General features: G+C 47.3%; 3 protein-coding genes, 1 long non-coding RNA gene and 1 other non-coding gene across 7 annotated transcripts; all 5 read left to right on the top strand.

Annotated features, from left to right (window-relative positions):
- Positions 1 to 2,585: 2,585 nt before the first annotated feature.
- C15H1orf115 (chromosome 15 C1orf115 homolog) lies at positions 2,586 to 12,415 on the top strand. The gene is made up of 2 exons (XM_047705352.1): positions 2,586 to 2,952; positions 9,973 to 12,415. The coding sequence occupies exons 1-2, from the start codon at positions 2,665 to 2,667 to the stop codon at positions 10,090 to 10,092; spliced, it is 408 nt and encodes a 135-aa protein (XP_047561308.1). The 5' UTR covers positions 2,586 to 2,664; the 3' UTR covers positions 10,093 to 12,415.
- Positions 12,416 to 21,097: 8,682 nt separating this feature from the next.
- On the top strand, positions 21,098 to 29,628 carry LOC125086435 (uncharacterized). The gene is made up of 3 exons (XR_007123193.1): positions 21,098 to 21,840; positions 23,401 to 23,667; positions 28,261 to 29,628. It is a non-coding gene; the product is annotated as an uncharacterized LOC125086435 (long non-coding RNA).
- Positions 29,629 to 39,464: 9,836 nt separating this feature from the next.
- MTARC2 (mitochondrial amidoxime reducing component 2) lies at positions 39,465 to 73,119 on the top strand. The gene is made up of 8 exons (XM_047705132.1): positions 39,465 to 39,951; positions 44,843 to 45,016; positions 47,630 to 47,792; positions 48,867 to 49,007; positions 60,028 to 60,089; positions 60,188 to 60,259; positions 61,987 to 62,117; positions 72,307 to 73,119. The coding sequence occupies exons 1-7, from the start codon at positions 39,665 to 39,667 to the stop codon at positions 62,111 to 62,113; spliced, it is 1,026 nt and encodes a 341-aa protein (XP_047561088.1). The 5' UTR covers positions 39,465 to 39,664; the 3' UTR covers positions 62,114 to 62,117; positions 72,307 to 73,119.
- Positions 73,120 to 76,084: 2,965 nt separating this feature from the next.
- Positions 76,085 to 103,637, top strand: LOC125086202 (mitochondrial amidoxime-reducing component 1). Of its 3 annotated transcripts, XM_047705408.1 has the most exons (8): positions 76,102 to 77,246; positions 81,053 to 81,226; positions 90,429 to 90,591; positions 91,554 to 91,694; positions 95,501 to 95,562; positions 95,661 to 95,732; positions 101,332 to 101,366; positions 101,402 to 103,435. In XM_047705408.1, exons 1-7 carry the CDS (start codon positions 76,975 to 76,977, stop codon positions 101,354 to 101,356), a joined length of 909 nt encoding a protein of 302 aa, XP_047561364.1. In that variant the 5' UTR covers positions 76,102 to 76,974; the 3' UTR covers positions 101,357 to 101,366; positions 101,402 to 103,435. The 3 variants fall into 3 exon arrangements, with proteins under 3 accessions (XP_047561362.1, XP_047561364.1, XP_047561363.1); XM_047705406.1 differs by lacking the exons at positions 101,332 to 101,366; positions 101,402 to 103,435 and adding an exon at positions 99,352 to 99,643 and having other exon boundaries at positions 76,085 to 77,246; XM_047705407.1 differs by lacking the exons at positions 101,332 to 101,366; positions 101,402 to 103,435 and adding an exon at positions 103,459 to 103,637 and having other exon boundaries at positions 76,125 to 77,246.
- An 11,607-nt stretch (positions 103,638 to 115,244) lies between these two features.
- On the top strand, positions 115,245 to 115,370 carry LOC125086486 (U6atac minor spliceosomal RNA). Its single transcript, XR_007123224.1, has one exon. It is a non-coding gene; the product is annotated as a U6atac minor spliceosomal RNA (small nuclear RNA).
- Positions 115,371 to 141,528: the final 26,158 nt, after the last annotated feature.

The raw sequence follows: 141,528 nt of genomic DNA on the forward strand, positions 1-141,528 counted from the left end.
CAAATCAAGACCATGTTTGCAACTTTGGAACTTTTTGTTACCTCTGTGTGATTAAAAAATTATAAGGCTGCCTAAGTTTTCACCCAGGAGCAAGGGAAGCACTTTTCACACTGAGTAACTTTTTTTTTTTTAAAGATTTTATTTATTTGAGAGAGAGAGAGAGAGAGAGCACGAGCAGGAGGTAGGCAGAGGGAGAGAGGGAAGCAGACTCCCCACTAAGAGGGAGTCCGACATGGGGCTCGATCCTGGGACCCCGAGACCATGACCTGAGCCGAAATCAAAAGTCAGCTGCTTAAATGACTGAGCCACCCAGGAGCCCCCAAACCACAAGAGAAGCTTGATGATAGAGAACCATCTGAGGGTTGATGGAGGGAGGTGGGTGGGGATGGGCTAGGTGGGGATGGGCTAGATGCACAATGGCGGTTAAGGAGGGCACTTGCTGTGTTGAGCACTGGGTGTCACATATGTCACGAACCACTGAATTCTCCTCCTGAAACTTATATTGCCCTGTATGTTAACTAACTAGAATTTAAATAAAAATTTGAAGAAAAAAATGTTGTTGTGATATTTGAATAGTATTTTGGATGGACAAAAAACACATTTTTGGTCCCCTGCACATTTTACCTTTGTTTCTATTTGATACGCAGTCTACGGGGGAGGGGGGTACTTTCTGAAGTCAGGGTTGCTTTTTTTTTTTTTAAAGTAACCTCTAAACACCCAATGTGGGGCTAGAACTCACCACCCCAAGATCAAGAGTTGTATGCTGGGGCGCCTGGGTGGCTCAGTGGGTTAAAGCCTCTGCCTTCGGCTCGGGTCGTGATCCCAGGGTCCTGGGATCGAGCCCCGCATCGGGCTCTCTGCTCAGTGGGGAGCCTGTTTCCCCCCCTCTCTCTCTCTGCCTGCCTCTCTGCCTACTTGCAATCTCTCTCTCTCTCTGGGTCAAATAAATAAATAAAATTAAAAAAAGAAAAAAAGGACTGTTAAGACCTCTTTCATATATAGATATAGATATATAGATATTTACTGTAGTTACCGTAGTTACAAGTCCACAAATCTAGTTTCTCTTAAACTTTGTTTTACTTTATTTACAAGCCTAATTACTTTTAGTTACAAATCTAATAAAATTTAACTATTACTATAAGGGGAAGTTTCACCATTCACTTCCTTTAATTATCTTAAACATTTTAAATGACTTTTACAAATTTAATATATTTAATTTTATTTTCCGGTATTTCAACTATGTACAAGGCTATGTAATTCTTACAAATATAGTAAATTAAGTTTATTTTTTATATTACTTTCAATTTAAACTTATAACTGTAAATCAATTACTTGATTATACACTTCAAGTTGGAATCATAAAACTAATATTTGTATATTTTAATAAGCCAAACTGTAAATATTTTATGTACTTAGAGCAATGCATCCAAATTATCCTTAAATGTATCATGTACTTTAATAGTATTAAAATATTAATGAAATTAATAACCCATATTATTTTACTCTTAACTCTTAGCTTCCAAGAATAAAAAAGATATTTACTGATTTGGGAACTCCTGGGTGGCTTAGTGGGTTAAGCCTGGGATTCTTGATCTCAGCTCATATCTTGATTTCAGGGTGGAGAGTTCAATGCCTGCCTTGAGCTCCACGCTGTGCAGGGAACCTATTTAAAAGAGAGAGAGAGACTTACCTGCCTAAGACAATAAGGCATTCGCTAGAAGGTTAAGATTCACCATGAACCCAGAGATGCATATCTACCAGCGCTATTTCTGAAAGCCCAAGTGTGACGATCACATCACATATCCTGTGCTTGGACCCGAACTTAGCTCGCGCAGCCCGGCTGGTTTGCCCCACTTTCTCCCTGTGAATGAAACCGATATTAACACCAGGGGCTAAGTAAGGTTTGTGTTTCTTGCTCTTTAAGATTTTATTTACTTATTTTTCTAGAGAAAGAGAACGGGGGCAAGACTCTAGAGGGAGGAGCAGGGGGAGGAGCCCAGGCAGAGGAACAGGCGACTCCGCGCCCAGCGCTGACGTGCGGCGGGATCCCAGGACCCCGAGAGCGTGACCTCAGCCAAAACCTGGAGTTCCTCCCTCAGCCGGCGGGGCCACCCGAGCGCTCCTGGGCTGTGTCTCTGACGCTGTGTTTAGGACAGGTGTCTAGAAAGTTATGGCCCTTTCTCAGCGGTGTTGATGAGTATTTTCTGATTGCCTTCCCCAGAGGTGGTCACTGGTGCGCATCCCGTAACAGCGCAGTATCACCACCACACCACTCACCCAGCCACAGGGCGCGGAGTATAATCTTTACTGTCGCCGTCGCCTCTGCCGATCTGAGCGTGGCCAGGGACGCCTCGTTGTTTGCGGTTCATTTATTTCGTCGCAAGTGTGGCTGAACGTGTTTCGTGTGTTCGCTGCGCACCCAGCTTTCCGGGTGTGCCCCGCCGCGGCCGCCAGGTAGGCCCGGGGCAGGTGCGGCAGGGCGCGCGATTCCGGGCCCCGCGGCCAGAGGGCGCTGCCTCCCGAGCCCCCACCCCCTCCCCCCCTCTACCCACGCCCCGTCCGGGCTGGGGCGGGCGGCCGGCGGCGGGGGCGGGGGCGCAGGCGCAGGCGGGGCGCCGAGGTTGGCGTCTTCTCTCCAGCGGTAGCCGGAGGGGCCGCAGCATCATGACGGTGGGCGCCAGGCTGCGAAGCAAGGCGGCGAGTGGTTTCCTGCGCCGCGGGCCCCGGGGCCGAGCGCGGGCGGACGGGGACGAGGAGGCGGCCGCCCTCCTGGAGCAGCCGGAGCGCGGGGACGAGGTGGCCAGCGCGGCGAGCGCGGGGCGCCCGGGGGCCCGGAGCGCGCGCAAGGTGCACCTGGCGGTGCTCCCCGAGCGCTACGAACCGCTGGAGGAGCCGGCGCCGGCCGAGAAGCCCAGGAGGAGGTACCGGCAGAAGCTGAAGAAGTACGGCAAGGTAGGGGGCCCCACGCCCGCCCCCGCCCGCGGCTCGGGGTGCGGGCGGCCCGACCCCCGGCTCCCTGACCAATCGCCCGGAGGGTGGGCGTCGGGTCCCCACCGCCCGGCCGCGCTCAGCTGCTTTGAGCTGCCCTTGCGTCCCCTCTCCAGCTGTCGTTAACAGACACGGACGAGGGTTCTGTCCACTGGGAGGTGAAGGAAAACTCGATCACAAGGAACGACAGAACCCAAACCGGCGCTGGGGTGGGGGTGGGGGCGGGCCAATCCAACCCCTAACCCCCGGGGCTGCGCCTGGTAACGTTCCCAACACGTCCCAGCATCCCCGTGGTTCTGATCCTGGTGTGCCTTACACCCCCCCCTTGTACAGCCCGACAGGACAGAAATCCGTGTCCCTATTTTACAGATGGGAATACTGAGGCATTAGCGTGGTGAGGTGACTTGTAGAGGGTGACCCAGTTGGAAAGTAGGGAGTTGCAGGCCGGTTCATCTGTTCTTTGGCACCATCCTCTCCAGGATATCCCACCAGCTGAGAATTGTTTGGGTTTTTCTCCTTAAGTTCCAGAGGTTATTTCCAGAGCCTGGGAGCGCGACAGTACATAAATAGGCACTTGTTGAATCTACTTTTCTCTTCCCCCAGCTGGCCACCCTTATACTATGGGACCTGCAAACATACCACTGCCTTTTGCCTTGGGGGCTGGGGGGCAGAGGAAGGAGGGGAGACAGAGGAGGGGGTAGAGAGAATATGAAGATGGGATAAAATGACAGTGTCCTTCTCAGAGATCGAAGCCCAAGGCAGTGCCTAGGCGAATCACTTGAAGCTACTTCTGCCCCCACCTCCTGGGACTGGGCAAGGCCACCCAGAAGAAGATCATAGAACTCACTGTGTTCTGGCCAAAGGCCCCACCTGATTCAGTTTCATGGTCTGTGCCTCTTAGCCTGTCTAAAACCATCTAGTTTCCGGTCCTAGAAACTTGGGTGTATCATCCCCTGTAAAAGCCAGTCAGTGGTTTGGCACAGTATACTGGCAGGCAGTGAGGTCGGGACTCTCAGGCTGGGTCCTGCTAGAACTGACCCATCTGGTCTCAGTTCAGCACCAAGAAACCGCCGCTGGCCTCCCAGCTGGCGAACCTGGTACTGGGGACATCTCAGGTCAGGGGCTGGCACGTGGAGATGCTTTTTAGGTGTTCATTTCGTGCAGGGATCATGCTAAGCAGCAGAAATAACGAAACAGATACAGTGCAGTCCTGCCCTAGAGAAGTGCACACCTCCTGGGGAGATCCGGCAGAGTGCGGGCACCGCCACATGGCCACATGGTACAGAGTCCTCGGGATGAGGGTGTTGAAGTCAGGTGACCTGAGAACTGGGCAGAGAAGAATGAGGTTTGAGAGGTTAATGATGAGGTACTATTTCACACTTAACCAGGATGGCTGTTACTTAAAAAAATAAAAACAAACAAAAAAACCCAGAAACAAAAAATAGCAAATGTGGGCAAGGATGTGGAGAAATTGGAATTCTGCAGATTGCTAATGGAAATGTAAAATGGTGCAGTTGCTGTGGTAAACAGGTTGGAATTTCCTTCAAAAATTAAGCATAGAACTACTGTTTGATTTAGCAGTTCAGCTCCTAGTTATATACCCAAAATAACTGAAAATAAGTACTGAAATATACATACATGTATGTGAGGGAGAGAACATAGAGAACATATTCACATGTTCATCGCAGCATTATTCAAAATAGCCAAAAGGTGACAACAACTCTTGTGTCTATCAGCTGGTAAATGATAAAATGTGGTGTATACACATTGTGGAATATTACTCAGTCATAAAAAGGAATGAAGTCCCCTTAACGTTCCACAGCATGGATGTGATGGAGGTTGGCAGGGTCCAAGGAGGGTCCTTGGCTCCGTGCAAGATGGCACTCAAAACTCGAGCCTAGAGGAAGTGAGAGCAGAGTTCATTGAAGACAGAATATAGATACAGAGCGTGTTGGAGACTTGGAAAGAAAAGGGAGTCTGGTCTGGGCATGGGGTTTTGACTGGGACTTAGCGTTTTTACTGAGGATGACGGGCTGGTGCCAAGTGTCGTCTTAGGCATATAGGAACAAAGATGAGAGTTGAGGTGTCTGTCCTTCAGAAGTCACTTGGCCCTGGAGCCAGGGATCTTGATGAGTCACTGGTCTTGGAACCACCCTGCCTGGTCACTCCTTAGATGTTACCTGTTGTGCCGGCAGACTCGTAAGCAATTGTTAAAACCTTGACCTTTACAAGGAGAACATACATTATCTGTTCTATGAGGTGTGTGTAGGGCACCGGCTGTAGGTCCTGGCAAAAAAAAGAGCAGAAAAAAGAATGAACAAAGCAGTTTGTCTTGGGGTCACTTTAATTTCCCTCTCAGATGAACCTCGGAAACAGTGTGCTAAGAAGCCAGACACACGGGGTCATGTGCCGTGTGCGTGGATGGTTCTGTTTCTATAGAATGTCCAAAATAGGTAAATGCAGAGAGAGGGAAGCAGATGGGTGGTTTCCAGGGACTGGGGAGACGGAAAAATAGGGGGTGGCAAAGTGTATAACAGGTGCAGCTCTTCCTTTTGGGGATGGTGAAGATGTTTTGGAAGTAGGTTGAGGTGCTAGTCACACGGCACTGTCCATGTACCAGATGCCACCAAATATTTCACCTTAAAATGGTTAATTTTTGTTTTGTGAATTTCACCACAATTAAAAAAAAAATTAAAAAGGTAAAATTGACCCGACAGAGAAGGGGTGGCATCCAAGGCAGAGGGAACAGCCCAGGCAGGGATGTGCGCCGCTGAAAGCTGTTCTGTCCTACCCTCGGTCGGTAGACCCCGGAAGCCAGAGGAGAGGACACTGTCCCGTTAGAGTTGGACACGCCCTCTCTGCCTTCCAACTTCCCACTTTCTTGGAGGCATCTGGGAAGGTAACCAGTTAGGTTCCACCATGGGAGAAGAAGAACCCACCCCGCTGTGCCGAAAATCCACGGCGACAGCCAGGCCCCCGCTGGAGGTATGGGGAGTTGAGTCTCTAGGCTTAAGCTACCCAAGTGAATCTTTCCCTTTCCCGGCCCGGGGGGAATAAGGAGGGACTTGTGAAGGCTCCTCATTGTTAATGGACGCTTTTCCTTCAAGGAAGGGGGCGTGGCAGTTCCTATTCATCCGCTCACCGGTCAAGCCCTGCACCCAAGTCCCTTCCTGCTTCTGTTTAAAGAGGCATTTGTGGGGGCGCCTGGGAGGTTTAGTGGGTTAAGGCCTCTGCCTCCGGCTCAGGTCATGATCTCAGGTCTTGGGATCGAGCCTTGCGTTGGGCTCTCTGCTCAGCAGGGAGCCTGCTTCCTCCTGTCTCTCTGCCTACTTGTGATCTCTGTCAATAAATAATCTTTTAAAAAATTAAAAATAAAAAAATAGGCATTTGTGAAATGCAAAAGGATTTCTCCTCTCCTGCTGCCGTGTGGTCCCCAGGGCCCACCTGGTCCCACCTCTCAGAGGCTCGGGCTGGGGGCGGGCGTGCGGGGACTCCTGCCTGGTGCTTTGTAAGGATGTGAGTGTTCACATGGCACTTTAATGGTTCATGGGCTGTGTTCTGGGGACAGGGAAGGGGAAGGGACCAACGTTGGCTGTTCTGCCACAGCATGCCAGTAGCTCTGCTGCCCATTTCCTGAGTGACACCCCTCAATTATCCCCAGAACCTTGGAAAGTGGAGGGGACGCCCCCCCATTTTGCAGCAATAGAAACGAGTTTAAGGAAGTTGTGCTCTTCGGGGCTGCACAGCTGGAGAGTAGCCAGCCAAGCTGGGAGGCAGGAGTCTCACCTGGCAGTTGGGTTGAGGGGGACTGACCCCCAAAACTTAGCTTAAGGTGAGAGGCCACCTTTCCCAGGCACCCCTGAGAGCCGCGGGAGACATTTGGATGAGGACAGTAAGTATGTTTTGTCCATTAGGCAGCTAGGGGAGGATGGGAGGGGGAAATAGAATATGTGGAGGAGCCTTTATCTCAAGGGGGAGAAAAATTGTCGTCATGCTCTAGGGGCATCTGGTAAGGATAGGGGCACCAGAGCTGCCCCCTGTTGGTTTGGTGACCTCAGGGCTGGGCCCACCGCTTGGCTTCAGTTTCCTTCTCTGTGACGTGGGGTAACACGAGGGTTTTAAAACCTGGCAGGCGGCAAGGCTTCTGTGATGGTTGGCTGCTGTCTTAGGGCGGGAGGTAGGCGGGGTGAAGGAGAGACCCCGTAGGACTGTTGACTTCCTGATTCCTTTTGAATCAGAACTCAGTAACTCAGGAAAAAACCTCTGTCTGTAGCCGATCACCCAGCTCAGCTTTGTACCGGGTCCTGACCGCATTTCAGACTGGAGACTTGATCTTCATATTGAGGGAAAAGTGATCTTTGTTGACAGGTTTTAGTTTCTGTTTGTCTCGGTGTGTTTTGTTTTGTTTGTTTGTTTTGTTTTTTGTTTTGTTTAGTTGGAAACTGGAAGGGGGCGGGGAGTTCCTGACTTCACGGGGGGTTAGTTGAATATGGAGAACCCCCAGAAAGCATGACATCCTAGGACAGTTGTAATAGATCACCACCAACGTGCTGGTTTAGGACCCACACCGGCTGTACAGGTCTGGAGGCCAGAAGTCCAAAATCAGGGTCACTGTGCTGAAGTCCCCAGGCCGGTTCCCATGCAGGCATCAGGGAAAAACCAGTTTCGGAGCTCTTTCCAGCTTCCAGAGGTCCCCATCCTCCCACATCCAGGCCAGCATTGCAAGTCCGTGGACCTCAGCCTCTGCTTCTGTCATGACACTGCGTTCTGTGTGACTTGTGTCCCTCTTAGAAAGACGGTTGTCCTCCTTTGGGTCTTTATGAATATATAGGGGCCCTTAGAATGATTGGCCCCACCTGGATAATCCAGGACCATCTCCCCCATCTTAAGACCCTTAATCACATCTGCAGAATCCCTTTGACTCCATAAAGCCTTATATTTACAGGATCTTGGGATTGGGGGGGCATTCTTCAGCCTACGATGCTCCCCTGGGTCCCCCATACCCCACAGCTTCTCCAAGAGATGATTTGGTTTGAAAACTTGACTCACATCAAGAATTCAAAACCTCCCTCAAGTGACACTGAAATGGTCGTTGATAGATACTTTACCGTTTCTTTGTATCGCTTTTCTGAAATCTGTGTTTTGACAACGTTCCAGCTAATGAGCTATTTTAGCAGCTTCTTTCTAAATGGCGAAGGTGAAGTGAAGAGCAGTTTTTGCGAATAGCTGGCTGAGGAAAGGGGATACACAGAGGCCAAAGACCTCCGGTTCAGTGCGGGTGCCTGCGAATCCCGATCCCTGTGCTTGCTCCCAGAGAACAGTCTTTCTGTTACTGTTATTTCAGGGAGGAAAGTAAAATTCTCCTGCTGAATCTCATTATGCATTTATAGAACAGTCTCTCTGAGCAACATCAAGCCGCCCCCTTCGGGCATCCTGGTGTCACACTGAGGAGTCCATGGGCGCTATGCCAGGAGTCACTGTCTAGAGAAGCCATCTATGTCACCTGGCTCTCCCCCCGGGCTCTTTATGGAGCCTTCGAGTTTCCACAGGAAAGACCTGGGCCCTTTCTGGACGCTGGGGGTACGGCACTGAGCACGAGCCGCGTCATCCCAGAGAGAGGGCAGGTCAGCCTGCCGGACAGAGGAGGTTTGCTGGGTAGCGTTGGCTCTGAGCTTTGTGACTGTGATCAGGCATTTTAAGCAAAACCAGGAATTTTAAGTATTTATTGGGAGTTGGAAAGGTCAGGGGGCTGAGAGACGAGGCGTGTGATAGAGCCCAAGTCATCCACATGGATGTTTGACTGCATTGAAGGGTGATGACGAAAGTTGGGGGTGGGAAGAGGAGGGGGCGTGCGGTGGGCAACAGCACCATTAATATTGGGGGCGTCTCTGCTTCCTGTTGGCCATCCCATTTGAATCCCTGGGATGTCGCCTGTCCAACACCAGGCCTTGCAGAAAAGGAGTGAGTGGCAAGAAAGCGCAGCGTAGTCCTTACCCTGGAGGAGTGTATAATCGTACTGCAGGGTGCAGCGGGAGAGACGCTAGAGACCATGTGCGGGCTGGGCAGGCGTCTGCCCTGGAGCTGGAGGGAGGGCAGGGCGGGCTTTCAGACAGGTGAGGGCAAGGACACTGGACCCTGTCTGGCGATGATGCAGTGACTGGGCTGGAACAGAGAAGAGAGTAGGCTTTGGTTCAAAAATAAAACCAGGGGAGGGACGCCTGGGTGGCTCAGTCAGTTAAGCGTCTGCCTTCAGCTCAGGTCATGTTCCCAGGGTCCTGGGATCCAGCCCCCTCTGCCTGCCGCTCCCCCTGCTTGTGCATTGTCTCACTCTCCTGCGCTCTGTCTCTGACAAATAAATAAATAAAATCTTTAAAAGTAAATAAATAAAGGGGCGCCTGGGTGGCTCAGTGGGTTAAAGCCTCTGCCTTCGGCTCGGGTCATGATCTCGGGGTCCTGGGATAGAGCCCCACATCGGGCTCTCTGCTCAGCGGGGAGCCTGCTTTCTCCTCTCTCTCTGTCTGCCTCTCTGCCCACTTGTGATCTCTCTGTCAAATAACTAAAATCTTAAAAAATAAATAAGTAAATAAAACAAACAAACCAACAAACCAGGGGTGCCTGGATGGTTCAGTCAGTAGAGCCTGTGACTCTGGATCTCAGGGTCGTGAGTTCCAGCCCCGTGTTGGGCGTGGAGCCTGGTTCGAAAACAAAAGGGGTTTGGTTTTGGATCTGGCATCCTCAGTGCTGTTCCCGAGATGTCTGAGTGATCTGGAAATGTGCAGGGCTTGAAGATACCTTGCCAGATGATGACATCTGTGCTGAGCCCCCACATGTGCTTGGCGGGGGGAGGAGGGCGGGGGTGGATGTGGAAACACGGGATATGGCCCGTTTTCCTGACGGTCCTTTCCTGGGTCACCATTGCGTGGGAGGGACTACAGAGCTGCCTAACCCGCCCCTTTGCTTTTCTCTTCTCTTCCTGAAAAACAGAACGTGGGGAAGGTCGTCACCAAGGGATGCCGCTACGTGGTCATCGGCCTGCAAGGCTTCGCCGCGGCCTACTCTGCCCCGTTCGGAGTAGCCACCAGCGTGGTCTCGTTCGTGCGCTAGCGGGAGCTGCGGGGCCGAGCACTGGCGCGGATGGCAGCTCCGCTCTGGGACCACCCTTGACCTGAACCCACAAAACCCTTGGAGGAAATCAATGTCTTTCCTGGCTGCATTGGATGAATGTTATAAATGGAACATCCCTGCGCATCGCTGAGCTTTTCAGGACTTAGGACCCAGGCGGCTCCCGACGGACAATCCCGCAGAGAATCAGGCCTGCCTTAGGTTTGGGGTCACTGTGTGCAAACAACGAAGGCTTCCCGGGGTGGCAGCCACGGCGGCGGGGCTGGGCCCGCAGCAGACACTTGGCAGACGGGGCACTCCGGGTGGGTAGCGGAGTGGTGATGACAAGGAGGCAAATGGCTGTTGACCTGGATCAAGATGATTTGTTATGTTCTGGAAAGGCCGCAGGCTAACATGGTGCTCACAGCCCTTGGCTGTCTCGCTTCTGGGGGCAGCCAGGGAGCTGTTTGTCTGTCATGCGCCCCATCCCCTCTCTCCACCCCTTTGTCACCAGGAGTATAATTACGGGCTTGAGAAGAAGAAGTGGGGAAGGAAAATCTCTTTGAAGGTGGGGATGCGTTGAAAACTCGATGATGTGTGTGACTGTGTAAAGCAGATAAACTTGTGTGTCCCGTCTCCCCCTCCCCCCGCACGAATGTGCAGCTGGAGGGGAGGGAAGGAGGGGGCTCAGAGGCGGGCTGGGTGAGCTGGAGCGGCGGCTGGAGGGAGCACCCCTGCGAGTTCTGAGCGGCTCGTCTGTCCAGGCAGTCGGGGGCCTCCTGACTCCCTGCAGCCGCTCGCCCCCTCTGTGCCCTTGGGAGAGAGGGAGAAGACACTGCGCCTAGCAAGAAAAATATGTGATTTTAAAATGGAACCAGTAAGTAGGAGACAGGTGTGCCGGAAGTAGAAACAAGAAAGATGGTGGACAGGGGTGGGAGTCCAGGAGCCAGGTCTGGTTCCTCAGCCCTGGGAAACCTCAGGCGAGCTGGGCTTGCAGCTCCGGGGAGGGACCAGGGATGCTGGGCGGCTAAGGGTGCCGTGGCTGGTGCTGAAGATCCCCCCGAAGCCCGAGCTCTCACTGGCTGCCTCTGTAGCATCCTTTCTCTGGTGCTGCCAGCTGGTCCACATCTCACCGGGATTCAGAGCTCAGCGCCGCATGGGTCCTGGGTGCTCCCCCGGGACGGCCCAAGGACTGCCATTGGAGCCTTGGCCAGGGAGGTAAAAGAAAGAGGAGGCCCCTTTTACCATACCCCTCTGCCAGCCCCCCGCATAGCCCACTGCTGCGACTCTTGACAGAAGACCCAGAAGGCCAAGTGGTTGTTGCCGACCCACCTGTAGGGGCGTGGCCGCACCTGCGTGTTGCCCTGAGCAGGTCCCCAGGCCTTGGCAGAGGCAGCCTCAGGGCTCAGGCCTCACGAGCCAGATGAACCAGGTGGCACCAGGATGTGGAGAAGGTGGGTGGAGAAGACAGACAGAGGGACAGAAACAGGAACCGGTGTAGGCGAGCGTTGTAGCTAGACGGGCTGGAGGCCGTGTTGAGGAAGAACTTGGGTCCCATTCTGCATCATTCGTACTCGTGAGGAAAAGGCACAAAAAGCAGTCTTGTTTCCATCAGATGATGAAAGTGGATGATGAGAGCACATTTTCACCCACGGAAGATCATGACGGCTTGCCTGGGCACCCTGGGACTCGGGGTAAAGAGACCCAAGTGGAAGAAACAGCCAGGCAGCGTTCAGTGGGAGAGCCAGGCCTCTGCGGCCTGTGAGGGGCCCGGCGGGTGTCTGTCCTTGGCGGCCCAGGGATGCTGCTGACCTGCCCCAGAGGAGTCTACTGAGTCCCCCTGGGGCCGTGGAAGTGTGACTCTGGAAGGACCCAGAGCTGCTGAGGTCTGTCCCGTGAAGACCTTCCCCATCCCATCCCCAAATTGGAGACATTCTCAGGCCAAGCACATTTGGCCCTTGAAATTTGAATTATCTGATGAATGATCAGCCTAGAAATGTCATCCATCAGAATCTCGCAGGGATTGTCCTGGGAGCCAGATTCCTGTGTACAGAAGATGACCTTGTCCAAACTCCCTGAGTGCTTATTCCCCTGGGACAGGGCATCCATGTTGCAGATTAGCTTTTTGCCTATTTCTCTGTCTTCAGTTGTTGGGGTGTGTGTGTGTGTGTGTGTGTGTGTGTGTGTGTGTGTGTGTGTTTAATGTCAGGGTCCACACCTTACTGAGAATTGGGTTGTAGAGCTTTGCCTTTCTGCACTTGACCAAGAGGTTTCTTTTGTATCCTTTTCTTACCCTGTGATGTAAATAAAATCCTCCATTGTGTAACATGTCTGTGTGTGACATTTTTTTCCTCACTTTCCAGCCTTGCCGGATTCCCGCAGCGTCCAGCCAAAGCTGACTTCACAGGGCAGGCGAGGGCCGGTGGAGGAACTCCCTGGGGCCACCCACGCCACCACGGGGAGCCCAAGGCCGCCCCAAAGGAAGGAGGAGGGTCCCCAATTCATCTGGAACTCTGCTTAGGTGTTAAGGAGGGGCAGGGGGTTGTCTAGAAACAGCAGAATAGGCTTTAGTGTACAGGAAAAGCCTCAGCTCACGCATTTGTGGGAAGTGAAAATTTCCAGAACCTCCAATAGTTGAAAACTCCAGAGCCAGAATGTGTAGCTTGAAGACAGCCTGGGTATAAAGAAGGAGATAGTTTTTATCACTTCACCAGGCCAAGGAGGCAGGGTGCCTCCAAGCCTGGAAGCCCACCTAGGGTAAAAAGGCTGAGTGAGGGCCTTAGAGGAAAACACGGGATCTGGGCGCATTTGATAGGAATCGGGTCTGAGCCTTGTTCACCATGTCTTCAAGCTGGCACTGGCCATCGGCGTGTTGTTACTAAGTCTCAACTTCGATATGGAGCTCCGGAGCTCTTGGAACGTAGGATTTTACAGAAAAGCCCAGAGGGGAGGGAGAGAGGCTTAAAGAATGGAGAAACTTGTTCAGTTGAAAGATAGGCCTTGCGAAGCAGGAGTATGTCCATAATTTCCATCCATCTTTACATTTCCATTGAGGTTTCACAATTTTGATGGAGGAGCTCCTGTGGGGCCAGGAAGTTGTATTTTGCACTAGTGAGTCAGAAGATTGGGAAATGCTGGCCCCTGGGGGTTGCTGTAGGCTGCAGCTGCCAGTGGACTGCCCAGGTGGGAGCCTGGGGTCTGTCCAACCTGAGCCGGGGAGTGAGGGGATACCTGGCAGGTGCCAGCCCTAGGCGGGGCATATGTAACAAACCCTTTGTTGAGAGTCCCCACCGAAGCTGTGGGAAAAGGCATAGCGGGAGTTCTGCACCCAGTGAGGATGTGTGAGTTTTCCAACACCACCAAAGCGCTCTCTGACCCCAGCTGGGTATTCTACAGTTTGATTCCGTTCTAGCACGGTTCCCTGGAGAGAGCATCGGATCCCACGGATGAAAGGGCTTAGTCCTCTGGCAAGACTGGTCCAAGCTGTGCTTTTTCATTGACCAGCTAAAGATGGAGGTTCCAACAACACCCTTGGGTTCTGTTCATTTGCTAGAGCAGCGCACAGAACTCTGAGAAACATTTTACTCCACTACCTACTTACTACAAAAGGCTCTAACTCGGGAGCAGCTGGATGGAAGAGATGCATAGGGCAAGGTCTGAGGAGAGGGTCCAGAGCTTCCGTGCCTCTCTAAACACACCGGTCTCCTCAAATCTCCAGTGTGTTCCCCAACCTGGAAGGGCTCTCGAAGCCTGATTTTATGGAGACCAGTCGTGGGACGATTGATTACATCAGTGGCAATTCGCCATAGAATTCAATCTCCGTCCCCGCTCCTCTCCCGGGAGGTCTGGAGGAGGCAGAAAGTTCCAAACCTCTAATCACAGGGTTGATTCTTCCGGCAACCTGGAGGCTTGCCTCATTAGCATAACAAAAGACACCTTGCCTGCTCTCAGGACTTAGAAATTCCAGAAGGGTTTTAGGAGCTTGTACAGGAACAGGGACCAAGACCAACTGTATTTTCTTTTTTCTTTTCTTTTCTTTTCTCTTCTTTTCTTTTTTTCTTTTAAAGATTGCATTTTTTTGAGACAGAGCACAAGCTGGGGGGACGGGGCAAAGGGAGAGAGAAGCAGACTGCTCGCTGAGTAAGGAGCCTGATGTGAGGCTCAATCCCAGGACCCTGAGATCATGACCAGAGCCAAGGGCAGATGCTTAATTGACTGAACCACCCGGGCATCTCACCAACTATATATTATTATAAATCACAATAACACAGCAGGTCAAGAGAAGCAGAGTGGTTCTGGGGAGCCTCGGATTATACTCCCTGGCGGTGGGGGGGGGTGGTTCACGTGTGTCCACCTGCTGTTGGGTGTAGAGCAAAGCGGGAAGTGGGGGACCTTCGTGTCTTCAGCCAGTTTAATCGCGCCTGCTGTCCTTCTCCGCTACACACCTGCACATTGTGAGAGAACCTCCGGACCGGCGTCTGTGACCAAGAATTAAGACCTGAGCTCAGGCCTTTTGCACCTTCCCATAATCCTCAGGGCATGGCGGCGCCCTCAGCAGACAGTGGTCACGGGGCTGGGAAACCAGCCCTGCAGGTTCAGATTCAGGGAGCTGCTGCTGTGGGGTTTGCCCCCACGATGTCTCCCCAACCCCTACCCCCGTAAACTGAATTTAGCTTTGTGATGCCATCATCCCCAAACTTTTGAAAACTTTGTTGATCTCTCTGTAAATGTATTTTATAGTACAATTTATATACAGAGTTAAAGGGGGAGAAATGCCCAGAGCATCCTTGTAAAGGCTGTATTTGAGAGTCTGTGGTTTGGCCAAAAGCCTGAGGAAAAAAAGAATCTCCTACTCCCTTGACCATTCATGAGGCAATGCGGGAAAAAATAATACGTGGGATCTTTTTTTTTTTTTCAAGAGGCAAGGCTTTGGAGCCAAACCCCTCCACCGAGCTTCACAAGGAAAGGAGGTCTCCAGATTGAGGCTCCGTGCCAGAGCCCCGTCGGTGTGAAAGCCACAAAGGGGCAGGCCTGGAAGGGGAAGGGCAGGGCCAAACAAAGGTTTGGCAGCGGGATGGCCAGGCCTAACCCCCCCCTGCCCCCCCACACCCCGTTCCCCCCCCCTCCCGCCCCCACTCCGCAGGGGTGCGGTGTGTACCTTCCACCCTCCGCTCCAGCCAGGACGCAAATTAGGATCAGAATTCAACACCTCCGGGACTGGCTCTGCAGTTTGTTTGTGTTTCAAAGGCGTTTTCTCAGGTGATTCGCTTGCATAACCTGTAGACCAGGCTCTAGACAAGTGTGTCTGGTTCAGAGGTGATACAGAAGTGAGGACAAAAGTACTGAGACAGCGAAGAGCGAATCCCTTCCTTTCCCTTGCTCTTTAATTTCGGAGCAGATCCCTTCCCCCAGACCCACTTTTCTTCGTTCCAAATGGGGGGAGTGGGGGGGAAATAGGGCACCTCGGAGGCTCGATGATGGTTAAGCGTCTGCCTTCCACTCAGATCATGGTCCTGGGGTCCAGAGGTCCTCTGATCCGCCCAGCTCCCTGCTGAGCAGGGAGTCTGCTTTTCCCCCTCCCTCTGCTGTTTCCCCTGCTTGGGCTCTCTGGCTCTGTGTGTGTGTATTTGTTAAATAAATAAATAAACTTAAAAAAAAATTCAAAATAGGGGTAAATAATCATGACTGTTTCCCTTCCTGGGAGAGATGTTTAGAATTGCTGCAGAAGTAGAGCGTCGTGACAACACCTTTTTGGCGCGTTTGCGAGGGACTTATCTGCTGGAGAAAAACACTTGACATGTTTATCTTCTTTCATCGTGGAAAGAACCCGAGTTAGGTGTTATTAGGAAGCCCCCCCTCGGAGCCCGGAAGCAGAGACTTTCTGTGATGGACCATGGTTTGTGTATTTTGAGATCTGTAGCGTTAGGGAGAGAAAGGCATTGACGTTATTTAGATTTTCCTTTATTGCCTTTACTTTTCCAGGCAAAACCAAGCTTGAATGTGCCTCTTGGTGCTGTCATTTCCGTAAGTCAGTGGGCCATGCCCGAGGTCCCACAGGCCCGGGATCCCGTCTGCTCCCTGAGATTCCCCTTGCTCCCCCCGCCCCCCCCCCTACTCCGGAGGCCCCCCCACCCCCACCCCGGTCTCACGGGGCATCACAGAGGAGGACCGGGAACAGGCAGTGTCTTGGCTGTGACTCGCTGTGCTGACCAGCTTCACCACATCTTTAGATTTGGTTCTGTGGCCAGGAAAGTCTGAGACCCGGGCTCCGGCTGCCCCCCACTCATGGTTCCTCTCAGGCTCTTTCCCCACCCCCCACCCCGGGATTACCTGGGGGGTGATCTGTTACCTCCCCCCAAGGGAGAGGGCACTTTCGTCCTAATCACATCCAATTTGCATTCCAGGGCCCAGTGCTGGGATCCAGCCTAGGGAGCTAGAGACCCTGCCACGAAGGCTCCCGTGCCCACCAGCCCCTCCGACCACGAATTCCTGAGGTGCTGAGATAGTTGGTGAGATAGTTGCTTCCCTGCCTCCTTACACGGGCGCGACACCATGTCCAGCTGCTCTGAGGGACAGGCTTGAGCAAGGCAAAAAGGGCCACGGCGACCGGAGAGCAGAGACCAGCCAACTCGTAAGCGGCCCACCTTGAAATAGCCATGGGCCCCAACCGACCAGTTCCAGCAGGCCCAGGTCCCAAGACTGCCAAAACAGGGCAACTGCCCCACGTCCCCACCCTTCTTCCCGCTACCCGACACCTGTGACCCTCGCCACCCGCTTAGCGGACAGTCGGACAGTCGCTCCTTCCCTCTTCTGCCCGAGGAGCCCCTGTGCTATACTCAGTAAACTTCTCTTTTATTCTGAGTTGGGGAAGTAACTTCCACCTGTGCCATCAGCCCCCACCCAATTGGGATGCCCCACATTTGGTGGCCCCCATCCGACCGCTGCACCCCACACAGAGGGTGGTAATGTGGTTTTGGAATATAGGAGAGGTTCGGTGGGGCGGAGTCCAGAGCCGGCAACCAAGAAGGAATTCTTGAGATGTCTTTGGTGCCGAACGGTGGTTTACTAAAGCCCGGGGACAGGCCCGTGGGTGGAGAGAGCCGCCCCCTGCTTGTGAGGGGTGGCTGGTTAAACACTATAGGGTTGGGGGAGGTAAGGAAAAAGGGAGGTTTCAAAGGGATTTTCATATGTTAAAGAAGACTCTTAAGATGCCTGAGGCCTTGCCACAGTCAAGCCCCTCCAGCAAGGCATTAAAAGTAAGAGGGTTGGGAGATTCCTGGAAGACACTTAACGACTGAGCCACCCGGGCGCCCCACACCTACAACTATTTTCGGGATTTTGGAGGCCGACTTTGAAATGCCAGGCCACTGTCCTCGCGGTGGGGGCCTCTCACAGAAATAAATTCTTTCCTTGTTTCACCAACTCTGGATTTTGTCAGCGGCGAGTGGCCCCGGACCTGGCCTGTTTGGATGCTCACCTGCCCCACCCCGGTGCTGTTGTACCCCAGCCCGCCACAGGAGAGAGGGCTGGAGGGGGAGGGAGGGACCTGGGGGGCAAGGAGACACACAGTCCGCTCCCCCTCCATTGTTCATGTTTTTCTCTCTTCCCCCTAAGCTTATCCTTTATCTACACAGGGAATGGTTTCCAGGTTCCTGTTGGGGGCAGAGCCCCACCTTTCCATTCGCTTAAGACAAACCCACCTGGAGCTTCCCCAGAGCTGGTGTGGGGGAGGGGGGCTGGAGGTTCCAGGAAGAGGTTTATTTGCAGCTTTCTATCTTTTCCAGCCATTCCAATTGAGGAAGGACTCTGCACTTTCACCTGAACTGGGTTAGGTTTGCTGCTGGCCTTGTTTCCCGACACCGAGACTGGTCCTGTTTGTGACATGAGGGTGCAGAAGTCCTTCACCCGCTTTGGGCACCGTGTTCAAAGGACAAACAGGCTGTCTACAGATCACCGGGAAAGCTCGGGGCTCTCAGAGGGTCAGGGGGGCAAGAGGTCATGGTCATGGCTCATGGCAGACGCCCAGGGGCCCTACAAACTCAGTAATAACTCTGAGGACCGGGAGAAGAAATACACACTTTCATTAATCACCCAAGGAGCCTCCTCATGTGTGTCACTCATGTGTTCAGCAAAGAGGCCTTGTGCACCTGCTGTGTGCCCGCACCAGGCTGGATGGCCGGATGGCTCCGTGGGGAGGCGACAGGATGGGGGGGGGGGTGGCTGTGTCTCCTGCTGTGACACGGCCCCGGGTTGCAGGTCACGTGCGGGAGGTTCGGAGGGCTTAGAGAGCAAGATGGAGTCACTCATGTCAAGCAATGACACAAGGAGTAAAGGGCACTGTAGCTATGAGACATCGCTGAGAGCAGCGCCAGCAGACAACGCCCCAGAACTGGTGCGGAGCAGGAGCGGAGGGCGTCTGCGGGGCCCGAGCCTGGTTCAGTCCCTCCAAACAGGGAGGACTCTTGCAGCAAACTGTCCGCCTCTTCAGACAGGAGCCCTCTGTCCGACCACTTCGAAAAGGCTGCCGCCGCCGAGGGCTCTGCCAGACGGGACAGGACAGAGGCCTTGTCCCAGCAGTGACCACAGACGGCTGGCGGCCAGGGTTCGGGCACTTCCAGTAACGGCAGTGTTAGCTTGCTGGGTGACTTACTGTCTGTTCTGCTCGGTGTGCCATCTCCGAAGCCAAGCTAATCGTGGGGTGAAACGTCATGGAGTTTGGAATCCTGAACCCACTTTGGAATTCTGTTAACCTCGCTTTGTGACCGAATACAGCGGAGGTTGTGGAAAGCCCCAGCTCGGGTGTGGCCTTCAGAGCTCGCTCCCCACAGAGGCGCCGTGGGCTCAACCCCGGGAGGAGGAGGTGAGACTGGGCAGAGGACGCCCAGCCGTGGCCTCAGGCCACCCCCGGGAACCCTGAAGCCAGCATGGCCTTCCAGGCTTGTCCTGACTCACTCCAGGGTGGCCCAGCCCTTGTCCCCATGCTGATCTGTCTGTGGCCTTGGGCTGCCCTCTGGGCAGAGTGACTCGCTCTCCAGAGCTGGTGCCGTCTCAAAAAATACTTTTTGCTGCAAAACTGTCCGCAGATATTCCCAGCAGCAGGGGTGAGTCGTTCCTGGAAGGTTGATCTGGGGAGCACCTCTGGGTGTCCATGGCTCTGGCTCTGAAATCTGACTCCCTGTGTGACCTTAGGCAAGAGGCTTAACCTCTTTGAATCACAGTTCATCCATCTGAAGAGAGCGTAGCATAACTGTCCGCTCTGTAGTGTTACCAGGAGGATTTTCATTCTCGAGGTAGTGAAAGCCATAGAAAGTGCTCAGTGTGTTTTTGTTTCCGGAAATAAGAAAGTCAGGTCTGGCCTTGAGGGGACTTCTATGCAATCATATAGGTCCAGACAGTTAAGATCCAGTGTGAGGGGAGCATGCGTGAGGAGATCAAGGGGCCCCTCAGGAGTGGCCCCGACCCTATCTTGGGGATGCTCCCCACACGGCAAGGGACATCAAAGCTGGGACCTGTGTGATCAGCCGCAGGAGCTGTCCAGGCAGCGGGGCAGAAGCGTGGGGGAGAGGAAAGGAAGTTTCAGGCAATGGGACTAACATGTGCAAAGGTCCAAAGAGGGGAGAAAAGTGAGCGATGGTGTCTGGAGCCGAACATCCAGGGAGTGGTGGGGACAATGCAGCAGCCTCAGCCCGAGTCATTAACACTGACCTTGGCAAAGGCAGAACTTTCCAGAGGAGGTGCCTTACGTAGGCATGGCCCGCCCTGTTCTCCTGGTTGGCTGGGGCAGGAACCAGCCAGCAGGGGTGCCCTGCGCCTTGGAGGTAATGGATGCTGGACAGAAAAGTACCTTGACCTCCAAGGCCAGGAGGCCCTGAGCCCTGAGGTCTTCCTGCACACGTGGGCAGGGGATGACCTGCCTGGTTGGGAACTGGGACCCTCCTCTGCTAACCCTGAGCTTGGGAGGGAGAAGGGACCTGGGTCTTCCTTTGCACTTGCTCTCAGCGCAGAAGTCATTGGATCACTAACCAGGGAGTCAGGAAAGCAGTGGGCCGTGTGGCTTTGAACCAGTCCCTCTACTTCTCTGGACCCGGGTATGGTTGAAGCAGATGGTGCCTTCTTAGGATACGGCGGCTCTGGTTCCCCGAGTCTGAGGGATTTTCTTGTAGCTTCCCTCTGACAAAATCCCTTCTCTTTGTCCTTTGATCTTGCTTATCTTTACTTTCTTCAAGGAGGCCATTTCCTATTTTTCCTCCCTCTTGACCTCTTAAGAAGCTCTCAGGGCCGCTCTCACAGTCGGCAGGCCTGAGCCTCCTCTCCGCAGCCCCCTGAGAAGGAAACAGAAACAATTGGAATCACTTCCCCAGCAGCCCCGCTCCCCTGTCCAGAGGAGGCATCGAGTTGTTTTCTGGCTGCTGCTGTTTTCCCCCATCCCACCGCACCCTCGGGCCTGCCCTCCCTCGTGACCAGGGCGCTCCGCAGAAGGCCAGCAGAGGCCAAGCCCTGCCCTTTGCCCCAGCCCTGGCCTTTACCCCAGCCCTTGAGTCAGCTGCCTCCCAGCCTTGTACTTGGAACTCTGCTTCTCTCGGAAAGCTCACCTTTGAGGCCGCCTCCTCCATGCAACCTTCCCTGATCTCAGCTGCTGGAACGAATCGGTTCTCCTGGACATGCAGCCTCCCACCTGTCCTGAGTCTTAGCCTCCATTTTAATCTGCTCTGTATCACTGGGAACAAACTAGGGCCTGTGCCCAGCTGCTCCTTGTCCTGAATGTGCAGACAGTGTGTGTGGGGACAGGGAGGGTGGGAGGCTGACCAGGCAGTTCAGCGGTCTGGCCGTGGGGCTCCCCTAGGTCTGATCTTGAAGTGAGTGGAATTTGGCCATGTGCTGCCTGGCCCGATGAGGAGCGGCCAGACGGCCAGGGGGAGTTGCGGGTAGAGTGGGGTGGGATGAGTTCAGGGAGCTAGCTGGAGGCATAGAGGTGGGGGGGCAGGCCATGATGCCAGCCTTGGGGCCCACGGGGGTGATGTGGCTGTCGTTCAGAGTGAGGTGAGGCCCCGCTGCGGGCTTTGAGCAGACAAGGGCAAGACCTGACCTCTGTGTTAATAGGGCCCTACGGGGAGGAACTGTCATGAGCCCATTCCGCGGATGAGAAGGCTGAGGCAGCGAAGGTGAGGGGCCCTATCCTCGCTGATACCACTGGAGGATGTGACTGTCCGTCCTAGCGCCCTGCTCCCGCCATCCCACTCTGCAGTTACGTGTCCAGCTCGCTTGTGTGGGGCGTCACTCCCCCAACCCCGGAACGTAGGCTCCACGATAGCAGGGACGTCAAGTTTACTGCTGCAGCCTTAGTGCCCCGTACGACACCTGTGACCCAGCGGCAGTTCAGTGAACCTTTACAAAGACAGACATCCCAGAGGGCGGCAGCGGGCATGCTGGGTGGTGATTTCTGGAAGGCTCAACATGTGAGGTTTCTTGGGGAATTCCTCGGACACCAAGCCGACCTGAGGTCACATACATGGGTTTCTGCTTGGGACTGCTCCCGACCCCACCATGGCATGTGTCTTGGAGAGTCAGAGAAGGATGCTTGGCCGTGTGGTGTCCTTCATTTACCAATGTCTCCCTTCTTTCACATGCTCAGCCTCTCACAGCTGTCCAGCGGGTGTTCCCCGAGCACTACGCTGTGCCAGACACGAGGCCGGGATGGCACGCTAGCGACCGACAGTGTGGCGCCTGTCCTCGTGGACCTTGGCAGTGAGGGTGAGCGAAGGGGAAACTTTCGATGGGTTCTTTGCACAGGGTGAGGGAGTGGTGTTGGGGTCTGTTCCACGGTGAAAAGTTTCCCTGAGCTGCAGTGGGGGGCAGGGTGGGTCTGGAGTGGGGAGCGGGAGGCAGAGCCTATCTCCTGGGCCATGAGAGGGAGAGGACTCCCGGCTGAGAAAGCAGAAGGACTGGACTTGCCAACCTGGGTGTAGGGGTGAGGGAAAGAGAGGAATCAAAGAATTCTCTCTGATTCTGGCCTGAGCAACAGGGAAAGCACGGGGGGGGGGGGGGGGGGGGGCGGGCGGTGCCAGGGGAGAAGATTAAGAATGCCAAAAGTCTTTGGAGTTCAAGGCCAACACCGTGTTTATTTGTTTAATTGTTACAATGCCTCTTTGCTGAGCCAGAAAATACAATGTACAAGGCCAGGCCCCAGGGTTTTCTGCTGCAGCCCGGGCATTTCCTGCAATGTTGTTGTCATTTCTATACTGGAACCCAGGGAGTCATGTGAGCAGACCTTCCCCTGACCTTGGACTCCTGGGGTGGGCAGGAACTCACTGTACACAGTCTCCCTGCTGGTGTCTCCTGGCACTGGGGTCTGCTGAAGGGCACGTCCCAGGCCCTCCAGGTGGGCGGACCGGGTGTGCCTCACATGTGTGCATGTGAAGTAGGGCTGTGCAGAGAAAAGTTATGTGCATGTCAATAAAATGCATGCCCAGCTAGGTATTTCTTTTTTAAATTATTTTTTAGAATTTTTATTTGTTTATTACAGAGAGAGAGAGAGAGAGAGAGAGAGCAGGGGGAGGGTCAGAGGGAGAACCAGACTCCCCATTGAGCAGGGAGCCCGATGTGGGGCTTGGTCCCAGGACCCTGGAATCATGACCTGAGCCAAAGGCAGGTGCTTAATGACTGAGCTACCCATGGGCCCCTCTGCTAGAGGTGTTTAACATCATGCGGGATTTAGTCCTCATAACAGCCCAATGGCATCGGTATTAACCCCACTATTTAAACAGGAAAATGGAGTCAGAGAGGCCTCACAGAGTGCATAAAGCCTTAGGGGAGACTGCTCAGGTCAGGTCGGTTCCAAGTCCTACCTCCTTGGTCATGCTTTTCTTTCCAGGGGAAACTAAAACACTTTTTCTGTTCTTCCCCAACCCCGCATATCTTATTCTGATTATCCAAGTGGACTTTACACCAGACAGCCCTAAACCAGTACCTGTCTTCCCCTTGGAGGGTGAGTTCCCCGTTTTTTCCCCAAACTCAAGACAGAAGCTTCTAGCGTGACAATGGGCCTTTTTACCTGAGCAAGGAGCGCTGGGCTGTGGCTAACATCACCTGCTGGGTCTGGATTAGCAAGCTGGGGAGACTGGAACTCATTTATGTCTGTGTTAGATCACTGAGCAATCCACTGCCTTAAAAGAGTGTGTGACTCTTTCAACGGGGAGTTTGATTGGTTTGGCTCTTAGGGACCCTGGCTCTGAAGTTCACTCCGAGTGTTGGGACTGACCCAGCTTCTAGTCCCCGTAATAATCTCCCTGGTGCATTGTATCCTCTCAAAAGCTTTCAGAGGCTGTTCGAAGCCACTTAGTACCAAGCAGATGATCTCCCCAGACCAGAATGTCAGAGGAGACAGGAAGGGAACCGCTGACGTAAGGCTTGTGAGCCTGAAGTTATGGCCTGTGGATATCCCAGAGTCAGCAAAAAACATATCCCCCACCCGCGCCCCCCGGTGAATATCATGCAGAGGACCCACGAAAGCTGTGAGAACTACAATGTCTCCGAGAGGGGCTGCAGGGACTTGGATTTGGATTACATCTCTCAGTCAAGGTGAGAATCTGATCAAAGGGGGAAATCGTTGAATAGAATACCAATGGCCCCAAAGAGCGTCACTTGGGCCAAGTCACCAAACCAGGATTTACTACCCTGTCTAATTGCAGTTTCAAACTTCCCCAGAAATTTAAGTCTTTTTTTTTTTTTAAAGATTTATTTATCTGACAGAGAGAGATCACAAGTAGGCAGAGGCAGGCAGAGAGGGGGGGGAAGCAGGCTCCCTGCTGAGCAGAGCCGAGAGCCCTGTGTGGGGCTCGATTCCAGGACCCTGAGATAGATCATGACCTGAGCCAAAGTCAGAGGCTTAACCGACTGAGCCACCCAGGCGCCCCCAGAAATTTAAGTCTTAACACTCAGGCATTTTCTGATCAGAATCTGTCACATGGGTCTTCTCCATCCCCCAACGGAAGGTGAAGTCGTCAGCATGGTTAAGACCCCCTTGCAGTTTTACCCATGGGAAGGTGGTCTTGATCTTGCCTGGGGTAGACCTTTGTTGATATAACTCCTTGCTCCACCCTCTGAGATTTCTATAAAAACCTTCCATTTTGGATGTGGTGCCTATATACAATGGAATATTACTCAGCCATCAAAAAGAATGAAGTCTTGCCATTTGCAATGACGTGGTTGGAACTAGAGGGTATTATGCGAAGCGAAATAAGTCAGTCAGAGGAAGACAAATACCATATGATCTCAGTCATATGGGGAACTTAGGAAACAAAACAGATGAATGTATGGGACAGGAAAAAAGAGAGGAGAGAGGGAGAGACAAACCATAAGAGACTTAAAAATTTTTTAAAAGATTTGTTTATTTATTTTAGAGAGAGCCAAGGGAGGAACAGAGGGAGAGGGAGAGGAAGAATCTCAAGTGACTTCCCAGGGAGTGCAGAGCCCTGTGTGGGGCTTGATCCCAGATCCTGAGATCATGACCTAAGCTGAAACCAAGGGTTGGATGCTCACCCAGGTGTCCCAAGAGACTCTTAATTGCAGGAAACAAATGGAGGGTTGATCGGGGGTGGGCTAGATGGGTGATGGCATAAGGAGGGCACTTGAAGGGATGAGCACTGGGTGTTGTATGTAAGTGACAAATCACTAAATTCTGCTCCTAAGACCAATATTACACATATGTATACTAACTAGAATTTAAGTAAAAATTTGGAGGAAAAAACCCCCGAACAAAACCCTTCCATTTTGTACACCTCCTCAGAGCTCCCCCATTTCCCACCTTGCTAGATGGGATGCTGCCCAATTCATGACTTGCTTAATAGAGCCAATTAGATGTTAAAATTTACTCAGTTGAGGGGCACCTGGGTGGCTCAGTCGGTTGAGTGTCTGCCTTCGGCTCAGGTCATGATCTCTGGGTCTTGGAATCGAGTCCTGCATCGGGCTCCTTGCTAAATGGGGAGCCTGCTTCTCCCTCTGCTTGCCTCTCCCCCTGCTTGTGCTCTCTGTCTCTATTTCTCTGACAAATAAATAAAATCTTTTAGGGGCGCCTGGGTGGCTCAGTGGGTTAAGCCGCTGCCTTCGGCTCAGGTCATGATCTCAGAGTCCTGGGATCGAGCCCTGCATCAGGCTCTCTGCTCAGCAGGGAGCCTGCTTCCTCCTCTCTCTCTGCCTGCCTCTCTGTCTGCTTCTTATCTCTCTGTCAAATAAATAAATAAAATCTTAAAAAATAAATAAATAAATAAAATCTTTTAAAAAATAATAAAATAAAAATAAAATTTACTTGGCTGAATTTTGTTTTTTTACAAAGGACAGTAAAGGAATTTCTATGTGTTTTACCTTAACTCTTAGAACCTTGGTTGTAAATTAAGGTTTATAAAATCTACTATGGGTTTCATGAGAACACAAAGAGATAATGGTCAGAAAAGCATCTCACTCGTGGAAGTCACTTAATGTTTGCTCCAAAGCATTTAAAAATTTCTGCTCTCTGGTCTAATCATCAAGTATGTGCATGCATTTGATGATTGATGAAAATATTCTTGTTAACCTTAATCCTTTAGTAACTAATGTTGGAAAATGGATAAAGGGGAAGAGAAGGGGGGAGGGGTAGATTTTGACACATCTCCTCATCATCCTTACAGGTTTTTAGAATTTTCTCATTTAAAAAAAAAAAAAGAGTATTTATTATTTATTTACATAGGGAGAGAGAGAGAGAGAGAAGCAGACTCCCCGCAAGGAGCAGGGAGCCCTACACCAGGCTCTCTCCTCTATCCCAGGTCCCTGGGATCATGACCTGAGCCAAAGGCAGATGCTTAACCAACTGAGCCACCCAGGCTCCCCTAGAATTTTCTCATGAATGGTCCTAATAATGCAGGGTTGTTGAGCCCAAAGGTCAAGAAAGGATTCATGAAATGTTTTATGATGCAAAAAAGTGTTTTTATTGTAGCAGGACCCTTGGGCAGAAAAGGGAAATCTCTAAAAGGATTTCTGTATGTCAAAGAAGATTACAGGATCCTGGAGGTCTGGCTATTGTCAAGCTAAGGTTGTTTTTTAGTTTCCAGCAAAGCATTAACATTAAGGCAGCTGTGAGTTCTTTGAGAAACGTCACACTACACGTCTCTGGTATTTATCCACAGGCTGCACGTTGTAAGGAAGTTTAATTTTATCTACATTTCTCTTGCCTTTGTTCTCCTTATCACTAATAATTTGCTAGTGAAGTCCCTGTCTCCTAGTAGGACACTTGAAATCCACAAGGCTTTCCCCACAGAATATTAAAATCCTGAGGTACATACATCACTATACATATGAATGGGGAAAGAGAGTCCTTTTCTCATTGTTCTTAAACATTCAAGCAAATTGCAAGAACTTTGAGCTGGAAGGATAGACCCTGAAGCTGTGTATTTAGATTAGGAGAAGCCGGACGTGAGAGACAGTGTTTGTCATCGGGATGGCTTTGAATTAGGGGAACTAACTGGACAGAAGATGGCCTTTCAGGCCTTAAAAAATCATTATTCATCCACAAAAGGAAGGAAACAAGGTCTACATGTGGCATAGGTTTAAAAAAAAAAAAAAAAAAAAAAAAAACATTCTCTCTTCCTCTAACCGGGTATCTCTAACTGGCTATCTAACAGATCACCCCAAATCTGATCAGGCATTTCCTGCTTACACTGCTCTTGATGGCTATCCTGGCCCCATGGTGAGCTCCCCATTCAGAAGTACGCTTTTGGGGGCCTTTCTCAGCAAGGAAGGAATCTTTCTCTTGACTCTAGGTGAAGGTTATGTCTCCTCTCTTTGAATCTCCATTATCACTAGCGACTCCAACTTCCCACAGGGCCTCATTCACTGTCCCCCTTCTATTTACTTACTTGTAGATTTTTTATACTGTAACAACAACAACCCCAGAGGCCCAAGCTGCAGTCACTCATGCCAGCCCACGTCACCAAACGGAATCTCCGTACCTAACCTAATTGCCGTTTTAACCTCTTCCAGAAATGGAATCTTAGTCAGGAATTTTCTGGTCAGCACCCATCTGTCACGTGGGTTCTTTCCATCCCCATCCCCACCCCAGGAAGATAATGTAATACACCCAAAAACCCCAGCTCTTACCCTGAGGGAAAGTGACTTTGCCTGAAACCATCCTTTCTTTTGCTAATTGTTCAGTCCCAGTTCTGTGTATAAAGTCCTTCTCTTCTTTTTTTTTTTTTAAGATTTTATTTATTTATTTATTTGATAGAGAGACATCAAGAGAGAGGGAACACAAACAGGGGGAATGGGAAAGGGAGAAGCAGGCTTCCTGCTGAGCAAGGAGCCCCATCCGTGGAGCCTGGGATCACGACCTGAGCTGAAGGGCAGATGCTTAACGACTGAGCCGCGGGTCCCCGAGTGCTTCCCTTTTGCACAGCCGCTGGATTGAGATGCTACCCCATTCACGGATCGCCTGATAAAGCCAATTACATCTTCAAATTTACTAGGTTAAGTTTTGGGTTTTGACTATATGTATATTCCGTGAACCGGACTGTAAATTTCTAAGGGGGGAGAAGGCCTCCAGGTTCCTTGTGTCAACCTAGGGAGTGTGCCGGCAATAACTGCTCAGTCTGAATTCATACATATGAGGACTACGGTTTGTGCGGGGGTGACGGCACTAGAAGAGCTGAGTGCAGGGAAGCAGGTGGGGGTAGGTGGGGCCTGGCGTTACTAAGTCTGCTTGGTCCCCATTCTGGTGGTTGAAGGACCGACAGAGAAAGGAAAGCATTTTTCACACTGTCAAAGGCCCCAGTGGTTTATCCAAAGCAAGAGGGTAATGATCCCAGGGTCCTGGGATGGAGTCCCGCATCGGGCTCGCTGCTCAGCAGGGACCCTGCTTCTCTCTCTGCCTGCCGCTCCCGCTTATGCTCTGTCCCTCTCTCAAAGAAGTAAATAAACAACAAAACAAAGCAGGAGAGTTTATTTCGTTTTCCATTTGTCCTGAAAAGCTTCAGATATTAGCCGTTGTGGAGTTTGGTTACGGTGTTCTCCGCCCAAAAGCATTCCTTCCCCAAAGCTGCTTTGTTAGAAGTTTTCATCTGAAGTCAGCCAGGATTCCTTCTGGTTATGTCAACAACTCTGTGAGCACGTTATCCAGATGAATTGGCTTCCTGTTGTGTTTTGCAGGAGGATCGAGGACGGCCCGGGATTCCTGCTCTGTGTGTGTGAAGGTTTGAGTCCAGTGTTCTTCCACGGGTCCCTGAAGACAGCTCTGGCTGGGTTTCAACAGGCTGTGCTGGTGTGAGTTCTCTGCTACGCTGATGGGATTTCTAGAGCAGGATGGGGTGAACCCAGTTTTTTAAATAAATTAGCTGATGCTGTCAGTGTTGTGCTTCATTATCTACTTTGATAGGAACATGAAATTAGGAAAGTTCTGGAGAAAGATCCCCCCACATTTCCTCATTCTCTCTGAGCAAGCTGTCCCCAGGTTCCTTGGACTGGACTAGCCTCCACCTTGGCCCACAGAGACTTGAATAAGCACCAGCTTGGTTTGTAGCAACTCAAAGCTACATCTCTAGGATGACCCTTGCTCCCCTTAAAGCACCTACCTGAGGAAACTCAAGGCTGCCAAAAGAATTTGCTGTTTGTTCCAGCCAACACCCAAAGACAAGGCCCCTGGCATGCCGCCATATTTGTGGGCCCATGGGAGCTGAATCTGATATGCTCCAGGTAGTGAACTCAGTCGGTTTCCTAAGGATAAAGCCCCTTTCCCACTCTGTTGTGATTTTTCACTTCCCTGACCAGCGCTCTAGCTTCTCCCCTTAAAATGCCCACTCACGTCTGTTCAAATTGAAGTTATAGTCAGTTATGCTGGACTCCTTTCCTTATTGCAATAGTCGCTACTGATTAAAATCTGCCCTTAGCAGTGTCCTTCAGCGTCTGATTTTGTCTAGCATCTTTAACAACGTAAGTTCAGCTAAGGCCATCCAAAGAATCCTTTGGTTGCTTGAGTGAAGAATGGAAGGGGGCCAACGGGTAGAAACCTCCAGTTTGAAGGTAAATATGGTGTGGGATGTGTACAGCATGGCGACTATAGTTAATAATGCGTATTGTGTATTTGAAAGTTGCTAAGAGTAGATCCTAAAGGTGTTCATCACAGGAGAGAAAAATAATGTAACTTTGTGAGGTGATTTTTAAAAAAATCTGAGGTGACTGATAGTAACTCAACTTATTGTGATCTTTTCACAATACATACATAAATCATTATGTTTTATACCTTAAAGGAGTATAATCTTGTATGTCAGTTAATCTTAATAGGACTGGGGACAAATGCGAGGGAACATACACATTGCTGGTATGAAATGTAAAATGGGGCAGCCACTGTGGGAAACACCTCGGCGGTTCCTCAGAACAGTTAAATGTAGAGTGACCATAGGACCCACCAAATTCCACTCCAGCACATACACAAGCGAATCAAAAACACATGTTCTCAGGGCACCTGGGTAGCTCAGTCGTTAAGCGTCTGCCTTCTGTCCTGATCCCAGGGTCCTGGGATCGAGTCATGCATTGGGTTCCCTGCTCACCCGGAAGCCTGCTTCTCCCTCTCCCACTCCCCCTGCTTGTGGTCCCTTTCTCACTGTCTCTCACTGTCAAATACATAAATAAAACCTTTTTAAAAAAAGTATGTTCTCAGACAGCTTATATACAAATGTATACAGCAAATGGTGTATAGCAGCATGATTTATAATACCGCAAAGTGAAAACTGATGAATGGACAGACAAAATGTGGTCCATGCATACAATGGAACATTATTCCTCACAGGAAGGAATGAAGGACTAACACACACAACAGTAGGAGATGGACCCTGAAAACCTGCTGCTAAATGAAGAAACCCAAACACAGAGGCCACATGTTGTATGATTCCACTAGACAGGAGTTCAAAACAAACAAACCACCACCAACAGCCAAAAAACAAAATGTCCGGAATAGCCAAATGCATGAGGACAGGAAGCAGACTAGCAGTTGCCAGGGACTGGGGGCGGGGGGAGAGGTATGTGGTTCTTTTTGTGGTGATGGAAATGTTCTGAAAGGAGGTAGAGGTAATGATTGCACAATACAGTGAAGATACTAAAACCCACTGGATTGCGCACTTCAAAATGGTGGACTTTATGCTACGTGAATTGCATCTTAATTAAAAAAAGAACACGACTGTGCTTGCAACCCCAGTGTTGTAGAGTAGGTCACACTTGTGCCACCATTTTCTGGTCATATTTACCAGAGATGTTTAAGACTTCTGGAGTCCTGCAATAGTAAATACATATAAGAAAGGCAGCCTGGGAAAGAGAGGTTATTCTGAGGCAGAGGATGGGTGAGGAGGCTCTTTGCCTAATCTTTTCTGGGGGCAGGGAGTGGAGGGGGGAGGCTAGAGGGCAGTGGCTTTCTAGGGCCTGGGATTGCGTTTGGAGAGGAAGCCCAAGCAAGGAGATTCTCTTCCCTTCCCAGATGGCTGTATCCTGTTGGAGGCTTCATCCTTCATACTGACCAGGGAACACGCTGCTCAGATGAAAAGCCCATCTTCCTACAGCAGCCAAAGAAAACGAATGCAGAGAAAAAGCCACCGAAAACCGAGAGGAAGTAGCATTCTGCATCCTGGCTGATAACATCCACAAAATCTAAGCCACGAAGACACGCGGCCCTGGCCTGGCCACTGGGGGGCCTGGGGCCTTGGGGGACACTCAGGACCAGACTGGCCAGACATGAGGAGGGCCCTGGTCCTCAGTGTCACTGGCCCAACTCCACAGCTTTGCTCTTGACCTCAAAGGGGCCAGTGTCCTTGACCTCAAAAGGATTAGTGTCCTTCCTGTATACAGGTAGAGGACAGCGGACTGTTTGGGTTATCTCTGCGTATGTCCCCCTGAGATACACAGGCGGACGGACAGTCCCAGCTGGGGGAAGGCCACCTCACTAGAAGCGATGTGGGAAACATTAGAGGTCCGTTTAACCTGCGGCCCGTTGACAAATACTGGAGGCAGACAGAGTGTAACATTCCTCCAGGAAGCTCCTAACTGTCTCAGCGTTAATGCCTTGCTAGAGGAAAAAGCAACCTTCGTTTGACAACAGCAAGGCCTCCCGCATCCAGTGAGTCTTCTTTAAAAGAGGAAAATCCTTTTGGAACTTCCCTTGTCTTTACTCCCCGCCCCCCACACCCCAAAGTACAGAATCAGTTGCCCCCACAATGCTGGGGCGGCAGGGAGCCACAGGGAGCAGAAGGCAGCATCTCTTTTCTGTCCTCAGGTCCTGTCCCCATGGCTTAATGAAATCACCGCCATTTTGCACCGAAGACGTCTCAAGAATTCTTTCTTGGCCGTGGCTCTGGACGCCCTCCGCCAAACCTCACTTATGTTCCAGAACTACATCAGGAGGACTCCTGCTGAGACAGGCACATCTCAGCTTCTTTCCTGAGGCCCCACCTTTCTTGTGGGCAGGAATGGTGGGGGCACATGTTCGTGGCACCCTATCCTCCTGCGGACTGGAAGTCTGTCCTCCTCTTCCTCTCCACAAGGAAAGTGTGAGGAAACCACCACCGTGGGGACCTGCTTCTTTCTTGCGGGGTGGGTGCTCTTAGGGGAGGGAGACAAGAGACCCTGAGCGTCTTGGCTGATGCAGGAACAGAGCCCTTTTCCTACTTTTGACCAGGAACGCTGTAAGGACCCAATAGCATTCTGTCTCTGACAAAGGTTTATGGACTGCAAAGCAGTATTCAAATGTCTGGGGTAATACAGAGTGTGGGTCTGTTTCTCCCCTTCTATTTCGAAATACTTGGCCTGCAACTGGCTCTTAGTCCTGACCCTTGCCTGTGTTGGGCCAAGGGAAGCTGAGCCTTAGGACTTAACTCTCCAGGAAGGAAAGGAGGGCCTCCTTCCAAGGCCCGTAGAACCTGCTCCCAGCACTTCCTCCCCACCCTGCTCTCCAAAACGCTGATCACAGCGCTCCCTGGTGGAACCTCTGGCAGACCCAGGGCAACCCCAAAGACCCAGAGGGCTCAGGTTGGACTGGGGAGCGCAGGGACCAGGGGGATGCTGCCTACAGAGACAGGTTCCAGTCAGGTGCCCCCGGCTGCTGTCATGCAGAACACAGACTTCTCATTACCTGATATTTTGATGTTTCAGGACAAGCTAGAAACTGCCCTATTGAAAAACCAAAACCAAAACTGAAAACCGATTCTACAAGCCAAAGAAAACAAGCATTGGGAGGTTTGGGCTGCAAACCAACAGGAAAGCTTGATTTTTGTAGAAGAGACCAAACACTGATAACAGTGAATTCCAACACATAAACAAAGAACACTCTTGGTAAAAATATTTTCCATAAAATATAAAAATCACCACTATGAACATATTTGACAAGGAGAAAAAAAGAAGCAAGCTTATTCACTTGCTTCTGAATTTTCCCATACATTTGCTTGTTATGCAATTTTTTAAAACTTCTTATATTAACCAACAGAAACTAGGAAGTTTCAATAAAAATTACGGGAGGAAAAATACAAAATAGAAAACAAAATTTATAAGTTATTTTTTCCCTGCTATTTGGGAAGAAAAAAACAATTCATCCTAAAGGTACATATTCACCAGCTTCCAGAATACCAGAATACCAAGCTTCCACTATACCAATAGTGTGGGTTTATTCGAACTTTTTTAGGAAAGAAATTCATAAACGTGCAATTTTTGCACAATTTGTCCTCATCCTGCCTGATGGCTTCAGCTGCTACTATTTCCTGTGCTGCTCTGATCATCATGCAAAACTTTTCCTCCAAAACCATTTCAGGGTTTTTTGAGAAGCTTTCTTTCTCTTTGAGGTCTTCTCTTTTCTCTTATTTTTATTTTTTTCTAATTTTTTTTTAAGATTTTACTTATTTATTTGAGAGAGAGAAAGAGAGAGAATGAGAGGGGAGAGGTCAAAGGGAAAAGCCGACTCCAAGCTGAGCAGGAAGCCTGATGTGGGACTTGATCCCGGGACTCCAGGATCCTGACCTGAGCAGAAGGCAGTTGCTTAACCAACTGAGCCACCCAGGTGCCATCTTTTCTATTTTTTAAAGCTCCTATGCATTCTTCAAAATCCAGTTTACATGTTGCCACCCACCAACACCCGGATTACACCATGTCTCCGCAGGCCTTCAGATGCAGAAATGGATGAACAGGTCATACATCTTCTGACATTGGGAGTCTACCCAAAGGTGGGCTGTGTCTCTGATGAGGCATAAAGCATTGAAAACACCTCATAGGTTAGAAGCTTGTAGGATAGGTTTTCGGTCTGTTTTGCTCCCCCAGAGTTTGGTACACAGCCAGAATCATGTAAGTAGGATAGTTTAAAAGTATACTGTAAAAATACTTTTATTTTTGAATTTTTGGACCTTTTTTGAGTAGGTATTGATTTTCATGGGTCAGAATGTGGAAGATATAAATGTACATATACGTGAAGTTTCCGTCTCTTCCTTGTTTCCAACCACTCAGTTTCTCTTATCAGTATATACTGATTTTTAGATATCCTCTGGATGAAGTTCACGTTCTTTTACACAGTGAAATCTTTCTATGACCTGGACTTGTTTATCTTCCTAGACCTCTCCCCACACTTAGCCTTTGCCCTTTACTTTCCAGCCTGTACTAAATTTAGCTGCTCAGAATGCTGTGTTCTCTGTGACCCGCTCCTGCTACCCTTTCATCAGTTAGCAGAATGTTTCTGGTCAGCCGGGCCCCAGCTTCTCTGTCGCAGTGGGGACCCGCTGTCCAGAGGTTCCAAGAGCCCTCCATCCCACCCTGCCCCCCTGTTCTCCTGATCGCCCCATTCCTGAGGTACAGTCCTAGTAGGCTTCCGCTTCCCGGAGATCTGAGGCTCCTTAATCATCATTAAAGGCTAAAGACCAGAGGCCAACACACAGCAGAGCTGGATGAAAGCTGCTGTCTCCTGGACAACACTTGGCCATTGTCCTTGTTCTCAAAACTGCAGCCTCAGGAAGTCCTGGGACTGGTGATTGGAAACTGAGGCTTCACCTTCCTGGTATGCGTCCCCAACCCCACCTCTAACAAAGGGGACGTGTCTCCTCCTGGCAGCCTGAAGGAGATGCCCGGCTCACATACAAATTACCCCTGGAGCTGGTGGTTCCCCTCCTTCCATTCTCCCTGGGCACGGTTGGTCACACTGGGATGCACGCTTGTGGGTGTGAGGCGGTATTTCTTACTATGAATGAGTGAAACAGCATTTTTGTTTCATTTCATTATCAGTCTCCTGTGACTTTTACTAGCAGAGGTTAGTGTCCCTGAGTCCAGTCAACACGCAGACACTGAAAAGCTAGATTTTCTCCTCTAAACCCTTAAAGGTCGATTCTGAACCATGATGAATTTGCCTTGATCCGTCCTCTCAGCGGGGCTTTATAGACCACCCGCCCCTACCTACGCCTGGACTCTTCGCCGCGCCCCCCCTGCCCTCCCAGGGCCACGTGCCGCTGTCTCTCAGACTTCAGCCCCTACCTCACTGGATGCCAAATCATTCTGTAAACCGTGAAGTCCTATAAAATGCAAGGTGTTGTGAACATCAGCATTTTTATAATTATTACTCAGATTCTTACTGACGCAAAATTCACATACAGTGACTCCAGGGTGTCACAAATGCCCACTATGTATGTATCTTGAACAAGAACCCAAAGGCCCTAAAAGAGGCTCCTTTTTTTTTTTTTAAAGATTTTATTTATTTGGGGCGCCTGGGTGGCTCAGAGGGTTAAAGCCTCTGCCTTCGGCTCAGGTCATGGTCCCAGGGTCCTGGGATCGAGCCCCGCATCGGGCTCTCTGCTCAGCAGGGAGCCTGCTTTCTCCTCTCTCTCTGCCTGCTTCTCTGCCTACTTGTGATCTCTGTCTGTCCAATAAATAAATAAAATATTAAAAAAAAAGATTTTATTTATTTGATAGAGAGAGCACAAGCCATGGGAATGGCAGAGAGAGGGAGAAGCAGGCTCCCCGCTGAGCAGGGAGCCTGATTGGGGGGGGCGGCTCCATCCCAGGACCCCGGGATCATGACCTGAGCTGAAGCAAATGCTTAACTGACTCAGCCACCCAGGTACCCCTACTTTTTTAAAAATCATTTTATTTACTTAAGTTTCAAGTTCAAAAATCTCCTTAAACTTTTAAAAATATTTTACTTTCTTTTTTTTTTTTTAAGATTTTGTTCATCTATTTTGAGATAGAGCAAGATAGAGGTAGAGGGAGCAAGATAGAGAGATAGAACACGAGCAGTGGGGAGCAACACAGGCAGAGAGAGAAGCAGGCTCTCCACTGAGTGGGGAGCCTGATGCACAGCCTGATCCCAGGACTCTGGGATGAGGACCTGAGCCAAAGGCAGACGCTCAACCAAACCCCCCAGGTGCCCCAAGATTTTTTACTTTTAAGTAATCCCTATATCCAGTGTGGGGCTTGAACTCACAACTCGGAGATCAAGAGTCACAGGGGTGCCTGGGTGACTCAGTGGGTTGAGTGTCAAGACTATTGGTTTAGGCTCAGATTGTGATCTCAGGCCAAACCACCCCTGCCCTTAGGCTCTGTGCTCAGTGGGGAGTCTACAGGAGTTTTTCTCTCTCTCCCTCTCCCTCTGCAGCTCCCCTGTCTCCCCTCACATTTGTGCTCTTTCTCTCTCTCAAAATAAATAAATAAAACTTAAAAAAAAAAAAGTCACGTTTCCTCCTCTGAGCCAGCTAGGCACCCTTAAAAAAATCTCCTTTTATACTCATTTTACATAGTTTCTTCTTCTTCTTTTATTTTTTTATTTTTAAGATTTTATTTATTTATTTGACAGAAGAAATCACAATTAGGCAGAGGCAGGCGGAGGCGGGGGGAGGCTCCCCGCTGAGCAGAGAGCCTGATGCGGGGCTCGATCCCAGGATACTGGGATCAGGACCTGAGCCGAAGGCAGAGGCTTTAACCCACTGAGCCACCCAGGCGCCTCTTCTTTTATTTTTTTGGATTTTATTTATTTATTTGATAGAGGGAGAGAGAGAGACACAGTACAAGCAGGGGCAGCAGCAGGCAGAGGGAGGGAGGGAGGGAGAAGCAGTTGGGAAGCTCCATCCCAGGACCCTGGAATCATGACCTGAGCTGAAGGCAGGTAACTGAGACATTTTTAAGTTTTTTTAAAAACTTAAAAAAAAAAAATGTTGGACAAATATTTTGCTTGAGATCGGCGCTCTGGAGCTATGGACACTCCAAAAGACTTTTCTTACCCCTGGACTAGCAGGTGGAGGGAGCCCTTTTTACCAGCTATTATGCCAATAAAGAACTTCAAGACCACGTCTTATTACTGGGGTAGCCTCTCCCTTATTCCACAGGGTTCAAGGTCTGTAATAGCTCATTCTTACTACTGATAATTTTGCAGTTTCAGCCAGGTTGTCACAGGGCTTGGCTGAGCTCAAGCCGTCAGTATACTGCTTCATTCCATTATTCTATTCTTTGTTTTTTTTTTAAGATTTTATTTATTTATTTGACAGAGAGAGAGATCACAAGTAGGCAGAGTGGCAGGCAGAGAGAGGGGGGGAAGCTGGCTCCCCGCTGAGCAGGGATCCCAATGTGGGGCTCGATCCCAGGACCCTGAGATCATGACCTGAGCAGAAAACAAAGGCTTAACCCACTCAGTCACCCAGGCGCCCCCCCATTATTCTATTCTATTAGGGGCGCCTTGCTCGCTCAGTCAGTAGAGTATGTGACTCTTACTCTCGGGTTATAAGTTTTGTTTTTTTTTTAAGTTTTATTTATTCATTTGACAGAGAGAGAGATCACAAGTAGGCAGAGCAGCAGGTAGAAAGAGTGGGGGAAACAGGCTTCCCACCGAGCAGAGAACCCAATGCAGGGCTCGATCCCAGGACCCTGAGACCGTGACCCAAGCTGAAGGCAGAGGCCCAACCTACTGAGCCACTCAGGTGCCCCTCGGCTTATAAGTCTGAGCCTCACATTTAGGTGTAGTGAATACTTAAAAATAAGTAAAATCTTAGGGGCACCTGGGTGTGCCCCTAAAAGCGTCTGACTCTTGATCTTGGCTCAAGGTCAGTGTGCACAACAGACCTCATCATCTTTCTCCCCGGATCATCTCCTTCCCTTGAGTATTTTTTTTATCTCAGAGAATGACACACCCTACCTGTCCCCAGCCAAGCGGGAGAGCTGGGATTCATGGCAGACTCCTTCCCTCCTCCTCTCCCTCCCTCTCTCCCTCTCTCCCTCCGTCTGTCACCACCTCTTGCTAAGTGTCTCCCCACCATCTCTCATGTCTGCACCTCCATCTCATCTCCACTGTTATTTCCCCCAATTCAGGATCATTTTGGCCCAAACTACAGCCTTTGCTTCTCATCAACCCACCTTTGGGGTTACCCCTTCTCGAAGTGGTTAGTATCGCCTTCCAGCACCCACGTCTGACCATGTCCCCTGCTGCTCAGAATTCCGATGTGTCTCCATATGAAGGTGAGACACAGAGCATCTCGATTTGGCCCCTGCCCAGCTGTCCTGCCTCAACTCCCAGCCCCAGCTGCATGGGAGGTACCTGCTCAAGTTGTTGAACAGCTGCTAAATCGCCACATCCTCACGACCCTTGCATTTCTCTGAGCTCGGTGCGAGCTTCTGCTCTGGCCCAGAATCCCCTCTTCTGTCCCCTCCCAACCCTTCATGTGTTCCAGGCTCAGCCCAAAAGCTCCCTCCTCTGAAGACACCACTGTCGGGAGGTAGAACTCCTTTTCTGTCTCCACTGCATCTTGTCCATGCCTCCTCTTCCGAGCAGTCTGCCAGGGGCTCCCTAAGCTCCTGGATGGGCAGCTTCTTCGAAACTTTACATGGTCAGTGCCAGTCTAGGGCAAAGCCTGGCGAATGACCTATAAATGTGTGTTAAGGAACAGATGTTTTAATAAGGAACCTTTTCCCTGTCGGGGAGCTCCCATCTAGCGAGGAGGATGGACTCACAGACAACCTCCACCTGACAGCAGGCTCCGGTTGGGGAAGGGCTCTGGCTGTCTTCTAGAGTCTGGGGAGGAAAAGGAATCAGGGGCACCCCTCATTCAAAACAGCGTGCTCGGGATACAGATATCCAAGACTTGCTGCTGAGCGTGATGAGACTGTGTAGTTCCTGAAGAGGCTAATTCCGCTGTCTGGGGTTTCCAGCAGGGGCTGTTTGTGGTGGTGGTGGTGGGGGGGGGCTTGGAATTCAGGTGGGTTTTGACTTTTCACAAGGAACCCTGGAAGGGAGCTTGCCTCTTCTGGCTCCTTCCTCCAGGCCCTTCCGGCCCTGGAGGGTGACCCTCCTCTCCAGAGGGTGATTGATTCATATTTGGGAGGTGGCCCACTGGTTGCCTTAACGTTCCCAGAACAGTGCCCCGATTTAAAGAACTTTTTTTTTCTTTTCTTTTTGTCTTTTTTTTTTTTTTTCTTTTGCAAAACTGAACCTGAACTTGTCTAAGAAAATCCCCTGTTCACCACAAAGCCTATGTGAATGGAGCTGGTCCAGATGAACAAAGCTGCACATTGAAGTGTTGAAAACAAATTTTATTCAGTAACTAGTGACAGGAAGGGAAAGAGCTAAGCTCCAGTCCCATTTGTGCAGAGGTGACTGGACCCGTTAAAGGGACAATGGTGTGCCCGTGGGGAGCTCAAGTGAAAAATGACCAAAGTTGGCCGGTGGAAACGTGGTCAGGCCCTTGAACCTGCTAGGGGCAATCACGGAAGGTAGGATCCCATCCTCCCGCAGAGACAGGGACACAAGCCCTGTTCCTCCTTGAAGGAACGGCTCTCAGGTCCTTGAACTAGAACTGTCCTGGAACTAGTTCTAGTCGCCGAAGATACATAAACACATCTCAGAGGTTCCAGAGGAAGGCTGGTAATCGTGAGCCCTGCTGAGAGCATGCTCTAAGAGGAGGTCGGGGGCTCAAGCCCCAGATGATGGCAGGAGCAAGCCCTGAAGTGTCCCGGCAGCGGCGAGCTCGCCCAGGCAGGTGTTTCAGGGGAGTTGTGGCGGGGGTGGGAGAGGGGCTGGGGTCATCCCGGGGACCCGGCCAGGGTCTTCTCTTAGTGCAGATGTTTCCATCGCGCGGCTTATGGGCCCCCAGTGCTGCGGGTCTCAGCGGGATCTGCCGGAGCGAGGAGTTCCCGAACACCTCCCACCCTGCCACCCGTGATCCGCTTCCCGGTTCGGTTCGGAACGCGCGATCCGGCAGCCGGGGGGGGGGGGGGCTGCGTCGGAATCGGGGCGTAGGGGGAGCGGCGGGGGGGATGTGGGGGGCAGAGGGTGGTCCCGCGAGGGGGACGCCGGCGCGGGGCCCGTGACCAACCGGGAGAAGGCGGGCGGTGCGGGGGCGGTGGGCCCGGGCGCTCTCCGCCCCACATCCGGTGACCGCGCGGCCGTAGGCCTTGCGCGCGCGGGCCGCAGGGAGGGCAGGGCCGCAGGGACGACAGGGCCAGCCCCGAGCCGCCGCGCCTCTTCCCGCCCGCCGCCAGCCTTGAGTGCCCCCGCGCCCCCAGCCGCCCGGGCCGCCACGCGGGGGCTGCCGCCGCCGCCTTAGTCTCCGCCCGCTGGGCCATGGGCGCCGCCGGCTCGTCCGCTCTGGACCGCCTCGGCCTCCCCGCGCCGCGCCTCCCCGCGCCGTCCCGGCCCGCCTGGCTCGGGGCGGCCGCGCTGGGACTGGCCGCCGTGGCGCTGGGGACGGTCGCCTGGCGCCGCGCTCGCTGCAGGCGGCGCCGGCGGCTGCAGCAGGTGGGCACCGTGGCGCAGCTCTGGATCTACCCGGTCAAGTCGTGCAAGGGGGTGCCGGTGAGCGCGGCGGAGTGCACGGCCTTGGGGCTGCGCTGCGGCCACCTGCGGGACAGGTAGGGCCGGGCCGGGGCTGCGCGGGACCTGCCCGGGACGGGGTGGAGCGGGGGGGTGCTCGCGGGAAGGAGTAGGTTTGCATGTTGCGTTTCCTGGGTTGTTGGTTGGACGCTTTGCCTTTGATCCTTTAGCTGGGAAGGTCAGTTCGTGTCTGGTTGCTATTTGGAAAGGTAGGTAGGGTGAAGGACGGGGTCTGACCGGGTTATCGCCAAGTCTCCTGCTAGTTCTACACTTTCTGATTCTTAGTCTACGGCACAATAGTAGAAAATAAAATGCTGTGGAGGAGCACACGTGGGCAGAAGGCGGCAACGCTGAAACCAAGTCTCCTTCAAGGACACTGGCTTTGGTCTCCTGAAGTTTGCCCCCTCCCACGTCGCCCGTCCTGGAGCAAGTGCCTGGGAGACCCGGGAAGGGAGCGGGGGAGACTTGATCCACTTTCATAAGTATTGAGCCGGTGAAGGTTTCTGTTGGGAAGAGGGGGTATCTAGGGCATCACAAATGTAGTATTCGCTGTGAAGAGAATACTGTGCCCCTCTCCCCAGAGGCAGAGTGGTCCTTGATGAAGAACTCTGGGTAAATAAAGTCTGTACTCACATAAGGACCAGCATATGGAAGTTCCATTCACTTCCCTTAGAGAAGAATGGGTGTCCTGTCATTGAACTCATCCCAGCCTGAGGCTGCAGACACTCTCAGAACGATGCAGCTGGGTGTCTGGAAGGCTCACTTGGTGGTGCAGCCGGCAACACTCCAGGAAGAGTGAGCAAGGAAGAACAGAATCCCCTTCTTTGCCTTCCTGTCCGGCTAGGGGGCTCTTGCTGTGGTCCTCTGTATACAGAGGGTGGGGACGTTTACAAGTTGGTCATTCAAAGAATCTTCTAGGAGGCTATCTGCCCCCCTGAGTTCACTCTGGGACACATGCATTCGCTCTTCTCAGCTGTCTTCTTTTAAAAATGTGGACTCTCACAGCTTTGAAAAACTTCAGCTTGTTTTAGAGAAATGTTGTGTATGCAGACCATGTAACTGTTGGGGATTTTCCATTCTCCTCCACTCCAGATTTCTAATCCTGGAGAGACTTTCATGTTTTGTGTTTGTTTTTAGTAATCTCTACCCGCCCCCCCCAACGTGGGGCTAGAACTCAGGACCCTGACATCAAGAGTCCCATGCTCAACCAATGAAGCCAGCCAGGCACCCCTAATCCTAGAGAGGATGGATGGATGGATGGATGGATTGATACCTGTACTTTATTCAGATTTTCTTGGTTTTCCCGTAACATCCTTCTTTTTCTATCCTAAGATCCCCACCAGGATACATTTATAATTACATTTGGATGTTGTGACTTCTTGGGCTTCTCTAGACTGTAATAGTTTCTCAAGCTCCTACTGTTTTTTGATGATCTTGAGAGTTTCGAGGACTCCTGAGTGGGCATTTTGTAGAGTGTCTTTGAGTTTGGGTTTGTGTGGTATTTTCCTTATGGTTGACAGGGATTATGGATTTTTAGGAGGAAGAGCACAGAAGTAAAGTTCCATTCTCCTTGTATGATATCAAGGGTACACAACTTATCAACAGAACTTTTAAGTTTTTATTTACATTCCAGTTAGTTAACCTACAGTGGAATATTAGTTTCAGGTATACAATATAGTGATTGAACACTTCCATGGGGACATCCCGTGGTCATCACAACAAGTGTCCTCCTTAATCCCCATCACCTATATAACCCATCCAACTTCCCCCCTTCTCTCTGGTGACCATCAGTTCTCTATAGTTAAGAGTCTGTTTCTTGGGGTGCCTTGGTGGTTCAGTCAGTTAGGCATCTGCCTTTGGCTAGGGTCATGATCCAGGGGTCCTGGGATCAAGCCCCACATCAGGCTCCCTGCTCAGCAGGGAGCCTGCTTCTCCCTCTCTGCCTGCCACACCCCTGCCCCTGTCTGTGCATGTTCTCTCTCTGTCTGTGTCAAATGAATAAACAAAATAAATAAAATCTTTAAAAAAAAGTCTGTTTCTTGATTTGTCTGTCTCTTTTTCTCTTTGCTCATTTGTTTTGTTTCTTCAATCCCACATATGACTAAATCATGTGGAATTTGTCTTTCTTTGACTGACTTGTTTTAGGAGAGGAGTGAGTGATCAGAGGAACTGTAACATTTAATGAGCCACTAGAGAGATTTTTAAAAAACTTTAATTTCCTGAGAGTCCTATCCCAGACCTGTGGAATCAGAGACACCCAGAGGGAAGCCACCTCATGTAGTGTTAAGATCTCCCTGGGTGAACCTGATGCTATCATTAAAGGGTGGTATCTGGGGCATTAAGAAGGAAAAGAGCATGTTTAGAGCTTATTCAAGTATGAAGGATTAGAAAAGCCTTCCTACTGCTGGGAAAACTTTAGGTGTAGGAGTACTAGACACCCTCCCCAAACGGGGAGAAGCAAACAGAGAGATTTCCAGTTCTTACCTGTGTCTCTTCAGATCATCTGAATGACTATTTTCCTGCTTCTCATTGTCACTACTTTGCTGTGATTATTGCTTTTGTGGGAAGAAAGGATGTGTCCTTTGCTTTTCTGCTTCAGTGGGTGTCAGAATAGAAATGGAACTGTGTCCACTTCCCCTTGTGTTGAACAACACATGCTTGGTGGGGGGTGGGGTGAGGAGACTGGGAGGAGGCAGGGAGAAGCAGTGGGATGACCGTGGGTTCGGTGCCACGTGTGCCTCATACACCGTGACCTTACACAAGTGCTTCAGCACCGTCCTGTGGCCTAGACGTTATCTCCACTTTGCAAATAAAACCCAGCAGGATCAGAAAGGGTGAGTGTCTCACCTAAAGCAGCTGTGTGCTGGGGTGTGAACGCGGATCCCTGTGGGTCCAGCAGTCATGCACTTTCTGTGAAGCCAGTGTGATTTGCAAGGGCGAGGATTGCGCGGATGGGGAGACCTGCGCATGGTCATTGAAACTTTCTGAGCCTCATTTTTTGTTCTCATTTACCGAAGGAAGGGCTTGGACTTGGTGAGCTCAAAGACACTATTTAGTCTAGGTTTTATTTATTAAAGGATAATTGAAACTCGGAAACAAACTAGAAAGAACTCTGCTGAATGACTGCTAGTCTCTCAATGATAACGAAACTGAAAACAGCCTGGAATGCAGGAAAAGCCCTTTCGGATTTATTTATTTATTTTAAGGTTTTATTCATTTGACAGAGAGACAGAGAGAGTACACAGGCAGGGGGAAAGGCAGAGAGAGAGGGAGAAGCAGGCTTTCTTCTGAGCCAGCCAGGAGCCCGATGTGGGGCTCGATCGCAGGATGTGGAGATCATGACGTGAGCTGCAGGCAGACACCCAACCATCCGAGCCGCCCGGGCGCCCCTAGGCCTCTTGGAGTTAATTCCATTTTGAACCATTCTTAGAAGCTGGGCTCTTCCTCCATAAGGGTTCTGTCCTCAGATTTCTAGAACTATTTTGTTCAAAGCTCTTGACAAATTTATGAATGTTTGGTTTGGGCACCCTGGACTTTGAGCTGGTTCAGAGTCTGTCTAGCAGAACGAACTGATTGCCTGATTGGCACAGAAGGTGGGAGGGTTGGCTGCCCTCCTTGACTTTGTAAATCCTGCTCTCCGTAGTGGGTGTATAGGACTCCATCGGTCCTAAATCTGCCCTACCCTTCCGAAGCTAGCCCTTGATGCTCTCTACACAGACTGTGACCTCCTGGAAAAAACGAGTTCTCTGAGTTTATCATCCTGAGCGTCACTGCCCTGTGACTGTCTGTGGCTGGGGCCCTGCTCCCCCTCCCCCACCCCCCTTCAGGCTCAGCCACTTCTGCTCGCCAGACCAGTTTCGAAGTTTAGACATGAGGTTTTCCAGCTGCCTTGGGCTCTGCCCTGCCACCCCTGTGATCACCCCGGTCACTGTTGTTCTTTTGGAGAATCTGAGCTCTGGCTTCTGCACCCATCCTCACACTGCACACTCCTGCTTTAGGCGTAAAAGAAGGTGTTAGTTTGGGGACCCCTTGGTCGCGAATAACTTTCTTTCAGATCTGGCAGGACAGAGATAATTATTCATTCACTGGGCATCGTTTGTATGCAAGAGAGGACAAAGGCTGTGACCCCTAACCCCTGGGCAGGGCGTGTGAGCCCCAGTGAAGGGCTGAGGCGGAGGTGGACAGGGGACAAGGAGACTCAGCTCAGGGAGGGACTGACATGTCAGAACTCAACATGCGGACTCCTGCTGGCACGTGGGTCTAGCTGGGTGCAGATCTCCCAGGGAGTCCTGTCGGGTGCTGGGGCATGTCGGAAGTTGAGGGTGCAGGCTTTGGCAGGATTAGCCAAAGCAGGGTCATCCAGAACTCTGCACGCGGGATGAGGCTGCAAATAGGAACAGGGCCCAGCCCCAAGGGAATGAAGCAAAGTAGCAGGAATGCCCTTGGTCACAGAACCCCATAGTGAGCAGGCCAGACAACCCCGGGAGCCCAAGACCCTGGGAAGGAAAAAGATGGCTTCTCAGGGGGATGGAGGTTTGGAAAGCCCTTGCTTTCAGCAGCTGCTCGGAAACCAGTGCCTTCCTCATGCACTGCCCTGTGCTCTGTGTCGATGGCGTTGAAACTTACTTTCTCCAGGGGGAGCCACGCTTTTTAAATATCTTTTAGTCATCAGATCCTTTGTGTGGTGTAACTCCAGAATGTAGATAAAAGCGTAGCGGACTTCCCCAGGCCAGGCTCCCTTCCCCTTCCCAGGAAGGCTTAGTTCTCCCCCTAGATGTGATGTGGTGTGAAGACAGAGCCTAGAACAGTGGAGGTAAGTGGCTTCTGACCCAGCCCCTGGTTTGTGGGGGGCTTCCTGCTCTGCATCAGAATATGCACATGGAGAGGGGAAGAGGTTTTTCTGACTTGTTCCTGTATGTTCCTTGGCAGGTTTTGGCTGGTGATTAAGGAAGACGGACACATGGTCACTGCCCGGCAGGAGCCTCGCCTGGTGCTGGTGTCCATCACGTATGAGGGCGACCGCCTGATCCTCAAGGCCCCTGGCATGGACCAGCTGGCTTTGCCGAGCAAGCTGCCTTCCTCAAACAAGCTCCGGGACTGCAGGTGCTCTTTCTGGGGTTTTCCGTAGGCTCCTCCCTGCAGCTGTCCAGCCGCAGTGTGCATAGTAGGTGATGAGTTGGCTGAAGGAAATACTGAAGAGAAGTCCGGCCAGGGTTGGGATCGATCCAGTGGTCAGGGCTAGTGGGCGAGGCAGAGTACTGTTTTCAGGTCCCTGGGATTTCTTTTCCTCCGGTGTAGTGAGGCAGGCAGAGGTGCAAATGACTTTGATGAAGAAAGACCTTTCCCGTGGTCAGGGGTCCTTGGAAACAGGAGGCTTGGCCTGTCATGCGGGGCTGCCCAGAAGAGCGGCAGTGTTAGTCAGGAGGGGGGCTGATTTATTTTATTTATTTGAGAGCGAGCAGGGAGAGAGAGCGCGTGCACATGTGCAGTGGGGAGGGGCAGAGGGAGAGGGAGAAGTGGACTCCCTGCTGAACTGGGGGCGGGCCGATGGGAGACTCGATCCCAGGACCCCAATATCATGACCTGAGCTGAAGGCAAATACTTAATGGACTGAGCCACCCAGGCGTCCCTAGGAGACAAGAAGTACCAGGCGAGGCGAGGTAAAGAGCCTCGGGGTCGGCTATTTGAGTCATTTCAGTGGGCTCTGGGGCCTAGAGGCTGTCTGTGGGTGGCTGGTACCTGGCCCTGGGTGGCTAGGGCCGGGGGACAGTGGCCTGGGCTGAAAGAGCCCAGAGTGGAGGTGGTTGGACTGGTTGGCACCATGGGAAAGGTAAGTTTCCTACCTGTAGGTGTCAACTAGCCCGGGGGGGGGGTGGTTCCTTCCACATCAGCAAGGCCCCAGGATACGAAGCATTAAGAATGTGGGAAACGGGGGCGCCTGGGTGGCTCAGTGGGTTAGGCCGCTGCCTTCGGCTCAGGTCATGATCTCAGGGTCCTGGGTTTGAGCCCCATGTGGGGCTCCTTGCTCAGCAGGGCGTCTGCTTCTCCCTGTCTCCCTGCTCTTTCCCCTGCTCGTGTGCATGCACTCTGTCAAATAAATGAAATAAAATCTTTTTTAAAATGTGGAAAAAGGTGGGTTTTGCATAACATTCTGAGAGAGTGGAAGAAGCTGGGGTGGTGGAGGGGAAGGTGGCCCCTGTTGCCGGGATGAGGGAGTAAGGACTAGTCGGGGGGCAGCGTCCAGGAGTGGGAAGGGCGCTGCAGACTTAGCATTCCCTTACCCACTGGCTGCTTTCTGGTTTTCATAGTGCCAACAGGAGGCTCACCTGGTAGGCGGAAGCTGGGAGCAGAAGTGTGTGCCCTGGAACGGGTGTTGTTGTGAGGGGTTGAGGAATGTTCTGGACCCGGGAGCGGGTGCTTCAGGAACTCATGAACAGTGGGGTCGAGTCTGTCCCAAGTAGTCGCTTGTGTGATGAGACTCCTAGAGGAAAAGCTGAAGGCCAGGAGGGACCATGGGGAGGCTTTGGGACTGAGCAGGGAATAAGTCAGGGGTCAAGCAGGGGCTCCACAAAGAGGGTTTAGAGAGAAGAAAGAGGCCCAAGACACTTGAGGGCAGTGTTGAGATTTGACAGGAGATGGGAGAGGCCGTCCCCAAAGGAGGCGAGTCTAAGGGTCAGAGCGGGCCTGGGGGCATCGGGGAGCCCAGGGCTTCATCTGGTCCAGAGTACCTCGTAAGCGCACATCGATTCCCTCCCATATGTTGTCCCGGGAGGTCTCAAACGGGTAGCACTAGAGGAGGTGCAGACCCTCTCATGGTATGTGAGGGTCTCTGCGGGCAGGATGCTTGGAGAGAATCAGATCCTCCAATCCCATAAATGCTTGTCTCTCACTACAGTCTGAGTCGCACCCACAGTGCAAGCCTCCTCCTCTCCCACCTCCCCTCTGTACGCACAAAAGGCTTGTCCACCCGCGTCTTAATGGGGAGCATTGCTCTGGGGGAGGAAACCTGTGGGCCCAAATAATGGGGAGCGTTGGTGCTGATGAAGAGAAGGACTCTAATGACAGGGACGATCATTCTATGAGTCGGGGGTTCCACACGCTACAGCGAAGGGGCCACTGATCAGATTGTCACTCACAAGGAATAAAGTTGATGCTGAACCTTATCTTATTCCGGCAATAAGTAAGAGTCATGCACAGACATATTCATATACTATAGGATTTATTAAGAAATTAATTTTAAACAAAATTTTACTTTTTATGCTAATCAAATTCTTGTTCATAATTACTTTTTTTTTTTATCAAAGTAGACTCCATGCCTAATATGGAGCCCAGTGTGGGGCCTGAACTCATGACCCTGAGATCAAGACCGGAGCTGAGACCAAGAGTTGGACTCTTAACTGGCTGAGCCACCCAGGTGCCCCCAAAATACTTTTTGATGAATGGCTACTGTGTAGCAAATACTGCTTCTGAAGCAGAGTCTGCATTTTACCCAGATCTCAGTCATTGGTAGGCATGTTAGGGTTTGCAAGGCCTTTCCCTGGGGCACGTTCTGCTGCCTCCCCTTCTGTTTCTGTCGCCTCATGCTCTTGGCCTGAGGACCACGTCCTGGCGCTCCGGGATGGGCAGGTCCCAGTGGTTCGGCGTTCCCATCGTTGAGGCCATCTCTCAGCGTGCTGCGGCAGGACGGTGACCTTGGCTCTCTGGTGACCCTTCCAGGCTTTTTGGTATGGACATCAAGGGCAGGGACTGCGGCGACCAGGCGGCTCAGTGGTTCACCAACTTCTTGAAAACAGAGGCTTTCCGGCTGGTCCAGTTTGAGAAGCACATGAAGGGAAGACCGTCCAAGGACATTTTCTCTACTTCAGTGCGGGATTACCAGGTGAGCTTTCAGGGAACGGCCCTTTCCTTCCACCAGTCGCCCCCTCTGTGTCCGGCGTCCTTCTTATCCCCCAGGACCGCCTTTTTTGGGGCCCCGGTTAGGAAAGTATAGGAATGCCCAGGTGAGGGGGTCTGAGGGTGCGTCCCGGGCAGGTATGGGGGTGGAGGGGAAGCGGCTCCGAGCTGAGCTGGCTCTCCAGCACTTGTGGAGGATGGGTCGTGTCCCGTACTGTGGAGCTAGAAGCCGGGGTGACCCCCGGTGAGATGGGGACTCAGGAGACACGTTGGGAAGGGGAAGTGAGAGGTTCGTTTGGGACCGAACGAACGTTCCTAAAATTACCGAGGCTGACTTTCTCCTGGGGTTCCCCTGGCCGTCTGTCTGGTGTGGTTATTCCAGGCACCAAAAAGCCACCTTTGGAGCGAGCCGGCTGCAGCCCAAAGCCCAGAGCCTTGGATTCTGCAGCGAGCTAGGGTTTAAAATGCAGGCTCCTGGGGCTGGCCCGGTTAAGTGCCTGCGGCTCAGGTCATGATCCCAGGGTCCTGGGATCCAGCCCCACGTAGGGCTCCCTGCTCCGCGGGAAGCCTGCTTCTCCCTCCCCTACCCCCCTTGCTTGTGTTCCCTCTTGCTAGGTCTCTGTCAAATAAATAAATCAATTGAAAAAAATATTTAAAAAAAACAACAACAGGGGCGCCTGGGTGGCTCAGTGGGTTAAAGCCTCTGCCTTCGGCTCAGATCATGGTCTCAGGGTCCTGGGATCGAGCCCCGCATCGGGTTCTCTCTGCTCAGCAGGGAGCCTGCTTCCCCCTCTCTCTCTGCCTGCCTCTCTACTTGTGATCTCTCTCTGTCAAATAAATAAATAAAATCTTTAAAAATAACAACAACAACAACAACAACAACAAAGTGCAAGCTCCTCGGGCAGCTCTCTCTTTCCTCCCCGAGCCACAAGCTGTTTGAATGCGGGGATGACACCCCTGGCCCTCCCCGCACAGCCCTTCTGGCCTTTGCTTCCCTTCCAGCTGGGCCAGGGCGTCTCACGGGGCAGGGAGGACTGAGGGTGCCACGTTCCTGGCGCAGGTGGCCTACCCGGACTGCTGCCCGATCATGATCCTGTCGGAAGCCTCGCTGGCGGACCTGAATGCCAGGCTGGAGAAGAAAGTGAAAATGGACCAGTTCAGACCCAATATCGTGGTGACAGGCTGTGATGCTTTCGAGGAGGTAAGAGGCTCCCCGCTTTTGTGCTCGAAGCTCAGATGTGCTGTTCAAGGTGCTCACTGACGGCTGCCCCCTTACCCAGCCCCAGCTCAGACTCGCTACTGTCAGCTCTGAGGGACACTTGTCTTCCCCGAGTCCCCTTAAGCTGGCGGAGCAGGCTGCTTGGTGTGGCCGCCGTCCCCTCGCTGGCCCCAGGAGGGCGCCGCTCACCCTTTCCATCAAGTCTGGAACTAGGCCAGACTGTGTCCTTCTGGCTCAGAGATAACTGAAGGGAAACGGAGAGAACAGCCACGTGTGCGTAAGGATTTGAGACTTCTGGAAGGCCCAGACCCTAAAGCGGTGCCCTAGAGGTACAGGAGCTCTGCCTGTGAACAGGGCCCCGGAGACAGTCCCTGCTGTGGCCGAGTTCTGTCCCGGAGGACCCACGTGCTCTCCTGTGTGACCGGTGGCTGGGATTTCCACCCTCTCCAGCCACAGCCCCCGGTAGCCCTAACAGGACACCCACATTAAACCCCAGTTGTCCTGCGATCTGTATAGAAAGACATAACTGGGCATTGCTTTGTGCTAAGAAACATGGAGAGCTCTAGTGAACGTTGCGGGTGGGTTAAACTCTATGAGCCCTGGAAGCAACCACAGCAAATCCATGGACGGCGTGTTTGCTGGGCATCAGACACCGAACTAATGTATTACTTCATACAGATTGTTCTATTTGATCCCGATGACAACCCTGTGAATTCTTGTATGACTATCTCCTTTTTGTAAGGAAATTGAAGCTGGAGTGGGGGGGGGGGGGGAGGCTTACGCACCTGTTGGACATGTGATTGGCTGTTTGTGGGATTAGAACCTCCAGCTTCTAAGGGGGTGAGGATATGCCTCCAATTTAGAAATTCCAAGTAGCTAAGGCCGAGGGGAGAATCTCCCCATTCTTTGCTCCCTCGTGTGGCCACATTTCCTTTTGTGTGAGTAAAATGTGCCCCTATTTGCAGAGAAGTGTCATCCTTTAGAGGAAACCTTTGCGGGGGGGCCCCCTGTGTGGCTTAGTCAGTTAAGCATCAGCTCAGGTTGTGACCTTGGGGTCGTGGAATTGAGCCCCGCGTGCTGGCCGTGCCTGAAGAAGCACTGACTGAGGAGGGGGCAGCACAGGAAGGGGCCCTGACATTCTCAGGCAGTCAGCACCTTGAGGGAAGAGGCTCGATTTTTCTCCCCAGGAATAAATCCAGATTTGGTGGGACTTAGCGTTTATACAAGGTTGCAAGGGCTCCTTCAGAAAAGACAGTAACACAGTCAGGTGCAGGGCCTAGAAGGGGTCGGGTGCAAGAGAGGGGACTAGCCTGTCCCCCCACCGTGTGGTCTACTAGTGTGCATAAGCGTGCAGTCCTCAGACACTCGCTAAAGACAGAAGAAATCGATACTTGGTGTTACTGATGCAAGTGGTTGAGATTCGGAAGCAAAAACACTTCACAGGAATCCTGTAACTGCTCCAGTATTTTCTGAATAATTTTCTTTTAGGAAATACAGTTTTTCTTGATTTGTCTCCATGGAAGGGCCTAATTTTAATAAGATTTTGAGCCAAGAGGAGTAAGAAGAAAAGCTACTCCTTAACCAGATTCCCGGCAAAATAATTTTTGCTTTCCCGGAATTTGCCAAGCACAAGTCTTTGCTCCCAAAAGAATTTTTGCTTTCCCGGAATTTGCCGAGCACAAGTCTTTGCTCCCCTGTAACTTGCCAAAGTGAACCTGAGGCTAAGGTGAGCTGAATTGTGTTCTCTTAGGTAATTTGAGTGGGTGGAGTCTTTTTTTTTTTAATTGAAAAATGTTCAGTCACCTTGAGCTCTCTCTTTTAATTCCTGCATCATGATGGGGCTTAATGAAATAGTAATGTAAGTAAGGCAGAATGCTCTTATTTTTCTAGAAAAGTCCCCTGTTTGTATACATTAAAAAAAAAAAATCCTTCTATAAAATGATGCTAATGTTGCTGATTTATCCTCCTTGAACTTGGGACGGCCAGTCGTTAAGGGCTTGATACTATGAACCTGTCTGCCTGGCATTGTTGCCCAACTATGACCTTTTCAATTAGTGGGACTTTATTGAATATTGATGTAAAATGCTAATGGATGTAAATATTTAATAGAACCACTAATAATAAAAAAATAGCAAATCTAAGCATGGTGCAGAGAGGTCATCTGTTTATTGCAAAAATGTGGAGCGATAGTAGAACGCCTTGTGTCACATTTGCTCTTTGTGACCAGAGTACTCGGTCCTTTTTCCAGGTAACCCAGAATGTTAAGCAAGTTTTAAAAGCTGGTTTCCCTCGGGCCGGTGTGGTGTGTGTGAGTTCGGGGAGCGCAGAGCAGTGGAGTTTAAAAATAATCCAGTTGACAATGCTTCTCGTCAGTGTGCTTGGCATTGCAGGAGTCAGGGATCCGGTGTTTCCCAAATTTTGCTCATTTTCCTGGTACGCAGGACTTGACTTCTTTTTTTTTTTTTTTTTTTCTGGGCATATCTTGTTTGTATCGTTTCTCACTCCACAGTATGAAAGAAGAAGTATGTGGAGAAGCTTGCAGAACACCTTGGGTGTGTTATCTGTCCCTCACTCAGGAAGTGATGGCGGGTCTTGAAGCCAGGCAGCTGTGGTTGGACTCTCAGGCCCATCACTAACTGGCTGGGTGAACTGGATCCTTTCAGTCCTATCCTTTGCACCTTTCGAGAAGCAAAGTTTTTGCAAACCATTATCACCAAGGTCTCAGTCCCCCAAATTGGAGTGGGGACGAGTTCGGATTTTACTTGGGTGCATACATGAGTAGAAGTCTCTGTCCTAGAATAAGAACATCATCTCTGCCGGGCTGCAGGGACTTCTGAAGAAGCAGGGCCAACAACAGCATATAAAACAATAACAAAGTAACAGTAACAGCCGGGGCTCCCGGTTGACGAATGTGCATTATATCCCAGGCACTGTGCCAGGCATTTCTTGTGCAGGATCTGACTTTATCCTCCTACTTACCCTTTCCAAGCTGCAGCTCGTAACCCATTATGGGGTTAGAATTTCAGTTCTGTGGGTCCTGACCAGCATTAAAAAAAAAAAAAAAGACTGGAATTAAAAGTACTAGAATAGACTATAGGAAATACGGTGAAGGCTTGCTCTGTGGGCTCGTGGCTTCAGCAGTTCTTCTCATCCTCTGTGCTCACCGTGAGAAGCGGGATCACCATCGGTCACCATACAGCACTATGACTATCTTTTTTTTTTTTTTAAGACTTTATTTATTTGAGGGGCGCCTGGGTGGCTCAGTGGGTTAAGCCGCTGCCTCCGGCTCAGGTCATGATCTCAGAGTCCTGGGATCGAGCTCCGCGTCGGGCTCTCTGCTCAGCGGGGAGCCTGCTTCCTCCTCTCTCTCTCTCTGCCTGCCTCTCTGCCTGCTTGTGATCTCTCTGTCAAATAAAAAAAAAAAAAAAAAAAAAAAAAAATAAATAAATAAATAAATAAAAAAGACTTTATTTATTTGAGAGAGAGAGTGAGTATGAACAGCGGGGGAGACAGAGGGAGAAGCAGAGGGAGAATTAGACTCCTCCCTGAGCAGGGAGCCCGATGTGGGGCTCTATCCCAGGACCCTGAGATCATGACCTGAGCTGAAAGGCAGAAGCTTATCCAACTGAGCCCCCCAGGCGCCTGCATTATGACCATCTTCTTGACTGTATTGCCTATGCCTTACTGTAATCACTCCATAACTGGAGTTTGTACCTCTTAACTGCCTTCACCTGTTTCCTCCATCCCCCGAGCCCCCCACCTCCCTTCTGCCAACTACCAGTTTGTTCTCTGTATTTAAGAGTCTGTTTTTTTGTTTGTTCACTTATTCTGTTTTTTAGATTCCACATGTAAGTAAAATCGTATGTATTTGTCTTTCTCTGTTTGACTTACCTCGCTTAGCATAATACCCTGTAGGTCCATGCATGGTGTGGCAAATGGCAAGATCTCATTCTTTTTTATGACTGAGTGGTAGCCCGTTGTGGACGTGTACCACGTCTTCTCTGTCCTCTTTCCCATTTGTGGATGGGCATTTGGGTGGCGTCCATATCTTGGCTATCGTAAATCATGTGGCAACAAACACGGGGTACTTATGTCTTCTTGAATTAGTGTTTTCGTATTCTTTGGGTTGATACACAGGAGTGTGATTAGGGGATCGTATGGTAATTCTATTTGAATTTTTAAAGGGATCTCCATATTGCTTTCCACGGTGGCTGCACCCGTTTGCTTTCCCACCAGTGGTGCAGGTGTGTTCCTTTTTCTCACGTCCTGGAAGAGTGGCCTTTTGCTTTCCAAAGCTGCCCTAGGGATTAGCACATCAGATAAAGATGTTGAAATCTTGATGGAAGAGTAGCAGAGATAGGAGTCGTGTGTGGGGAACCCCCCACCCCACCCCCAGCTCTCTCATTGTCTTCTGGAGGACTGTGATTCTCAGCCAAGGGTACCGGAGAGCAGCCCAGAGCAACCCAGACTGCTGCCTTTGGGAACTGACTTGACGGCTGCTTCTCCCAGACTCTGGCTTTGGTGGGTGTGGGACCCCTTCGCATCTCAGTCAGGAGCTGACGCCCAGGGGACCCTGGGATCTCTGTTCACGAGGCTCCAGATTCCTCGTGGCTCCAACTTCCCTGTGAGTAGCCCGGGAGAAATTCAGCCACCTCAGCCCCACAAAGAACCCAGCTCCGTGAATACACATCAGAGATGGAGAAATGGGAGAAATGGTCCAAGGTCTCTTTTTACCCTTTTTGTAGCCTGATCCTGGAGTTCTTCACCGCAGGTGGCCTCCAGGGACCGGAAGCAGCTTTGCAGAAAGCCCAAGGTTTCTGTCCTTCCCTTCTGCCTGATTTTCCCCAAACACCCAATTCCTCCTGGTACATTTATTATGCACTTAGGTTTACAGAAACAAGTCTCCTGTGATTCTGTAGAAACATACACCAGCCACTGTGTAATGGGAGGAGACTTAGGCTTTACAGAGGAAGTATACAGCGTCTCCACACAGTGCTGTTAGCACAGAAGCAAGAGAAAGACTCAAGAGAGAATCTGGGACCAGGGCTCAGGGATATGGCAAGCTTTTTAATGATTCAATTCAAGAATCTTTCAGATAGTTCATTTTTTATTATAAAAGTAATTTTTTTTTTAAAGATTTTATTTATTTATTTGACAGAGAGAGAGATCACAAGCAGGCAGAGAGGCAGGCAGAGAGACAGGAGGAAGCAGGCTCCCTGCTGAGCAGAGAGCCCGATGCGGGACTCGATCCCAGGACTCCGAGATCATAACCTGAGCCGAAGGCAGCGGCTTAACCCACTGAGCCACCCAGGCGCCCTATAAAAGTAATTTTTAAGAAAAGATTTTATTTATTTAAGAGAGAGAGCGAGAGAGCAAGAGAGAGAGAGAGCGAGAGCGCGCACAAGCCGGCGGTGGCTGGGGCTCAGGGGAGAGGCAGAGGGAGAAGTAGATTCCCTGTTGATCAGGGAACCCGATGGGAGACTCCACCCCAGGGGGCTGAGATCCTGACCTGAGCCAAAGGCAAATGCTTAACCAACTGAGCCACCTAAGCACCACTAAAAGTAATTTTTTTTTAAAGATTTTATTTATTTACTTGACAGACAGAGATCACAAGTAGGCAGAGAGGCAGGCAGAGAGAGAAGGAAGCAGGCTCCCCGCTGAGCAGAGAGCCCGATGCGGGAGCTTGATCCCAAGACCCTGGGATCATGACCCAAGCTGAAGGCAGAGGCTTTAACGCACTGAGCTACCCAGGTGCTCCAAAAGTAATTTTTTTAAAGTACCACTCCTGTGTGAAGAAAAACTTGAAGGAATAAAACTCCTTCCCTATCCTACCATCAAAAAGTAGCCTGTGGTAACATTTTATTGTGTTTCCAGTATTACTAATGTGATGTTGTACAGGTAGTATTGAATTCCTCCATTTTCACTTAATGGTAGATGGCACACAGCTCTGTCTGTACAGATTCTTCATTAGCATAGTTTTTATGGTCCGTATTCGTCCATCTTTGAGCTGTGCCTTTACTTACTTAGCCATTCCCTTATAATTGAGCGTGTAGGCTATTTTCCATTTTCCCTTACATAAGTAATGAACAGCTTTGTAAAACAGTCTTTTTTTTTTTTTAAAGATTTTATTTATTTGTCAGAGAGAGAGAGTACACACAAGCAGGCAGAGAGGCAGGCAGAGAGAGAGGAGGAAGCAGGCTCCCCGCCGAGCAAGGAGCCCGATGCGGGACTCAATCCCAGGACCCCAGGATCACGACCTGAGCCGAAGCTAGTGGCTCAACCCACTGAGCCACCCAGGCGTCCCTGTAAAACAGTCTTTATCTACATTTCTCAACTTATTCTTAAGAAATGCAAAGTCAGAATTTTAAGGGTTTTACATATTGTCAAATGGATTTGCAGAAATCTTGTACCAATTTGTGTTCCCACGAGTTGAGCAGAAGTGCGCCCTTCCTCTCCGACCCCGGACAGCATTGATGCCCATAATCTTTCCTCAGTCTGATAAATGCAAAGTCCTGTCTCCTGTAAATTGGTAATTCTTAGTGTAAGGAATCTTGCGTTAGTTGATCTGTGAGGGAAGTTTGGCCTCAGGTAGAGTTTTACTTCGGTTAAGGAAACTTAATTGCAGTGTATCAGCAAGGTTCTAGAACACTCACTCTTGCAACAGATGTTTATTGAGAGTTTTCTGGGTGCTGAACTTACAGAAATGAATTCACTGTGTCTGCCTGCAAGCGTCCCAGGATGAAGCAGGACCAAGGGCTCAGTAGCCAGAGGGTTGAGGGATGTAACCTCACTGGTGGGAGCCTGGAGAAAGGAACACTTAGCACAGGGTATGTGTGTGTCTTTGGGAAGAATGCCACGGGTTTCTAGAAAGGGAGCACATTTAAATTTTGGAATTTTGCATGTATATCTTAAAAACAGAAAAAGTTTTTGGTCTGAGATAGTTGAACTGTGTGGTGTCATGGGAAATACATATTTGGTGTTTGTCCCTTAAAACAGCTCCAAAAACCCTTGGAGTTTCCTGAGTGACAGGAGCGATAGGGACACTTTTTATTATTAATAACAGGCTCCTATCAGTTATGCTGATGAGGCCAGTGGTTGGGGGTGGGGCGGGGTAAGTACTTTCAGGTTGGAGGTAGGTCACCAGCAAGACCGTGCCTTGACGGGAAATTTGGGACTTTTAGCCCCACTCCCCGGGCTCCAGGGAGGGGAGAGGGGCTGGAGGTTGAGTTCAGTTGCAAGTAGACAGTGATGTGATCTTCCGGTAATAAAACCTCCGCTAAAAACCCTTAAACCGGGGCACCTGGGTGGCTCAGTGGGTTAAAGCCTCTACCTTCAGCTCAGGTCATGTTTCCAGGGTCCTGGGATCGAGCCCCTCATCGGGCTCTCTGCTCAGTGGGGAACCTGCTTCCCTTCCTCTCTCTGCTTGCCTCTATGTCTACTTGTGATCTCTGTCAAATAAATAAATAAAATCTTTTAAGAAAACAAAACAAAAAAACCCCCAAGAAACCCCTCTTAAACATCTGGTTTTGGAGCGCTCCCGGGTTGGTGAAGACACGGAGGAGGGGGAGCTGGGACCGTGGTTTGGCAGCTCTGTGCTCCTTCCCCCATACCTTTCCCCTGCATCTCTTCCACCTGACTGCCCCTGAGTTGTATCCTTTATAATGAACTGATAATAGTAATTTCCTGAGTTCTGTGAGCTCTCCTGGCAAAATACCCACCCTGCGGAGGGGTCCCGGGAATCCTCGATTTATAGCTGGTCGACCAGAAGTGTGGGAGGGCTGTACCCTTGGCATCTGAAGTGAGGAGCGAGGGAAAGTCTGTGGGGCCGAGCCCTTAACCCAAGGGGTGTGTGCTCACGAACTCCGGCTGGTTAGCGTCAGAACCGGGTTAAACCACAAGACCTCTCCTGGTGTCAGGGAATTGCAGAACTGGTGTTGGAAACACACCATGTGTTTGCTGTTGGAAAGCATCTGAGAAATTTCCTAGACCAAGATGATCTTAAAAATGTGTTGTTGACATGATATGCTTCTTCTTCTTCTTCTTCTTTTTTTTTTTTTGAAAGATTTTATTATTTATTTGAGAGAGAGAGAGAGAGAACATGAGAGGGGAGAAGGTCAGAGGGAGAAGCAGATTCCCCACGGAGCTGGGAGCCCGATGCAGGACTCCATCCTGAGACTCTGGGACCATAACCCGAGCCGAAGGTAGCTGCCCAACCAACTAAGCTACCCAGGTGCCCCGAGATGATATGCTTTTGATTAAAAAAAAAAAGATACACAAAAAAGGAAAACAAAAAAATAAAATTATTATAAAAATACTGTTTAAACTTGAGGAACCTTCCAAATATATTGCTCTCAATATACACACAGAGTTGCATGTACAGGTCTTTGGTTTTTTAATTTTTTTTACATGAACAGCCTTATCCTACATATCGTGTATATATAGATGTGCTTTCTTCACTTAGCAACATCTTGAACCTTATTCAGTCGATAAATAAAGACTCACATCCTCCTTTCTGCTGCTTGAACAGTAATCCCTCTCTGTATGGGCCACATGTAGTTACCAGCCCTAGTTCATGGCTTCTCACACTCACTGGAATCTTATGGCATCATTGATACCAAACCAGAAAAATAGCAAAGGATTTCTAAGCAACAAACTTGTTTATTTACCTGTTCATCCCCTCAGTTTATCCCAACATGGCTTGGTGGGTGGGTGGGTGTGTGGGTGTGTGTGTGTGTGTGTGTGTGTGTGTGTGTGTGTGTACAGAGAGCGAGAGAGAAGGGGACGGTGGTGGGGGGGAATCTCCTGTCATGCATTTAATTTGTTGCCTCTCTGGACTCTAGTGACGGTCTCAAAGAAGCAGACACCCTCGTCTGCACTGTGCTGTGTGCTCCACAATAATTGCCCCAGACTCTTAATTTATGTCTGTCTTTGGATGCTCCTTGTCACGTGAAACAACGTAATCTTAATGTAATGTTTGCCAATATAAATGGTAAATTCATCGTAATTTCTCAGGCTGATTCCGTAGAGTTGAGCCCATTGTGTACAATGCTGTCTCCTTTCTTGTTGCTTTGCTTTCTTCCTGTCCCTCAAAAACTGCATGGTTTTACCCCATCACGGTAAATATAGGTCTTGGGGGCCTGGATTTTGCCCGACTGCAGAGCGGCTGCTGGCCAGCAGGGGGAGCAGTCAGCTCTTTCGCTGTTTCCTGGGTTTAGGGAAGGCTCTGGAACTTCACGTGTGTCTAATAGAACCTAATGGAAAATTTAATTTCGTGCTTTCTTAATTCAAATAAACTTTTAATAACTTAAGGTATTTTATTATTTTCTTCTAATAACTGAATTAATAATTACATTTAAACGTAATTCATATTCATGTAGTGGTTTTTTGTTTTGTTTTGTTTTTTTGCTGCCGATAACACTCTGCACCAAAATGCCAACTGTGATCAGATTAGGGTGAGTGACATTATTATATAAAGTGATTAATATTTTCGGAGGTCATTAGAGCTGCCATTTGGGGAGCTTGAGACAATTTCTATGTATGCAGACAATTTGTTTCTCTAAACTGGGCGCTGCCCAGAGAACGGCAGTACCCAGTTTAGAGAAACAAACTTGTCTACAGAATAAATCTGTGTTGTTAAGCTAGGACACCTAATTGAACTTTTCAGACTTTCCTGCTTCATGCCACAGTCACAAGGCAGCATTTTCACAGATCTGTGGCTTTGAAGTATGAAATTCATCATCATTTGTGCAAAGACCGTGAAAGGAAGGGAGTTGGAGAGCTGCGGGGCGCTGATGTGCTCACATTCCTGTGGCCGCGGCGCCCTCGTGTGGCAAAATGCATCAGCCTTTTCTGCTGGCCCCAGGCCAGGGCTGCAGGTGGCCGACCTGTCACTTCCCCTTGCGGGATCCCAGTTACATTCCGCCAGCTGAGCCACCTGCTCTGGTTATCTTGCATATTTTCCCCGTTTGCACAAAGCTTGTAATAAGTTCTGGCTGGGATATAGAAATCCCACTTGTTACATGGGGGTCCTTGCCTTTTGCAAGGACAACGTGGTTTGTCTGTCAACTGGCTATTTGGAAAGAGCAGTGTTTTCCTAAGTGGTGGCTGGGAACCCCGGGCATCCACAGAGACCTTTACTGCGGCTATGCGCCTGTTCCGGAGCAGATTTGTGAGCTGGGAAGACCCAGTTAGGAACGGGAGTACCTTTCCTGTGTTTGTTAAGTCACCGCTGTAGGCCCTGGGGGTTCGGGCACCCCTGGAAGAGAAGTGGGGCTGGTCATCGGAGGTGGAAGGGGAAACATGATGTGTTAGTGTCCCCCCTCCTTCCCCCCCCAATCCTGCCTCCCTCTCCTGTCCCCGAAGTGGTGGTGGGAGGGGGGAGTCCAGGACCACATGAGAGGAGTAGATGTTTCATTTCCTCTCTTGGGGACTGACTACTCCTCAAGCCCCTTAGACCCTCGGCCTCCAAACCTCACTTGAGTTGAGATCAGGTTCAGTGGCTCTGGCACGCGAGGTCACTCCCCCCGCCCCCTGCCCCAGGCTGCCTCTCTGTGGAGCTGGGAGTGATTGTTGAATGTGTCTATCTCATACCTGACTTCCCCGTGGGTGAAGACATTCAACAAAGAACTATCAGATTTGAACTTGGCTTCCATTGTAACTTAGCTCTAAGGACAAAGTGGGCTTGTCTTGCAAGCTGTGCGTTTCTCATTATATGTCAGTAAATTGGCCTTGTAGTTAATGTATGATTCTCACGACAAACGGCCCCGCAGAGGAAGTCTGTTCTTGATGTGCTGACGGGACGTGGGTTTTGGAGACACTGCGTCAAGAGTGGCTGGATCCTGGCCTCGCCCATGTGCCATCTCCCTTTGGTCCCTTTGGGAGATGCTTCTGGGTGACTGTCTCTGCTTTCCTCTGCTAGCTTCATAGTTAGGACTAGCTGGAGAGTAAACTGCTTTAGAGATGAATGAAGCCTTGATTCAAAAGGTAACTTCTTTCCTCCTAGGATACTTGGGATGAACTCCTGATTGGCAACGTAGAAATGAAAAAGGTTTTGTCTTGCCCCAGGTAAGGATTCTGTGAGAGTCAGCCTTTTGGGGGGTGGGGGGAGGTGGCCCGTTCGATGGTTCCTAACCACTGCCTAATCGTTGGTTCTTGAATAACAGGTGCATTTTGACCACTGTAGACCCAGATACCGGAGTGATAGACAGGAAGGAGCCACTGGAAACCCTGAAGAGGTAAACAGGCATGTATCCGCTGTGTTTATAGTATTATCCCCATCCCAGAGCTACCTGTGGGGGTAGGTGCCCCTCCCGAGCACCTTTCCCTCTGCCTTCTGGTTGGCATGTGTGTGGGTTAATTGCTTCCTCTTTTTTTGTGGATGGATCTTCGAGTGCTTTTGACAGATTTTTCATTGTCTAATGCTGTGTTTGGAAATTTTCAGATCTCTCATGTCAATTTTCAATATGTCACGTGGGCATGTCCAAATGAAGACCCCAAATGCTGTAGTTATTTTTATTGTACCTCGGATCTCTTTATTAGATGCAACATCAAGGATTATGAGGCTAATTGAAGTTGCATAATGAAATACGAGAAAAGCAGAAATGGAACTAGTTGTCAGAGTTTATCTGGGACCACCTTTTGGGCCCGGGTGTTGTGTTTTCTTATTAGCTGACTTTAGTTATCAATAGAGAATGTGCTTTTAACGCGAAGTCAACATTTTTGGGAGATAATTCTATTTTATTTTCTTTTTCTCTGTCTTGTTATTGGTCTCCCATGGTTTTGAGTTAGAGGAGAGGTTATTTCTTTCTTTCTTTCTTTCTTTTTTTTAAGATTTTATTTGTTTATTCGACAGAGAGAGATCACAAGTAGACAGAGAGGCAGGCAGAGAGAGAAGAAGGAAAGCAGGCTGCTTGCTGAGCAGAGCCTGATGCGGGGCTCGATCCCAGGACCCTAAGATCATGACCTGAGCTGAAGGCAGAGGCTTTAACCCACTGAGCCACCCAGGCACCCCGAGGTTATTTCTTGAAGCCTTCGGATATGCAATTGTGTTTTGTTTTTTGACCTTTGAGATGAGGTGAAGTTAATTTTTTTCTGTTTAGACAGGGCTTTTAAAAAAAGATTAACTTCGTCAGTCGTCCTGCTTCATGCCTGTTGCATCTGTATCTTTATTTTTGTTCACCAAAGAGCCTCAGCTTTGGGCTAATAAACCTGGGGTGGGGGGAAGCGTATTATTTACAAGCATGGAACAGAAGGTTTGGAGGGCGCCTGAGTGGCTCAGTGAGTTAAGCATCTGACTCTATTACAGCTCAGGTCGCCATCTCAGGGTCCTGGGATCAAGTCCCGCATTGGGCTCTGCACTCAGCAGGGAGCCTGCTTCTCTCCTGTCCCCAAATAAATCAATTAACTGATTAAAGAAAAAAGAACTTGGCGAGCACAGGCAGTTCCATTTCGAGACGGTGTGGGCATTTGTTTCCGGGAGTTGTGAAGTCCGAGCTGCACATGCGAACATACCACTTACTATCTTTTTTAAACATACCACTTATTTTGAGTAACACTTAAAGTTTTTTCAAACTAAAACCATGGAAAAATTGTATAGACCCTCAGGATGCTTCTAGGGAAACAGGCTCCTGGCCCACAGACGTCTCTGTCCACGCTGCGGAAGAGGCTTGCTACTTATGTATAGGTCATCTGGGAATGAAAACTTGAATTCCCTTTTTTTTGAAAAATTTTAAAGATTTTATTCATTTATTTATTTGACACAGAGATGGGGGAGTGGGGAGCAGGCTCCCCACTGAGCAGAGAGCCCGATGCGGGACTCGATCCCAGGACCCTGAGATCATGACCTGAGCTGAAGGCAGAGGCTTAACCCACCGAGCCACCCAGGCGCCCCTTGAATTCTCTCGAGAGCACCTAGATTCTGACGTCCTTTTTGTACCTGATGATGAATTTTTGCTTCTTTCAGCTACCGCCTGTGTGATCCTTCCGAGAAGCCAATATACAACTCGTCCCCACTTTTTGGGGTCTATTATTCAGTGGAGAAAATTGGCAGCGTGAAAGTCGGTGACCCCGTGTTCCAGCTGGTTCAGTGACATGGTAGGTGAAGGGCCAGCTTTGCTGCTGGAATGCATTGCCTCGAGGCCAGGGCCACATTTTCTTGTGTTGAGATGTTTTTACGTTTTGCTGCTTTAACTCTTGGGAGAAAGAGTGGTTTGTGTTCTGCTCTTTGAAGTTGGAAAATGGCTTTTATTTTTCTTCCCTCCACAATCTGATTTATTTTGCCCAGGCGGCTCTCCCACTTCCCGTTCGGTTATGAAATGCTGATGCAGGGGCCCCAGCAAAAGACAGGGAGGTGTTCTCAGATCGTGAAGGAATAAGGAAATGAAGGTGAGCAGGTCTCGAGTTCTAGGTTGATTTTTTTCTGTCTCTGATAGAAAAGCGAGGGGAGGGGCGCCTGGGTGGCTCAGTGGGTTAAAGCCTCTGCCTTCGGCTCAGGTCATGATCCCAGGGTCCTGGGATCGATCCCCGCATTGGGCTCTCTGCTCAGCAGGGAGCCTGCTTCCTCCTCTCTCTGTGCCTGCCTCTCTGCCTACTTGTGACCTCTGTCTGTCAAATAAATAAATCAATCTTAAAAAAAAAAGAAAAAAGAAAAGTGAGGAGAAATGTTTAAGTTATGCAAAATCAACTTGAGGAAAACGTTAAATACTTTTTATAAAATTTATTTTTAAAATGTGATTTTTTTTTTTAAAGATTTTATTTATTTATTTGACAGAGAGAGATCACAAGTAGACAAAGAGGCAGGCGGAGAGGGAGAGAGGGAAGCAGGCTCCCCGCCGAGCAAAGAGCCCAATGTGGGACTCGATCCCAGGACCCTGAGATCATGACCTGAGCCGAAGGCAGCGGCTTAACCCACTGAGCCACCCAGGTGCCCTAAAATGTGATTTAAAGTTTGAAAAATATTAGTGCATCAGGGTGCCTGGATTCTGAATAATAAGGTAGAAAATAATGCTCTTACCTGATTTCATCGGCTAAATGCAACCTGACACTTGGAGCATAATGTCCACCCCCCAAATTATAGAAATAAAATCATTTGGAAGACTTCGAACTGAGGTTTTTAAGCAACTTTTTTTTTTTTTTAAGATTTTATTTATTTATTTGACAGAGAGAGACGCAGCGAGAGAGGGAACACAAGCAACGGGGGTTGGAGAGGAAGAAGCAGGCTTCCCACTGAGCAGGGAGCCCACTGCGGGGCTTGATCCCAGGACCTTGGGATCATGACTTGAGCTGAAGGCGGACACTTAACCACTGAGCCACCCAGGCGACCCTTAAGCAACTCTTTTCATAAAATCTATAACCAGTTCCGAAAGTCACCTCATGTCAAATTCTTGACTGTCCTTTCTAACCCTGGCCTGACTTTCTTTCTTCACCTTCTCACTTGAGCAGCCTTGAGGACAACATGGGATACCAGTCCAGACTGCCTAGATCCAGCACCTGGGACATGGGTCCCAATCCTAGCAGATCCTTTTCCTAACTTGGTTGAGTTATTTAACCTCTCAGCCTAGTACCCTCTCTACAAAGTAGAAATACGGCGGTACTCAACAAAACAGTCATCGTAGTTATCTTGAGGATTAATTTAGATAAACTTGCCGCATTGCCAGGGAAATGTGAGGTGTCCCGATTGGGTGGGGGCGGGAAGCATGGGCGAAGAAAGAATTCACCCAGGGCAGAGCAAAGGAGGTGGTTTATTGACTACACTGCCGGGGAGCAGTGGGCAGCACAGAGAAGAGAGACTGTCTGTTAGGAGGCGGTGGTGAGGGGCTGTAGTTATAGGGCAGAGTGAGGGGCTTATGGAAACTTGGGGAATTTTCCCATTTTTGGTAATATCAGAACTCTCCCTGGTTGAAAGTAGCCCACTGATTAGGTAGGGCCTGTGGATTAATGAGTCTGTTTGCGCTCAGCTCTCTGGTCACTGTGGGCCATTTGTCTTGCCCAAGCTTCCGTAGCTCAAGCCTATTGCCTAAGAACAGCCTCTACAACCAACACAGAAAATGCTCAGTAAATATTGGCCACGATTTTTGTTGTCACCATTGCAGAGTGGCTCCTAGGAAAACTGGTGGAAACCAGCAAAAGGTAAACATTCTTACCAGAATCAACTCTTGCAAATCTCTGGCTGTAGTACCCAGTTGAGAGAGAAAAATAGAAGTCCACGTTGTCCCTTCCTTTCCAAATCCAAAAGCATTACTTACGGATTCTTTCTTTCCCAGAGGGAGCTGTTGCTTTTGCTTGTCTCATTTTGCATAACTGGGCTTGGCTTTCCGCCTGCCTGGAACTCACAGGTTCTTGGTTCATTCTTCTGGCTTGTTCTTCTGGCTGTCTTCGGGAGTGACACCAGCCTTGAGGACGTTAAGATCCTTTGCACCCTCGTTGAGGACCTGTCTTATGCCCAAGGAGAGGTTATTCAGTATTGCCAAAAATATTTAAAATCGGGGGTGCCTGGGTGGCTCAGTTGGTTGAGCGTCTGACTGTTAATTTTGGCTCAGGTCACGATCCCTGGGTCCTGGAATAGAGGCCCTCTCCGGGCTCTGTGCTGAGCTCAGAGTCTACTTGAGATTCTCTTTCCCTCTGTGTCTCCACAGTGGCCCCCCTCCCTGCCCCTGCTCATGCATTTTCGCTCTAAAATAAAATAAATAATAAAATCTTTTTTAAAAAAGAGAAACATTTAAAATTTGAACCATATACCAGGAGGGAAAGAAGCAAATTGAGGATAATACCTTTGGACGGGTGGATCAACCCAGAATCTAAATTTTTTGAAGAATGTAGAACTACTGTCCTTATCTGACAGATTTTTTGCAAAACAAAAGTCAGCTCTTGAGGCAATTCACAACTCACCTGTTCCTTTACCAAACCCCAAACTTCCCTTATCTGTCTGCAAAGGCTTGATTGGCCTTAGGAAACAAAAGCCCTTCTGGGAGGAGCTTCCATTCTTTCTGGGTCCCTTAGTTGTGCATCTTATCATGTCTTTGAAGTTTCAACACAGCTCACAATCCAGTATCTGAGACTAAGGGAAAAAAGGAAAAGAGGCTTTTAAAAATACGAACTACTGTTAAGGGCATTTGTGCCCAGCCACCTGCCTACCAGTCTTCTTCATTCCAGAGACAAATGCAAGTCTTCAAAATCTTCTCCAGCAATACGAGTAACTTTAAGGTTTTCACATCTGTGTGTATGTGTTTGTTAGAAGTGTGAGGCATTTTTCTCACTCTGGATGCTATTGCTAAAATTAATTCGTGAAAGAGCTCTGTTTAGTTGGTTGGAAGACAAGCATTTGTGGGTTTTTAAAAAAAATTTTTTTTTTCTAATTTCTTTTTTAAGATTTTATTTATTTATAGGCAGAGAGACCGGCAGAGAGAGTGGGGGAAGCAGGCTCCCTGCTGAGCAGAGAGCCCGATGTGGGGCTTGATCCCAGGACTCTGGGATCATGACCTGAGCCAAAGGCAGAGACTGAACCCACTGAGCCACCCAGGCGCCCCAGAAGACAAGCATTTGTAAGGCTTGGACATTCTAGAACTCTGGAAAAGATAGAAATTAACCCAAATGTTTTCCAGCTTCATGAGATCTGAGGAAATGTTTTGTGTTAAAGCTAATTTAAGTTCGTTGATTTAGGGCGTCTGGGTGGCTCAGTCAGTTAAGCATCTGCCTTCTCAGGTCTTGATCCCGGAGTCCTGGATTGAATCCGGCGTGGAGCAGGGAGTCCGCTTCTCCCTCTCCCTCTCTCCCTTCCCCAGCTTGTGCGCGTGCTCTCTCTCCCTCACTCTCTTTCAAGTAAATATATAAAATCTTAGTAAAAAAGTTTGTTGGTTTAATTAAAATAGACACATTGTTGGGTCCCCCAGTAATGGGTCCATGGTCAAAGGAACGAGACTGATACAAAGCGAAGGTCAAGCAAAGCTTTATTTCGTGCCAAGCATCAAGAATCAAACCGATCGTCAAACAGACCAGTCGGGGCCGCTCCTTACAGAGAGGGCGACCCCTCCCTGCCCCACAGACCAGCCTTTAAAGGCAAAGGCCATGTGGCTGGGCCTGGCCACACACAAGTGGCCAATGAGATTGTAGCACACAGAGAAAGCTACACAGTCATGTTAGGTCACACATAAGTGACCAATTGAATTACAATTCACCCTAGTAGATATTTGAACTAGCCTAAACTTGGCCAGAATTGGGGCCCAAAAGGCGCCCAAAGGGCGGGGCCCACACTCCTTGGTAGCTAGGGAGACAGTATGCGCCCCCCCCCCCCCCCCCACTGATTGGATGTCTTCCCCTGGCCTGACCCACCCTTGTATTTGGGCTTTGTTACCTGGGACTGGTTTCCCGGACTTGCTTTTAAGCAAGTTCCCCTGGGGGGCGGGCAGGGTCAATTTAGGTTCTACTGCATAAACAACAAAATGGCTGTTCGACTGAGGTGGGGCTGCTCTGGCTAAATAGGCCCTTACAACATCTTTAGAGTTATCAATATTAAATGTAAAACTTTTATTCTACTTGAGTTTACTAGCAAATAAGTATTTGCTATCTCTTGCAATTTATATATATGCTCCACACACACGCACATGCACACACGCACACACACATGCACACACACACACACACATATGTATATATGTAGACTACACACCCAGTGTGGAGCCCTGTGTGAGGTTTGAGCTCAGTGAGATCAAGACCGGAGCCAAGATCAGGAGTTGGATGCCCAACTGGCTGAGCCATCCAGGTGCCCCCTTCTAAGAAAAAAATAATAGCTCGGGAGAATGATGAGTCTGCCTAAGTTCTCACAGTTTTTTTGGTTAATCTATACATCATTGTTGGGAGCTGTTAAAACACAAAATTCAAATAAATTTGAAGATATAACTGGCTCTAGTTAGCAGTTCCTGAATCTGGCAGCAAACCAGCCAGCCAGCAGCGGGGAGCTTTGAGGAGTTGTACGAGGTTTTTCTAGAAATAAGGGTGGGCAAGAAGGTTGTCAGCAAAAGAAAAGGATTGTTCCAGGCAGGATCACCTTCCCTTAGGGAAGGAGAGGGGGGGCGTCTCACCATGCAGATTACACCATCTTCCTTTGGGGGATGGAGAAGGCCCTGGTGGCCATCTCATTGGTGCCCATCAGAAAATTCCTGACTTTGGGCACCTGGGTGGCTCAGTCAGTTAAGCATCTGCCTTCGGCTTAGATCATGATCCCAGGGTCCTGGCATCAAGCCTCACCTTGGGCTCCCTGCTCAGTGGGGTGTCTGCTTCTCCCTCTCCCACTGCCTCCCCCCTGCTCATACTCTTTCTCTCTCTATCAAGTAAATAAATCAAATCTTTAAAAAAGAATAATAAAGTTGTAGAAGGTTTGTGGAAAAGAATCCTTGAAAAGGAATTTTAATGTGTGGTCGAGCTGGCTAAGATTAAAATGAATAGAATTAAAAATAAGTTTTAATATCAAAAGTAAGCTGGTGAAAATTATAATTTGGGTTTCTCTGTTAAAAAGACAAAGTGGGTTTTTTTGTTTTTGTTTTTCTTGCACTTTTGGTCTGTTAACTCTTTTTGACCTTGAACATTCCAAAAGATTTGTTCAACTCATTAGGCTTATTCGGTATATCAAATTACATGAGAAGCATTGTCAGATAAGGGGTAATACCAAGCCTTCTTTTTGTTGCGTTGTAAAATTGTGGCAAGTGGATTAAGTCCATTCTTCTGAGGAAAAAAAAAAAAGGCTGCTCGTTGCCAGGCCTTTGCCATATGGATGTCTTCCCACCGTGGCCACAGTCTGCCCTGACTTACAAGAACACAGGTGGGTGAACAAGTCCTGTAAATGAAATGAACCACCGGGGTTAGAGGAACCCCAAGAAAGCCACCTGGTTCTCCCTGGCAAACCCCATTTTTCAGGTTTTGCCTTCTTTCACACACCACGGTACACTTAAGATGACTCAAGTTACGAACAGACACGGTCAGAGAGACGTTTGTAAGATCGCTGAAATAGTCTACCAGCAACGCCTGATGTGTCAGGTCCATAATCCCGAGACAAAACAAAACAAAATAAAACTGTTTTTATGCCCAGAGGCCTCAGACCTCCCTCTCCCTAGACCCTTTGATCACCTACACTTGGAATTCATTCAATGGCAGTTAGTACTGGTTCTCAGTATGTTCCTGTGATTGTAGCCTACTTTCCTGATGGGCTGAAGCCTTTCCCTACTGCAAGGCTGATGCCCCCATAGTAGCAAAGAACCTGTTAAAGAGTGTGTTTCCCACTTGGGGTCTACCTTCATGATTTCCAGTGATCAAGCACCACGTCACTAGACAGACCATATGAGCCTTAACAATAACCTTGCAAAATTTTTAGAATTCTAGCAGCAGAGAATGAAACAACCTTCTTTTTTTTTTCTTTTTTCCTTCTTTCCTTTTTTTAAATAAAGATTTTATTTATTTATTTGACAGAGATCACAAGTAGGCAGAAAGGCAGGCGGGGGGTGGGGAGCAGACTCCCTGCTGAGCAGAGACCCCCCCCCCCAATATGGGGCTCGATCCCAGGACCCTGAGATCATGACCTGAGCCGAAGGCAGAGGATTAACCCATTGAGGCACCCAGGTGCCCCGAAGCAACAGTCTTCTGATTGTCATGAGGTTGAAGATGCTTCCCAGATCCCAGTTCGAAGAATCCTGTCGGTCGCAGCGTAGTGACTAGGTATCCTGGAAGTGTCATCAGAGGAAGACAGCCATTCTAGCCCCATCAAAAGAGACGTTTCCTGGTGCTCCTGACCATGGACACTGCTGCAAATCTAGAAGGTGTTAAGTCTGGGTACACATCACAAAGCAGGAGAAAGGCTGTCCATGACACATGGTCCTATGCAGACCGTGAAGACCTAGAAATTAAATTGAGGAGGAAGAGAAATCATGGACTTGATGTCAGCTGCTTCCACCCAAGACCAAATCAAGACTTTATACTATGTACATAAAATCCTTCTCCTTTTCCTTCTTTTCCTTTCCTTTACTCTACTCTGGTCTTAGCTTGGAAAGACAACACACTCGTTCTATGTTGCAGGCCATTGCTAAGGCTAAATTTACCTTGTTGAGTTAAAAGGGACCTACCAGTGTGGGGATTCACTCCTTTTGACAGTTTCCCTATTTTCCTAGTTAGGAATAAATGTTGATGAGGCTAATTTTCGGGGCGCCTGGGCGGCTCAGTCAGTTAAGCATCTGATTCTTGATTTCAGCTCATGTCATGATCTCTGCGTTGTGAGATTGAGCCCTGTGTCCGGCTCTGTGCTGAGGGTGGCGCCTGCTTGGGATTCTCTCCCTCTGCCCCCCACCACACCCTGGGTTCATGCACACAGACAACCACACTTTCTGTCTCTAAAAAAAAAAATGGGGCTAATTTCTGAATTCTTTTTTTTTTTAAAGATTTTATTTATTTATTTGACAGAAATCACAAGTAGGCAGAGAGGCAGGCAGAGAGAGGGGGGGAGGCAGGCTCCCTGCTGAGCAGAGAGCCTGAGGGGGGGCTCGATCCCAGGACCCTGAGATCATGACCTGAGCCGAAGGCAGAGGCTTTAACCCACTGAGCCACCCAGGTGCCCCTAATTTCTGAGTTCTTATAATGATTACAGAGGCTGCTGCTGAAGCAGTAGCTGCTCAGGGCAGATCCGCAGAGTCTCTGCCAGAGTAGTTCTTGATAAAATGACCCCTCTTGATTACCTTTGAGCTGAGCAAGGAGGTATTTGTGCTGTGGCCAACACCACCTGCTGTACCTGGATTGACACTTCTGGGGAAACTAAAACTCACCTAAGATCACTGAGCAAGCCACTTGGCCTAAAGGATGACCCCTTCCGTGGAGAGGTCTTTCTTTGATCAATTTGACTTGATTGGTTTGGGTCTTGGGTAAGAAGAAGGCTTCAAAGTGAACTCCAGACACCGGGGATTATCCTGCTTATAGTGATTATAATAATCTTTCTACTGCTTTGTATCCTCTCAAAACCTTTTTCTATTTCTTTCTTTCTTTTCTTTTTTTTTTTTTAGATTTTTATTTGAGAGAGAGTGAGAGAGGGAAAGTGGGGGAGGAGCAGAGAGAGAGGGAGAAGCAGAGTCCCTGCTGAGCAGGGCGCCTGATGCGGGGCTCGATCCCAGGACCCCAGGATCGTGACCTGAGCTGAAGGCAGGCGCTTAACCGACTGAGCCACCCAGGTGCCCCTGTATCCTTTGAAAAACTTTAAATGTCTGATCCTAACCACTAGCCACCAAGCCATGATCTCCCTAAGACTACGATGAAAGGAGAAAAGGAACAGAGAACAGACTTCGGGAATGCAGACCTTGAGTCGTAACCTGTGAATTTCACAGAGATAAAGCAGAAGCAGCAGAACCTGGGAATGCCACACAGACGATCAGAAGAAGCTGCGAGCCCCACACAGCAGAGCTGAGACTGACGCCAGTGCCTTCGATTTTGAGCACAACTCTGTTTAGCTGAGAGTCTGGTCCAGAGGGAGGAATTACTAACAAGAAAAGTGTCTTCACTCAGTTAAGGCTTCAAGCCAGTAAACCAAGACTTCCCATCTGACCTGACTGCGGTTCCCGTTCCCCTAGAATGTACCCTTTGACCAGGCAACATGGAGCTTTCTGGTGAGAAAGTAGGAAGCCCACTAGCAGATCATTCTCCGGAGGGCAGCCTTGCCTCAACAGTGCGTTCCTTGCTAATGAAGTCCGTTCTTCTTTTTACGTCTTTTCTCTGCCTTGAAAAACTTTTGTTTAGCTCAGTGGAGCTCCCCTGTCCTTGCTAGAAGGGATGCCGTGTGACTCATGAACCGGTTAATAAAGTCAATTAGGTCACACCTGCACGGGATACTGGAGCTGGGAGGGGCCGTGAGAGGCCAGGCGCGGGTGGCAACACGGGTCTTAAGCGAGGTGCCAGCTGTGGGCATGGCGAGGGATGCCTGAGTGCCCAGACGGTGCACGTGGCCGAGATGCTGTTGGCCACTGGGCCTGGAGCAACTGTTAGCCTTATCATCCAGAAGTCCCCCATCCAAACCCAGGACGCTTGCCCCGCGGCCCACCCACTAGAAGTGGAGAACTTTCCTTTCTGGCCCGGATTGCTGCTGGGCTTTAAAAATCACGGTGATGTTACTCATCTCCATTGTGAGCCTAGTCTGGTTTCCGAGTTCTGGATTCTCTATATCAGGTTGGTTAAAGCCGTGCAAAGGTAGCAGCTAATATTTGCACAGGGGTCACTTATTCGTTTAAACTTTCATTCTGTAAGAGTTCATCTGTTCCACTGTAGATGCAGTACACGTTCCTCACGGTGAGTTTAGAAAATACCAGCGAGGTTGGGGAAAGAAATCACCCACTGTCACTGTTAAGGATTGTATTCTGGTTGCTTTTTTGTTTGCTTAATGTAGCCATGATCTGTGTGACATATGTAATATGTACATGTGTATATCATACGTACCATATCCAGATAGATGTTGTGTATCATGTGATATATATGGGATCTGTGTCATCTGTATATCAGATACATATACGCAGAAGTATGTATCATACACACTTTTGTAGCCCTCCCGGCTTCTCAAACGTCATTTCTGATGGGATGGCTTCATAACATCACATGTAGAAATACACCCCGTGTTCTAAACACCATTTTATAGTATTTGACACTTGGAATATATCCAATTTTGTTGCAAATAATAGTATAGCATATATCTTTGTATGCAGAATCATGTTATTTTATTATTTTTTAAAGATTTTATTTGTTCATTTGAGAGAGAGAGAGCACACATGCACAGGCAGGGGGAGGGGCACAGGGAAAGGAACAGGCAGCCTTCCTGCCGAGTGGGGAGCCCGTGGTGGGGCTCGATCCCGGGACCCCGAGATCACAACCCCAGCTGAAGTCAGACCTTTAACAGATGGAGCCACCCAGGTCCTCCCAGGGCCGTTTTACAATAAAGTGTTTTCTGTCAGTTAGATCGCTAAAGTGGAATTATTGATGTGCGGGATGAAGGCATATATTTCAGCATCTTGACCAACGGCTTTCAAAGCGTTCTTCCCTGGGCCCCCCTCATGCCCCGTGGGAGAGATCCTGGCTCTGGGCTCTTGCCAGACCTGGGTGGGCCTCTCGGTCTTGATGGGCTGCTTTTTCCCGTGGAGGTAATTTGGCGCAGGACGTAGTTTATGTGTCCTGCATTTTATCCTCATCGAGGCACCGTTTTGTGAGTGTTGGAGGTATTTATAACCTGTAGGAGAAATAACCAAATAATCAGAGGTCCTTGTCATTGATTCAGGTTTCAGGGTCCGGGAGGCCTCCGTAGGATTTCACCCACAGCAGCGACAGCACCGCCCCGGGCCATCCTCGGTAACCAGCCTGCAGCCATCCTCAGCTGGAAACGAATCCCCATTTTCAGCTTTTTGAAGTTACGCGTGCTCTGAGTGAATGCAGGAAAAGTATTAGAGGCTGATTCAGAAATAAGAAGATAAGTAGATTTTAGATAATGAGGACTTTTGAAATAAATCACACGGTCTGTGGAATTGTTTTGAATGTTACTATGGTGATTACGCTTCTGGATCCCTGATGTTAATATTGATGAGTGTTTAAGAAAGCCCGAAGAATCGTGTTTTAGGGGGAATGGGAAATGAGATCACTGTTTTCTGAGGTGCCTTTTACATGTTAATACAAATTCCTGTTGTCGGTCTTTACGTGGCTATTGAATCCTGTCAGCCTTTTGCTCACGGGTTTTGGAATCGGCTTGTACGTGAGTATGGAAGTTAATTTATAGATCTTGTTTTTATTTTCAATTAAGCCTCTGTGAAGCCATCTGGAAGTAATGTGTGTGTAACTGCCAGATACACTGCCTGGAATTCTAAGTATGATGAAGAAAAGATGGGATTTTAAAAAGAATGGAATTTTGAGAGCAGGAGAGAGAGGAGGAAAGCATGAGCACGTTTTTTTTAGGTGCAAATAATTTTTTTTGTAACAGAGAAATGAACTATTTTGGTATGACTAACCAAAAATCCTCACCGAAGAAATATGTGAACAAATTAACCAACTTATAATTTTGTGGTTTCTTTAATATTAATAAATGTGAATCTTAGTTGTACTTTTTCTCTGGTATTTATGAGTGTGCTTTAGGGCTTCTCTCATTTTATATTAGAATGTCGTTACTGGCATTTATTTTTCTTTACTCTTTTCTAGTAGCCTAGCAAGAGGGCTTCCTTCCAGAGTTAGGAGTGGACTCCGTAAACATTACCTCCCCTGGTGGGTGGGTGGCGGGGATGGGCATCATGCACGACACAGAAGGCCCACTGAGACAGGATGGCCAGTGACCTTGAGGAGACTGTCAAAGGAAACTTTGAAGTCAGCCATTGAAATAGAGAAGCAGATTCTTTCCTTTTAAATTTCTGAAGAGAGCAGCTCCTGGCTGGCTTAGAAGAGCACGCGACTCTCGATATCGTGAGTTCAAGTCCCACGCTGGGTGTCGAGATGACATAAATGAATAAATAAAAACTAAATTTCTGAAGAGAAATTACAGAAGGAGATAAACACAAAGACCGAGTGCCCAGGAGCTGTCTTTCTGTGGAGAACATGGAGAATACGGAGCTCAAGTCCTCTGTCCTGCTGAGGTGTATCGCTCTCTGCTCTGTTCCCAGGGCCCACATCACCATCGATCAACGTTTGTCTGTGAGAAGCTAGATTTCTCCTGTTTCACCTGTGAGAAGCTAGATTTACCCAAGCCCCTTCTCTCTCCAGCTTATTCCTGGAAGAGGGGGTCACTGATGTACTAGGACAGTGGAAGTAACCTTGACCCCTGTGCTCTGAACACAGTTCTTGGCTTTCACAGGACAGGGGCAGGGAAAGGGGGACCTGGGGTTGGATGAGAAAATAGAACAGATTATATATACATACATATATATATATATATCTATCACTCATATATTATATAATATATTATATATATATATAAAACACATAATATATATATATTCTATACATTCACAACACAGCACATAGTTAACACATGTTAACTATAGTCAACATGCTGTACATTACGTCCCTAGAAACCTTTTCTCTTACAACTGGAAGTTTGGGTCTTTTGACCACCTTTATTTATTTTGCTCACCAATCACCTCCTGCCCCTGGCAAACTCGTCTCTTCTCTGTATCTATGGGTTGTTTGTACTTCCATTTTTGTTCTAGATTCCGCATATAAATGAGATCATATGGTATTTATCTTTCTCTGACTTATGTCACTTAGCATAATGCCCTCAAGATCTATCCACTTTATCTTGAATGTCAGGATTTCATTTTTTTTCTTAAATAAAGCTGAATAATATTACATTGTAGGTAGACACCACATTTTCTTTATCTGTTCATCTGTCCAGTGGACACTGAGGTTGTCTCCATGTCTTGGCTGTTGGAAATAATGCTTCAGTGAACATGGGGTGCATAAATCTTTTTAAGTGAGTGTTTTTCTTTGGATAAATACCCAGAAGTGGAATTGCTGAATCCTATGGCAGTTCTGTTTTTAATTTTTTTATTTTAAAGATTTTATTTATTTATTTGACAGAGAGATAGAGAGTACAAGCAGGCAGAGCGGCAGAGGGAGAGGGAGAAGCAGGCTCTCTGCTGAGCAGGGAGCCCAATGTGGTGCTCAATGCCAGGACCTGGGATTATGACCAGAGCCGAAGGCAGACGCTTAGCTGACTGAGCCACCCAGGCGCCCTTGTTTTTAAATTTTTCTTTTTTAAAGATTTTATTTATTTATTTGACAGAGAGAGATCCCAAGTAGGCAGAGAGGCAGGCAGAGAGAGAGAGAGAGAGGGAAGCAGGCTCCCTGCTAAGCAGGGAGCCTGATGCGGGACTCGATCCCAGGACCCTGAGATCATGACCTGAGCTGAAGGCAGCGGCTTAACCCACTGAGCCACCCAGGCGCCGTTTTTAAATTTTTGAGGAACCTCCATACTGTTTTCCATAGTGGCTGCACCAATTTACATTCCCACCAACAGTGTACAAGAGTTCCCTTTTCTCCACATCCTCCCCAACACTATTCACAGTCTTTTGTGGTTCCATACAAATTTTGGGGAATTTTTTTCTTCCTTTTTTTTAATCTTTAAAGATTTTATTTTTAAGTGATCTCCACACCCAACATGGGCTTGAACTCGCAGCTCCAAGATCAAGAGTCACACACGCTCCACCAACTAAGCCAGCCGGATAACCCAAGATTGTTTTTTCCTATTTCTTTGAAAAATGCCATTGGAATTTTGATAGAAATTGCATTGACTCTGTAGCTTTCTTTGTGTTCTGTGGCTATTTTAACAATATTAATTCTTCCAATCCATGAGCACGGAACAATTTTGCATTTATTTCTGTGTTCTTTAATTCCTTTGATTAATATCTTCTAATTTTCAGTGTACAGATCCATCATCTCCTTGGTTGAATTTATTCCCAGATATTTTCTTCTTTTTTATATATATGGGATTATTTTTCTTAATTTCCCCTTCTGATGGTTTGTTCTGTATAGAAATGCAACTGATTTTTGTATATTTTTTTTACTGACTTCAGTTATTCTAATAGTTTTTGGTGGTATCTTTTGGGTTTTCCAAGTATATGATCATGTTATCTGCAACACAGAGATTTCGGGCGCCTGGGTGGCTCAGTGGGTTAAGCCACTGCCTTCGGCTCAGGTCATGATCTCAGGGGCCTGGGATCGAGTCCCGCATTGGGCTCTCTGCTCAGCAGGGAGCCTGCTTCTCTCTCTCTCTCTCTCTCTCTCTCTCTCTCTCTCTCTCTCTCGGCCTGCCTCTCCGTCTACTTGTGATCTCTCTCTGTCAAATAAATAAATAAAATCTTTTAAAAAAACCAAACACAGAGATTTCCTTCTTCCTTTCTGATTTGGATGCCTTTTATTTCTTTTTCTTTCCTAATTGCTCTGCTAGGGCTTCCAGCACCCTGTCGAGTAAAGTGAGAGGGTGGACATCCTCGTCTTGCTCCTAATCTTAGATGAGCAGTAGTCTCAAAAGAAGTCTTCCTTACATTTTAACAAGTGTCCGAGTAATTTTTTAAGTCTGGCCCATGAAACCGGAGCCCAAGACTCTTAAACCACCCTGATCCTGATGGTTGACCCTGATCTTTAAAACATGACCCGATTGAAAGAGACACGTGACTGAGGTCAGTGCCTGCCGCTTTGGTGGACGTTCCCTTCTGCCCTGAAGAAGCCTCGGGACTTGGGGCCAGGACCCGCCTCCCAAATCCCGAGTGCGGGGAAGGCGGCCGGGCGCGCCCTGTGCCCAGACCCAGCAGAGGGCGCTTTTCGCCGCTCAGTGCTGCTCAGACCCCCGAGCCCCGGCGGCCGCTGGCTCCCCTCCAGGCTCTGTTCGCGGGCCCTGGGCGGCTGACTGCGTCCGTCCGCCCGGATTCCCACTCCCGCAAGCTCCCTGGTCCCGCGTGGCGGGCGGGAGGGCGGCGGAGGGCAGCGGGACGCTCCGTGCCGGCCGCGTTGTGCCCACTGGCGCCCCATTCTCCGCACGGCAGGGACCCCCAGGCCGCCGGATTTCTGACTTAGAAATCACGCTTTGTGCCGCGAGTTTGGTATCTCGGACCACTTGAGGTTTCGTAAAACCGCACCAACACCTAAAGAAAGTGGTCGCTTGCAGCGATCGTGGGGGAGGGCCCCGCGGGCCGCGGAAGGCGGCGGAGGCTGCGGGCCGAGCACCCGCCGAAGCGGAGCCACCACCTCCCACCGCCGGCGCCCCAGGGGCCACTCCTCAGGCGAAGGCCGCGGTACCCGGAGCGCCCGGAAGGGGTTCGGGAGCGGCCTGCCCTTTCGGCTCCGGGCCAAGGGCCGCGCCTCCCTCCCAGCCCCAGCGGCGGCCGCGCTCTGGCCGGGTGACCGCTGGGCGTCCGCGGAGGGCCCCGCCGGAGCTGCCGCCACCGCCCGCGCTCCCGCCCGCTCGGCCATGGGCGCCGCGGGTTCGTCGGCTCTGGGCCGCCTCGGCCTCCCTGCGCCGTCCCGGCCCGCCTGGCTCGGGGCGGCCGCGCTGGGACTGGCCGCCGTGGCGCTGGGGACGGTCGCCTGGCGCCGCGCTCGCTGCAGGCGGCGCCGGCGGCTGCAGCAGGTGGGCACCGTGGCGCAGCTCTGGATCTACCCGGTCAAGTCGTGCAAGGGGGTGCCGGTGAGCGCGGCGGAGTGCACGGCCTTGGGGCTGCGCTGCGGCCACCTGCGGGACAGGTAAGGCTGGGCCGGGGCTGCGCGGGGTGGGCTACCGCCGCGGGCGGGAGCGGGTGGTCTGCAGAGTCTGCCGGCAGGTCCTTCCTTCCCTTACAATGGGGCAAGGACAAAGAGCGAGGGGCACTACCTCCCGACAGCGGACCCCGGCAGCCCGGGACCCTGGGCCTCTGTGTCCCGACCTAGTTCACGGAGACAGCTGTCTCTCCGCCTCCCCCCTGCGCTTTTCCTTCTGCGCTCCTGCCCGGGACTGGTTTTGGCGCCCAGGTGGCTGCCAGTGTGCAAGCGGACTTCAGCTCCGTCTAGCGGAGGCGACGAGCGTCCAGGGATTGGTCCCGCCACATTAGTTTTATTCATTGTCTCTGGAGAACTTGGGGGAGACTTGGGGCCGCGAAGCCCAGCCCTCCTGCAGCGCACCCAGGTGGGGCGCATAGTCCAGATGACAGCTGTTGCAGTTTAAGCTTTAGAAGTGCTGTTGCGCTGCCTTTTCCCGAATTCTCGCAAGGCCTCCTGCAGGGATGAAGAAACCGAGCTCCCGCGCCCCCGAGCCGGGGAACCAGGACTCTCCTTCTCTTGAGCACGCGGGTGCTTTGTGAGGTCCTGTTAGTAAAGCCCTGTGTGGGTGCTCACGATCTGCGTGGAGCCTCGGGGTGCAGGGAAGGCTGCAGAGGCCCCGAACGAGCGGCTTTCTTCTCCTCTGGGTAGGGCGTCAGGCCAGCCGGGAGCCTCGTTGTGAGGCTGCGCTTCAAGCCTGGTTCTCCCAGCCCAGCCCTCCCAGCTCCTGCAGGGAGCGCAGAGCGGAGCGGGGCTGTAGCCTTCCCGCCTTGCGGCCCCCCTGACAGAGGCAACTCACAGCATCAGTGCAGGGTGAGCTCTGCGGCTTTGCTACAGGAAGGAAGCCAAGAGTCCTAGATATTTCATGGTTTGTACGGAGCTCCCCAACTCTGCAAGATGGTCGAATTTATTGAATTCGTTTTGTAGGCCCCAGAGGCAAAGGGCATTATTTTACTGTATGGACTGGGAATAGTTACTGAGCTCATATATTAATAAGTAACCACCAGAGCCTGCATTGTGGCCGACCCTATTTTTGTCCACCCACTACCACCAAGTATGATCGGGAGAGGTCAACAAAGGCTTACTGTACTCAGCGTGACAAGTGCCAGGGAGCGCCAGAAACCGCCTGGGGTGGGCAGGAATGACTTCGTCACTTGAACTGAAAATTTACGAATTTTCAAATAATTATGAACTTTCCAGGCAAGTAAATTGGGAGAGGAACATTCTAGAGAGAGAGACACCGAGGAAGCTGGGTAAAGACCCAGATTTGGAGGGAAAGTATGCTGGGGGAAAGGTGAGTGAGTTCTTAGAGGATTACCGGAAGGAATTGAAACCCGGCAGATATGTCTACACCACCGTGGCCAAAAGGTGGAATCAACCCAAATACCCACCTGCAGATGAGTGGATAAACAACATCTCTGCACAATGGAATATTGTTTGGCCACAGAAAGGAACGGAGTTCTGATATACTCTACAACGTAGATAAATCTTTTTTTTTTTAAGATTTTATTTACTTATTTGACAGAGAAATCACAAGTAGGCAGAGAAGCAGGCAGAGAGGGGGAAGCAGGCTCCCCGCTGAGCAGAGAGCCAGAGGTGGGGCTTGATCCCAGGACCCTGAGATCATGACCTGAGCTGAAGGCAGAGGCTTAAGGCACTGAGTCACCCACGTGCCCCCAGCGTAGATAAATCTTGAAAACATTATGTTAAGTGAAATAAACCAAACACAAAAGGACAGATGCATGATCCTAATTATGTGAAATAGCTGAAGTGGGCAAATTCCCAGAGACAGGAAGTGGATTTGAGTTTACTAGGGGCTCAGGGGGAGGGGGGAATGAGGAGTTATTGCTTAATGGGATTAAAGTTTCTATTTGGGATGATGAAAAGTTTTCGAAATTGATGGTGATGGTTGCATAACATTGTGAAGGTGCTTAATGCCCTGGAATTGTGCACCTAAAATGGTTAAAAACACATTAAAAAAAATAACCCATTTTCTGTCTTGGGTTGTTTCAACGTTTCAATGTTGTGGGTAATGCTGCTGTGAACATCAGTGTGCAAGGATCGTGTGAGGCCCTGTTTTCAATCCTTTTGGACATACCCAAGAGCATGCCGGGCATTTTATGTTATATATACTTTACAATAAAAAAATTTAAAAAGGAAAAGGCTGGCCTGCGTGAGGGCACAGCGAGTTGTGAATGGCTGAGGGGGCAGCTGGGTTACGTAGGGCCTTGCCTGCCTGGCCAAAGAGTTCGGGTTTTATCCTGAAAGCGGGAGCCATGAAGGGATTTTTCACGAGGGGGTGACACGATTAGATTGGTGGTTGGGAAAGATCAGACTGCAGGATGCCGGGCTGGCTCCGTGGGAGGAGTCTCAGGCCCTTGATCTTGGGGTCAGTGAGTTCAGCCCCCCCCCCCCCCCCCCCCGCTGTTGGGCATAGAGATTACTTCAAAATAGTAAAAAGAAAGGAAAGATCAGGCTGCCATCATTACCTGGAAGAATTATGACATCAGAAGAATATTCATGTGCTGGTACGAAGGATTGGAGCAGGGCAGAGCTCCAGCTGGGTCCAGGATGAGGACCCGTAAATGGGCAGTTCAGAAAAGGGCTCCCACTCACCTTGTTTTCTCGTGTAGCTGAAGGATCTCAACCATGATGACCCACTAAAGTGATGCAAGGAAGCTCGTAACAACCTCCCCTATTTACTGGCAAGTTCTGTTTATGGATTCCGAAGGCACAAGCGGACTTTTGTAACTGTGATCGCTTGATCCAGCGTGAACTGAAATTATCAGCGTGTCCGTATGTTTAGCTCCCATACGTGCAGCTGAGGAGTGACCTGTACAAAGGACTCCCCACCGCCCACCCTGGAACAGTTTCTAATTGCTCTTCTTCTTTTATCTTTTTTCTGGCAGGTACCTCTAGATCAGGAGTTTTGTGCCAGAAAAAATTTTGTCCATGGTATCAATAAACCTTGGAGCAAACTGCAGAATTCACCTCCCTGAATACTGAAACATTAATTTTTTTAAGAAGGTAGGGGTGGATTTGCCAAGGTGTAAGTGGTGTCTTATGTCCCCCCCCCCCCCGGACTCCATGCTCTGAGAACAAGAGAGCAACCATCCTGTTATGCGCTGCTGGAGCCTGGGGCCTAGTGTGTGCCAGGCACAGTACCTCCTGGTGCGGTTGCCTCTCTCTGGGAAATAGTTTGTTGTCATCTCTTTGGGGGCATGTTTAATGAAACGGGTCAGAATTTCTGGCAGTTGAAATGAAAATATGATAACATCTTTGATTTCTGTGCCATCCCGGAGCTCAGAATGTTCTGAAGATCTTAGAGGTATCGGATGCTTGACTGGTTCCTAAACCCTTTGAAATTAACCGACAGACTCAGTCGTGCTGTGCTGCTGAGTTGATGTTTAGGATGGACACACAGACACACACACACACACACAGACACACAGAATCACACACTAGGCTGACAGGGAGGAAATCCAAGAGGACAGAGTATGCCTGAAGCTCCCACGTGCAGATCTTGTGGGTTTTTTTTTTTTTAAGATTTTATTTTATTTATTTGACAGAGAGATATCACAAGTAAGCGGAGAGGCAGACAGAGAGAGAGAGGAGGAAGCAGGCTCTCCGCTGAGCAGAGAGCCCGATGTGGGGCTCGATCCCAGGACCCTGGGATCATGACCTGAGCCGAAGGCAGAGGCTTTAACCCACTGAGCCACCCAGGCGCCCCAGATCTTGTGTTTTGAACACGGCAGGTTTTGGCTGGTGATCAACGAGAAGGGGAACATGGTGACGGCCCGGCAGGAGCCTCGGCTGGTCCTGATTTCCCTGACTTGCGAGGGTGATGCCCTGACCCTCAGTGCAGCCTACACGCAGGACTTGCAGTTGCCTCTCAAGACACCGGCCACGAATGCGGTGTACAAGTGCAGGTAAGGAAGGCGTAGAGAAAGTCACTCCACCAGAGGATGAAGGACAGGGATGGGGTGGGAGTGACAGACGATGTCCGGAAGAGGTGAGATGAGACCTGCATATCGCCGTCAGACTTGGCCTGTTATGCCTGGGGAGACTGGGAACCTTCTAAATCTGAGTTAGGAAGGGAGTGGCAAATGTTTTTGTGAACTGTGCAGTTTAGTACCGGTGAAAGAAAGTTCTAAGATAGAAAAGACAGCTGTAGCCAGGAGAGTGCTCTGACCTGCATGTGCTCTGGAGTCTGTGTGTGCAACGGTGAGGGTAGGGGTTTCAGGCAGGAAGGGGCTCTGCCCAGAGGCTTACTCTTCCCCTGACATTAGCAGGGCTGCAAGGACACAGTCTAGGAAAACTAGCTTTGCTTCTGAGAATGCGTGTCTCGAGGTGATTTTTTTTATCCACAATGGGGAAATTAGAATTTGGTCTAATTGTACTCCTGTCATTGTTTTCTGCATTTTGAACTAAAATGCATTGTGAACGCTTAATGGATTCCATAGCCTATCATCGCAAATAACATCACATCAAAAAATGTAGATCTGAATTAGTTGAAAAATAAAGACTCCCAAAAGCTTATAAGATGCAATACCCATCTAATTTCTGTAATATTTCAGAGGTTCAGACATAATATGCTCTTATTTTAATTTGATGTTTTTTTACTATATTCATTCTTTTAACTATATTCATAGTTGAAAAACTGGAAAATACTAAAAGGAGTAAGCAAAAACCTGTGAGATAACTATAAGTAATACACCGATGTTTTCTGTAAAAAAAAGACTCTGATAAAAATCAGAGTCTTGAATATGCCCATATACTTGATATGTTTAGTACTTTTTCATATTGCTAAAAATCTTCAAAGATAACAATTTTCACATTGGCCTAACATTTCATTCTGAGGGTGCATCCTATAATGCATTTTAACATGTTCCCACAATTAAATATTTGGATTATTTTCCAGTTTTTCCAGGTGTGAAGAAGAATGTGACAATTATCTCAGTGTTTGTTAAAAATGCTTATTATTTCCTTAAGGAGAAATTTTTAGTGGTGTTTTGCTAGAAACAAGAAACTATAGACCTTTGATGTATGTTGCTAAATAGTTTTGCCGAATGGTTATGCTAACTGTATAGCAATCAGTATTTTGTGGGTATCTCTGTCTAATTGCATTCTGACCACTATGTTCAAAAATATTTGGCCATTTTATAGGGAAAAAAATGGCAATTTCTTGTTGCTTTCATTTGCATTTAATTTTTATCTGAGGCAAACTTTTTATTTTTAATTTTTTTTAAAGTAGGCTCTTCACCCAGCAATGGGGCTTGAACTCATGACCCCAAGATCAAAGAGTTGTATCCTCCACCAGCTGAGCCAGCCAGGTGCCCTCGAGGCAAACTTTTTAATATGTCTGTTGTAATTTGTGTTATATATTTGCTCATGTCCTGGTTCCTGTTTGCCATGACTAGGTATCCACCCATATTTTCTTGTGTTTTTTTTTCCCACTTCATTATTAATTCATTTGGAATTACATGGAAACTTTTTTCATGGCCCCATACAGGCTCTTTGGTCCACACTCAAAGACTAAACAAGAGCGTGTTTGGAAATTGCAAAATGAGAAGGTTTAGACATGTTACAATAGTTCACAGACTCTTAGGGCGAGTATGTCAAGGACCTTTTTGACCTGGGTTTCCTTTGGCAGCCCAGGCCATTCTCTCATGGATTTTTAACTTCAGCCCACAGTCTCCTAAAGATTTTTTTTTTTTTAAGATTTTTTATTTATTTATCGGGCAGACAGAGATCACAAGTAGGCAGAGAGGCAGGGAGAGAGAGAGAGGAGGAAGCAGGCTCCCAGCCAAGCAGAGAGCCCGATCTGGGGCTCAATTCCAGGACTCCGGGGTCATGACCTGAGCCGAAGGCAGAGGCTTAACCTACTGAGCCATGCAGCGGCCCCATCTCCTAAAGATTTCTGGTGAGTCTTAGGGCCCTGGGGTCACTTACAAAAGGTCATGATCACAACCAATTCACCTGTTTTTACTGTTGAAGTTCTTGCTTGATTTTCTTACAAGCCATGCCAGCCGCTGATGGGATACAGAGAATTAGGGCCACTCAATGGATTATCCATTTGGATTTTTTTTTTGGCTTGGTTTTTTTGGGACAGAGTGTCAGTGGAATGTTGGACCCAATGACATAGCTGAGGCTGCACAGAACACAGGAGAAATGTGGGAAGAGAAAGGAAGAAGGCAGAGAACAAATCGTGCTAATTTAAGGGCCTCATGTTGTGGGTATTTATGAATCTTCTCTACTGAAGGCAGTTAGTAAAGGATGGAGGAGGTAACTCCTACTCAGATGTGAAGACAGCAACACAGAACCCTGAGCAACATGAGAAGTCAGTGAAACCTGACATCACCAGGAGAGCATAGGAACCTAGTCACGTATTTCAAAGACACGGAGGTGTGTGATTTACCCAAAAAGACATGCAGATAGCTGTTTTAAGGAAACTCTATGAGCTACAAGAAAACATGGAGAGACAATTCAGTGAAAACAGGAAAATAATAAATGGACAAAGTGAGAAGCTAAACAAAGCGATAGAAATGATTAAAAAAAAAAAACAAAGAGAAATTCCGGAAGAATAAAATGAATGAAATAAAAAATGCCTAGAATGTTATCAGCAGCAACATGGGTCAAGCAAAGGGAGGAATCTGCGGGGTTGAAAATCAGAACTTTGAAATTATCCAGTCAGAGGAGAATAAATGAAAGAGAATGAAAAAGAGTGAAAAAAGCCAATATGCTGTATTGGTTACCATTAAAAGAAACAATTGGTGAATTATTGGAGTTCCAGAAGAAGAAAAAAAGTGGAAGTGGCAGAAAACTTACTTAGAGAAGTAATGGCTGAAAACTTCCTAAATCTGGGGAGACCTTTGCATCTCCAAGTTTGTGAAGCTTATAGGTCACCAACAGACTTAAATAGAGCCTCTCCCAGACATTATAATAAATCAATCAAAAAGCAAAGAAAAAGAATCTTTTTTTTTAAAAGATTTTATTTATTTATTTGACAGAGAGAGAGAGACAGCGAGAGAGGGAACACAAGCAGGGGGAGTGGGAAAGGGAGAAGCAGGCTTCCCGCCGAGCAGGGAACCTGACGTGAGGCTCGTTCTCAGGACGCTGGAATCATGACCTGAGCCGAAGGCAGACGCCCAACAACCGAGCCACCCAGGTGCCCAAAAGAAAAAGAATCTTAAAAGCAGCAAGAGATAAGAAGCTCGTAACTTACAAGGGGACCCCCATAAGGCGATCAGCCAACTTCTCAGCAGAAACGTTACAGGCTAGCAGAGAGTGGGATGATCAAGAATGTTGCCAGTCAAGAGTACCCTCTCTGGCAAAGTTAGCCTTTAGAAATGAAGGACAGATAAGGATTTTCCCAGACGAACACAAGCTGATGGAGTTCGTCACCACCACATCCGTCTCACAGGAGATGCCAAAAGTTCTTCAAGCTGGAAGGAAAAATGCTAATTAGTAAGAGGAGAGCGTATGAAAACATACAACACACTGATAAAAGTGAACACAGGAGTGGGGCACCTGCTGGCTCAGTTGGTAGAGTATGTAACTCTTGATCTTGGGGTCATGAGGTTGAGCCCCATGTTGGGTATAGAGATTACTAAAATAAATAAATAAATAAATAATAAACAAATAATCAAATTGAGAATATTCTAATACTGTAATATGTGGTACGTTAATCACTTAATTCTAGCATAATGGTTAAAGGGCCAGAATATTAAAACTGTAGCTACAATAATTTGTCAATACATATGCAGTATAAAACCAATAAATTGTGACATTAGAAACATAAAAGGGAATGGGAAGTTAAAGGGTAGAGCTTTGTAGGAGATCTAAGTTGTCAGCGTAAAATGGACTGCTATATCTATAAGAGGTTTTAACTAAACCTTATGGATAACCACAAAGCAAAAACCCTTCAGTGGAATCATAAAAGATAAAGGGAAGGAAATCAAAGCATTCCACTATGGAAAATCATCAATTTACAAAGGAAGATAGAAAAAGAGGAAGAAAGGGACAAGGGAATTACAAAACAGCTAGAAAATAACAAGATGACATTATCTTAGTTATCAATAATAGTAATCAATAATACAACAGCTGGGGGGAAGGGCAGAGGGAAAGGTCAAGAGAGAATCTTAAACAGGTCCCATGCCCAGTGTGGAGCCTGATGTGTTCAGTCTCATGACCCTGAGATCACGATCTGAGCGGAAATCAAGAGTTGGATGCTTAACTGACTGTGCCCCCCAGGTGCCTCTAGGTATTAATAATTAATGGAAATGGATTAAATTCTCCAAAGGCACATGTATATGCTGCCTCTTAGAGACGCACTTCAACTTTAGGGACACACCCAGGCTCTGGGTGAAGGGTTGAGAAAAGATAATTCAACACACTTGGAAACCAAAAACCGAAAGAGAGCAAGGGTTGCTGTATTTAGTCAAACAAAACAGACTTTCAGCCAAAGATTGTAATAAGAGACAAAGAAGGTCATTAAATAATGAAAAGGAATAATTTTTTTTTTTAAGATTTTATCTATTTGAGAGAGAGAGAGAGAGCGCACAAGCCAGGGATGGGTGGGGAAGACGGGGGAGGGCTAAGCTGACTCCTTGCTGAGCACGGAGCACGGTGCTGGGCTCGGAGCACGGTGCTGGGCTCAATCCCCAGACCCTGAGATCATGACCTGAGCTGAAGGCAGACGCTCAGCCGACTGAGCCACCCAGGCGCCCTGAAAGGGATAAATTCATCAGGAATGTGTACCAATCATAAATATATATGCCCCCCCCCGCTTTGGAGTTCCTAAATATTAATATATTTATTATATTATTATATATATTATATTATATATTATATATATTATATATATTATATATATTATATAATATATTATATATTATATATTATATTATATATTATATATATTATATTATATATTATATAAAGATAATATATTAATATGATATAATAATATATATATTAATATATTAACTAATTTACTAATACTAACAGAATGGACAAGACAGCAATAGTCCGGCCTTAGCTATCCCACTTTCAGTGATGGATAGATCACCTGGAGAGAAAATCAATAGTGAAATGTTGGCCTTGAACCATACTTCACACCAGGTGGACCTAACCAACATTCACAGAACATTCTCTTGAACAGCAGCAGAATACACCTTCCGCTCAAGGACACGAGGGGCCTTCTCCAGTGGAGGTCCTGTGATAGGTCACAGAACAAGTCAGCAAACCCAAGAAGACTGAAATCATATTAAATACTTTTACAACCACAATGGTATGAAACTGGAAGCCAAAAGAGGAGGAGAGCTGAAACGTTTACAAACACACAGAAATTGAACACTACACTCAGACCAACCAGTGAGTCAAAGAAGAAATCGAAAGGGAAGTTTAAGAAAACATCTTGAAGCAAAGGAAAATGGAAACACAACTTACCAAAACCTGTGGGACACAACAAAAGCAGTTCTCAGGGAGAAGTTTGTAGTGATAAACGCCGACATTAAAAAAAAGAAAGATCTCAAATGAAGAGCCTAATTTTATACCTCAAGGAGTTAGAAAAAAAAACCACACTAAGCCAGAAGTTAACGTAAAGAAGGAAATAACAAAGATCAGAGCAGAAATAAATGAAACAGAGGCCAGAGCAATCATAGAAAAGATCAACAAAACCAAGAGCTGGTTTATTTATTTTTAATTTTTAAAAAATTTGAGGATAGGGGTGTCTGGGTGGTTCAGTTGTTAAGCATCTGCCTTCGGCTCAGGCTAGGATCCCGGGGTCCTGGGATTGAGTCCCACATCGGGCTCTCTGCTCAGTGGGAAGCCTGCTTCTCCCTCTCCCCCTGCTTGTGCGCTCTCTCTCTCTCTCTTTTGCTGTCTCTCTCTCTGTCAAATAAATAAATAAAATCTTAAAAAAAAAAAAACAAAAAAAACCCCAAATGTGTTCATCACCTGTTTGTTATCCTTAAGGCTTCTGGTCAACATAGGCTATTAGTAGTTAAAATTTTGGGGAGTCAACCTTTAGATGTGGATTTTCCACCACATGGAGCGTTGATGCCCCCAACCCCACAGGTTCAAGAGTCAACTGTTACTTACTTAATGTTTTCCTTCAAATTGATTCAGCTTTTAAAAAAGACCTTAAAGGCATTTATTTATTTATTTATTTATTTTATTCTTGGTATTTCTTTACAGGATATGTAGTGAGTTCATTTACATACATCTTCAGTAGTGAATTCTCAAAGGCTTTTAATTCTATAAGAAATGTGTATCTCGGGGCACCTGGGGGGATCAGTGGGTTAAGTGTCTGCCTTTAAGGCTCAGGTTGTAATCCCGGGTCCTGGGATGGAGTCCCACGTCGGGCTTCCTGCTCAGCGGGGAGTCTGCTTCTCCCTCTTCCTGCTGCTCCCCCTGCTTGTGTGCTTTCTCTCTCGTTCTTTCTCTCTCTGATGAATAAATAAATAGAATCTTAAAAAAAAAAAAAAAAGAAGAAGCGTGTCTCTCATGGACTAATACTGGATTTAAAAGGCGTAAGATAGACTATCAGCATAACTTGAATCAGCTTTTCTAAAGCGCATTCTGGAATTCTGGGGAACAACAGGCATTAGGATATTAACTTTAGAAAGGTTTTTAGGGACACCTGGGTGGCTCAGTGGGTTAAAGCCTCTGCCTTCAGCTCAGGTCATGATCTCAGGGTCTTGGGATTGAGCCCCACATCGGGCTCTCTGCTCAGCAGGGAGCCTGCCTCCCTCTCTCTGCCTACTGTGATCTCTGTCTGTCAAATAAATAAATAAGATCTTTAAAAAAAAAAAAAAAGGAAGATTTTAGTAGATTCTGGCAGGTAATCATGTGGGCAGGTCCTAAACCCCTGGTTTCTTCAATTCTGCAGGTGGTGTTTATTATGCCTGTGGCTGTCCCAGCCTGAGACCCCTCCTCACGGAGTGGTGCCTGTCTCCTAAGTCCTGGGAACAGCCCTCTCCTCCTTTTTTCCTTCTCTGCTTGGGGCTTCTTATTCTCTGCAAATGGTCTTCAGCTCTGTACCTGTTCATTAGCCGTGGGTTTCTCTTCTCAGATGGACACATGTTATTTCTTCATAGAAATTAGACTATTGCCTTGTATATATTTGCTCTTCTGAACATGATTTAAAATTCTAATCCCAGATTAAAAGTTTTTTTTTTAGTATTTTATTTATTTGACAGAGAGAAATCACAACTAGGCAGAGAGGCAGGAGGAAGCAGGCTCCCTGTGGAGCAGAGAGCCCGATGCGGGGCTCGATCCCAGGACCCTGAGAACACGACCTGAGCCAAAGGCAGAGGCCCCAACCCACCAAGCCACCCAGGCGCCCCTAAAAGTTTTTTTTTTAATGTTGAGTTCATTTACTTATAGTACAATTAATTAGTTAATTTGATGTCGTGAGGATGAAAGTGCTTTTCCCTTCCCTGCTGAACAGGAATCCGTGATTTGTAGGACTTGATGAAAGGAACTAATTTGGTGAAGAGGTGAATTTAGATTTTCTTCCTTTTTCTCTGATGAATGGTGCCATAGACAGCTGAGAAACATGTTCCTATTTTAAATGAGACTGATGAAAAATGAAGTTGCTGTATTTCTATTAATTTTACCCTAAAATATAGGCTGGGCATAATTTCCTGTTCTGTGGACAGACCCCTAAAGGAAGGATCCTTTATTTTTTTATTTCAAAATTAAGGTGTGTAAAATTTTACTGTTTTGGAGCAGCGTGGATTCAGCATGAGATACTTTTTTCTTTATTCTTTTTGCTGCTTCTGCTGCTTGAAATGGATTTTTGTTTTGTTTTGTGGTGATTTTGCCTTTACTTTCTGTCATCTTACAGAAAGGACAATTTTTTTTTAAAGGTTTTATTTATTTATTTGACAGATAGAAATCACAGGTAGGCAGAGAGGCAGTCAGGGGGGGGGGGGGTCAGGCTTCCCTCTGAGCAGACAGCCTGATGCAGGGCTCGATCCCAGGATCCTGGGATCATGACCTAAGCTGAAGGCAGAGGCTTAACCCACTGAGCCATCCAGGCGCCCCCAGAAAGGACAATCTTAAAGGCATTTATTTAAAAAGGAAACCTTGGAAGTTCCTGGGTGGCTCACTCAGTTAAGTGTCCGACTCTTAATATCGGCTCAGGTCTTGATATCAGGGTTGTGAGTCCAAGCCCCACGTTCGGCTCTGGGCATGGAGCCTACTTTTAAAAAAAAAAATAATAAGGAAATGTTATATGGGTACCTAAACAATTTGCCAGGTAGAGAAGGTAATTGAAATCATAAATATGCTATAAATGGAATATTACCCAATTCTAGCTAGAAATATTGCCTACAGAGAGGTCTCTGGACCTGAGGTCTTTCTTTTTAAAAAGAGATGAATATCATGTGTTGCTAGAAGTTAAAGCCGTGCTATCATGAAACCGAACAGAAATCACATTCTCTCTGTGCAATTCACCCTTCTTTCCTGTTGTACCCAAGTCCCAGTCTTACCTTGAATACCCACAGTAGTATTGATCCTATAGCTCCCACGCAGTCCTGCATCCTGGATGTCTGGGGCTGGGACAGGGGTGGGGGAGGGGTAGACTTCAATGGTACGCTGATTGCTAGCAATCAAATCAAATTGGATTATTATTGTTGTCTATAATGTTTTAGATTTTATAGGACATTTCGCATACATGGCTGCCTCTAGTTTCATTATCTTCAAACTGGTAACGTTTAGCTGGGCCTATCAGTAGAGATTTCTGGTTGCTCTCCAGCTGGGGGAGCCAGCTTTTGCTTTAATGACAAGTTTACTTTATACTGACACATTCGTTTTCTTCCGGAGAACACCATATCTTTTCAAACCTATGATCTTATTTTATTTTCCCGTGCATGCCTTACAAATAGGGAGGCACAGGTATGCATCACTCTGTTATGAAACTGGGGGAAGCAAGGCTTGAAACGGACTTCACTGAGCCTCACACAGGGGTTTGGAGGCAGGGCCAGGCTAAAATCATGTTTCCTGGTAAGTAAGGCGTCACAGTGACATCCCGGCTTTTCGGATGTGTGTAGGACGCGCTAGGTATCCAGATTTTCAAACCCATGGCCGTTCTCTGCTCCTGTCCCCCCGTCCCCCCCGCAGAGTGCACGGCCTGGAGATTGAGGGCAGGGACTGTGGGGAGGCCGCGGCCCAGTGGATTACGGGCTTCTTGAAGACGCAGCCCTACCGCCTGGTGCACTTCGAGCCTCACCTGCGACCGAGAAATTCTCACCAAATATTGGACGCGTTCCGGCCCGCTGACCAGGTCAGAGGAGCATCCCTTGGCTTTGGCTCTTGTGTTCTGTGGAAAGCAGCTTCCTCGGGGGTGCAGAGCCCATCAGGAGGGGCGGCCTGTCTGCTGAGCTCCGCTCTTGGTTTGCCAGGCAGTCCCCCCACCCCCGCCACAAGCTTGGCCCTTATAAACGACAGGCAAAGCAAAGCCCTTCCTTTGGAAGCTTCGTCTGTGTTTCTTGATTTGGGAGACTCTTACGTTGTTCCCATGGCCGTCTCCCTTCCTATCTATGGAAGCATTCCAGTGCCAGCAGGGTTTCAAAACTTCCATATCCGGATCTTTTCCACTCTGTTTCTGTAATTGTATGTGGAGTCCAGCCTTTTTACCGTGTGATTGCAATGGTCCGATCACTGTTGGGCAAATGTGTGTGAGGGTGTGGAGATCCACAGGCTTAAAGTGACCAGGTTGGCCCTTTCAGGAATAAGGCTGCGAGGATTCATCAAAAGGAGGGTTGGTAGCCCGATGCTACGGTAGCACAATTATTATGGCTGTTAAAAAAATTATATAAATAGAAAACAGACTTGATGTTGATTTGCAGGTTGCATAAAAAATAGGTATTCAGGGAATCAATTTTTTTTTTTCAACCGTGTTGAGGTCATCAAACTCATCAACATTGGGGAAGTTGAGGCTTGGAAAGGTGGAGTGACTTCCTTAAAGGCACTTGGCCGGTGGCAACTCTTGATCCCGAGGCCACGTTCTCTTCATTCCATCCTGTGATTCCTGTTATCTGTAAGGCTGCTTAAGAGTTCTGAACCACTGTGACTTTTCTACAGAAAGAACTGTAGAAATACTAGAAATATTGTGTGCGTGCACACGCAGATTGCGTGTGCACACGGGGTGGGGGAGCTGGGAAGGAGAGGGTTCCAGGAACTAGGCACATGGGACACATGTGATCTCTGTGTGCCACATTCTAACCATTTCTATTTCCTTACCAGATTGCATACTCCGATGCCAGCCCATTCTTGATCCTGTCTGAGGCATCGTTGGCAGATCTCAACTCCAGGCTGGAGAAGAAAGTTAAAGTGACGAACTTCAGGCCCAATATCGTAATTTCAGGCTGTGGTGTCTATGCCGAGGTAACAGGATACCTTCCTTGTCCTTCTCCTTGGATTTAACTTTTTTTTTTTTTTTTTTTTTTTTAGGGTAAGGAGTCTCTAACATTGCATTAGATTATTGACGAATTCATTAATTATTGGTTGTATGCTAGACAATTCAGAGTTTTGATTTCTGGAGCTTCTGATCAGGACAGACTTCCGCAGGGAGGGTGGAAATACAAATGTACAAATGACATGCTGGTGTCAGGGGGCTGTTCTGGGTCTGAGACGTCTAATGACAGTTCCCGGTAGGTAGAGTAGTTTTCCCGCCAGCTTTATGTGGTGTAAAATACATGACGTGTGGGCCATGGATCAGAAGCAGGTGCGTTTATGTCTTGTCGAAGCTGGCTTTCCTGTTCAGTCGATGGCCCCAGGAGAAGACCCGAATTTACAGTATGGCTGCTGCGGGGGTGGGGGGGGTGGGAGCAGAGCCCCCAGGCTGGATGGCGCTGCCCTAAAATTCTTCCAGTGCCACCGTTGACCTGTGCTCACATGTCTGCACTGTGGCTTAGCGTGGAGGGTTCCCACCACGTGACATGGTTCTGGTGGCAGACTTACCTTTGTCGTCTTTGGACATTTCGTTGGGTTCTCTCCCTCGTCAGCCATGAAGGCAGACGTTGGTGGCCTGGGGGTTTGGGGAGTGACGACCACCCATCTGTGGATACTCGACAGGCACTAGTTCTCAGGTGGGAATTCTAGAGTTCGGATGGTGCATGTTTCTAGATGGAAAGCAGAGGGGACGGGAAGGGGGCAGAACCGAATCCACGTGACTGAGTTCTAATCCCTTCTACTCAAGGGAACGGATTCTGGCTTTCTGTCATGCTGTGAGGAGGCAGCTATGTGTGCTGCTCAAAAGAGCAGTCTAGGAATTTGAGGCTCACACGCAAACCCGAGGCTTTGAGGTGGGCCATCAGCTTCCTCGCTGGCCTCTGTAGGACCCTATGCACTCCCTCTAAGGCTCCTTTAACTGCATGGAGAATGAGGTGATCCTTTCTGCCCAGGATTACCTTGCAGGTTTATTAAAGGACCAATTTGGGGGCGCCTGGATGGCTCAATGATGCCTTCAGCTCACGTCATGATCTCAGGATCCTGGGATCGAGCCCCGCATCGGGCTCTGTGCTCAGTGGGGAGCCTGCTTCCTCCTCTCTCTGTCTGCCTCTCTGCCTACTTGTGATCTTTCTCTCTGTGTCAAATAAATAAATAAAACCTTAAAAAAAAAAGGACTAATTTGGCTAGGGTAACTTATGAAAAGTATAAATGCTATGTCAGGCAGTGGAGGGCAACAGATGTGCCCCCAGACCCCGTCCTTATGTAAAGCGCTCTGAGCACATCAAGTCTTCCAAAGATGGCAGGTCAGCTCCTAGTGTGAGGCCGGACACGTGCTCTCTCCCTGGGAGCCGGGACTGGGCTGTCTCTGTGGTCTGCTGTGACGAGGGAGCACGTCGGCCCTTGCTCACGTCCAGCACAGTTCAGCTGGGCTCAGGCAAGAGGGAAAAATCAGTGTGGGCTGCCTTTGACCATCTCATTGATACTCATCTCGCCCCAGCTGTGGCCAGTAAAGCAGTTTCTCTGGAGGGTTTTCCTTCTCGGGGAAGAGAAAGGAGCAGGGAGGGTTTCCATTTAATGCTCACACTGTGCTTTGCAGCCCAGGGAGGTGAAGTCATCATTCTCGTTTTATTAGGGGGAGGGGGGAGGAGAGGCCCGGGGAGGTGAGCTGGCTCACCCCGGGCTACCCCATGGCAAAAAGTGGAGGAGCTGGGTCTTGAACCCAGACTGAACCCAGGGGCCAAAGGAACTCTGAGCATTGCAGGGGGTATGCATGAGGTTGGGGCACCAGATGTGAATCCACCTGCTTCACTAAGTGGCGGTGTGACCCTGGACAGGTCCTTGTACCACTGAGGCCTCTGCTTCCTGCACGTGTTAAATGCTGATGATTTCAGCTGGCCCGTCCCCTGAGGGCTGCTGTCAGAATCAAGGTCAGAAATCTGCGGAAAAGCTCATAGGCACAGAGAGTGTCACAGAGAGGTGGGGGAGGGTTTCTGTCCAGCAGTCAGAGCGAAGGGGCCTGGCTCAGGCGTTCCCCCAGCTATGACCGACTTAAGCTTCTTTCCCCCCTGCGATCCCTGAGCCCTGGGTCTTGTTGATGTTTCCTACCCCAGAGTTCCGAGATGGTCAGTTGTCAATGAAACTGAGTGCGGAGGAGATGGCCCAGAGTAGGACCCCTGGTTTGGATTCGTTTGAACTGAATCTTGTTCTGGAAGCCTTCATTTCCTTCCAACTCTGAGCGCTCCCTCACAGGGAACATTTTGCAGTTTAAGTCAGATGTTAACATGACACTGGCTGAGCTCATTTTGTCCTAGCGTGTCCGTCATCACACTGTGAGCTGGCATCCCCGTGTCCGGTGCACTGTGTATAGACACGTGGAAAAACAGGGTTGAAGAAACACGCTGCTTCTTCCAAGGAGATCACAGTCCCAGGTGAACAGATTGTGAGCAGGCCAGGAGGATGGTGAGTGCAGGGTGGTAGGTGACCCTGGGGTGTGACTGACCCAGACTGGATGGGACATGCTGGCCCCCAACGGTCTGCTCAGGCTCCAAGCATCCCAAGGCTCAGGCCTTAGACCCATTTACATCTCTGGCTTTCCTTATGGTGGACTTTTTTTTGTTTAACCCTATTTATCAGTGACTCAGCCCTCAGCCATTTCTGGTGTACCTGAAAGGGGCTCAGGAAATACTTCTTTGATGGGTAATGAACCCACATTTCTCTTTTTGGATCTTTTTTGTTTTTTAATAACCACAGTGCCCCCTGGTGGACAGACACACACAGAACAGGCTGGGGTTGCTCCAATTCGGGTGCGTTTTTTTTTGGACCCTTGTGACACCAACAGTTCAAAGCCCCACTTTATGATTAAAAACTGTAATACATAGGGGGCCCCTGGGTGGCTCAGTGGGTTAAAGCCTCTACCTTTGGCTCGGGTCATGATCCCCGGGGCCTGCTTCCTCCTGCCTCTCTGCCTACTTGTGATCTCTGTCAAATAAATAAATAAAATCTTAAAAAAAATAAAAACTAATACATAATAGCAAGAATGATACACACTCTTAGAGTTAAAATTCTGAGTCTGCAAGTCTCTTTCTGGCTTGTGACCAACAAAGGCCTGGGCAGGTTGGTTTTAATTTAGGAATTTTTGTCTTCAGGCAGCCTGTGACTCTCTGCCAGTGTAAGTTCAGAGCTATGATCAGATGTCCTTTGTCTCCTCAGTGTCTTCCTTCTAATCGTTCCCTGAGTCTCCTGACCCTTCTTTTGTGCCTTCCAAAATCTCTGTTCTGGAAGGTTCTATTCAAATCCTATCTTTTCCATAAAACCTCTGCCAGGGGAGATGCAAGGTAAACCTACCAGTGCCCTCAGGGTCTAAATCCCCAGAGGAGGAGGACAAGAACAGGTTAGGGCGATCCCCCTCCAAGCCCTTTCTCTCTGTCTCCCATGCCCTCTGGGGGCCCCAAGCCTTCCATTCCCACCTCCTCGAGCCCAGTGGCATCTGTCGGGGGTGGGGGACGTTTCCATCATAGTGTGACCAGTGGGAGCAGAGAGAGCCTTTCACGTCAGGAAGGTGAACAGACATGTCACAGGCCGAGAGGGGACAGGAGGGTGTGTGGCTTCTCAGGGTTGACGTAAACGTCTGCCATCTTGGGTGTACGTGGCTCCATTGGGCGGCATGTCATGTGAAGTCCCTACATGGTCAGGGCAAGGTCTCAGAAGGGCTCAAAGGAATTTTATGCTTTGTCCCCTAGGATTCGTGGGATGAGCTGCTTATTGGTGAGGTGATAATGAAAAGAATAATGGCTTGTTCCAGGTAAAGCTCCTCCAGCCCTGGCCAGGAGAGGGAGGGGCAGGCCAAGGTTAGTCCTCTCTGCCCCTTGTATGATGTCATGTGTGTGTGTGTGTGTCCAGGTGCATTTTAACGACGGTGGACCCAGACACCGGCGTCATGAGCAGGAAGGAGCCGCTGGAGACCCTGAAGAGGTAGGACTAGGCAGCATGATCTCTCTAGAAGCTGTGAAAATCCCACCAACATGCAGTCTTCAAGCTGCAGGGGGTCCCAGTGACTGGGTAACTTGGGCAGTATTCCTGGGGGCCGTGGTTCCTAGAGGGCCTGCTGGCACAGATCATTTTATTTCTCATCTGGGGTTCACGATTCAAGCGAACCCATTAAGAAATGCGTTGTTTATATTTTGGCAAATTATATTATGAAGTGAGTATTAGTTGATACTAAAAACCTGTTGGGTGTGATAATGGCATTGTGATGGAAGAATTTCCCCCGTATATTTTGGGGAGGGCTGTTGAAGTAAGTAGGGAAGTGTCTGGGACGTGCTGTGTATTATTCTAACAACAACAAACAAAGGTCACATGGAAAAATATGTCAAACCTTGATTAATAGAATCTGGGCGATAATTACAGGAGGATTCATTGCAGCATTTCTGCTTTTATTTTTACTCTAAAATACTCATAATAGGGGCGCCTGGGTGGCTCAGTGGGTTAAGCCGCTGCCTTCGGCTCAGGTCATGATCTCAGGGTCCTGGGATCGAGTCCCGCATCAGGCTCTCTGCTCAGCAGGGAGCCTGCTTCCCTCTCTCTCTCTCTCTCTCTGCCTGCCTCTCTGTCTACTTGTGATCTCTCTCTGTCAAGTAAATAAATAAAATCTTAAAAAAAAATACTCATAATAAAAAATAAAAGAAATATTAAGTGAAAGATACAATTACAGAGAACAAGTTTAGATTGCATAGAAAGATAGTTAAAGTAATGTGGATTTTTATTTTATTTTATTTATTTATTTTTTTAAAGGGTTTTAATTATTTATTTGTCAGAGAGAAAGGAGAGGGCACAGGCAGGCAGAGTGGCAGGCAGAGGCAGAGCGAGAAGCAGGCTCCCTGCTGAGCAAGGACTCGATTCAGGATGCTGGGATCATGACCTGAGCCGAAGGCAGCTGCTTAACTGACTGAGCCTCCCAGGCGTCCCAGTAACTTGGATTTTTAAAAGCTGATTACAAAATAGCATACATAGTATTTTTTTAATTTGATTTTGCTTTGTAGTTTTTTTTTTTTAATTAAAGATTTACTTATTTATTTAAGAGAGAGTGAGCGAGCAGAGGACAGGGCAGAAGGAGAGGGAGAGAGAATCTCAAGCAGGCTCCACGCCTAGCACGGGGCTGGACTTAGGTCTCGATCCCATGACCCTGAGATCATGACCTGAGCCTAAACCAAGAGTCAGATGCTCAACTGACTGAGCCCCCAGGCACCCCCTGATTTTATTTTTTAAAATATACAAATGCACACGAGTGATAAAGGTCTGAAAGTTTATAAACCAAAATGTTAATGGAGATGCTCTTGTGGTAATGGAATTTTGGGCAAATCTGTATATTCTTATATGTAGTCTTTAGATTTTCTGCAATCAACTGTGTTACTTTTGCTAAAATGTCAGTTCAGGACCTGAGCGCTGCAGTGGTGTTATCTGCCCACTGTGGGGCTGGAGGGGCGCTGTCGGGTCTCATCTCTGCAGCTCCGGAGCCCCTCAGCTTTGACCCTGACCTGTGTCCCCGGAAGCTCTAAGAGAGGGGGAGGGGAAGGCATGGAGCGCGGTGGCGGCTGCTTCAGGCAAAGCCCCAGAAGACTTGGGGCAGGAACGCAGTTGGTGCCATCTGGCTCCAAAACTGTCGTGGGAGAGCACAGTGAGGCGTCTGTGTGACCAGACTCACTGGCCTGGAATGTGAGTCCTGCTGCCTGCCCCTGCCCCAGCACTCACCCCCACGCCCCCCACCCTCTCTCACAAACCTCGTAGCCTTCTTTGGCCCAACACCAATCTTTTTCTGCCAATCTTGCTGTTCCAAGATTTCTACTATCTGGCCATTCCTGGGCCGGCTGAAGCCCTGGCGTAGATGGCTGTTGTCCCAGCCAGCAAATCACCCCAGGCATGAGGCTCTGGGCCTGCCCCTAGAAGCCAGCACCCATAATCTGGGAAGACAGGTGTCCTTCATGAGGGCCAGGCCACAAGGCAGAGAAGCTGGTCAGGAGTAAAGTCAGACAAGCTGGGTGAGCTTAAGGAGAGGCATTCTTGAACTGAAAAGCAAATGGCTGCTTTCCATTTGGGTCCCCACCACTCAGTGTGGATTTGCCAGAACATTCCAAGAGACAGTGCAGACCAGCCCAAGGCAAATCTCATCATTTTCAGGGGTGCTATTTCTCAATCCTTAAAACAATGTGAATTCACTTTCTTGTTTTCACTTAATTTTATTACTTCATATTAAGAACTTATTATGATAAAACATTTGAGTTTTGTACATTTCACTCCATGAATATCTCCCCCATCAAAAAAAAAAAAGTATGGAAAATTTTAACTCTAGGGGGATGATGTACCAGCTGAACTGTTTAGAGATGAAGTCCACAGATGTCTGTGAGTTATTTGGAAATGCCAAAAAATTATAATGCATTGATGGATGGATACAAATGTGATCAAGGAAGTGTTGTAAAGTGTTATGGGTAGTGGGGTGCGTGGGTGGCTCAGTCAGTTAAGCGACTGCCTTCAGCTCAGACCATGTTCCCAGGGTGCTGGGACTGAGCCCCACATCAGGCTCCTGGCTCAGCAGGAAGCTTGCTTCTCCCTCTGCTTGTGCTTGCTCTCTCTCTCTCTCTGTGTCACATAAATAAATAAATAATCTTTAAAAAAAAAGTATTATGGGTAGAGTCCAGGGGGTTGGTAAATGGGTGTTTGCTATAAAATTCTTCTAACTTGTTCGCGTGTCTAGGAATTGTAACACTCCTATGTGTGTTGAAACATTAGTCAGGGGAGCAGGTTTTGAGAAGCGGCGATGACAGACGAGCTATTCCTCAAACGCTCTCACTTACCGTTGGAACAAAGCAGAATGTGGTCTTCCTACCTCCTTCCTACCTCCTGTTGCCACAGAGGAGCTGCAGGGAGAAGGGCAGGTTGAGGGGAGCCCCGTCCTGGGAGTCAAGAACCCCGTGCTCACCAGCCGCATCCCCTCTCGCAGGCCAGGGTGTTCTTCCCTCCGACATAAGCTGGGTAGGACAGATCTAGTTGATTCTGTGTGCAAACCCGCTGAGAGGTTTTGGGACCTGACCCGTTTCTCCCCACAAAATGCTACTCGGTTACCCTGGACTTAGTGTCTCCGCAGGAACCCGCCCTTGAAAGCACTCGGGTGTTCAGATCCATCCCCTGAATCTTTTGTGCTCACGTCCATCGGGAAGCTGTGTTTCTAGAATGAGGATCATGGACCCAAACACAGAGCAAAGGCAGGCAGGTGGGGGTCACGGGAAGCCAGCACAGCACCCCGATAACCCGCAGGCTTTCCGCCGTCCAGCAGTCACGCCCTACTGGCTCCTAATAGCCCAGGAGACAGGGTGGCCAGGCTCGGGGTCTCCTCTGATCTCTTACGGAGGTGGAAATGGCCATAGATGTAGTGATTTATGCTCTCCCCAGGACAGGTAGCCTTAAATCCGGAAGAGAAAGGCTGGGTCTCGCGGCGTAAATCATGGGAAGCGAAGCAAACAGCAGTGTGCAGAACACCTCTCCTCTCTCAGGCAGGGGGCTCGGGGCCACACTGCTTTCCATTTTCCTGTGTCCTCAGGTGCCACGGGGCTGTGCTGCTTCGAGAACGCAAGGGAGACCTCTGCCAGCCTTATCCACTGAAGCCTCTTGCTTGCAGGCAAAGTGTGGGACGGCAGAGCAATGAGAGAAAAAGTAATACGTCTGCGACTGCTGAATGTCTGCAGGCGGGAGGCTCCGGGGAGCCTTTGTCTATAAGGTCCTCGCCGTGGGCAGCACCGGGGAGGCCTGCTGGCTCCTGGGAAAATAGGAAGATGGAATGATTCTTTCTTTCCTTCCTTTCCCCCTCCCTCCCTTCCTCCCTCCCTCATTCTTTTCTTTCTTCCTTCCCTCCTTCCTTTTTGTCTTTCAAGATTTTGTTTATTTATTTTATTTTAGAGAGGGGGAGAGAGAAGGACAGGGAGAGAGAATCCCAAGCAGACCCCACTCTGAGTGCAGAGCCCGACACGGAACTCAATCCCATGACCCTGAGATCGTGACCTGAGCGGAAACCAAGAGTTGTACGCTCAACCGACTGAGCCACCCAGGCGCCCCCAGTCTTTTCCTTAATAAGGGAGAGTGATTTCCACACTGTTCACTAGGGCTTAGGAGTGGTGGGAGCCTGTCACTGCTGCTTCCCCAACTTCTGGGTCCTAATAGAAAGAGGAGAGCACATTTGCTTTGTAGATGCAAAAATTTTGTTGGACACATGAACACTTTGACATGAAGGACATTGGCCCCTTGTGTTACGCCGTGTTGAGCTAAAGACAGAAAGCTGTAGTGGTACTCCTGGGGGAGGAGACAGACACCCCCAGCCCAGTCTGGCTCTGTCACCAGCTGCTTGGGTGACCTCAGCAAGCCGCTTAACTTCTTGATGCTTCAGTTTCCTTAATGGTAAACACTGGGCTAATAATACCTCTCCTGCCTGATCAGAATAAGGCAATAAATACGATTTTTAAAAATAGGTGATAAAATATTGTATACAATGCCCACATAGGCTCTGGTTGTTGATAATCTTGGTCTTTGAACTTGATACCATCTGGGAGAGGGAGAAGCTGGAAGCCACTTCTCTCTGTTTTCTGAAATTAGACCCAACCCAGATCTGCTCAGCCTCTAGGGTTTCTCTCCCCTGAGCTGCCTTCACAGGACTGTTTCATTCTTAACCTGGCCATCAGGTTAGTGGGTTTGTGAGGCCTCAGAAGTCGTCTGTGCTCCAAGGTGGGGACCCAGCGGTGACCAGAGAGAGACCCTGCTTGTCGTCATGGCCTTGGGCTTTGACCAGTAACCGAGCCGACCAGGCAGAGTAGATGACGAGCAGCCCTCCTGGTGGGCAGGACTTTACAGGTGGTGTTTCCGCTCCCACCGCACCCTTCCAGGCTGGAGACCCCTGCTTAAGTGCTGCGAAGTGGCTGGGACCTCCTGCTCATTAGAGTAGTTGTATGTTTCCTATTCATTGAAAAGGAAAATGCATTAAGAAAGTAGATTTTAAATGAGTTCGTAATTTATTAATTATCTTTGAACAAAATCGTAGATGATCCTGGGAAGATAGTACTGTTTGCGGTCTGTCGAACAAAGAGCTTGGTGTGCACGGGCATTTGCAGAGCGCTCGAAGTACCCGCTTATCCCCACGAGGGGTCACCGATGATCTCGTTAATGGGGCCTTCCGAGAGCCTGCAGAGGAGGCGAGGGCTGGGGAGGCTTGTAGGGGAAGGCGGGCCTCGCAGACAGCTGGCTCCCCGCAGCCACAGAGTTTACCAGAGTTTCTCTTCCTAGGCGAGAAATGGCCTGCCACCTGCGAACCAGGTGACCAAGTATGCGCTCCTACAAACCAACTTGTTCACCCCACTTTGCACTGATTAAGGGGCTGGGCTGGAAGGGGCCCTCCCCTCTCAGTCACCTGCTGGGGGAGTCTCTGTGAGCGGTTGATGGGAACAGGCAGGTGGAACCCACGAGTGGCCTGCCCCTGTGTACAAGAACTAATAGTAACCTGCTCGGTTCTTCTCAGGTCTGTGCGTGTCCCCAGGTGGTACGGAGATGGCCAGGGATAAATCACATCCCTGATCAGAATAAGGCATATAAATATGCCAGAAGCTGGTGACTGTGGGTGCAGTGGCCAGACCCCGCCTGACCACTGAGATCTGTGCTCTGGGGCATGCTGGTTCCTCCTCTGAGACTCAGCTGTGGAATGGAGAGAAATCACATTCTCACCTAGGCTTGTTGTAAGGATTAGGAGATTGCTGTGTGAGTGAGTCCTTCAGAACGTTCAGGGCCCCCTCTGACCACCCCCCCCCCCCCCCGATAATCGGAGTTGGGAAATCAGGCTACAGGACTCCGATCCTCTCTGACAGACACAGACCCTAAAATGTCGCTGGCGTTGTGTGCTGATGGGAGAGGCAGGTGAGGGAGGCACCTGGGCTCCTGGGATCCAAGGTCATTGCAGGGACCTGACCCCTGAGCTTGGGGCAGCGGGCAGGGGGGAGTAGGGGGGAGTACTCAGGGCGAGGCAGGGCAGCCTGGAGCAGCAGCTCCTGGCCCTCACCCACCCGCCCATTGCTCATTTGTTTGTTCAGCTGACCTTGTAGCAGAGGCCACAGTGGGCCAGGCTCTGTAGCAGGCTCAGGGAGGCCGCAGGGACTGGGGACCGGGACCTGGCAGGGCACCTGCATCCTGGCGAGGAGCCAAGGGTCCCGGAAGAAGCCTCTGGATTTGATCAGCTCCGGTTTCTGATGCGAAGAACAAAATAAGGACCCGGATGCCACACAAGCTTTCTTTTCTTTTCTTTCTTTTTTCTTTTAAAGCACTGTAGAATGAAATGAAGACTTTCTATAAAAGTGTTTGAAATAGAAAGATGATATTATGTTGGAGCTTGCTTCGTTGAGATACTGAAGGAAAACTTTCTCCTGGATGGGGGGTGGGGTGGGGCGGGGGGATGAATGTCGCCATGTTGTTTCCACTCACTGTACCTGGGGCTGCTGGTGTTTTCTGCTGGACTAAGATGTTTGTGCTAATTCTGCTAGAGGCTTTTAGTCACTCACGCATTCATCCATCGACAAATGGTTGTGGGTCAATGGGGACGTGTGGGGCCCAGCGCTGGGTGTGAGCAGTGCTACAGAGTTTGTCACAGCTGCTGCTCTCCAGGGACCCTCTGTCTTGCAGACAGACAGACGTGTGCCCTGACTACAGGACAGGGCATGGGAGTGTTCCGGGGCTAGGCAGGGACACCCTGAGGATGGGAAAATTACTCCTGGCTGGGGGCTCCCGGGCTTCCTTTCTACGAAATGGGGCATTTGAGTTGGACCTGGAGGGCGAGGTGGAATTTTAACACACGGGGAAATGAAAGAGGGGCATCTCACGGGAGCCAGCCAAGTACAAAGCAAGATAAAAGGACTTTGAGGGATCCAGTGGAGAGCGACACAGGTGCAGGTAAGGGGCAGAGGGTGACAGGTTTGAAAAAGCTGCTGGGGCCAGGTTGCGAGCCTTGCACGCCCTTCTGAAGGGCTGGAATGTTATTCTGTAGGCACTGGGGAGCCATCGAAAGTGTCCGAGCTTAGGCATGATTAAGACCAGAGCAAAACTAAGAACATCATATAGTGTAGCACCAGCAGCGAACTGGGAGCCGGGGAGCGGAGAATGAGGAGAAGAGGTTAGTTCAGAAGTTGTCACAGCGGTCCGAGCGTGCTGGAAGCAAGGTGGTGGCCGTGGGAGAAACCGTGAGCAGATCCAGTGATGCGGGGCGGGACTTGGCAACTGTGGACAAGTGGTGGAGAGTGACGGGGAGGGGGTACTGCAGGCCTCCAGGGCTCCAAGCCTGGGGCACTGGTGGGGATGCTGGTCCTAGTGAGGAGGGATGTCTAGGAAGAAGAAAGGTGGTAACATGTGTCTAAACCTCTCAAGTACCTTATCGCTTAATGCTGCAAATGGGAACATTCCATGGAGGAAAGATGTGGGCGTCTGGACATGGGGGACTCTTCTGTGGTTTGTGCCCGCCGGCAGGCTGCTCCTGCACAACCCCAGACTTTGGTGGGAATGGTGCCCCTGGTGGCCCTGTAGGGGGTGGACACTTACCTTAGCCGGGAAGGAATCGTGGCTGTTTGAGCTCTTGCTCCTGTCTGTCCGGCTGTGACTCATGGCGATCTTTCTCCTACTGCAGCTATCGTCTGTGTGACCCTTCTGAGCAGACGCTGTATGGAAAATCACCTCTCTTCGGGCAGTATTTTGTTCTGGAAAGCACAGGGACCATCAAAGTGGGAGACCCTGTGTACCTGTTGGGCCAGGAGTAGGAATCGTGTTCTGGAATGTCAGATACCTTTGAAAAAATGTCCTCAAAAATTGCCAACACCGGAGGCCTAGTTCTGGAACTGACGCCTCAGCATTTTCTTTAGGTCTGTGACTTCCAAGCATTTTGTCTTTTGGACTTCCTGGTGCCTCAGTGCCCCCCACCCAGTGCCTTTGTGTAAAGCAAAGAAACACAGTCATGATAACTTAAGAGGACTTCAGTAAGTCGCTTAAATGACGAGAAAATTCTGAAAACCCCTTTTTTAACGGTGACTGTGGGATCTATGCTCCTCCTTTTCCATTTATCTATCCAGAGGGCTAACCTCCATCATCTCATTACCGGTCCGTAGAGAAAGAGAAGAGAAGAGCAAGAGGAAGAGTGGGCATGTGAGGGGAATGTTCTGGAAAAATGCGATGGACACAGACTAGCTCCCCAGATAAGGCTGGAGGGTCACATCGCTTTTCTCCTCAAGCCCTAGACTAGCTTTTGGGAAGGAAGAAAGAGCCTGACCTTTGGGAAACAATTGAGATGTTAATTTTCCATGGGTCATCTTGGACCTTGCTCCTCAGACAATGTCTACACAGGTTTGATGGATCCTTCGTAGCATGGGGTGTCTCTGGGCTGGAGAACAACAGGCATGTCAGGGTAGGAAGTCAGCTCAGAGCAGCATTGCTGTCAGACTCTGATACGAAACATGTGAAAAGCAAGACAAAAACTTCCTCGCCTTGCAACAAAATATCAAATACATCTCATTAGTAATCCCAAAGCTTTCCCAACATAGGAGAGTAGACAGTAGCACCAGAGGGGGAAAGACCCCTAGTTTGATGTTGTTCGAGAGGCTGTTTAATGTTGCCCGAGAGGCTGTTTAATGTTGCCCGAGAGGCTGTTTAATGTTGCCCAGGGAAATGATGGTGTCACCTATTAGCAGAAGAGCCAAAAGAAGGGGCCAGGAGAGGATGCCACCTAGTGGTGGTGAATGGTAGCTCAGCCCATGCTGTGGAAAACATTGAAAAAATACCCGTGGATGGGTTTTAATTTTCCATCTCTGAACTTTTTTTTTTTTTAAAGGAAGTGGGGGTACCCTCCAAGTGCTCTCTCCTTCTCAGCTGTAAATATTTGATTTCTTAAAAGCTCTCAGGAGGATGGCTGTGCTGTTACAAAGCCCTCCGGGATCCTTGTTTGTCCCATCAACTCATGACTGGTACGCCACCTTAGCTCATGACCAGCTACACGTCCTCAAATTCAAGGTGAGAAAGTTCTGGAGGCCACGGATGAGAAGAAATGTGATTTTGTGATTTGAAATAAACCACTGAAAACCTTTCAAAGGAGAAAAAGAAAGCATGTTCTAGTTCATTAAAAAAACAACATCTAGGGCGCCTGGGTGGCTCAGAGGGTTAAAGCCTCTGCCTTCGGCTCAGGTCATGGTCCCAGGATCCTGGGATCGAGCCCCGCATCGGGCTCTCTGCTCAGCAGGGAGCCTGCTTCCCCCCTCTCTGTCTGCCTGCCTCTCTGCCTACTTGTGATCTCTCTCTGTATGTCAAATAAATAAATAAAATCTTAAAAAAAACAAAAAACAAAAAAAATCTAATCTTTCTATTGATCCAATGATTTAACTCTAAGTTGGTGAACCATTTCTTTCACTGGCATTTTGTCCTTAGGAGCTGACCAAATCATGAAAAAATGTCCCCAAACTGTAAGTAAATGGAAGTTACTTTGACTAGTTTCGGATCTTACTAACTTCTTGGCACAGAAATCAGACTCTGAAGCTGACTGATGTGAAGGGGCAAAGCCAACAATTCTGCCACCTGACCAGACCTGGGTCTCTTACAAACGGACCTGCTCACACGCGGCTTCCCCAGGCGAACACTCACCTTTGACGGGCTGTCAAGGGAACATGCTTTTTACCAAAAGCTGTGCATTTTCCACGTCGGTTTTGTAAAAGAGGTTAGTAATCATTGGAATCTAGCCTAGTTCTGAGGTAACATTAGAAGCAAACAGGTGCATGTGTCTATGTTTTCTGGTTGGTGAATTCTTGCAATTTGTGTTTTGCACACTTGGCGTGATGTGGAGAATGAAAACAATCCATCAGGTCATCTGGCCCATCACCTTCCCCGGTAAATCCACTTTATGCTGAAACTACAGAGAGAGGCAAAAATCAGAGTTCAGCAAGTCACATTCCCAAGGGGACCTTGGGACCCTGTGGCAGAACGCACACAGGATTTAAGAAACCAGGTGAGTATGAACTCAGGGCAACCAAGAGAGAGACAGCAGTGAGAAGCTCAGGGTTGGTTTGGTGGCAGTTCCTGGAGATTTGTCGTTGGCGGCAAGCTGAATGCCTTCAACCTGAATTCCTAACCCTTTGTAAATAGTAATGTCCGATTCCTCAGTGACCCATTCTGTGTCACAGGCCATCCTTCTGCAGACTCTGTCCTTGTCTGCAGTACAGAGTGTGCCTCAAATTGGGAGGCGGGGGTACCGGGATACCATCATTTGTCAGGAGTCCCCTTCTGCCCCTCAGAGTGTGAGGAAGATTCCCATTTGGAGAGAGAAGTTCCAATGACCCCCAGAATCTCCGGGTAGTTGCCAAGCTTTCTGTCAGGGAGATTTAAAAGCCATTTACTTGTGTTTATTTTATATTTAATGAGTTGGTTCATGCCAAAGGCTGGGCTGATGTCTCGTTTATTTTGGATTCTGAACATTTGCACACAGTTTCCACTTGAAATAGCGGACCGGGAATATAGACGATCACAGACCCTCAAAAAGATCTTAACAGCTGTAGGTGATGGACATTCGAGGTCAGGCCGAAATGTCCACTCTTGGTGGGGGTCGTGTTTCTTTCTGGGTGGCGACTTTGTGCTGTGGTCACAGCAGAGGGTTACCAGCCCAGAGCTGGAGATCCTGAAACAAAGAGGTAGGGAAGGCTCCACTGGGCAGACGGCTTGAAGGCTAACTTTCATGGCTGTTCCAGAGAAAAAGTCGGAGCTTCACAACCAGGAGACAGAGCAGTGACTTATCCACACAAGGGCAGAAAAGAATCAGGTTTGGCCTGATAGAAACCAGGCAGTTGTCTGACAATGAGAGATCCTCCTCCTGTCTTTCTGTCCTTGGAGGTGTGGGGGGCAGGGTGAGGAGGTGTGCGGGTTGGGGGCTACCCCTTTGGTAGAACAGGCCAGCTTGTGACTTTGGGAAACTATCTGTGAGGCTGTCCCCAGCAGTGATGGCAGGCTGGAGCTCCTAGCCTGTGTCCCCAGAACTCTTATAGTGTGACAAATTGGAGCTCTAACTAGGGCATTGTGTTAGAGCTAACACTACACTTCCCTAGGTTTTGTTGGCCCATGAAATTCTGGAACTTTGCCTGGAGGGATGCTCGTATGAAAGAATTCCATGGACCAATAACTCTGGGAAATCCTGCATGCCTCCTTTAGGATTTCTTCAAAGGCCTAGCAACTCACTGGAGTCTTGGGACCTGCATCAAAGAATTCTGTCTCCTCCAATCCTCCTCCAAACTCCTAACTGACCCCCTCCTGAGAAACCCGTTCTGACCTCCAGCTCTCCCGAGGGAGCACCAGCCAGGAGCAAGGAATCACGATGAGCGGGAGTCGTGCACTCATGAGAAGGCTGAGGAAGTTAGAAGAGCCCCCAGTCACATGAAGGAGGCCTCTTGTGGGATGCTTCCTCTTGTCTTCTCCCTTGTCCCCGGACTGAGGCATAAAAGGTTAAAGGAGGTATGGAGAGAACACCTTAGACCAGCTCTCCTAATACGGGCCTTGGGGAGATGCATTCCTTTTCTTTGGACTCATTTTCCAAATCTGCATTCATGGATGGAGTGGGTGGATCAGGGTTGAGGGGGGTGAACACAGAGTCTAGTCTTGGCATTACAACAATACCATGCGAGTTCTCCAAGATGCTTGATGCACCAGGGAGGGGTACTGTCTTCCCACCTGCTAGCTTTACCTTTCCTCACATCTTGTTACCTAGAGCTGCCTCCCACTGTATCAAGAACTACCCCAGGGATCCTATTGCCCCTGGCCATACTTATATTCTCACTTTATCCCATGATCTTCTATCCACAAGAACACTGTTTGCTTTTACCACTTTCTTAGAAGTGGACAAGTAAGTTACGATAGGGTCTGAAGTTGCCCAGTGTCAAGCAAGGGGAAGAATCTGGTTGAAGGATTCAACAAAGGCTCTTGGAATTGGGGTAATAGAAGGGCACCGGAGGCATCCCTTTGCTTTGACTGCACTGTCTTCGGAGGGAGAGGCCCCTGCAACAGCTTTGACTATGATTCTGTTCTCCCTCAAAACACAGCTGATAGGGGACTGTGGGGCCATCTGGTCCCGTCCTCTTTGGCCTAGCTCAGGAAGAGGAGTTGCCCTAATCCTATTATTAGTCTCCCTGGACAGGCTGTAGTAACAACAGGGGCTGAGAAGTATCTTCTCATCTAACTTCTCCCAAGGCTGATTTTGATGGGTGCATCAAACTCACTCATGTTTGGCTGTTGACCAACCTAATCTACGTTCTCTTGGTGGTCCTCTGTCGTGCTCCTTTCCCGTCACAGAACATTCCAGATGGCTCTTCCTCCTACCTCCCTCCTGAAGCCCACAGCCTCTGATTCCTTCCCTTCATTTCCTGCTCTATGCCTTCTACCAACCCTGACCTGTATCTCCAGTAGTCCAGACTCCAGTCCTGGGGCAGCCCCGTGGGATGTAAGTCAAGGCTAACTTCTCTCTCTCTCTCTTTGGGATTTGCTGGGAGTATTGTAAATAAAGTATTGTCATAATTATTACCGATTAACATTTTTATGCCTAATGAAGTTTCGAAGGGATGGTGTTTACTTGGTCTAGGGGAGGGGCACCTTCCAGATGACTTGCCCAGCAATTAAAGCAGCTCGTTAGTTGGAGGCCCGGGATGGCTGAGGACAGCTGGAGAGCTCTTCTTTGCAAGCAGCTCTGGTTAACATCAACCGGGAAAGCTCTTTGTAAACACATGAATAATTGATTGTCCCGCGCTCACATAGCTACCGCGGATCTGAGCCTGTATGACTCATTTGCAAGCCATCCCTGTCGTCTGGATGCCATAACATTGGAGGAATGATGATCGTTTCTTGGAGATTCTTCTGTGGCCAGAGTTGCCAAGACCAAGGCTGTAATGGTTTGTTATGATGACCTTTGTTATTCCATTAGGCTCAATTGCTTTAAAAAATGATGTGTGCATACTTTAGGAACGTTTTTACCCTTTACGTTGACCTGACATCATAGTTTATATTACAAAATGTATTAATGACAGAGGAGTGTTTTCATGTCCCAAGGACAAATTTTAACAACCATAATCTGCCCTTAGTCATCATAAATATAAATGTATTGGTCAAACAGATCTCGTTAATGTGGCCAAGATAAATGCAAGTCTATATTTTAAGGCAGTTGAAGTTCTAGAGGATATTTGGAGCTTTTTGTGGGGCTAAGAGATCTTGTATACGTGCTATCAAAAGGCTGAGAAAATTAACATGTTTCCCCCTCTGGTTTCTCGTCAGACAGATATAAACGTCCTGGGGATGTCAAGAAAGATTGTTCACATAGTTTCTGGACTCCGTTAATGCCTGGTGGGGTGAAGCTTAGTTCTTAAAGCTGTATTCTTTTCATTATGCTCACAGTGCTTCTGCAAAGGAACAAAATAAAGATTTCAAGACTCAGCAAATGCGTTGCTCAACCCCACGCTTTCCCTGGTAGTTTTAATTATCTGAGTGCCCCCTGCCCCGCCAGCTTGCTTCCTGTAGGAGGATCCTCTTTTCAACAGATGCACAGCTGACATTTTGCAGTCTATATGCTGGGCACAGGCTGGGTCGAACACCTCATCTTCTTCTCTGTTACGCAGCCCTCAGAAGCATTGGCCGTTGCTAGTGGTGCCCACATTTTAAGCTTCTCAGGCAGAAAATAAATGCTTTTTTAGAATCCTTTTTAGTTGTGAGCTTAGTCTGAGCCATGAACATGTGTTTAAGGCAGTAATGTCTCTGACAGAGCAGACCATTTCCAGGGGGAGTTGGTCTTCCCTGAATATAGCAGACATGGTCCCATGATGAAAACCTGTGTGGCTTATGGGCACCTGGCAATGACTGATGAGTACTTCAAATAAAACCATTTTCCATTCTTCCCTTAGAAGAGTCTTCTAAGAGGAACCTTCCTTCCGCATCTGCTGTTGTCTTCTCTAGTATCACCCAGTGGGCTTTGGAGTCATGATTTTGCCTGGATACCCTCTCTGGGATTGGGGGTTGACTTACTTTCTTAATTTGATGATGCGGCAATAGTTCTGTGATAATCTCCTCTGTGGTTGAAACCTTTTGATTAATTTAGAGAGAGAGGCACATACACCCAGGGTCACAGCAGCACCGTTCACTCTAGCCAACAGGTGGGAGCAACCCAAGGGTTTGATGAGAGATAAACAGAATAAAGAAAATGTTATATCTGTATAGAATGGAATGTTATTCAGCCTTAAAAAGGAAGGGAATTCTGGCACATGCGATGACATGGATGAAGCTTGAGGACATGATGCTGATTGAAATATGTAGGTCGCAAAGGGACCAATACTGTATGACTCCAGTCATAAGAGATATGGTGCATAGTCAGACTCAGAAGCAGACAGTAGAATGGTGGCTGCTGGGAACCAGGGGAGGACGAATGGGAATTACTGTTTACTGGGAACAGAGTTTCAGTTTTGTAGGATAGAAAGAGTTCTGGATATGGATGGTGGTGATGGTTGCACAGTAGTGTGAATGTATTTAACTCCACTGAACTATAGGGACACCCCCGGCTCAGTCAGTTAAGTGTCTGCCTTTAGCTCAGGTCATGATCTCAGGGTCCTGGGATTGAGCCCTGTACTGGGATCCTTGCTCAGTGGGGAGCCTGCCTCTCCCTCTCCCTCTGCCTACTGCTCCCCCTGCTTGTCTCTCTCTGACAAATAAATAAATAAAATCTTCAAAAAAAAAATACCACTGAACTGTACACTTCAAAGTGGCTAAGAGAGTACATTTTAAGTGATGTGTATTTTACCACAATTAAAAAATAGTAATAAAAAATAAATAAAAAGTGGGGCACATCAGAGACTTGGCATTAGCTTAATTCAAACTCCAAGGCCCCTTTTCTGGAAACAGCCTGACTCTAGCCCCTGAGAGAACCCCACCCCCACCCAGAATACCAAGAACTCCTCTTGCTGAGACTAAAGAGATTTAGAAATTGAAATGTGATAACTTTAAACTTAACCTTGATCGTGGGTGAGATAACTTTAAACTTTAATGTTTTGTTTTAACTTCTTTGGACCTTAACTTGTTCTTGTTGTTGTTTTAAACAACAAATAAATTAATTAATTTATTTTAGAGAGAGCGAGCGCAAGTGGGGAGAGGGACAGAGGGAGACAGAGAGAAAGAATCTCAAGCAGGCTCACTCCACCGAGAACAGAGCCTGAAGTCGGTCTCGATCTCATGACCCTGAGATCATGAACTGAGCTGAAATCAAGAGTTGGATGCTCATCGGACTCAACCACCCCAAGCGCCCCAGACCTTCGCTTGTAAGGGGATTTTGAGCTTTGGAGATCCTGGTAGTTCGATATTTTGAGAGGAGTTAAGTTCAAATGTAGAACAGCCTACGGTTGGCCTTTTATTGTTGGGGTGCCTCTATGATATCATCGGATCATTGCCTAATTTCTAATAGGTTATGTTGGTCGATGAGGCTGGAAATAGATCTCAGTCTATTTGAGGAAATAGAAGAGAATCTACATTTTCTGTCTTGACTACAGAAAGGCCATGAAGAACATAATGTCCTGTACTGATCCATCTCTGGAACTTTTGGGGCGAAAATCCCCACTGCCTGTCCCAGAAGGTCCCTAATGGAGCTGTAGCGGGTGTTAGGGGTGTTGAAGATACTGTCCCACTTCTGGCTGACCACAGGCATCATGGGTAAACACAGTGGGAACAGAGAACAACAACAACAAAAATACTGAGGAATTTTGGGGCAGAGATGGTAAGTAACTTCCCTGTAATAAACTGCTTCGGGATTGAGATGGCATGTATCCCTAATATACCCACATGAAGGGACGTTAATTCGTCTTGGCCCCTCTCTGCCTCCCCACACTCTTCTTCTCAGGGGACACCTGACTAGTAAATTTGGGGGCAGCCACTGAGCTCTGTGCCTCCTCCTCCATCTTTCTTCTTGGGCTCTGCTCATCTTCTAACTGCAGGATCCCAGGTCTCTTTGAGCTGAGTGGTGAGCTGGGCAGAAAAACCCTGCTCTTGTTGGGGGAAGCCTACAGTTTTGTGTCATGCTGCCTGGGGTTCAGCTCCGGGATTCTGCATGAGAAATTCCATTGCTTCTATATTTCTAAACCACATCCTGGATCCAAGCTAACTTTTATCAGTAATACAATAGATATTTTGATGTAAAACAGGATTTTTCTTTGCTCTTAAACGACATCCACATTCTCATTATGCCTTCACATTTGTAGCATGTCACGAAGTCTTCAGATCACTGTCGCCCACACACACTGTTTGATCGCTGGCACTCCAGTGAGCTCGGATGGATGTGCAAGCTTTTTGGAAGCTGCTGCAGTGTTATAATCACACTTGTCCCTCATTGCCTAAGTCCCGTCGGTGAGGTTTGAAGAGGTGAACTAACCTGCCTATGTTGTAGGTGAGGGCTAGAATGAGAACTCCAGGCTTCTGGTTTGGGTCGTGGGCTCCTAAAGAACCAGTTAGCAAGGGTTATCTCAAAGAGTGGTAGTATCTTCAGCTGGAAACTGGTTTGATCCCACAGTTTTGTTTTGAAACATCTGCTGATGACGTCACGAAGGGACCTTTCAGATCAGGGTCCGTAAGTTCCAGTGTGGATGGGACTCCTGTGGGAACCTTGAGTCGAGGGCTGCTCTTGCATCTGACACCCAGCTATGCTGATGGGGGACTGAGGTGGGCTTAGGGAGTCTCATTTTTATAAAAACCCAGCTGTTCTAAAGTCTTCCCTGATTTTCCATAAAGTTCTCACAATCCTTTTTATGTGGGCGTGCTCCCTCATGGTGGGTAGAGTGACAAATCCTGGCTTTCTTTGAAAAAGGGAACTCAGAAATACATCATGGTTAGCCACGGACGCACACATTTTGGATGATGGGCTTACACTCATGTGAACACACACAGAGGCCCCTGGCGCCCTCAGGGTACCACAGCACCCCCTTCTGGATGCAGGGGTTGGGAAAGACACCAAACCTACCCCACAAACATCCAAGCAGCTGAGTTGCCGGCTACATCATTAACTAATCCTGAATTAATTCTCCAGGAGGGAGAACACCTGGGGCTTAGCTTTGCCTGTGTGTGCATGTATGTGTGGGGGGAACGAATGAGGAAGTGATTTGTAAAAATATTTGCTTCTTTTTTAAAACAACTAGTGCCTTTCATTGAATCAACAAATAAGGAGGAGGCCCCAAATACAGCGTTAATAACGTAAAGAGTATGGGAGCTGATGGATGGTTTAAAAAAATATTTATTTATTTTTTAAGTTTTTTAAAAAATTTTTATTTATTTGACACAGAGAGTGAGATCACAAGTAAGCAGAGAGGCAGGCAGAGAGAGAGAGTGGGGAAAGCAGAGCAGAGAGCCCGATGCCGGGCTCGATCCTAGGACCCTGAGATCATGACCCGAGCCAAAGGCAGAGGCTTTAACCCACTGAGCCACCCAGGCGCCCCTAAAAAAATATTTAAAGCCAAGGTAAGGATTAGGACCGCTGATGAGTAATTGCTACATGCTCTGAGGGCTCGGGGAGAAGCTGTGAGCCTACTGGTTTTTCTCTATTTATACCTCCCAGCCAAGCTTCAGAGGAAACTCCACGTGAGCTGGAAAAGATGAATTTCAAGCTTCATTGAGAACTCTAAAACCTTAAATCCTTCTCGAAAATAACCTGCCTCTCAGGAATCTTTGTTCCCCCCCCCGCCCCCGCCCCCGCCCCCGCCCAATTATAAAGCTCTTCTTCAGGCTGTGGAATGGCTGCATTATTAACTATGATTACTTAAGTCTCTGAACAGAAGGATGCAATAAATCTGAAAGTATTTGTTCTGGTTTGTGACAAAGCAAAACTGTATAATATTAAATCAGATGTTGTTATAAACATATAAAATCACACATTTTTTTCCCAACTTGGGGCATGGTGGCATGAAGCTTCTGGGAATCTAAAAAAAAATGTTTTTACATTCTTGGATCCTGAGGCCGGTTTCTGCTAGGTTTTCTTCTTTCTGCGCATGGATGCTAATAGAGAGTGCTTCTGTTTAGGTCTCTCTGTTTTCCCGGTGAGTTAGCAAGGTTGAGTAGAAGTATTTTTACTTCTTTACAGGCTGTTCTCTGGGGTGGAGCTGGTGACCCAGGCCGTGTGTGTTTGTGTGTGTGTGTGTGTCTGTGTGGCTGTCGAGTGGGGAAGATGAATGGCACCCGAGTACCCTGGAATGTTTGGGTTGGAAGGGCTCTTAGAAACACACTAGTTCACCAACCTCCTCGTTGCTCAGGTCATGTTTTCAAACTTAGGTTCGAATGTGTGGGAGAGTGAAAGCCATACAAATCTGGAGGTGGGGAGGAATTTTGAAATTCAAGTCCAAGTTTCTAGGTTAGGCCTCTGTGCCCTCTGGCTTAGTTAGAGGAATGGCAGGGTTGTCAGTCACGTGACAAACCTGCCACTGTCCTTGGGGGTCAACCCCAGGCCTTGGTAAGGACAGATAATCATGACCCTGCGTAAAGCTTCACGTCTGCCTCTGGACAGTGGTCAGGTTGGCCTTCATTTCCCTCCCTCAAAGGAGTGGCCTTGCCTCTGCATGGTATACACAGTCATGAGCAAAGAGCCACAAAGAAGTCAAAGAAGTCAACGGAGGGAGTGTTAAGAAGTGATTTCAGGTTTACTTGTGTTGGCACTTATGGACAATTTTTGTCTCCAAATATATTATTTTTTATCATTGAGTTGATACATTTATATTAAAAATAAAACTATAGCCTCAGAATATTGTGTATTTAATAATCGCCTTTTACGAAGATGATTTAGGATATTAACAGCATTCTACAAATTACTTAGAACTGCACTATCCAAGATGGTAGCCGTTCGGGGTAATTGACATATGGTTGGTCCAAATGGCGTTAATGCTGTGCGTGTGAAATACATATGAGATCGCAAAGACTCAGTCAAAATGGAAGAGTGTAATGTGTTTCTGCAATCATTCTTTTTTTTTTTTTTAAGATTTTATTTATTTACTTGAGAGAGAGAGAGAGCATGAGCGAGGCAGAGGGAGAGGGAGGAGCAGACTCCCCGCTGAGCAGGGAGCCCACAGGGGGTTCGATCCATCATGAACTGAGTCAAAGGCAGATGCTTAACCACCTGAGCCACCCAGGTGTCCCTGCAACCATTCTTACAATGATTACGTGTTGAAATGATAACAGTGTGGATAAACAGGGTTAAGTAAATTATTAGAATTAATTTTTTAATGTGGCTACTAGATTAATTAACTAATTAATTAATTAATATTTTCTTAAAGTCATCTCTACGCCCAAAGTGGGACTTGAACTCATAACCCCAAGATCCGGAGTTGAATGTTCTACTAACTGAGCCAGTCAGGTGCCCCGCTACTAGAAAATATAAAATTAAATGCGTGGGTGCTGTATGAAGGAGAGAAGCTTAGCCTTCTCCTTGACAAGGACAGAGGAGGCCTTTGGGCCTGTACAACACACATAGAGTTAAGGCAGTGTCACTTACTTGGTGGCATGTAAGCATTGTTTTGAGGGAGAAGAGTGACTGCTGAATGGGTACAAGGTATCCCTTTGGGGTAGTGAACTGTTCTGGATAGACAGGGCGGTTGGTGGCATAGTATTATGTACGAATGTACTAAATGTCACTGATGATAAATTTTGTTATGTGTGTCTTACCACTGTAAAAAATTGCAGGGGCACCTGGGTGGCTCAGTTGAGGGTCCCATTCTTGATTTTGGCTCAGGTCATGATCTTAGGTTAGGGTCATGGGATGGGGCCCCACCTCAGGCTCTGTGCTCAGCTTGGAGGTCTGCTTGGGATTCTCTCTCTCCTTCTGCCTCTCCTCCAGCTCATGCTCTCTCACTCTCTCTTTCTTTAATGATAAATAAATAAATCTTTTTAAAAATGGCATATGTGGCTCACGTTATACTTGTGTTTTCAATGCTCGTTTAAAGTAAGGAGGTGGGGGTGTGTGGCTTTGCTGAAAACAGTGTCTTTAGAAACAGAGAAAAAAGTTAGAAGAGGCAAAGAGGGTCTGAAATCTGTCGGGAGAGGTCCGAATACTTTTCCTCGCGGGGGCTCCTGTCTCTTCATAATGCCTTTCTCTTATCTCATTCCACTGTCTTCCCCGCTTGGCCTTCTGCCCGCTGCTAGGTTGCTCATGAAGATGACTCTTTCCCTAAAATTCCTCCCAGTTTATGAGGCGTTAAGGAGTTAGGAATCTTGAGGGTCGGAAATAAAATACGACACCCAGATCAGGTTCGACAAGTCCCTCCCCTTCCCAGATAGTGTTGATTAAGAAAAAATAAAATCTTTTCTGCACATCTCTGGAATCCAGCTTCTTCAAAGTACAACCCCTGTGGCAAACTGACGTGTGATGTTGGAAGTCAGGACAGCGGCTGGGGGGCTCGGGGTCGGGAGGAGGCAGGGGGTGGGCAGGTTGGGGCCTCAGAGAGGGCTGTGGGGAATAATCTGGTATTGATCTGGTGGCTCTTGATCTCAGTGTATCCGTTTGGTGAAACGCTATTGAACTTCTGACTTGGGTACTTTTCCGAATGCCTTCATACATCAGTAAAAAGTTAAAAAAAAAAACAAAACCAAAAAACAAAACTCAAACCATCCTGAGAGGTGCACACTTTTTTTGAGTGGAAAGCTAACAGCTCTGGAAGGAGTGAATACAGAAGGCCTGGTGTGTATTCTGTGAGCGTGGACACCAGCCGACGCTGTATTCCCTTCCATATGGGACCCGGACTGGCCCCACAGGTCATGGAGGCCCAGATGGGGTGGCCCCTGGAGGTCCTTCTCCAGACTAGTGTTCTGTAAGTGACCCACCTCGGAAAATTTGTCTTCTACCTTATCTTTTGTTTCTCCCTCTGGGGCTTCCACACACAAGGTCAGAGGTGTTGCTTACCAAGAGGCGGGCTAGTTTGTGTAGGTGAGTTAGCTACGGACAGTCACATCCCTGCGGGAGACTGGAGTTTCTCCTCTGTTTACTCAGCCGTCTAAAGGATGACATCTTGCCTTTTGCTGCGACGTGGTTGGAACTAGAGGGTGGTATGCTAAGCGAAATAAGTCAGTGGAATTTAAGAAACAAAACAGATGAGCAAGGAAAGAGAAGGAAAAATAAAATAAGATGAAAAGTGAGAGGGAAGCAAACCATAAAAGACTCTTAACTCTAGGGGAGAAACTGAGGGTTGCTGGAAGGGAGGGGGGTGGGAGGATGGGGTGAATGGGGTGATGGGCATTAAGGAGGGCATGTGATATAATGAGCACTGGGTATTGTATGCAATTGGTGAATCACTAAATTCTACCCCTGAAACTAGTAATACAGTATATGTCAGTTAAATTGAATTTAAATAAAAAATAAAAAAAACAAAAAGAATTCTCCGCCTGCTGCGAACAGTCGCCAGCAAGGACAGGAGGGACCACTCCGGGGTGAGCGGGCCCTGACTGCAGTTATCACCTACGGAAATCCTGTGTGCTGGTAAATTCCACGCTTGGGGAAGCCAGGAGAAGGGATGACAGGGAGCAGAGGGGCCGGGAATGCTAATGGGGGAGCTTGTTAGCAGATAGTGGCTGGGGAGAGGCACAGGGGACATGGGTTGGAGGAGCATATGTGGAAACAGGGAAGGGAAAATAAATAAATGAGATAAGCAACTTCATTTGCTTTCTCCTTTATGACTCTTTTACTTTGTGATGGGAACTGTGGTGTCCCCTGGATCTCCTTTTCTGGGGACAATAGCCTGGCAACTGATTTTGAAAAGCAGGTCTGGACCCTCTCTCCTTGCCCCGTGTCCACCCCTCTGCAGTGAGTTTCAACACCACTGGCTGGACGGGCTTCCCAGAGCCACACCCCTCCCCAACACACACAAGCTCAGACCCCAGCCCCAACCTCTAAAGTGCAAAGGACACATGGTTACACAGCCAGCTGGATGCCCTCGGCACTCCCCCACACCAGAGAGACCTAATGCTGGGATCACTATGAGGTAGTCAGTTCAATAGAGCTTAATAACAATGTTGTTGGCCTGTGGAGAGGTTTCTCTTTTGTTGGAGCACAACCGGAAATGGTCACATTGGCCCCAGGCTAAGCGCTGAGATCCAGGTCTGCTGCCTGCTGGAAGGCCAAGCTCCAGGTTCCAACATCAACAGCAACTGGTTCCCTTGGAAAAACTTTCGACCTCATGTAATGGGCAAGAGGGAACAGGCAAGGGGCTGGGAGAGCAACCTGTCCACGCCTGTCCACCGCTCTGGTTCCATTAACTGGATGACTAGGGCTTTGCCAACCTCAGTAGGACATCTGTAGTATAGGTATGATGATGATAACACAGCATACATCATATGACGATGATAATACCTCACACATATGTAAGGGTCTGATAACACGTATGTAAAACCACTTTGCAAAGTGTAGAGTGCCTAAACGTTAGCTCTCTGGCATGGACTGCCAAGCAGCTCGCTGTGGGAGGTATGGAGAGTGCCTTGTTGCCAAGAACTCAAAGAATTCCAGTTTGCAAATGGTTAATTTTTACTTTACAGAATCTTTAAGAGAGAATCCTGATTCCAGTGAAATCTGTTAAGCCCTACCTCTCGCCAAGAGCTCATACTGTCTAGTGACCCAAGAGAGAAACAGTTCAATGGAAAAGCAAGTCATGTAATTCTGAGGAACTGGCTTTGGGATGGCTCTTTGGGGCTCACATCTGAAACCACTGTTTCCTCAGTCTGCCTCTGGACCATTACTATCCTGCTCACCTCAGCAGGGAGGGTATGCCTGCTCCCAACTCACTTCTACTGCAGCTGAAGCCTTGAGAAGTTTTCTACATTGCTTGTTTAAGCCCAGGCCAGTGGATTCCCCCTCTGCTAGACCTGCCTCCTCAAGCACATTCCTCCGGTTGGAGACGAGATGGGCCAGGGTCAAGTTGAGAAGGAGGGGAGGCCAGGAGCCACCATGCTGAAAGTCCATGTACCGCTTAGCTGGCATTTGAATGTTTTCCATAAGGATTGTGAGGTCTTAGAGGCAGGAAAGAGATCTTAAAGCCATTCACTAAATGCTTACGGAGCCCCTACGATGGGCTAGGCACCATTCTTCCTGAGCAAAACAGACACATGCTCTTAACCAAGCTTACTGTGCCTGGCGTTACACAACTAATGACACAAATAATTAATTGCAAGTGTGATGAGTTCTCTGAAGGGGAAGTGAGGGGTGCTGAGGGAATGTTTCAGTTGAGCCCTGAAGAATAGTGAACTCAACCCAGTGAAGGGTGTGATGGTGATGAGGGTCAGAAGTGGGTCAAGCCTTCCCAGCTAAGGGAACATATGTATATGTACATTTTCTTCCATGAGAAGGGGCAAAACGCTATATATAGTCTGCCTATCCCCTCCCCCACTTGTAGCCTCTCATCTCAACACTTCTAGAACTCCGCAAATGTCGTTTCTTAATTAGACACAGAGACACTATGCTTAGTTACAAAACCAGCCCAATTTGTATATTTTCATATTATACACATGAAGCTTGCTATTCCTTTTTGCTGCCCCCTCCCTGTCCCTTACATAACTGTCCAAAAGAGAAAGCCGAAGAAAACACACACTCCCAGAGTTTATTATAGTTATTATGACTCAGACAGATTTGAAGACTAGAATTTAATGGAATTTTTTTTTTTTCTAACATTCCTTGGGGAACTTGAAGGACTTTTTTTCCCACCAGCCAATGAAATAAGATTCTAAAAACACATTTCTTTCTTAAAAGAAAAAAAAAAAACCTCTTCTGACTTCAAAGTCAATTATCCTAGAAGCACAACACTTGCCCCATATTTTCACGTCCCTCCATACCTGCCTCTTCCCTCTCCTTTCCTCTTTATTTCTCTGGTGTGGTAAGAAGCGAAATAGAGAAGCTGGTTTCAGTCTTGGCTCTTGACCTTGCTGTGTGACTTTGGTTAACCCACTTCCCCCTGTCTCAACCTCAGCTTCTTCAAATGTACAACACAGGGATGGACCCTAGGACTCGGAACCCTAACATTCCTTGTTTCTTGGGAGAAACACAATGAAGAGACATTTCACCCAGCCGCTGTAGGCTCCATATTGAAAAGTCAGAATCGACTGACTATCTCCTTTCTCAGGAGGGAAACTGGAGCCAAGGCCTTCCTCGACTTCAAGGATCACTTTGCTGGAGCCAAAGTAAGCAGGAGTTCCTCTTGTCCAGGCCAGCCGCCCTCTCTCCAGCTTTCCTTGTCTCCACATCCATCTGTCTGCACTTCTACAGGCCTTGCGAACTCCACAAATCTTTCCTTAGCTTTCCCAGCTAAACCTGCTGTTTCCCACATGGATCTCCACCCCTGGGACTGTCCAGACCAAGAATTAAATGCCTCCAGGATCCTGGTCTGTAACACAAATGAGAGAAGATGGCCAGGTGAGGTGCACAAGCCCACACATTATGATTGGTAGAGACACGAACATCTCTGGTCTCATGCTCCGTTGAAGGGGATCTAAGTTCCACTCAGCTCTGACCAGTTGGCCTCATTCTGGAATAAGTGTGCAGCATTGCTAGATATTCTGCTGATCTTTTAAGATATTTTTAAGTCAAATGTGGCTCAATTTCTGCAAATCATGACATGGGCCAAAGACAAAAATCTGTGGATCAGATTTAACCTGTGGTTGCTGGTTTGCTACTTGTGTGTGTAGGCAAGTATTGGGTCCTTTATACATTCCACCTGATATTTACAAACCCTATAATACTTACCTGTGCATTCATTCATGTAATAAATATTGCCACCTACGGTGAGAAGTAAATAAAATAAATATTTTTATTTTAAATATAATAATTAAATATTTAAATAAATATTTCCCACCTACATAGGAAGCTAGGGAGCATAGATTAACTGAGACACACTGCACTGAAAATTAGGAATGACAGTGTGACCTTGAGTTTGAGCTGGGCCCAAACTAGCCCACTGATTGTATGTCATTCAGGGCTATGAAAGCAAGGGAGGGTCTTCTCGTACCCTATCTCTCTCTCAATCTCAGCTTTAGAAAATACTTCTATCAAAAAAAAAAAAAACTAGTCAAATTGTTTCAAATCAGGTTACTTTATTTATTTCTACCCTTTACCCACTCCCTGAGCTGTCCCCCTCCAATATGAAGAAGCAAAATCATAGAAACAAATAAGAATAAAAGTTTTAGCTCTGAGAGCCAAGGCCATTCATCCCTTCAGGATGAGAAACCTAACCATTTAACAGATGAGAGCTTTGAAGGGCAGATTTTAACAATCAGTATTAGTGGAAAAACCATTGGTTAGGAGTCAGATCACCTAGCTTCTAGTCCACTGCTGCAACTGAGAGACCTTGAGCAGACTGCTGACTCCATCTGGCCTCGGTTCCTCTCCATCCCACTACCCCCCCCCACCCTTCCACCTCAAACGCCCCAGGGTTAAATGAAAAATGAGTAGAGGATTTCCAACCTGAGTTCTTTCTGACCTGAATCCTGGCGACTTCGTGGAAGGAAAACATAAAGGAAAATGAGCAGGTTTGCCTGGGTGGCTCAGTCGGTGTGAGCGCCAGACACTTGATTTTGGCTCAGCTCATGATCTCAGGGTAGGGGGGCAGATCTCCGCATTAGGCTCTGTGTTAGGGGTAGAGACTGCTTGAGATTCTCCCTCTCCCTCTGCCCCTTTTCTCTTTTTCTCTCTCTCTCCCCCTCTAAAAAAAAAGAAATAAGAGCAAACCTAAGCATGTCTCTCTCTACGAGAGTGGCCAGAGTCCTGCTCTTCATAAGACAGAACGAGGGATGGAGCAGTTGAAATCTCACCTCCTCCCCTCTTCCTCAAGAACTAAGAGACTTGTTACAAACATGTTGAAAATGAACTTTTGGGACTTTATCACGCTAAAAAGCTTCTGCACAGCAAAGGAAACAGACAATGAAACAAAGAGGCAACCCACGGAATGGGAGAAGATATTCACAAATGACACTACAGACAAATGGCTGATGTCTAAGATCTATAAAGAACTTCTCAAACTCAATACCCAAAAAACAAATAATCAAGTCAAAAAATGGGCAGAAGACATGAACAGACACTTCTCAAAAGGAAACATACACATGGCTAACAGACACATGAAAAAATGTTCATCATTGTTAGCCACCAGGGAAATTCAAATCAAAACCACATTGCGATACCACCTTACACCAGTTAGAATGGCAAAAATTAACAAGACAGGAAACAACAAATGTTGGAGAGGATGTGGAGAAAGGGGAACCCTCTTACACTGTTGGTGGGAATGCAAGCTGGTGCAGCCACTTTGAAAAACAGTGTGGAGGTTCCTCAAAAAATTAAAAACAGAGCTACCCTATGACCCAGCAATTGTTCTACAGGATATTTACCCTAAAGATACAGATGTAGTGAAAAGAAGGTCCATATGCACCCCAATGTTCATAACAGCAATCTCCACAATAGCCAAACTGTGGAAGGAGCCGAGATGCCCTTCAACAGATGAATGGATAAAGAAGATGTGGTCCATACATACAATGGAATATTACTCAGCCATCAGAATACCCAACTTTTGCATCAGCATGGTTGGGACAGGAGATTATGTTAAGTGAAATAAGTTAAGCAGAGAAAATCAACTATCCTATGGTTTTACTCATATGTGGAACATAAGGAATAGCATGGAGGACCTTAGGAGAAAGAAGGGAAAAATGAAGGCAGGGCAATCTGAGGGGGAGATGAACTATGAGAGACTATGGACTCTGAGAAACAAACTGAGGGTTTTAGAGGGGAGGGAGGTGGGCAGATGGGTTAGCCCAGGGGCTTTAAGGAGGGCAAGTTTTGCATGGAACACTGGGTGATATACGTAAGCAATAAATCATGGAACACTACATCAAAAACTAATGATGTACTGTATGGTAACTAACATAACATCATAATAAAAAAGCATATTGAAATGCAGCATAAAACAGGCCACACCAGCATCCAGGCCAAGGGTTTAACAACACTTCGATACTTGGCATATTTATTTGGATTTCAGGCTTTTTAGGCCAAAGCTCTGCACCTCTTCATTCACCCAGAAGCAAAGCATTCCCTAACTGGGGCTTTGGAGCCTAGTTCCCTTTCCTTAGGAAAAGGAGCATGGGGGAGCAATAGGAGGTTTGGATGGAGAGCCGGGAAATGCTTCCTTGGGGGAAAGGGAAATCTGGTACCATCAATAAGGTTGAGTCTATAAAATCATTTTCCTCTGGGATTGAATCTTGCTCGATGTACTGTATATATCAGTCAACAACTCTCATCCACTGCCTTTTTCAGAAATTCCACTTCCTATAGCTAACTTCTTTTGGCCCCTGACCTGTCCTATTTCCTGTATGGCTAACATACTGAATTTCAACTATCAGAACTCGCTAAAAACAAAGCACAGAAGCCCAGCCAAACAAACCTTGGTTAAGAGCAAGTTTGTTAATTAAACATCAGAGAAGTTTCAAGAAAGTTGCTCTTGAGGCTTTCACAGCTTTTAAAGAAATGCCTTAGAACAGACCCACAATCAGGGGTGTTTAAATAAGGTGGAAATTAAACACTTTGAGAGCTTCCTGTTCCACAGAAGATGGCAAACGAGCACAGGGTGCTGGTTTCCTCCCAGAGCCCAGTCTTAGAGACTCTCTTAAACAGGGAGTTGGTGGATCCTGGAACCTAAGAGAAAAACTTTAGGGATTGTGGTGAGGGTGGGAGATAGGAATGCATAGCAGGAGGGGGCCAAATGTTACAGACAGGGCATGACGATTACCTTTAGAGGTCAACTTGACCAGGTCATGGGGTGCCCAGACATTTGGTCAAACATTGCTCTGTGAGGGTGTCTGGATGAGATTAATATCTGAATCTGTAGACTGATTGAAGCAGATTGCCCTCCCTAATTGAATGGGCCCCAATCAAAGACCTGAACAGAACAAAAAAATCTGAATTGGAGGAGACTACTTCTGCCTTACTGCTGAGCTGGGACATCAGTATTTTCTGGCCTTTAGACTTGAACTGAAATATAGTTCTTCTCAGGTCTTGAGCTGCCCACTTTTGGATTGAAGCTTACACCATTAGCTCTTCTGGTTCTCAGGCCTTTAGACTTGGGCTAGATTGACACAGTGGCTTTCCTGGATCCCCATCTTGTTGACTATAGGTCTTGGGACTTACTAGCCTCCATAATTGCATGAGTCGATTCCTTACAATCTATCAGTCGATTGATTGGTCTATCTCCCATTGGTTCTGTTTCTCAGGAGAACCCTGACTAAGGCACAGAGGTTGTGCCTGGAAAGTTCTTTCCAGTTTGGACTCTTTTCTCTCTTTCATATTTATCTAAATGAATCAGACCCACCACATGGACCTTTATAGAAAAACAAAAAATGTGTGCATCGCAGAGGCAGAAGAATATGATCTTAGATTTTTCCTAGGATGGTAAGTGGAGGGTAGCTGGCCTCCTCTGAGTACTCCCTCACCAAAACATTCCTGCTGATGCTTTGGGTTTGGTAATTACCACAGAGAAAGATCATCTTTGAAAAAGAGTAGTGCCAGCATAGGTCTTCTATGCATTTCCTTGAGGGTGATTACATAGGTAGTGGTTATAGTGAAATTGTAATGTCCTCCTCAAGTACTTGGAGAGATTCTCACTCTCCCAACTCACTTGGAAGTCATGAAATCTAAGGCTTTGGGAGTGCCCAGTGGACTTAAATGCAGAAAGAAAAAAAAATGAGAACTCCAAGGAACACAAGTATCACCAAAGAAGGGCCCCAACTGAACAACAAATCATATACTAGAGGAAGAAGAATTAATGAACTGGGAAGAATAGGAATGTAAAATAAACTTAATGAACATCTTCAAAGCCCTAATGAAGAAAATTGAAAACATAAAGCAGGAATAAGACTTATGAATATTAGCTATATTTCCATTTGGCAATACTGAACTTGAAAATAATAATAGTTGAAATAGAGAACTCAGTGGTTAAGTTGAAAGTACCCTTTTTTCCTTTTAATTTCGTGGAAGCATATGACTATATAAAGCAAAAGTTATAATATTGTATTTGGGGATGTATAATATATAGGATGTAATATGTATATACTAATAACACAAAGGCTGGGGCTAAGTATTGTTAATGCTGTTCTTATATTTCATGTTACATTTTATATTAACTTACATTTTCATATTAACTCTAAGTGATTAGTTAAGGATCTCTAAAAACAACCACTGAACAACAACAAAAAAAACAAATAAAGGAGACAAAGTTTAAGAGCCAGTAGAGGACTGAAATGTTAAAAAAATTCAACCACAAAGACAGAAAAATAAAAACAGAGAAATAAAAAAAACAAAACAAAACAGAGAAATAAAAAACAAAATGGGAGAAATAAAAAAACAAAGAGCAAATGGTAGAGGTGGATCCAAGACTTTAATAATTAAATTGACTGTAATTGGATCAATTTCATAGGGTTTGTAGGAATGGATGAAAAAGCAAGACTGAACTTATTTTCTGTCTACAAGAAAGGTACTTTAAATATAAGAACGCAGGTAAATTGAAAGTAAAAGAACAGGTAGTGATATACAATGTAAACAGGAGACATAAGAAAATTTGAATGACTATGTTAAAATCAGGCACAATAGACTTCAAAGCATAGTATCAGAGATAAGAGAGGCATTCATAATCATAAAATGGTGAATTCATCAGGAAAACCTAACAACCAGAAACATGTATGTGTATAATAACAGATCTACATAACACATTGGGCAAAAATTGATTGAACTAAAGGGAGAAGCAATCCCACAATCACAATTAAAGATACTCTTACATCTCTTTCAGAAATTGATAGAACAACTACACAAAAATAACATCAAGGAGATGGAAGATCTGAATAATATTATTAACACACCTTGATCTAAATGACATTTATAGAACATCATAACCAACATCTGTAGATTACACATTCTTTGCAAGTGCACACGAAGCATTTACTAAGATAGACTACATGCTGGGCTATATAATAAGTCTGAATACATTTCAAAAGATTGAAATCTTACAGAGTATATTTTCTGTAATTAGATTATAAACCATTGTCAGTTATATAATAAACAATTATGTATATATATTATATATATATTTATATATTATATATATAATTTATATATTATATATATTTATATATAAAGATATACATAGGACTCCCCAGAAGGAAAGGCTGATTCCAGGGCTCGGGCAGGAAATATGTAAGATGAGTCCAGAGCATCTTATTGTGACAGAAAGTCAGGAAGCATTTGAGCCCCAATAATGGGGATACGTCAAAATGATATTGACACTGGTTTGAAGTGGTTGTCAGTATCCAAATATGTGACAATTTTGTAATCAAACAAGGAGTAACATTAAAGGATAGAACTCATTAAATAAGATGAGAATCCACCAATCCATATTGATAGAAACAAACAAACAAATAAATAAATACATGAGGATAAAGAGCGAAATCTTTCTTACAATGGAAGGAACAATGGAATGGAATTAGAAAATACTCAACGGCTATTAAAACTAATGTGAAGGTTTGGATAGGAACAGAATATTTACATGGTCTTAAGGGATCTTCCAATATATTACTTATTATTTATGAAGGAAAAAATTACTACTGTTAAACAGTGGAGAAATATGGCAGGCACCACATTATATCAAGAAACCTAAGACAAGCCCAGACCGAAGAACGTTCTACAAAATTCCTCTTCTTCTTTTGAAGAGTCTGCATTCTTTGAAAATGTGGTGGTTGAGAAATGGGCTGAAGAAATAGTCCTGATAAAAGGAGATGAAACAGTGGGTGCATGGCCGGCTGCATTGGTGGAGCACGAGACTCTGGATCTGGTGGTTGTTGAGTTTGAGCCCAAAGCTGGACTTTAGAAAAAAAAAAAAAAAAAAGGTTGGTTAAGTGAATGGCATTTGGTTTTGGCTTGGGTTGTGATCTCAGGGCTGTGATGTCAGGATAGTGGGATTGAGCTCTCCCCTCGGCCCCAGATCCTTGAATAGTGCAGAGTCTGCTTGGGACTTTCTCTCCCTCTCCCTCTGCCCCTCCACCTCACACTCATGTGCACATTCTCTCTCTCTCTTTCTCTCTCTCTCAAGTAAAATAAATAAATCTTTTTTTTAAAAGGAGATTGAAGAGATGCAAAATATATCACCCTGGATAAGGAAAGTGTAATAGCTCTATGCCATTAATAGGACAACTAATGAGATTTGAATATGCACTCTGAATTAGATAATGGCACGATATCAATGTTTATATCCTGATTTTGATCATAGAACTGTGATACCCAAGATTATGTTCTTGCTCTTAAGGAAGAAGACACTAAAATACTCAGGGATAAAGGGGCCTGATGACATGTCCAAACTTATCTTAAATGCTTAAAAAAAAAACACCCCACAGGTATAGAGATAATAGATAAAGCAAATGGGACAAAATGTAAGTAATTGGTGAATGTGGGTAGACTGTCTGGGAGGGCCTTGTGCTCCTCTTCTAGTTTTTCTGTAAGCTTGAAATTATGTCAGAATTAGAAATTATCCACAAAGCCAGCGGGGAAAGAGTTGGCTAGTATGAGTAACTGAAAGAGTGGAGAGCAAAAGGCAATCATCCATCCATTCTTAAGGGAACAGGAAGTCTAAGATGATGGTATGTATACACAAAGAATGGAAGACAATGTTGCAGTCAATTAAAAATCCACACATGTGTAAAATAACGTGACTAGATCTGTATCACATACCATCGCTGGACAGGAGAAATAGGATAAGATCCACAGCAAAATACTATCCACTTTTGGCTGAGTGTGCACTAGCCAAAAGTCGATGTTTTTGGCGAAATGTGAATGGATCCCAAGGACTAACCTTTCATTCCTTCTCAGTTTATGCTTCCTTGCCATCTGCCGTATTTTCTCTTAATTCCTGGTGTCTACAATGTATGATCAGTTTTTTTTTTATTAATTTGATCTGTAAAACCAACCCCATGTATGTTAAGAATGATCTACAGAATTATGAGGCCCAAGTTGGGTCTAAAATCCACTTGAACGTCACATTCTGTGCCCACACCATTCATTACCCCTGTTACTATTACTCTAGAGTCTGGTGGACGTGTCTAGCACTCCCATGAGAATCTAGGCTCTTTCCACTCTTCTCGCACCAAACATAAGGCTCAGTTACACTGAATTAATAATTAAACAAAGATGTTCTAACATGAAGTCTGGACTAATTTATGAGAGACCTCTGACCCTTGGTGTCCACTGATGCCCTCAGTGAGGTCTAATCAGTGCTATTGTATATTACAGTAGACAAAAATAGAGTTTACAACATTTTGACAAATCTCAGCATGAATTACTATATCGTTTTGTCTGTCATAGCAGTTCAGGATGCAACTAATGAGAGAATTACATTTTCCCACAGAATGTCTGGGATGCAAAACACATTGTTCATACTTTTGGGAAAAAAAAAGAGAAATAATAAAAATAAGATTTTGTGAGAGCTTTGAAGTGCCTGGGGCACAATGACAGGTTCCTTTGTTGAACAGCGGATTTTCCTAATGCCACTTGGTGAGATTCTTATCAAACGTTTCTGAGCAGGAGACAATGAGAAGGAGCCTGCGTGAATAAAAGAACAGATGAGGAATGTGCTGTGATAAAGGCAGAAAAGAGGTGGGTGAGTGGGTGAGCGCCTAGGTCCTCATTGAAAACAAATACCTCGAGGTGGGGAGAGAGGCACGCTTTATCTTTGGCATTCTTTTTATAGCTCCGATCCAGAACTGTTTTGCCTTGAAAATGAATGGAGTGCCGGGAGAGCGACTCGGCCTTGTTCTTTGGCCTCTGTGTCGCACCACGCAGCCATTTTAATGAGTTATTTCCCTGAGTCGTCCTCCTAGGCAGGTCATCATCAATATCCCCGCGTTGGAAGCAGAGCTTAAGTGAAATAAGGGTTGAGGAGTGACTCAGTAATAGGCCTTAAATATGTGAGGGTCATGTGGCCGAGGATGGGGAGCAGCTGTCTTGAGAGTCTCTCCTGAGTTCAGAGGAGAGGATGTGAGCAGACTGTTAGCAGGGAGGGAGGGACGGATAGGGAGAGAGTTTCGAGTCTTGGGGAGAAGCGTTCTCTGTGACATCAAGAAGCTTTCTGGGGGCAGGGATCTGTCTCCTACCTACTTCTGGGCTTGTACCATCACAGCATCTCCTAGATGTATATTCCCAGAAATAAATGCTCGATTGGTTGATTAATGAATGGTATGGACAGCTACTTATGTCAGGATCTGTCAACCAAGACTAGAGACCCATTGATCTTGGCTGACTCAGTTACCAAGAAGGAAAGACCAGATGATCCTACAAGGTCACCACTGTTTCTTGGTTTCCATAATTAGCTCCTATCTGATACTGGCTCTGTTCAATTCTATTGCAAATTCAATCAAGTCACTATTTCTTGATCATCTGCTATGCGGAAGGCCATGGGCAAAGCTTTGTGTGCATTGCAGAAATGAATTAGTTATGGCTCCTGCCCTTGAAAAAAAAGAAGGGGAAGGTAGAATGGGAGAGAAAGAAAAGCATATAACTTATTACATTACATGTGTTGCAGAATATGAGAAGGGCTAGCTTAGCCATCAGTCCGAGTTCATGAGATAATGCTGTAGGAAACAATGCACTCCAGTTTGGGAACCAGGAGAAGAGTGAGAGTAAGAACACTAACATTGCTGTGTGCTGGGCAAGTGATGAGTGTGTCCCTTAGATTATTTTCTTGAATTCTTCCAATACCACCCATGTACAATAAGTACTAATGCTATTTTCATTTTGCTCATGATAATTAGGAAGCAGAAAGTTAATTGACTTACCAGCAGGCAGCAGAGTCAGGATCAAAGCTGGCAGCCCAACAGAGCTTAGGCTGTCTTGGCGAAAATTAACTTATTTAGCACATGTGGGCGTCCAGTCTCTGGACCAGGGGTTTCTTTTTTTTTTTTTTTTTTTAAGATTTTTTATTTATTTATTTGACAGAGAGAGAGATCACAAGTACACGGAGAGGCAGGCAGAGAGAGAGAGAGAGGGAAGCAGGCTTCTTGCTGAGCAGAGAGCCCGATGTGGGACTCGATCCCAGGACCCTGAGATCATGACCTGAGCCGAAGGCAGCGGCTTAACCCACTGAGCCACCCAGGCGCCCCTGGACCAGGGGTTTCATATAGATCTTTCATTTACTGCTCTGATAACTTTGGAAATTATATTACTGTCTTTATGTTACAAGTCTGAGACTTAATGAGATTAAATACCTTGCCTGAGTTATGTGGCTTATAAACACCAAATGGGGCATTTAAACCCAGGCAAGCGTGGTCTCACAAAATGCCATTTCCCCCCACTAGCCAGAGTGCTGCCTCGAGAGAAAAAAAAAAAGTGGCCAATATTCCCTCAGGGCCTCAGGAACTCCAGGAAGGCAGTTACATGCCACTGAAGGCAATCGGGAGATCTCAGGCATGGACCCCATCCATGTCTCCTGCTCACTACCGGTGCCTCCTATGGAGGAACTGCCACTGGTAGGACTGTAGCAATAGCAGATTTCAGGTAGAACTTCCACCATTTAAAAACTGGCCAAGCTGTCTGTAGGGCAGTTGTATTAGTCATCTACTGCTGAGTAACAAATTACCAAAAATTTAGCGGCTTAAAGCAATACCCATTACTACCTCACAGCTGCTTTGTGTCAGGAGTTTGGACACGGGTTAGCTGGAGCCTCTGCTTAAGGTCTCCCAAGGCTACGTTCAAAGTATTGGACAATGCAACAACATTACAGGCTGAGGCTTGCTCCTCTTTCGAACTTGTTCAGACTGTGGGCAGAATTCAGTTCATCCTAGTTGTAGGCCTCCTCAGCTCCTAGATGCTGCCCCTCTCCACAAGCAGTTCACAGTATAGCTTTTTGCTTCTTCAAGGCCAGTAGCATATCTGCTAAGGAGCATATCTCTCTTCTGAGGAAAGAGGAGGCTTCTTTTTAAAAGGCATTCTCTTGATAAGTCATATCCACTTAAGACAATCTCTCTTTTGATTAACTGGAAACTGACTGATTTGAGATCTCAGTTACATTTGCAAAATCTCTTCATCTTTGCCAGGAAAATTACCTTAATCACAAGAGTGGTACCCCACCCTTCATACAGTTTCTGTCCACAAATCAGGGGGAGGGGATTATATTGGACAAGTACACCCAGGAAGTGAAGTTTGGGGGCCATCTTAGAATTCTGCCTGGTGCATGGAACTCATTCCTGGTGCCTAAAGTTGTGTTGGCCTCCTTCAGGTTAAAACAAGAATCCATTCCATTATGTAGGCAGGGCCAGAGCAGAGTCTCTTGGTAAGCTGCATGGGCTTTGGAATTCTGCATGTCCATTTCCTCTCGTGCAGGGTTCACCTACCACCCATCACTTTGGTGGGTCAGCATTTCCAATGAAAGAGTCCATGGGAAAACAGCAAGATTTATGTCTAAAGTTGATTTGGTGATTAGCTTTGGTGATTACTTTTTAATGATCTCTGCTTCCCCTCTCCCCCATTGTTGTCAACAGTCAGGACTTAGTTGTACATACTATTTATTGAAAGAGCTTAAGAGGAAAAGGCCAAGGCTAAGGCCAAATAATCGAAAGGAAGCAACATGTCTGAGGACATCTAAATGTCAATTGATGGAATCAGCTTCTAGACTTGAAGATTTTATCTTTAAATGGTCTCGCGAAACTGCTATTCAACGAAGGAATTCTTATAAATGAAATCGGATTGCCTTTCAAGGGCTGTCTATTGAGATCCCACCTTAAGGCTGTTTCGTTTTGTTTTGGTTTTGGATTTATTTTGTTTTGTTCTACCATTTTCACGTATACACACTCAGCCTAAAAAGGATTGGACAATGAAAAAAGGCCAAGACTGTGACACTAAGCACATATGTAAGAAAGCAATTTAGGGCTTTCAGTATCATTTAAAAATGTCCAAGGCTTCGATATCCTTAGACAGTTCACCTAATAGTACCGCCAAAATAGAGACAACTTTTGCTCCAAAGTCATCTCTGGTGGTGAGCCAGCTTTTACTGAACAAAAGCAAAGACAAAAACCCAACAACACCCCTACCATTCTGACCAAAGGCGGATCCTTCCAATGTCCTCAAGACTGAAGAGGAGGTTATTCCTACCCATCCTCCTTGGCTTCAGGGATTAAGTCTGCTGAGAACACATTTAGCTCACAAAGGCTCAGTTCCTACAGCTGGGTTAGATAGTGGGGCAGAGTGACTTTTGTGGACTTGATATCTGGGCCCAGACTAGGATCAGGGTGAGTCTGGAATTGGCTTTCAGGCCCCATCTCCTCCTCAACACCCACCCATTCCAAATTCAGCCTTGAGGGCCTTGGTGACTTTAAATATCTTTCTGGGTCTGTAATGAAGATGCTTATAAATATTACAAGAGATTTATCACTTCAGTGTGAAATTCTCTGATACCAGCAGGGAGTTTTTAAACACAACTGGCAACAAGAAGCATATGGTCAGAGATTCAAGTTGCAGCTTTTTAAAAAATTTTTATTGTTGTCTGCCAAGGACAATATATTTTTTTCCCTTCTTCAAAATAAACATTGTGCAGGAATGTGCCTCAGCAAATGGCTGGGGTTCTATTATATTTCATGCAGCTTTCTAAACAATTTCCAACCCTGGGCTGGCCTGGTGTCAAACAGAAGGCAACCAACAATAGCAAAATCCCATTAAAGCTGAGAAGGTTCCTTCCTGAGGTGAGCCTGGCCAGAAATAGTCATCTTGGCTTATTCTCCAGTTTGGCACCGGGGACTAATAATGCACAGTCTCCTAATGGAAATTATCTAATTTCATCCAAAAGCTCCTCCAGAGAGAGCCGGGCTGACGCACTAACAGTCAATATAACAACATTCTTCTTGAAGTGCTGAACAATGGGCCTTTGGAGAGACTGTGATAAACCACGTCAGACTCCGGACAAACATGAGTGTAAAAATAGGCATCAGAGGCATTGACCCAGCCACCTAATTTCTCAGGAGGGAGGCCCACAGAGGAGGGTTTGTTCAGCGGGCTTTCTGGGAATACATCAGACCGGGTGGGAGAAGGATAGTGGGGAAAGAAAGGAAGGGGAGTGGGAGACAGAGAAAGAAAAGATAGAACAAGTCTTATAAGAATGGGAGGAAAATGAAGAAAGTGGTAAATGAATGAGAGAAGAGTTTGTTGTCCATCTGTGGTCCAAAGTATCAGCCACTGTGTACAGTTGGTGAATATACATCATGCTTTGGGTGTGATTCCCATAAAAATCAGGGAGTTGTTTTTCAAATGTTCTGTGCAAGGAACAGCCACCAGGAATAATACTCCATTTAAAGATGTATATTGGAGGGGCATCTGGGTGGCTTGGTGGGTTAAGCCTCTGCCTTCGGCTCAGGTCATGATCCCAGAGTCCTAGGATCGAGCCCCACGTCAGCCTCTCTGCTCAGTGGAGAGCCTGCTTCCTCCTCTCTCTCTCTCTCTCCCTGCTTCTCTGCCTACTTGTGATCTCTGTCAAATAAATAAATAAAATCTTTAAAAAAAAAGAATAAAAAAAAGATGTATATTGGAGTCCTGTGAAATCTGTCTATACACACATAGGAGTTCTATAACACTGTAGAATATATATTATATATAGAATGTACCTGTAACTATGTGCAATTAACTATATCTAAATCTGTTTGTCCATCTATCTAACACCTATCTATCATCTACCTATCAGTTATGTAAACTATCCCAATAGCACTTTTCTCAAACCAATAGGATCACCCTGAGGCAGAGAGCTGGTTTTATGTTTTCCATGTTATTACTTGTTTCATGAATATTTTTAGCTCCATGTAAATTTTAAGCTCTCCAAGGGTAGGAAATAACTTGTGTTTATAATGGTTATTTACATCAAGACAATAAGCATCAGTCGAAACCGGTTGATTGATCCGTTCAGTACGGAGTCCCATAGTCTTGAAATGTCAGGAAGTCACTCATGTGTGAGCATTTCAAGAAAAACTGGAAAAACTTCTTCAAGATGAGTTAAGTCAAGGCTAAAACCTATGTCAACTTTTCTACACCTACGGTCCCTTCCTCTCTCTCCTCCCACCAACAGATTAAAGAACAGTCTAGGTTCTGGAATAAAGAAAGAGTGCTCTAGGCCAGAAAGCCTTGAGGTAGAGAGGTCAGAAGAAATTCTCTTTGGATCTGATGTGAGAATTTGCAATTCCAGACTGATACAAGACAATACTGGGGCTGCATTCACAGCACTGAAATTATATTCAGAGACTGAATCAAGATGGCAGCTTGAGCTTGTGAGTTGGCCTTTCCTGCTTCTTCCCAAATCTGGATATATATTTAATACACTGATAACACTTGTGTCTGGGGAAGGAAACTCTGTGGCTGGGGAAAACCAGAGTGAAAAGGCAACTTCTCTGCATATGCTTTTATTTCTTTTCAAGTTTGAAATATGTGAATATAACACTATCATTTTTTTTTTTAAGAGAGGGAGGATGAGCTGGGGCAGGAAGAAGGAGAGAGAGAGAGAGAGAGAGAATCTTAAGCAAGTTCCACACCCAGCATGGAGCCTGGTGCAGAACTTGATATCACAACCCTGAGATCATGATCTGAGCCAAAATCGAGTTGGATGCTTAACTGACTGAGCCACCCAGATGCACTTACACTCTAAAAATTCTTAAATTAAATTTAAATTAGTTTTTCTATGAGATAAAATGGACTTTAAGACCAAAGTTTAAAAGGAAAAGGAAGGGAATTTATATTGAACCAACGTACAGTCCATCAAGAAGTTGTTAACCTCAGCATCTAACAACAACTTCAAAAAAATACAAAGTAAAACCAATAGAAAAGGGAAGAGAAACTGATGAAGATACAGAAAAAAATCAGTTTAAATACACAAAATAAGTAATGACATAATAATAGCTTTTGAATAACATGTATATACCCAACGATATGTGTAAAACTTGGTGTTCACCAGAGATGACAATGGATTATTTTTTAAAACATGACAAAAATGAGATCATATGTTGAACCACAGAGAAGGTACCAACATGTCCCCAAATAAATGGAATCATATAGGTTGTATTTGCTGTGTGTAATGCAATAAAAAGAAAAATGAATAAAAATGACCATCACATACACATACTAATTTTTCCACTTGGAAAATTTTTTTCCGAATTTGGAAATTTTTAAATGTCTTTCTAAGTTTTGGGGGTTAAAACTACATCAAAATCATTTGGAAGTATATGATAAGATGAAAGTTATCAAAAAATTTTTTATGGCTAAAGCAATACTTGGGAAGCTTTGGAGTTTTAAAATGTATAACTTTTAGGAGATAAAAGGTTAAAAAATGAAGCATTCAACTTGGGACTAATAATCACAAAGTTAAATATAAAAGAAGAAAATAAGGACATTGGGGAGGGTATGTGCTATGGTGAGGGCTGTGAATTGTGTTAAGACTGATGATTCACAGACCTGTATCCCTGAAGCAAATAATACATAATATGCTAATAAAAAAAGAAATATTAGTGTGCAAATACATATTTGACCATTCTAAAAGGAAACTATTGTGTTTTGAGGGGATTTCTTCTGTTGAATATATTAAAATGGACACTGTCAAATATCTATTTAAAGAAAGTATTTCTTTATGTCTGTTTAAAGAAAGTATGATTTCTATTAGAAATCAGCTGTTTATCCTGAAAATTCCTTATGTATGTTGAATACTTCTCTCTCGCTGCTTTCCAGATTTATTTATTTATTAATTTATTTATTTTTATTTATTTATTTTTTGTCTTTCAACATCCTTATTATGATTGGTCTGGGTATAGATATCTTTACATTTATCCTACTTTGAATTGGTGGAGCTTTTTGGGTGTGTACATAAATGTATGTTGTGTTTTTTTTTTTAAAGCTAATTTGGAACATTTTCAGACATTATTTCTTCAAATATTTTTTCTGCTGTTCCTTCTTCTCCTTCTCAGACTCTCATTATGTGTATGTTAGTACAGTTGGTGATGTCCCACAAGTCTCTGAATTTCTGTTCATTTTCCTTCATTCATTTTTGTTTCTGTTCCTCAGACAGGTAACCTCATTGACCTACTGTCAAGTTCACTATTTTTTTATTTTTGCAACTCAAATCTATTGTTGAAACGCTGTAGTAAATTTTATTTTCTAATTATTATTATTATTATTAGTAGTAGTAGTATTTGAGAGAGAGAGAGAGTGAGTGCAAGTGAGAGGGAGAGGGGGCTGATGGAGAAGGACAGAGAGAATCCCAATCAGGTTTCATGCTTAGCATGGAGCCCAAGCTGGGACTCAGTCCCATGACTCTGAGGTCATGAGCTGAGTTGAAATCAAGGGTTGGATACTTAACATACTGAGCCACCCATGTGTCCTATGAAACTTTGTAGTGAATTGAAAAAATATTTCAGTTCTTTCATTTTTCAATTCTAGAATTTCCATTCAACTCTTTTTTACTTCAAGATTTTATTTATTTATTTGAGAGAGAGACAGAGAGCACAAGTAGGAGGAGTAGCAGAGGGAAAGCAATAAGCTGAGCAGGGAGCCTGATGTGGGGCTTGATTCTAGGACCCTGACACCATGACATGAGCCAAAGGCAGGTGCATAACTGACTGAGCCACCCAGGCACCCCACAAAACTCAAGTGAATTTTAAAAATGTCAGTTATTTTATTTCTCAACTCCAGAATTTCCATTCAACTCTTTAAAATAATTTCTATTTTGTTATTGACATTCCTTATTTTGTGACACCCCATTCTCATACTTTTCTTCTGTCCTTTAAACATGGTTTCCTTTAGTTCTTTGAACACATTCATAATAGCCCATTTTGAGTTTTTGTCTAGTAAGTCCAAAGTATGAAGCTTCTCTGAGACAGTTTCTCTTGACTGCTTGTTTTGCTTGAGTATGAGACATACTTTTCTCTTTCTTCACATATCTTGTTAATTTTTTTTTAACTTGACATTTAAAGAAGATATAACATAGTAACTCTGGATTTCAGATTCCACTCCTCAAAAGGCTTTGCTCTTTTTATGTTTGTTGTTGTAATTGTTAGTATTTAGTGACTTTCCTGATTAATTATATAAAGTCTTTATTCTTCATCATGTATAGTCACTGAAGTTTCTGCTTGGTTAGCTTAATGGTCAACTAATGATTACACGGAGATTTCTTTAATGCATTAGACCAGTAAGTCTTCCTGCCTTTACCAAGAGGCTCTGTGTACGTATTGGGGTTGCATCTTCAATGCCGTGGCAAGCAATTCACAATCATATCTTAGCTTTCATTTCCTGCTTTTGCATATCCTAAGGTTCAGCCAGAGATGAGAGATTAGGGCCTCAGATTTTCCTGAGCATATGCCAGCCCTTGCGAGTGTACATGACCTTACGGATTCTCAGGACTGTCAGAGTTCTACAAAGCCCCCGGTAAACCTCTCATTCCCCAAAGTTTTTAAAACATTTTTTAGTCGGGTGCCTGGGTGGCTCAGTGGGTTAAGCCACTGCCTTTGGCTCAGGTCATGATCTCGGGGTCCTGGGATCGAGTCCCGCATCGGGCTCTCTGCTCGGCAGGGAGCCAGCTTCCCTCTCTCTCTCTCTCTCTGCCTGCCTCTCCGTCTACTTGTGATCTCTCTGTCAAATAAATAAATAAAATCTTAAAAAAAATTTTTTTTAGTCAAGGTTCTTGTTTGTCCTGTTATTGCAGACTCAGGTAGCTGAGATGTTAAACAGTTGTTGCTGATTGTTTTGGTAAATGCTCCCAGGAAAAGGCTGTTCACAGTGAGTAAACTCTGAATCAGGTGAAATAAAGGTTATCCCTGTAAGTGGAATTTTCTAGTGAACTTCCAGAGAGGTCAAATTCTGACCGTTCTCTGGGGATGGGACTTTTGAGCAGATCCAAAGTTAATCAGCTTGCTGTAATGACTGCTAGGCTGCTGGTTTTCATGGTACTATAATTGTGAAGTTGTCGGTTTTCACGGCTACTCCATAACTGAGGAGAGGGGGATCAGAAAGGGGCAAGCTGAAGTGCCATAGAGCTCATTGTTATTAACAAGATTCAGCCATTTTATTTTATTTTATTATTTTTTAAAATTTCAATTCCAGTATTGTTAACATACAGTGTTATATTAATTTCAGACATAAAATGTGGTGATTCAACAATTCCATACATCACCCAGTGCTCTTCACGACAAATGCACTCTTTTTTTTTTTTTTAGATTTTATTTATTTATTTAACAGAGAGAGAGAGAGAGAGAGAGAGATCATAAGGAGGCAGAGCAGTAGGTAGGGGGTGGAAGAAGGCTCCCTGCTGAGCAGAGAGCCCGATGTGGTGCTCGATCCCAGAACCCTGAGATCATGACCTGAGCCCAAGGCAGAGGCTTAACCCACTGAGCCACACAGGCACCCCCACAAATGCACCCTTTTTTAAAAAAAATTTTATTTTTATTTTTTTTATAAACATATAATATATTTTTATCCCCAGGGGTACAGGTCTGTGAATCACCAGGTTTACACACTTCACAGAACTCACCATAGCACATACCCTCCCCAATGTCCATAACCCCACCCCCCTTCTCCCAACCCCCCTCCTCCCAGCAACCCTCAGTTTGTTTTGTGAGATTAAGAGTCACTTATGGTTTGTCTCCCTCCCAATCCCATCTTGTTTCAACAAATGCACCCTTTAATCATCATCCCCTAGTTCACTCATCCCCTCATCCACCTCCCCTCTGGTAACCATCAGTTTGTTCTCTATAGTTACGAGCCGGCTTTCTTGGTTTTTCTCTCTCCTTTTTCTTTCCTTTGATTGTTTGTTTTCTTTCTTAAATCCCACATATGAGTGAAGTCGTATAGTATTGGTCTTTCTCTGACTTATTTCACTTAGCATAATACTCTGTAGCTCCACCTAAGACTCAGTCAGTTTTCTCAAATAAACACTTCTCAAATTGTTGTGAGGTTTTGCTTAGTCTCTAGAATTCTGAAAAAAAAAAATGATTTTGACCATTTTTGCTAATGTTCTTGTTGTTTTTATAAAGGGGTGGATTTGGGGGCATCTAGGTGGCTCAGTCAGTTAAGAGACTGAATCTTGATTTCGGCTCAGGTCATGATCTCAGGTCCTGGGATCGAGCCCCGCACTGGGCTTCCCACTCAACAGGGGAGTCTACTTGAGGATTCTTTCTCTCCCTCTGCTCCTCCTCCAGCTTGTGCGTGCTCCCTCTCTAAAATAAATAAAACAAATCTTTAAAAAAATAAAGGGGTGGATTTTCAGAGGTCCTTATACCATCATTTTGCCCTCTTTTGGTTTTTCCATTGGTTTTGTCTGATTGTTCTTTTTAGCTTTCCTGCACTGCGTATTTGGTAAGGTGCATTCTACAGTCTAAGTCCTAGATACTGGTGTGGATCAGGACTGGGCCAGAAACAGTCTGAGGCATATTCCTCGGCCAACCTGTGTGTGTCTATGTCAACCACTGGGTGTCAGGGTTGGAGAATTCAATCAACTAGCATCACATCAGCAATTCACATTTCACTGTCTTGTCCTGAAGTATATTACACAGCTGCTGCTGAATGTTTGCTTATATCACAATGTAGTTTTTCAGTGTTATTCCTCTTATTTATTATCCCTTTATCCTGCTTTATCTTTCTCCACAGCGTTTATCCCCATTAACATATTCATTGTTCTATTTACTTTTTGCCAGCTTTGCCTCTACAATGTGTACTTCTAGAAAGCAAGGACATGGGATGTCCGGCTGACTCTGTCGGCTAAACGTCAGGCTTTGGCTCAGGTCATGATCTCAGGGTCCTGGTGTGGAGTCCCACAGCAGTCTCCTTGCTCAGCAGGGGGCCTGCTTCTCCCTTTGCCTGCCATTTCCTCTGCTTATGTGCTCTCTCTCTCTCTCTCTGACAAATAAATAAATAAAATCTTACAAAAAGATAGAAAGCAAGGACATGTCTATTTTGTTCTGCCAGGTTGTCTGCTAAAGTTATCTTGTTGTCTAGCAGAGTTCCTGACACATAGGATCTGACTTAATAAATATTTGTGAATGAATTGAATTAAGTATTTATCAGCTTAGGAAAGATAAATGTCATTAGTTTGACACATTACTTTGTTCTTTAAAAGATCCATTTACGAATCTTGCCATTTGCAACAACATGGATGGAACTAGAGGGTATTATGCTAAGCAAAATAAGTCAGTCAGAGAAAGACAAATACCATATGATCTTACTCACATGTGGAATTTAAGAAACGAAACAGATGAATATAGCAGAAGGGAAGGAAAAATAAGATGAAAATTGAGAGGAAGGCAAGCTGTAAGAGATGCTTAATTCTGGGAATAAACCTGAGGGTTCCTGGAGGGGAGTAGGGTGGGGGGATGGGGTAACTGGGTGATGGGCATTTAAGGAGGGCACTTGACGTAATGAGCAGTGGGTGTTCTGTGCAACTGATGAATCACTAAATTCTACCCCTGAAACTAATAATACAGTAATATTAATTAAATTGAATTTATTTTTTTATTTTTTTTTAACTAAATTGAATTTAAATAAAGAATTAAGAAAAATGCATTTACTTTAAAGGAATCCTATATGTTTTTCAAAAAATCAGACAAATTATCTGGTTAATATTCCAGTCCAGGATTTCTAGAGAATAATATCATACTTAATAGTCTGAAGTTTAAAAATCCTTTACAATTTGGCTTAGTTTTGGCCTCTTGCATTTGGAACCTGTCCCATTCCTCACAAATTCCCCCAAATGCCTTTTTTTTTTTTTTAAAGATTTGTATTTATTTGACAGAGAGAGAGCACACAAGTAGGGGGAGCAGCAGGCAGAGGGAGAGAAGGAGAAGCCGACTCCCCGCTGAGCAGAGAGCCTGAAGTGGGGCTCGATCCTAGGACCCTGGGATCATGACCTGAGCTGAAGACAGACGCTTAACAGACTGAGCCACCCAGTTTGCCCTCCCAAAATTATCTTTAACAATTAATCTAAGATTATACCTGAATGTTTTTTCAACACTTTGGGACATAGAGAATCTGATCTCAAACACTGAATCCTTTTAAAGTAACTACTTTTTGTTTTAGAATCTTTGATATTAAAGGGGATATAGAGGAGCCTATTTTATTAGAACTCCAAATGTGCATTAGCTGTTTAAAAATTATTTGCTATTTGAAAACCATTCTTGCTTAGAAGACTTGAATAAAGCATTGGATCACTGATTTGTCTGGTGTCAGCTGATATCACACAATTTTCACTGAAGCCTCATGCTTTTCCAGCCTTCTTTTCAGGCATAGATTTTAGAAGGCTTATTTGTTACCAATCATGCATTTTAGAAAGTTTCCATGGACTCTAGGTATTCCGAAGCTACTCTTAGATATTCCTGCTACTCTTTTGGACTTGATCTTAGTGACGTGATGTGATTTTTTTTTTTTTTTTTATTAAAGCCTATTGGAGAGCCCTCACTTCCCTGTACAGTCATGCTGGCTTCTTCAGACACCTTCTTTTCTTCCACTGGGGTTATGTACAGTTGTTAAGTCTGGAATCTGAGAATCTTCTATCCTCTCTGAGACATATTTCTTCTTACAGTCTCTTTCCATATGATGGAAGTTGCGTTGCTCACACCATAGTTCCATAAACACCTACATGTTTTTCTAGTTATTAGGTAATGTCCAAGTTAACAAAGCACC

The sequence above is a fragment of the Lutra lutra genome, chromosome 15, assembly GCF_902655055.1.
Source record: "Lutra lutra chromosome 15, mLutLut1.2, whole genome shotgun sequence".
NCBI classification, from domain to species: domain Eukaryota; kingdom Metazoa; phylum Chordata; class Mammalia; order Carnivora; family Mustelidae; genus Lutra; species Lutra lutra.

What these genes read in the sequence shown, in the direction of transcription:
- C15H1orf115 (XM_047705352.1), top strand. Translation starts at nt 2,665, where the DNA reads ATGACGGTGGGCGCCAGGCTGCGAAGCAAGGCGGCGAGTGGTTTCCTG. An exon ending in AGCTGAAGAAGTACGGCAAG is followed by an intron (nt 2,953 to 9,972) that starts GTAGGGGGCCCC and finishes CCTGAAAAACAG; the next exon opens with AACGTGGGGAAGGTCGTCAC.
- MTARC2 (XM_047705132.1), top strand. Translation starts at nt 39,665, where the DNA reads ATGGGCGCCGCCGGCTCGTCCGCTCTGGACCGCCTCGGCCTCCCCGCG. An exon ending in GCTGTGATGCTTTCGAGGAG is followed by an intron (nt 49,008 to 60,027) that starts GTAAGAGGCTCC and finishes CTTTCCTCCTAG; the next exon opens with GATACTTGGGATGAACTCCT. An exon ending in CCACTGGAAACCCTGAAGAG is followed by an intron (nt 60,260 to 61,986) that starts GTAAACAGGCAT and finishes TGCTTCTTTCAG; the next exon opens with CTACCGCCTGTGTGATCCTT.
- LOC125086202 (XM_047705406.1), top strand. Translation starts at nt 76,975, where the DNA reads ATGGGCGCCGCGGGTTCGTCGGCTCTGGGCCGCCTCGGCCTCCCTGCG. An exon ending in AATGCGGTGTACAAGTGCAG is followed by an intron (nt 81,227 to 90,428) that starts GTAAGGAAGGCG and finishes TCCCCCCCGCAG; the next exon opens with AGTGCACGGCCTGGAGATTG. An exon ending in GCTGTGGTGTCTATGCCGAG is followed by an intron (nt 91,695 to 95,500) that starts GTAACAGGATAC and finishes TTTGTCCCCTAG; the next exon opens with GATTCGTGGGATGAGCTGCT.